The sequence below is a fragment of the Anarhichas minor genome, unplaced genomic scaffold (genome assembly GCF_050575085.1).
Source record: "Anarhichas minor isolate MPS153535 unplaced genomic scaffold, ASM5057508v1 ptg000136l, whole genome shotgun sequence".
NCBI lineage: Eukaryota > Metazoa > Chordata > Actinopteri > Perciformes > Anarhichadidae > Anarhichas > Anarhichas minor.
Window position 1 is genome coordinate 3,065,064 of NW_027466582.1, and position 143,654 is coordinate 3,208,717.

At 43.4% G+C, this 143,654-nt stretch overlaps 7 protein-coding genes across 12 annotated transcripts; 3 read left to right on the top strand and 4 right to left on the bottom strand.

Annotated features, from left to right (window-relative positions):
* The first annotated feature begins 21,843 nt into the window (after positions 1 to 21,843).
* On the top strand, positions 21,844 to 24,355 carry LOC142942416 (uncharacterized). The gene is made up of 6 exons (XM_076084719.1): positions 21,844 to 21,885; positions 22,109 to 22,413; positions 22,594 to 22,831; positions 23,004 to 23,092; positions 23,238 to 23,409; positions 24,197 to 24,355. Exons 1-6 carry the CDS (start codon positions 21,844 to 21,846, stop codon positions 24,353 to 24,355), a joined length of 1,005 nt encoding a protein of 334 aa, XP_075940834.1.
* A 1,509-nt stretch (positions 24,356 to 25,864) lies between these two features.
* Positions 25,865 to 49,350, bottom strand: LOC142942054 (mitogen-activated protein kinase-binding protein 1-like). Its single transcript, XM_076084222.1, has 33 exons — positions 49,249 to 49,350; positions 47,450 to 47,541; positions 45,501 to 45,563; positions 45,346 to 45,403; positions 44,094 to 44,264; positions 43,065 to 43,202; positions 42,359 to 42,541; positions 41,060 to 41,220; positions 40,434 to 40,623; positions 39,705 to 39,848; positions 39,421 to 39,608; positions 39,243 to 39,334; positions 39,016 to 39,141; positions 38,609 to 38,679; positions 36,409 to 36,530; positions 36,244 to 36,319; positions 36,043 to 36,154; positions 35,644 to 35,707; positions 35,178 to 35,288; positions 34,903 to 35,057; positions 34,643 to 34,683; positions 33,354 to 33,566; positions 33,153 to 33,286; positions 32,873 to 33,012; positions 31,918 to 32,100; positions 31,096 to 31,162; positions 29,586 to 29,741; positions 29,030 to 29,190; positions 28,100 to 28,720; positions 27,919 to 28,000; positions 27,743 to 27,831; positions 26,684 to 26,769; positions 25,865 to 26,104 (listed from the first exon to the last, which is right to left on the bottom strand). Exons 1-33 carry the CDS (start codon positions 49,348 to 49,350, stop codon positions 25,865 to 25,867), a joined length of 4,632 nt encoding a protein of 1,543 aa, XP_075940337.1.
* A 1,781-nt stretch (positions 49,351 to 51,131) lies between these two features.
* mgab (MAX dimerization protein MGA b) lies at positions 51,132 to 61,994 on the bottom strand. The gene is made up of 18 exons (XM_076083997.1): positions 61,847 to 61,994; positions 61,635 to 61,760; positions 61,312 to 61,428; positions 60,770 to 61,193; positions 59,874 to 60,081; positions 58,628 to 58,865; positions 58,245 to 58,417; positions 57,909 to 58,125; positions 57,526 to 57,752; positions 57,155 to 57,397; positions 56,512 to 56,773; positions 55,363 to 56,006; positions 55,137 to 55,234; positions 54,989 to 55,034; positions 54,659 to 54,811; positions 53,977 to 54,088; positions 52,994 to 53,599; positions 51,132 to 52,896 (listed from the first exon to the last, which is right to left on the bottom strand). Exons 1-18 carry the CDS (start codon positions 61,992 to 61,994, stop codon positions 51,953 to 51,955), a joined length of 4,986 nt encoding a protein of 1,661 aa, XP_075940112.1. The 3' UTR covers positions 51,132 to 51,952.
* Positions 61,995 to 64,092: 2,098 nt separating this feature from the next.
* LOC142942319 (uncharacterized) lies at positions 64,093 to 67,568 on the bottom strand. The gene is made up of 2 exons (XM_076084596.1): positions 67,000 to 67,568; positions 64,093 to 65,915 (listed from the first exon to the last, which is right to left on the bottom strand). The coding sequence occupies exon 2, from the start codon at positions 65,883 to 65,885 to the stop codon at positions 64,302 to 64,304; it is 1,584 nt and encodes a 527-aa protein (XP_075940711.1). The 5' UTR covers positions 65,886 to 65,915; positions 67,000 to 67,568; the 3' UTR covers positions 64,093 to 64,301.
* Positions 67,569 to 70,418: 2,850 nt separating this feature from the next.
* ora6 (olfactory receptor class A related 6) lies at positions 70,419 to 71,324 on the bottom strand. The gene has a single exon (XM_076083998.1). The coding sequence runs from the start codon at positions 71,322 to 71,324 to the stop codon at positions 70,419 to 70,421; it is 906 nt and encodes a 301-aa protein (XP_075940113.1).
* Positions 71,325 to 76,749: 5,425 nt separating this feature from the next.
* On the top strand, positions 76,750 to 99,854 carry LOC142941825 (bromo adjacent homology domain-containing 1 protein). 6 transcript variants are annotated; one of them, XM_076083930.1, is made up of 8 exons: positions 76,750 to 77,464; positions 86,571 to 86,623; positions 92,366 to 94,146; positions 94,894 to 95,252; positions 95,532 to 95,691; positions 95,812 to 95,891; positions 97,464 to 97,555; positions 97,837 to 99,854. In XM_076083930.1, the coding sequence occupies exons 3-8, from the start codon at positions 92,400 to 92,402 to the stop codon at positions 98,024 to 98,026; spliced, it is 2,628 nt and encodes an 875-aa protein (XP_075940045.1). In that variant the 5' UTR covers positions 76,750 to 77,464; positions 86,571 to 86,623; positions 92,366 to 92,399; the 3' UTR covers positions 98,027 to 99,854. The 6 variants fall into 6 exon arrangements, with proteins under 6 accessions (XP_075940045.1, XP_075940047.1, XP_075940046.1 ...); XM_076083932.1 differs by having other exon boundaries at positions 92,380 to 94,146; XM_076083931.1 differs by lacking the exon at positions 86,571 to 86,623.
* A 4,301-nt stretch (positions 99,855 to 104,155) lies between these two features.
* On the top strand, positions 104,156 to 113,099 carry LOC142942397 (uncharacterized). Its single transcript, XM_076084695.1, has 7 exons — positions 104,156 to 105,443; positions 109,385 to 109,579; positions 109,723 to 109,852; positions 111,238 to 111,333; positions 111,690 to 111,718; positions 111,917 to 111,943; positions 112,198 to 113,099. Exons 1-7 carry the CDS (start codon positions 105,284 to 105,286, stop codon positions 112,470 to 112,472), a joined length of 912 nt encoding a protein of 303 aa, XP_075940810.1. The 5' UTR covers positions 104,156 to 105,283; the 3' UTR covers positions 112,473 to 113,099.
* Positions 113,100 to 143,654: the final 30,555 nt, after the last annotated feature.

The window sequence follows — 143,654 nt, forward strand, 5'->3', positions numbered from 1 at the left end:
CTGCATTCTCTCTACTGACCATCAGGGGGCGACTCCTCGGGTTGTATAGAAGTCTATGAGAAAATGACTCTACTTCTCTCTTGATTTATTACCTCAGTAAACATTGTAAACATGAGTTTATGGTCTCAATCTCTAGCTTCAAGTCTTCTTCAATACAGCATGATGTTCATTTAGTAAATGATTCCATTCCAGTCCATTTAGAGTCAAACAGACCATAAAGAAGGGTATGTTTTTGGGGCGGGGCTACCTTGTGATTGATAGGTCGCTACCATGGCGAAATTTCTTCTTCAGAACTGTTGGTGAATGAGGCTTTATGTCCCCGACAGGCGTCATCTGTTGTCCAAAATAACTATATCAGACTTATATTGGATTGTGCAAGGCTTTTCCTCAGCGTCGGTACAGTGCAAATACAGTGTAAAGATTCAGAATGCAGGGGTGGAAATATAAAACTGTGTCCACAGAGACTCAAATATCTACATCATATACAAACATACTGTGTATAAAACAAACTGTGTGATATATTAAAGTGGATTTGGTGCGAGCAAATATTGAAAAACCCAAAGAGAAACCTCGACATTGAGAAAATACAGTCAGTGGCTAAAAGTATCAGCTCTATTGATCTAACAAGCAGTAATTCAATTTAGGCACCGGTCCAGAAGTAATAATACAGTCTCTCAGTGCAGACTAACGACCAAGTAGCAAACTCACCCAGTTCCAAAAAACAAAGCCACGATTCAGCAGCGGCTCAATAACGCACATCTGCTTCGCTCCTCTTTCATCTTAATGCTGATGTTCACTTTACTTTTTGTCTTTGAAATATTCCCTTTCATTTCAGCAGTCGCGCTTTCCTCCAAAAAGAGCGTTTGGAGCTTTTGTCTCTTGAATTGTCTCTTCATGCAGTTTCAGTTTGTCTGTTGGCACTTTGGTGACGGTTTGACAGAGTGCTATGTTATATACAGCCGCATTATAGAACGGCAAGTCACGGGTCACGGATCAACACTTGCATGAGACAGTCAACACTGAGAACTGACCTGCATGTGCAGGGTGACAGTTTCACATTGCTGGAGTTTGTGGAGCGCACAAAGTGAGGGATGTTCCAGAAAACTGATGCACACATCATGCCAAACGATGAGTCGATACAGAGACAGGCTCATTTTCCGGCTTGTGCCATCACATAGCACGATGGTCAATAGCACAAGCTGAAACATTCGCGGATTAACAAAATCTGACCTCTATCCAGAGTCTCTCGAGCACGAAAAACAAAGCGTCTCTTTTGCCTTCTGGAGGATAAAACTAATGGCACATGTCATTTTTGTTCCATGCACAAGTCAGAACTTTAAAAGCTGAGAATTGTGACTACATGTGACTTCTGACTGGTCTCCTAACTACAGAGTCTCTTGCCTACATGAAGCGCTAAAAATAGCCGCTCCTCTCTCTCTCTCCGCCAAACAGCTCCTGAGCTGATGTGGGCTGCTAGGCGGTGGTGGGTCGGGGTGTGAAAGGATGACATGCGTCCAGCGGAGATGCTCTCATCAGCGGATCTCAGCCGCTCAGAGTTTGAGGGCTCAGCCCCCCGACTCAAACCCGTCCACATGACTTCACACACTGATGCTCACTGATAACGTGCCGGGATTAGGGCCACAGCGGGTCGATGTGTGAGCGAGTACATGAATGTGTGCGAGTGTTGTTCTGAGGCCGAAGATCCGTGAAAAAAGCCACAGATTTCGAAGCCCCACATAGCCGCTGATTCTCGCTGATTCTCGCATGTAGCTCCCACCAGCAGCTGTGAGACCGGATTCCAGCGAGTGGTTCGCCATCAGGGACAGGACGCGCCTCAGGGGTCGCAACATGAATCTAAGGGGGTCACAAGACGGAAAAAAGACAAACGAAATCCTTCCACAAAACTTGTTTTGACTTCGCTGTTTGCTTTGTTCTTGTTAGTGGGGCTGGGCGACATAAATCTTCTATCGCAATGTACTTCTTGGACTTGTCGTTTGTACAGTTCCTTCATCGTCTGCCGACGACTCACCATTCACCCATTCATCAGGACCCTAAACTAATTCACATTCATGCACATTCACACACCACAGAGCGGAAGACGCCACGCTCTACCTCTGATCCACAGAAGTCATTTAGTATCTCGATAATGATGTATGTCACGATACAACATGTTTTCTGCTAACGCAACAAATAAATATTACCACATGGTAAATCTATCTATCGTTGTCTATTGTCTGCTCTTTTGTGAATTAAATACTTGACAAATGAAAAGTATTTTCTCATTTAATGGCGAACTTTAGTGGAAAATGATACCAACAGTTTCAAGTGAAATTATAGAAGAAATACATACATTTCCATATACACCCGGTTTTGTTGATCACACTGAACTGAGCGTTAACGTAAAGTGTCGTGTAAAAACATCAGAGCTTGTCAGACATGACTGTCACAAATAGTCCACTGACAAAAGCCCTGTTAACATGTCTGAGGATTTTACAAAGAAGGCAAATTCATTTTAAGATGTTTTAGAAATTTTGCAGCCAAATTTAATTGTTTACAGGATTTTCACCTTAATTTCTTTACAATGCATTTAATACTTGACTTCTTTGTTTACAGGGCTTGTATAACGGCAATAAAAAGAGTCCATGAAAATGAGATATGAGTTTACAGATAATTACAATCCCTGCTCGGCATTGAGGAGGTTGGTTTATGGCGTTTTTTGCCGGCTACACTCGTTGTCTTCTTGCTTCTTCACAGTACATTCTGTTTGTACGCTCTCTGGCGTTTCGGAGAATAATGCAACGAACAGCGGCGTTGAACACAAACGTCTTTGTGCGCGCGGATATGCAACTCACACAAAGTGAGACTGGCCGTGTTGTTATAGCTTCATACTGTACGTCACACAGTTTCACACTACAAGGTTAATACAAAGACATGATTTACATATAAATGAACATGCCCATCACATAGTTCCCCATAGATGCTATAAATACATTGTGGCACATCCACACACAGCTGGACTGACAAAGACAATGATTGGCACGAGATGTAGCAGGCATCATGTGCGTCTATTTGTTCAAGGACAGTTGAGAAGATAGCTACTGGCAATGTGGCCGACTGATTTTTCATGTCAATTTCAAGTCACCAAAGGGCATCACGAATTAGTATGAGATGTCAGATTATATGCTGAACTAACGCCGCTTAAGGATCCCCGATAATATGAGAGACCCAAGCTTTAAATTCTCCACAATCTGAGGAAGCGTGTTTGAAGAGTTTGGAGAGTGGTGAATTTAGTTTGGCCTTTCCAAAAAGAGTATAAATGTAAGGAATAGATTAAACCAGTTTTTATCTGGTAAGTTTATATAAATGTAATGTATTGTGTTGGATGGGCATGTGATATCGTCTTGTATGTAATCATATTGTGTGAGATAGTATCGTGTTGTTATCTAAAGAATCGATATAATATACATGATTAAACTTGTGATTCACACCTCTTCTACTCACAGCAATAACCTTTACTTCCTGGTGAGAGATACATCCAAAACCAAGGAGGACATTATAAACAACTACGGCAGAGACAGTGTTTTCAAACAAATTCATGGAGCTAACGTTAGCTAGCTCGCTTCAGCGGATAAAATATCAGCTTGAGACTTTTGTCATTTTAGTCAGCAGACAAAAAAAATCATTCACAAACTGTGTTGCTCGTGAAGATATCCAGCAATACCTCAACGTACTGCGTGTAAGCCATGACAGCTCTTAGATCCATTTCCTACTACTAGCGCACACACACACACACACACACACACACACACACACACACACACACACACACACACACACACACACACACACACACACACACACACAAGGGGGATTGACTGGAGCTAGCTGAGAAAGTAGCAGCCATCATTACCTTGTCTGCTTGTAAACCACGAGGGCCAGAGCAATCATCACCCTTTAAACACAACGTTTCCTATTACTCAGTACACACACACACACACATACACACATACACACACAAATACACACACACACACTCCACTCCTGCAGATGGATAAATTACAGGGAGGGAAATGCACAGTGGCACAGCCGTCCGAGGAGGAAATGAAGAGGCTTAGCTAGAAGGATAATGGAACGACGGGGGAAAACAAAGCCGAATAATTCATAATGCATTGTAGCATGCTGCGAAACTGCACAATCAGGAGAGCTGCCTCTTTTTCTTTTCCTGGAGCATTACAAAAGAGACGAGACAGCTGCTTACAGGGCTGAAAGAGGTGAAGGACCTAGTTTCTGCTGTCTGCTTGTCAGGTGAAGGAGGTCGTGCTATTTTTATACTGTAAACGGAAGCAGCCGACCACTGTATATGACGCTCCATGAGTGACAAGACAACTGCCTAATCTGCCCACATGGATTGGAGGATAATCACATGATGAGGAGAATTACAGGATGCCTTTGTTAACCAATTAGGAATCCGGGATTAACTGTTGCCATTAGTGGGTTCCACCATTTTGTTTGCTTTGTTGCGGTAAAACTCACAACAAACAAAGATGTGCAGCCCATTTATATTTCAGCAGCATGCGGCTTCCTCCTCCTCCTCCTCCTCTTCCTGCATCTCTCGGCTGATTTAGGGAGTTGTCTTTTTTATCTTAAACACACAGGGGAGGGGGGGGGGGGGGGTTAAAAGAAACTCGTGCCTGGCTTAATTAGAGCTACTCTGGCAGCGCTGTGAACGTTGCACAACTAAAACCCTGCAAGGCTGCTGGAGCTCCTACGAGAAAAAAAAAAACAGCTTGACAAGCAGGCGCACAACAAACCCCCATGGAGTACACACAGCTAACAAGCCTATATGCTGCACATTTAGCATCTCCTTACACTAATAGAAAGCTACATGCAACCCAGCCATGAATCAGCAGACCTCAACGGTTGAGGACGTAACTGCCGCAGACACCAGTTCATCTGCACATCTTGCTTTTTCAAATACGATTAGACTGCGAACAATAGCACGATGTAGTTGTAGATTCTGAATAGTTGGCAGTAGCTTATAGCATTGCAAGCACTCCACAAATAGGGAAGTATATCAGTCCAGCATCATCTGCAGCTGACAAGGTACACAGCGTTAACATGCCATACACGTCAGACTGGATCTCTTTTATATATATATATATATATATAAATATATATCTCAGCTAAGTCTCTGCATCCCTCTTTTGTAGTAATTTCCTGCAGTTGCATGCACAGGCATCAAAGAGAGCACAGCTGTGGCATTGGATGAATGCTTTAATCTATTCAGCCGGCACATCTGTGTGCTCTGTGTTACGCTACGTCATTAGCCGCCCGACATAATATGTGTGTGTGTGTGTGTGTGTGTGTGTGTGTGTGTGTGTGTGTGTGTGTGTGTGTGTGTGTGTGTGCGTGGCTGGTTAGAGTACTCATGTGAGTGCATATGCATTCAGTGATGAAGAGTCTGGCTGCATATGTGCTCTGTGCAGGAATGAGAGTAAAAAAAAAGCAGTATACACACTGACAAACACACACACACACACACACACACACACACACACACACACACACACGAAGAAGACGACATGAGAGGATAATGAGGGACTTTTTTTTTTAGCCTAAAGTTGTGTTCGGGTTCCCGGCCGACGTCACATCACAGACGCTAATCTAAGTGATGGCCAAGTTTCCAAGCAGTGCTAAATTTAGGGCGGGTCGCCCGCTTTTGACGGACAAGCGCTGAGAAATGACGTTCTGCATAATCAGAGAGAAATGAGGAGGGAAGGAGGAGGGATGGTGAAAGCTCAACAGGAGATCCCCAGCAACATCCTCCTCCCAGAAACACAAGCGCTAATGCTGTTTCGACACAGTTGTCCAGTAAAACATGTCTTGTGTTCACAACGGCTGACACATGGGCACGTCCACTGTGCTGACTAGAAAGCATGGCAGGAATCTTGATTGCGAAATTGACTCTGGGAACTGAACAAAGTCAATTTTTATAGAGCCACAAACCAAATGTTAAGATAGATTAGATTGTCTCGGCTCGTATAAATCATTGTCAACCGACTGCGTCCAATCAGAAAGTCATCTATTCGGCGTAATTAGCTCAGAAACGGGACGCCATGTGTCTTCTGAAATGCTGATTGAATGAATTTCACTCATTTGGTCAAAACAAATGAGGATCCAAGCACTTGCTGGTCAGTCGGGGAACACGGTTGTGCAGTTTAAGCTCAGTGGCTTTGACTTATTACGGTGTGAAGTTTATTTAAATCAGACCTTAACATCATAACTCAATAACAACCATAACAGCAGGCCATGTTTTCCAAACTCTTTTTCTTTAACCTTTCCAAAACCAAAAACATGAAGCTAATAATTGCAAGGGGGAAATCAGTCACTACATTAGTGCACGTTACTTTATAGGTAGACTCATCCACTGTGATGTATTAACCCACCGTGTGGAAGCTCATCCTGCATGCTGTCAGAGTTTAGAAATTGCCTTACAAATAAAAGAATGATCACAGTCACATCCGCACGACATGCAGCTGGTTAATTAAACACTGGTATCAGATCTGTCGTACCTGTGTCGGGACTGAAAGAGTCAGAACGGTGCATCCCTAATGCATGTAGAGTGGTTCATATGATAATGCCATCACTGTAAAGTGCACAGGAGCTTTGGAGAATGTTAAACTTGACAGGCGTATCTACAGTAACCAAAAGAGGCGGAACAGTCGATCCCGCTCAAAATGAAACAACTGTTCGAGTGAGACGGTCTGAAGGTCACACTGAGGGATGCAGCCGCCTCAAATACACAGCGGTCAGGTTTGGGCCCCCGTCACGTCACGTCGTCTCATGATTACCTCTCGGATGGTGGATACAGTGTGGATGGCGGATGGGATGCGATGATGTAATCCTCGGTGCGATAGCGGCGCTGCATCTTCAACCTCTCCGCTTCCTTTGAAGTCTCCCCATGGGGGAGTGGGAGCTGGGGGTTGGTAATGAATCAAGCTGAGCCATAATGAATGTCCTTATTCAGGTCTGCTTTGATGAAATTCCACCTGACTGATCTCAAATCACAGAACAAAACAGCGAGAGAGCTTGCTGACAACTGTTATGGAAGCTATACTGGCAATAGGACGGGAGAGCGTCGAGCGACTTCAAGGATCCCCTCAGGATGCGTTGCTCTGTTTCTTCCCTTGCTTCCTACTTCCTCTGTGATCACTCAGTTAGTAGGATGAATTCTGCTGAGAGTGTCTACATTTGCACCAATGTTTACGTCCAAGTCCTCACTCTTAGACGGTTCTCATGCCTCTGCAATACAGCTCTTTGCATCAATAAGAAGGGAATACACCCAGAGGAAAATTTAAACAAATGCGACAAAATTTATGGTCGTAGGTCTTGAACTGGTGTTACACGTGTGCAGCAATAAAGATTTACGAGCTCTGCAGAGCGATTTACCCAGAGTGCCTTGTCCATTCGTCAGCACATTGTGTAAATACATCAAAAAGATCATAAAATACACTGAACTGATCGTCGATGTAGAACAATAGCCCTGTTAACAGAGTTGACATAATGAACACATTACAAGCTGTAATCTCACTTATGTCACAATTCATGGCAACATCACTGTCAGCGTGCTGCATTAGGCTAAGAAATGAGCAAAAGGGCTTTTTCACATTTCATGTGAGATGAGGTGCATCGGCACTGTGCTTCGTGGAAGTCTGCGGCCCATCTGGAGGCCTGCGGTGTTCAAGATAGGTAGAGAGGACTGCCAGGAGTAACAAAAGAAGTAGGTAATTATATATAGAGAGGGATCTTACAGACAAAGCGTGCAATAGACTGCCAAAGGAATTTAGCTGTGCACAGCAGAAAGCGCTGCTATTGCTTCAGGTTATGAGTTGTGTTTATGACGGTTTGCTTTCAGCTTTTCGTGTTTAACTGGACTTGTAACACTGCAGTACAATTGCATTTTAAGCAACAGTGAAAATCAAGTCTGTGTCAAGTCAAGCACCTGGTTCTTATTTTGGTGTCCGCCTCTGAAGAGGTTCCGGCGAGCCGAGCCGATACTACAAGGTTCAGTTGAAACACTGCAGACACTAATTTGTCACTTGCGCGACACGAAGTCCTGTGCAGCCTGGTTTCATCCAGCAAAATAATCTTAATTAGTAGATATCCCACAAAATAATTGTGTACTTTTTGCAGGTAATCATGAACAAAGAAGCACACACGGGTCGGGCGGGTCCAACAAACAGCTTTCTTTCAGCCAGGAGACCGCTGTTTGTTCATGTGAAGCGAGAAGTCAACGACCTGTGTCCTGCACCTCCTCCAATTTTAAACGGCAAAGCTATCGTCGATAGCAAGGATTCCGCCTACATTGACTAGTGTACTATCTGCGGTGGAAAACGAAATCGAGAAATGTACCCGGTACCAATAGTGAGTTGAGTAGAGTCGAAAAAAGAGTGGATTAAGGCAAAATCAAGTTGAGAATAAAGGAGGTAGTAGGATTGTCTTCAACCAAAGAGGTTTTTAGTCGACTAACACTCACACACAATTGGCTTTCTAAGGCCGCCCATTCTAAACACGTGTCGTTTTAACAGCGATTAAACTGGAATTAGGCACCAACTGGTTACTACAGCAGTTTACTAGCACACTACATACACACACACACACACACACCCTCACACACACACACATAGGAACACAAACAGGAAATGCTGGAAAACACAATTTTAGGCAACTATTGCACATCTACAACCGTGCAGCATCAACCCTCCTTTTTGTAGAGAAGCTGAGGCACGTTAACAATTCACAAACACACACACACACACACACACACACACACACACACACACACACATACACACACACCCTCACCACCACACTTGCACAGAAATAGCGTAGCTCCCTCAGCCCGGAGGGCGGGTGACGGAGCTGTAAGGGCCAGCGCTGCGATGGGCAGCAACGGAGGCAGATGCAGCAGTGAGTGGCCTGAGGGCATCGCTGGGTATTCAAGCTTCACTGGGCCTCTTCATCAGTGCCCTCTGATGCCTTAGCCCCATGACCGACGCCACACGCACACACACACGCACACACACACTTCCAGCACAGAGCCGGTCAGGCCTTTCCAGCCTTTCGCACAAGAGGGGAATAGGGTAAGAAGTAGAACAGCCTCATTGAGCACAGACACACACAAGTTAGACGGAGAAAACCGTAGAGGATGTAGGTTACGGAGGACTGTGTCTCCTCTACTAATTCTGATGCTATTGGAGTATCTAGGTTAACTCTCTCTCTCTCTCTCTCTCTCTCTGTGTGTGTGTCACAGCCCAAAGACAGTCAGCACAACATTTTAGATCCATGAGAAACAACATTTTAATTGGCTCGCTGAATGTCAGATAACACTGGATGTTGTGCAGATGTTCTTTGGCTTGTAAAGCTGAATTAATTCATCACCAGTCTACATTATAAAGACATGGTGCAACACCTGTACCATTTACTATTAACATGTAAACTGTGGCAGGGTATGGGGGAATGAAGACACAACAGAGGCAACCTCCGGTTCTGACGAGTGAAGTCGATGGGGATGTGTCTTAAAACTTGCATTCTCTCTACTGACCAGCAGGGGGCGACTCCTCCGGTCTCTATGAGAAAATGACTCTACTTCTCTCTTGATTTATTACCTCAGTAAACATTGTAAACATGAGTTTATGGTCTCAATCACTAATTGTAGGTCTTCTTTAATACAGCACGATGTTTAGTAAATTATGGTCCATTTAGAGTCAAACAGACCATAAAGAGGAGTATGCTTTAGGGCGGGGCTACTGTGATTGACAGGTCGCTGCCGCTACCAGAGACGTAGCTGCCGTCTCTACGTCACGTAAATACGGTAACTTCTGTTCATTGGTGGCAAAAGAACAACATGGCGTCGGCCAAATCGCCGAACTCGAGGCTTCAAAACGTCAATAACCAACGGGTGACGTCACGATGACGACGTTCACTTCTTATACAGACTAACATGAAGTCTATGCACATACATTATATGTTCCTATATCCCCCTAAATTGCTTCATGTTCATCTCTCCTCTATCAAAATGTCTCTTTACGCTCAATCTCTCCCCGTCTTCCTCTCTCTCTCTCTCTCACACACACACACACACACACACACACACACACACACACACACACACACACACACACACACACACACACACACACACACACACACACACACACACACACACACACACACACACACACACACACACACACACACACACACACACACACCATTTTGTTACTGACATGCCAAGTCATGTAGAAAACACAAGGGAAGCTTTTTTTTTTTTTTTTTTTATCCCTGGACAAAAACTGCAAAATGCAATAACCTGGGACAAAAGTGCTGACATCTGAAGATGAGTCTGGCATTCAGATGCTCGGTTGCAGCTGAAATGAGCAGAAGCGACAGACTGCGAGAAATAAACACCCCCGACACAGACAGACGGGCACTCCTTTCACACACTCTTCTCTTTGTACTCGTCTCTCTGGCCCTTCTGATCCTCTTATTCTCCCCCTTCTTCTTCTTCCCTCATCTATATTCTCCACTTCCCCCATCTGACCCCTTTTTTTTATCCCAATACTTTACCCATCTGTATTTTCCTTCAGTTAAACCACCACCACTTCCTCTGGGCTGCAGCTTCATCTCCCTATCCTCCTCCTCATCTCCTGTCCTGCTCGTCCTCTTCTCAGCCATCCTCCTCTTCACCTTAATTCTCACGTATCCATCTATTCCCGCCGTCTTCCTCCCCTCCTCTGTACTTCCCTCTTCATCTTTAAAATCCTCCTCCTCTCCTCTATCCGAGACCTTGTTTGCATGCTCCCTCGCTCCGCTGCTTGATTAGTGAGATCGACCAGCGCAAGTCTGCCAGACACTTGGTTAAAATAGCCAGTCAGTCTTTTTTCGAGAGGCTCCTATATGTAAATATAAATAGAGGGCCGAATCAGACGCTTCAATTACAGATAACACATTCCCACCCTTGCATTTCAAACACTATTTAACCACAGCGATGGAGGGTGCGGGGCCGGAGCCACACGAGGTCAATCTTGAAGGTTGAGGATGTAGCACCAATAGAGGAGACAAAATACAGTGTGTGCATAAAAAAGGGGCGAGAGATTTTCTTCTTCTGGTCAAATCATTCAACGTACGACTCCTTCTGACTGTTATGTAATTGAGAATTTGTGCGAGCGAGGAAGGCTGCCTCCTCACCGACAGCGAGAGCAGCCTATAGTGCAGAGCCATGGGGACTAAAATAGTTAGTCATGTGTTCATTAACGCTATCCTTTCTTTTTTTTGCAGTGCTCACCCCGTATCCGGAAAACATTAAACAGGAGAAGGACCTTCGAGTGGGTCGGCGCACAAGGTTGAGAGAGAGAGAAGCAGAATATAAAGGGAATGAGGTCGTGGGATTGTGATAACTTCAAAAGGTTATTATTATTATTACTGCAGGCTGAAGCCATGCTCTGGCATCCCTCAAGCTTTGATCATTATGTAAAGCTGTTGTGCTCGGTGCTGGCACATGAATACATTACAGAGAGGATAACCAGGGAGTGTGCAAGCAAGCGAACGCAGACCAACACATTGACTCAGCTAAGTTTCCTCCGATTTTAAAATAACACACAACCCATCATCTCTGAGAGGCAAACAAAGAGAGCGTTCTCATCGAACTTCCTCATGTCGTGTGATCTGGAGATGCAGATGGTTTGAGAGATTGTACACCGCCATCATTGATATATATATATATATATATATATATATATAAAGGATCACTCCACCAATTGTACTCTTGATGGTCGGTGCTCTATAGACACAAGAAGCACTTCACAGCCTGCGAAAACAGTTGTATAATCTCTATTTATGGTTCTGGAGGAGTTTTGTGTTAAGTCTGTGAAAATAATGATATAATCAGTGTTATCGCTGCTTTGGTTTGAAAACAAATTGATATATTACAGAAAGACAGTAAAAAACAACAACTGTGGGCATAAGAACAGAGGTCTCAGTGCAGCAGTTTAGAGGAAGGTGATGCCTCTTAAGGTCAGTTTAGACCTCCGGGTCTGAGAAGTGAAGCCAATGCAGACATGCCTTCATGGCGACGGACAAGAAACAAGATGGCGACGACCAAAATGCCGAACCTGAGACTTCAATCCACAAACCAATGGGTGTCGTCACGTTGACTTTATCCACGTTTCATAACCAGCCTATAATCGATGAATCGTTTGCTAGATGTCCGTCATAATTAACATATAATAATCCTTAACCACAAGGTGACGTCCTCAACGGTGCTGTTTTGACCCTAAATCCAAAGATACTTTCACATAAGTCAATGAAAAGCCGCAAACCTCGTCACATTAGAGGCAAAACCTAATGTTCTGTATTTCTGCTTTAAAAATCGACTATTCGACGAACTGCCTCGGCCCCATTACTTTGCATGATGTAGGTTATAGACTGGAGGTCGTATCTATGTTCCTTTATACTTGACAGTCTTATATGGAAATGCACGACATCTCCTTCACACATGGGCAGAACACCAGAGTGAGTAACACTGGTACGTGATCCACGTTCCGGGGCAGAATATAGGCCTCCTCACAGCTTTAGAGGTTCTGTGCTTTGTGTTATTACCCCTATTAATAGAGTTTTGCCGTCAGGGCGATTATGAGCTTATCAGGGGAACCCCAGCTCAGAGGGCCTATGGCCACCACTTTTAATTTTCGTCTCCACATTCTAATCCGAAAGCCACATTGCACTTGAAAACAAGCCATCTGTCCCTGCTCTTACCTGGCCTACATTAGCCTGGGCACACTCAAACTCTGGCACCCGTCTGCAAGCACACAATGAAAACATGGGGCAGTGCAAATAATAAATGTCTTTGCACTGTCATACAGCAGGGTTCGATAAATCAGGAGTAGTGCTGCACTAAAAGGTAAAGAAATACAACAACATGAGAGCTAAAAGTCCATTAGGGCTATAAACTCAACATACACTGTGAGCCACTGCTCCATTATGAGGCTGTAGGTGCACTGATTTTCCCCTTCGACCAACAACCATCCACCACAATTCCTCCTCGTTTGAGAAACAATGACATGCATTTAGCAGAACCAGGCCTCCACGATCTATTCGCAACATGCATGTCGGTGTGATGCCCACCCAGTTCAATACCAAGGACAGCGGTCGACGCACGGAGCGATCTGACAGCCATGACAACACCATGCACTGCAAAATGACAGATTTATTTCTGCACGGATGCATCGTAAGCAGCGACTCGAACCAGCCCCCCCACCCCGGAATGACACTGCTGTTTCAGTGTGAGATGCATGAAAACCCGCAGACGCGTAGACAAAAAAAAAACTAAAACCCTTGGACAAGCGTTTCGCCTTTAGAAAGCCGCTTTTTTTTGCCCCCCTGCAAGAAGAAGCAGCAGCCACATTTTCCATCCAAAACCGTATCGTCAAAAGCGCGTTTTGTCGAATAAAAATGCCCCGCACCTACCTGCTTGTCTCGGGGTCGAAGAGCTCACATGTCCCGCTGCTTATTTAGGTCTGTTATTGTGGATATTATTATGATAGTGGACACCGTTATGTGTCTGCCAGCGCCATGTTATTATCACTGAGGACTGTGCGGTCCTGTGCGCTACATCCGGGCTTGTTGCGTGGAGCGCATGAGCGCAGTTAGTGGCGGTGGAGAGGGCGGAGGGCGCTCTGGATGTGTGGAGCACCTGTGCAGCAGCAGGAGCGGGGACTACTGTCAGTCACGTCGACGTACTGTAACGTTACGTTACCTCAGTTAGACACACACACCTACGTTTACTATAAAGACGTTTTCATGGGGAACTCCCACCTGAAACGTTTTTTTCTTTTATTCACTGTCCATCATAGGGATTTGGTGTTTTAAAATAGAAAATGCCATATGACTAACAGAATATAGGCCGCAGATACATTACCTGCACCTGGACAGGTAGCAAGTGAGCAAGTCAACAGTTAAAAGCCATGGATAGCTAAGTAAATGGTTAAAAATTATAACTTTAGGCCCTTATTTTAGTGACAAACAAAGTATGTGCCCATTACCATTGAGTTACCTACACCTGGACACTAGCAAGCAAGCGGATAGTTAGCTAAGAGTAATGAATAAATGTTTAAAAAAGATTACTGTAGGCCATATTTTGGTGTTACAAACCAAATATGGGCCTATAGCCGACATATTGAGTTACCTGCAGAGGAGCCGACACTTATTTAAGCTATAGTTTAAAAGCAATGGCTAGTGGGTGGTAAATAGTTAGCTAATAGTTATGAATACATGGTTAAAAATGACAATATTTGCTTAAATTATTAATCCAAACACTTTCAGGGAAGGCAGAGTGTTTGGAAGCGAAAAATAGTATATTAGTTATCAAATTAAGATCACATTGAACAGCGTAAATGTGTGTGATTTGGTTTAGAGATACTGTAGTTTTGCAGAATAGTAATGTTTTCCTCACTCTCCCAGTGCCAGACACTAATGAATGCCTTAGGACCGACATTTTTTATGTATTTGGTGGAGTCTGAAGTTATGTAAAACGGACAATATCTCGGCTCAATTGTTGAGTGTCTACGGGAACTAAGGGAGGTTGATGGAGTACTATTTTCCAAGAAGCCCACAGTCTCAGACTTTGAAAACCTTTGATATAGTTGAGAGATATACTGTTAGCCTAGCTATAAGTGATGAGTAGCCTAAGTGGTTGAAATTGCTAAAAGTAGCCGAATGGATAAAAGGTTGAAATAGATGTCCGCATGGCCCAAATCACGTTATAGTAGTTTAAAAGCAAACTCAACCAAACAGGCCCCCAACAGTTCAGTTGTATGAATAAAACATTGCAGCAATCCACTTTTATATATTTGATAGTGTTATATTGCATCCAGTTTAGAAACTGCTTCATAGGCCCTGTATACCAATAACCCAAAGGCAATGCGTTTATACATAGACAAATTGACCTGCTAGGCGGCCCGGGGGCAAAAATAAAAAATCCTTCCAGTCTCTTTGCAATGTATACTGTTTATTTATGCTGGAATAGTGTCATATTGGCTTTGGGATAATTGGATTACACACTGATTTAAGAATTTGCAATATGTAAGCGATGATGTCTTACTACACAATTTTGAGACAGAGGCGGTCCTCAAGACAGGGTCTCAATATATGGTGATATTGATATTTAAAATATCTTTGTTGCTTAGGCTTGATACTTAACTGGTCTGTTGTGATCCTTTTAAGTGCTTTGCTGTATCAAGTTGTATCATTTTTCTACTTCTGAGGAGTATGTTAGGCATAAGTGTACATGTACTGTAAGTGTTTCTCAACTAAAGCCTGACAGGCTGTAGCCCCAGAGCATCGGGGATACACACAGTGTGACAGCCTCAGCCGGCTCTGACAGTGTCACAGCCCTCATTGATCTCCCATCTCTGCTTCTGACGTGTCGTTTGTAGCACAGGGCTCCTCCTCAGACTACAGTAAGTGAATGTGCGAGGGCACGAGTCAATTTCTCCCCCGCTGTGACAAGAAAGTCCTTATGTCTGACTGTCTGGTTAACTGAGGGAGAGAATGAGAGAAGAGCGCTGAGTATCCACTATCATGCCAAGGTCTAGCTCTTTGTGTTGTTGTTAAACACAGAGATCATTAAGGGGTGCTGTTACCAAATGTCCTTCCCGTCCACCATCTTCCTTTAGGCTCATCAGCCTGAAAAAATCTCACCAGTTGACTTGCTTGCAAGGATGCATCTTCCCTTCTCTCTTTTACCCGGTAGTCAAACACCTGGAGACTTTAAAATGCACCTACACTAATGACTCTAAAACGCATTGCTGCTCTCTACGTGTAACCACCATAAATGGATGCTTGCACAAAGAGTAGCGCTTTGCACACTGACACACTCTTCCTCACTGCTGGATCATCTCCTTGCTCCAATGATTTGTCCTCTTGTGATGATACTGTCCTCGTCTGCTCTGTCTCTCATGCGGCCTCCTTACCGCCCATAAATCCCCCTGGGAAATGTGAGCCAAGACTGTATACGCAGTGGGAACACCCCTTCAGCTCCGGACTATTCCAGGCCGTGCTACACTTATTATGGTCTTCATGGACCGCCACATCTATCCCTCTCATATAGCCACATAGGGGGGAAAGAAGGGAAGCCTCGTAGTGATGCATTTTAGTAAGGGGAGTGCATGTATTGTGACTGTGAAGAGTCCCCCTCTTGAAAGGTGTATTAAAATGCTTTGTGGAGGCTGATAACATGATATAGAAGCAGTGGAATAAGCCATATTTGGATGATAAAGATGATGGTTAAAGTGGATTATGCTGCTATTATGAGTTATTTATGCTCAAAAGACATATTCTGGGTGGAATATCACTTTAATTGGTGACAGTGCTTCATCAGATCCTCACACTGTGTTTTGGCCTGGTCGTGTTATGCATGATATGATTTGTTTATGATGTCTGTGAAGGAGTCATATTACACACTCATACAGTCATATTGCTCACCACATGACTGCTATGCCACCCCTGTGAGAATTTGACACCTCCATCTAGTGGTGGATTGTGGGAGCGCACAGTTGCCAACACAGTGAATCCCAAATGTAAGTTGTATTAGTTAGTGGCTGCTGGTTTTGTCCGAAACATAAGCCGCGACATCTCTGAGTGAATAATGTACTCCTCTCATAGTGGTCCACACATGATGGATATAACACACACACACACACACACACACACACACACACACACACACACACAAGGATACACATGTAAACATAAAGTCATTCTCTGCAAAGCATGCTGCTGTCCCCATGGCAACTGTAGCAAAACAGTTTTCTTTGAAGCCGTCTCCCTCGCTCTCCCTCGCTCTTGTTTTTATCTCTCTCTTGTTCACTCGTTCTTTGAAATCACAAAAGCGTCTAAAGACACACAGCTTACAGGAGATCATAGAAAAACAACAAACTTGACCTTTGTAACCTATTGTGGGGATTGCGTTGTAGAACTCTTTCATACTCCAATCGACCTGTTATTGCACCTTTAATAGGAACGACGTGGTGAAGAGGAGGGGCAAAGGGGAGGCAAGGAGGACGCAGTTTACCAGTGTTGGAACAAGGCCCAGAGCTTATCAGAGGCTAATGCCGCCGCCGCCGCCGCCGTCGCTTTGGAAAACCCTGCCAGCATGCTCTCTTCTGCCTAACAGCAGCGTGCCTCACGGTTGCCTACTTTTTCCTCGCCTCCCCCCCATTGGTTGAAACTACAAAAGGGAGATCTCCTGCAAGTGACATCATTACTCCCTCTTCAGTCAGACAACATATGTCATGACCACATGGTAGCCCTCCACTCAATAGAAGCACTGTCATTTGTTTCCTCCTCTATGTGAGCGATATTTGTTATGCACGGTGTTTTTATTGCCACTTTTTAAATCACATTATTCAATAGCGACAGATTGGGTTGAGTGCATAGAAGGGTTGAGGAAACAAGTGTTGCCAGTTCCAGCTCTTGACAGGCCAACCAGGAAACGAACCGTGGACCAAATGTTCTGGATTGTTTCTTGGCAAGAACATTTCTTGTGACAATATGCTGCCCCCGAGCAAAACAATTTCCTACAACCCTCACATGAAGCTTCATTTTGTGCTCGTCTAAAGCCCGGTCACTGTGCTGGAGAACATGACAATGTGGGCTGATTCTCTCCCGAGGACTCTCCGTGAACGAGTGCTTTTGTCAATACAGTAAGTTGATTAAGGGATTCAGTGGCGTTTAGCAAGTATGCCTGTATGTCTGTCTCATGGGAGGTGAGGCCTTGATTCTCCAATGTGGAATGTATTGCATTAGTGCAACAGAGGAATGGAATATGTATTAGAAAAGTACCCTTCAGCCACGAGGCCTGAGTTTGAGTTCACAACGATAAAGTGTCCTTGAGACACTGTTTCATTGCCACATGGCAGAGCCGTATAAAGAGAGAGTCATGGGAAGTTTAGCTCAGATAGTTCCAGGAAGTACTTGGCGGGCAATCTGCATGCTTAGATATTGGTAGAAATCTGTTCGAACAGAGAGACAGAATTTCGATTTTTTACTAATCGGAAATAAATAAATTAATTGATTTACAATGTTCATATAGAGCAACGACATATGTATTTAGATGCATCAAATTTAAAGTTAAAATCTGCTAATATTTGAGAAGTTCCCTTGTTTAACGGAACAGATGGAGATTTAGTGGCATCTAGTGGTGAGTTTGTAGATTGCAAGCAACAGCATCCCCTCCGTTCACTCCTCCCTCAAGGAGCTACTCTTATCATAATCATAATAATTTAACAATAAAACCAGATCCAAATAATGAATCACCACACCCGTTCTGTGATTCTGGTAAAACATAAAAAAAGACAATCGTAATCCCAGACCTGTGGGAGATACTCGGGTTCTTCTGCTCAGCCGACAAGACGGCCATCATTTAATCAATAGACTGACGACTCCATAATTACTGTTGCTACATTTTCTATAACTGTAATACACGACAGTCCCCGTTGTTAATGGGCAAATGAAAAACATTTGTCTGCTCATCATTTAATTCTGGAAACACTTGAAAATCAATTGAAAAAAAACGAAACAATAAAAGAACCACTCAATTTGCCTTGTAACGGCTTATAGGAGATGATGAGACATTAGGATCTAATCAGCGCAGATGCTCAGTTCAACAGATTCAAGTGCAGCCACACAAACACAAGCACAAGCACACAAGCACAAGCACACAAACACAAGCACAAGCACACAAGCACACAAACACAAGCACACAAGCACAAGCACACAAGCACAAGCACACACACACACAAACAACCAGAGGCCACAATTTCCCAAATTGTCCAACGTGGCCGCACCCTTCACTAATGTGTGGCACTGTGAGCCACAGCTGGCCTCCTGTGGTCAGACTGCAGGGTGCTCTCATACACTCGTGAAGAATTAATGAGTTCGAGTATGTGTGTGTGTGTGTGTGTGTGTGTGTGTGTGTGTTTTACCCATCTTGTGGGGACAAAAATCTGATTACACAGTCACATTGAGGGGACAAAATGGGGATAATTCCACATCGTCATAGCGTAAATCATCACATTATTTTAGACTGATTTGGTTTAAGGGTTAGACTCAGGATAAATGTAGGTTTAGGTTGGGGTTATAGTTAGGATTACGATTAGGATTAGTAGCGTTTATATTTAAGGTTAGGGTAAGTCTCCATGTACCACATGTCATCTTTTAAAAAGAAGCTTAAGACCTACCCGTTCTTTCAGGATATCTAGTGCCTCCCTCTCTCTGTCTATTTTTTATATGTATTTAATAATGTAGTAATGTGTGTGAAGCAAATTGAGCTAATTGTATGAAATGTACAGGACAGATACTGATTGCTTATGTTGCAGCAATAAATTGCACTCTAGGAACCAGCGCCTTAGATGCTACGTACGTGACATGAAAGGGTCAAGCGGCAGCCAGAGTTAATTATTGTCTACACTTTATAAAAATAATATATATTTTATCTCCGGATAGAGTTTAGAGTTAAAGACCCAGTTGGATAAATGTCAGGCGCTGAATTCTTGGAGGATTAAGTCTTAGCATTCGAAGAAGCTCTGCAATTTCTGACATTTTTTTTCAGCTCAGATTGCTAATCTAATAACGGCGAGAGGACAAGCAGTGCAGCTGTGTGGACCCACATACGTGAGAGCCATATGTTGTCATCGTGGAAGTCGTTGTCCCGGAGATTTATTGGATGATTGTGTGAAGATTTATTTGGCTGAGTTTGAACCTGACATCTCTTTTGTTTTAATGTCATGTAAAATGCCAGAACCAATACTTTAACATGAGTAGAGGTGAGACACTTACAGCTCTGCTATTGTAAACGTATTCAACCATCATCCAGAGAAAGATGTTACTGTCATAGAAGTATGATTAGCGATGAACCCAATGCAGTGACTTAACCTGATGGTGAACGAAGAGGTAATGTCTGACGTTTCAGCAGTCGGTGTCTGAGTCATTGGAACATACAGAAAACAGCAGTAAGTCCTGACTTCTTTGTCTTTCTGCTGTAATTGCGTTACTCTGCGTGGTCTCGACAGATATGGCAGCTGTGTTACACAGTCCCATGACTGCTCAACGGGGAAGGGAACCGCATCAGCATAAAGACACGTCGTTGTGCTGCCAGTGGGTCTAGTGTAGGTAAAGAAAGAAAGGGAATGTCATCTTGTGGAGAATAGACAATGTTATGATATTCTTTTTCCAACCAAGCATCTTCCAGTTTCTCTCCCTTTATTTTATGAGACCATCATAACGTTAAATACCAGCTGGAGTCTGGGAATGCAGACCCATTACCTCCGTTTAATTGTCATTGTCACTGTTGTTGTGTTTTATGTTCATATATATATATACTTTTGTATATATATTTATATTTATATTTGTACATAGTCTTTAAATGTCTATGCTCACCTCTGTTCTTCTTTATTGTCCTTGTTTTATTTGTAATTTCTGTGTATGTACATTGAGAGCAACAAAGAAACCGGAGTCAAATTCCCTGTATGTGTTTGCATGCATGGCCAATAAAGCTTCTGATTAACACACAAAAAAGATAAAATAAACAAGAAGAAATTCATATTTAAAACCTTTAACGTTAACACACTACCCTCTATGTCTTATTTACATATGGTACGTGACATGTGACGGTGTGGTATTTCTTTGTGACAGTGGAGAGATGAGGTGAGGAGTGGCCAAGTGGTGAAAGGGTTTGTGGCTATAAAAGAGTGTTCTTTCGATGTGCTTGGCCACAAGCCGACTGATTCACCTCAACTACGCCACGGCCTGCAGCCTGCAGCCTGCTCCTGTGTGCACCTGAGGACCAAAGACGAGAAAAGGTAACTTCTGGCCTCAAATCTTTATACAAAATGGTTCATATTCCTGTGCAATTAAAAACCAGAAGGGTTGTTTGCATCCAAGTCTAGAAGAATCATTAGTGCTCAAGGAAAAGAATGCATTGTGGGCTAGTGTCCTGCTGTAGAGTAACAGATGTGCAATGGTGCATTAAATGAGTCAGAGGATGTATCTAAATAAGAGAATTGTATATGTATAGATTGTCAGTTTGATTACTGTCATTTGATTGGTAGTGTTGACAAGGCTATTATGTGATTTATTACACTTTTAGATCATTAACAAACTGTTTATTTCTGCACTGAGTCGTGTTTCTAGATAATAACAAACATTAAAAAGCAGAATGAAGGTAGATGGATCATTTTGTAACAGTAATTGAATTTGCAGTCACAAGAACAGCTATAAATGATTGCTCATTGTTACTGCACATTCCTCTCTAAGTGCACATAAGTCATTGATAAAACCCTGAATCAATATGCCATTATGTGTCTGCATGACTCAGGATGTTTTCTGCGATCATCATTCAATTAGTGCATCTCATGGCATCCAGTCAGCTTCAGTTAACAATGTATATCTATACGGAGACGGACTATCATCCAGTGCTCTGCACCAGTGCTGATACTTTGACATCTTGAAATGCTGTAGAGTCCTCTGGTGGTCACCGAAAGAACTATTTCCTCTCATCAGGTCATTAAAGCTCAGTCTGACTGTTCTGCATCTTATAAAGAGATTTCTTTTAGCTTTAGTTTGGTATAGGGGTTTGTTTCCATAGCATGTTATTTCAATTTTCCCAAAGATCTATTTTGGTTTTGTTCTGTTTTTAGTTCCCCGTGTCTGTTAGTCCTCTGATATAAAAAAGAAAGCTGTAAAATAAATAAAAGTGCACTTGATCTTGTTCTGGCAGGCAGCAGCATGGATGTAAGTACCTCATCAAATTCTCAGATCTCTGCACCGGTAAGAATGAAACAAATCACTGCAGTTAATTTCTCCACATTTTCCACCTAAATATGAACGCTTGAATTTTTTGCTTATGTCAAACGGCAATGTTTGCAACTGCAAGTTGGTGTCCTCCATCCTGTCCACTCTCTCTCTTCCTCGTATCTCTGCTCTGGCCCCTGACCCTGACCCTCCTCTCTCTCCGTCCTCCTCCCCCTCGTTCTCTTCGCCTCCCTCCCAGCACGCTGACGCTCTGTGTGGCAGCTGCCCGTCCTCTGGTTCTGCCCCACAGGCTAACAGCCTTTGGCCGAGCCTGCCGCAGTCTGGAGCAGCGTGGCCGGGACAGCCCACCCAGCCTGCACCGTGCTGGACCGGCCAGCCAAACACACCCTGCTGGACTGGGACACAACCAGCTCCGGTCTCTGTCAGTGCTCCAATTTCATTTCCGGCTCAAGCTCTAACGCCAGCCCCCGCACCTGCCACAACCGTAGTCCAAGCTCCAGCTCAAGTTGCAGCTCCGGCTCCGGTGCAGCCCTGCTGGCCAGGCACCCAGTGCCAGCCTCCCCAGTACCAGTCTCCCCAGTACCAGTCTCCCCAATACCAGCCTCCCCAGTACCAGCCTCCTCAGTACCAGCCAACCCAGTACCAGCCTCCCCAGTACCAGCCTCCCCAGTACCAGCCTCCTCAGTACCAGCCTCCTCAGCCCCAGCCAACCCAGTACCAGCCAACCCAGTACCAGCCTCCCCAGCCACCAGCTCCAATTCAAGTACAAGTTCCTGCTCAAGTTCCAGCTCCAACTCCGACTCCAGTCCCAGTCCCGGTACCTGCTCCTTCTACCGGCATCCGCCCAAATGTGTGGCCTGCCCACCCTAGCTGGCCTTATAACCCGGGACAGTCAGGTTGGCCTGGACAGAACCCAGCTATCATGCCTCCACACTGGCTTCCACCCACATCTGGACCTCTTGTGAGTCAAATCTGACTTGCATGCTTCTTACGGTCTTCTTTGCTTGTACAGGAAAGCCAGAGACTTAAAGAGAAGGATAAATACAAAGATACTGAAAGTTATACACGTTTGATCATCGGCCGCTTTATCTTTCAGGTTGCGTTAATGTTTTTCTCTCACTCTTGCTGTTTAGAGTGTGCCATACAACTTGAACCTGGCCCGAGGGGTCTACGACAAGATGATGATGACCATACTGGGCCATGTCAAACCCAACGCTAACATGTAGGCTTAATTAAGAACCGTTCTTTTTTCTTTTCATGTTCTATTAAGTTCACATTGTTTATAATTCAGCAGTGATTCTACCCAGCTGGTGAAGGACAGTACACGATTTGTCAATGCCAGTCTGACGAGCTTCGATCGTCCCCAGGTTTACAGTGAACTTTCTGAGAGGCAGCGACATTGCCTTTCACATCAACCCCCGCTTCAGTGAGGGGGGCAAGCAGGTGCTGGTCCGTAACCACAAAGTGGGCGAGCACTGGGGCCCAGAGGAGAGGGACCTGAAGGGGCCCTTCCCCTTCGCTCTTGGGAGCCCATTTGAGGTGAGTGTAAGAAAGAGGAATGAGACCGGGCAGACGATTGAAAAGCAGTGCTTGAAGCTGCTGTGTGTGGCGTATTAACGTCAATAGATCATTATTCATTTGGAGTCATATGTTCTCTAAGTGTCAGTCTCTGCTATTAATCCACTATTGCTTTCTTTTTTAACAAAACATCTAAATAACATACTCAGAAGCTGCTAATTGTTTTAACTACAGTCTTATTTGTTTCTTGTGGTAAGACGTTTATGTTGATGTTTCAAAATGCTACACATGGTGACTGACTCTAGGTCACTTTCTCATGGTTAAGGCGAACGTTTGGAAAAGATGGAAAGGGTTGGAAAGTCGTTTGTGCAGGCGGGTCCTAGGTAAGGGAACTGCTGCACTGCAGGAGGACTCCTGGAGGTCAGTGGGGGTGTCGTGTTGCTCAGTAACATCAATAACATCAGTTATATACTTCACAGGCATCGCCAAGAGGTTGCTAATCTGAAGAGCTAATTCTGTCCGCCTCTGTGTCACCAATAACAACTAGGTTCATAGACTTTCCCTTCAACCTTTGTATTTATGAATAAGTAGGGTTTCATTTTGTACTGACATTAGATCATCCTTATTGTACGATACATCTTTATTCTTTTTCTGGGCTCCAGGTAGAAGATTTGGCCCTGAAGGACTCTACCAACATGAAATCATGATTAAATATTGTTGTTTTTCTTTTCTAAATGTGCGCTGCATGTAAAGCCACTTCACAGTCTCGATGGAGGTAGGACATCACTTGCGTTGTGCTCTGTTCCAGATGAAGATCCTGTGCACTCAGGAGACCTTCAGGGTGGCAGTGAACAACTTCCCGCTGTTTGAGTTCCGACACCGAGTCAGAGAGCTCAACCAGATCGACAGAATCAACATCCTGCATGACGTCGTCCTCACCTGCGTCAATGTGGAGACACTTCCATAGGAAGCCAATATTAATCACAGAGACACAGACGTGTATGAGTGTATACATCTGTAGGCTGCAGGAACTAAACTTTCCAGTTCATCATGATGCTAATAGATCGAACAAATGTGTCAATATGCGATGTAATAATAATTATGACATGAGCTGAGCTCATTCATCGATATGCTAATTACGCTACCACATAGCTAAACATTTAATACACACGAAGCTTCCTTCTTCTCCATGTGGATGCTACCGCTACTGTGAACAATATCTTCTATATTATTAAATTGCTACTAACTGAGAATTAAACGTGCTAATTTTGCCACACAAAATACAAAACAATGAGGTCTGTTAGTCCTCTGAGGTTCTGTTAATTGCAGTTATTCTTAAATAAATAAAGTTATCACATATCTGGTCCAATGTTTTCATTGTTTATTTTTTGAAGAGAGCGTAAAAAGAACAGTGCAACAGTTTGAAGAAAAATATCTTCCAGAGAAATAGAAAATCCCAGTCGAACATTAAAATCAACACGAGGAAAACGTACAGAAGTAACATTGAAAAAAGACTAGTTATGATACACATAAAGGAAAGAGTTACAGCTACAGTACTCTGCAATTAGGGAGACACCATTGGCACAAAAATATGAATCACACAGCCTTAACAAAAGCCTCTTCCCAAGTCCGTCATCTGACACTTACCTCATACCTCAATACAACCGTTTCTATCCTCACACCTTAACTCCACTTCCTCTAACCTCCCACTTAAACACACTTAAACGTATCCATCTCTAGATTCCAGAACCAGATTTAACCCATGAGCAGTAAGGCCGAAGGATGCCGACGTCACTTTGGTCTGTAGCAAAACGTCTCAATAGCTAGCCAGAGTGTCACAATCAGATTGTATTACAAAGTATTAAATTGTATTAAAAATTGCAGCAAAACAATCATGGAATGTACTTGTTCCTGTTCCCCAGAGGATGAACATGTTATATGTATCTAGTTCAGTTGGCCTGAAGAACATGCATTTGTGCAAACAAATTGCTGAGCATATTCATATCACCCAAGAGCACAAACCTTTTAGATTTGAATAGCTTCATGTGACTTGCTGTAACACCACCCAAAGGACGTATTTAACATCTTTATTCTTAGAGCCTTACTACTGGCAAGGATCCGATACATATTTTGCATTCCTCTTGGTGTAAGTCCATCATTTGTCCCTCTGGTGTCTCCCTTCATAACAATTATGATCGTACACATTCATGAAAGTTGATTTTAAAAAGGTAGAAAACAGACAAAGAAGAGCTATGGCAACATGGGAAATAAGGCAACCTCTGTTTGTTTTTTTAGGACATAATACTCATTCATTTCTTTCACATCTCATCTGCATTCAGTCCGTGAATAAAGTTCCAAAAGATCTCTGTGCAAATAACAAAGTGCGCCATTCACAGTGCTGCCGTGTGTGCGTGCGTCAGGCTCCCACTAGCGTATGTGTGTACATACACGTGGCAAAGAAAATCAGTCCACGTCCTCACGTCTTGTTATCTAGTCTCCTCTCCACAGACTTCAGCAGGAGCTCAGCGTACTGCTCCAGCAGAGCCAGGGCCTTGTCTCCTTCACCTCTGACCCCTTGGTCCACTCGGGGCCATTCGCACTGTGAGGTGGGGTGAGGCAGAGAGTCCAGCTCGGCCTTCACCGTGAACAGGGCCTCGGACAGGATGCTCCTCATATCTCGCTGATCTTCACCAAGCTGTTGGTCGCTTTGTAGGACCTGGTTTTATGAAGTATATGTGGGAAAACAGATAAGGAAGCTGTCAATGTTCACTCCATGTGTGAAATAAGAGAATACAAATTCAAAATAAAATAGTGCAACATGATTTTGTTGGATGACAGAAATTAATTTAAAATTATTTTGATAATCGGTTGATTTTTCAAGCAAAAAAAATGTAATTTTCTGGGTCCAGACTTTCTGTTTGTTTTTTTTAGTCGGACAAACGAGGACATTTGAAGACGTCACCTTGGACTTTTGTAACATGGGATGGTTATCTTTCCCCAGAGAAATAACAGCAGTACATTCCCACATTTGAGAAGCCGGAACAAGCAAACGTTTCTCATTTTTGCTTAAAACAACAACTCAAACACACAATGGATTATCAAAGTATTTGCAGCTTTAGGTCGATCGCCTCCATTAATGGACTTTCAGCCAGAGAGACAAATGGTGCATTAAATTAAGATGTAAAATGACAGAAATAACAACGGCAAAGTCTATTATATATATGGAACCTGAGAGAATCTCACATAATTCCTATCTGTTCATGCTCCCACTCACATATCACACACACTTACTGACCGTAGAGTAGAGCGCGGCAGTTTTCCTCAGACTCTTGTGAAGCTCCGTAACAGCCTGCCTACAAGTTTCCAAGGTGATGGAGAGATCTGCAGAGAGAGAGAGAGGGAAGAGTTCTTTCAAGTACAGCGCTGCATGTGGCAAATCAGAGTGTTCACAAAGGCGTACATACTGTACAGCGTCTGCACACAAACACTCAGTTATCGAGCGAAGTAGGTGCACAGTAAATGTTGAGCAAAAGGTTGAAGAACATCAAACAACAAGAGAAAAAACTTGGTTGCAGAAGAGAAACTATAGAAAGAAAAGGGCTGCTGCACAAAGCCAGAGAGCAGGAGCTGCGAAAAAATGATTTCACAGTTTACATCCTCCGGCAAAACACAGTTGTAGGTACAAATGTGGACTGGATATCACTTAATGGCATTTATGGTTTCTGTGTTCTCAAATTGAAATGAAATGAAATCTGTTGCCTTTGTGAGGCAGTTGTCATCCACAGAACAGCAGGAACAGAAGCGTGAAGAACAGGATGAAGAAGTTATTTTAAGCTTCATCTCAGCATTCGAACTCTATTAGACACTTTTATTTACTGAGCAAAGTGAGCAATGTGAGGAAAACAACCTGCAGAGGCTCCATACGTCACAGCATAATGTCAGGCAATTATTATTTATCATCAAAAGGGAGCATTGATGTGAGCAAATTCCACTGCAATCTTTCTATTAGATGATGAGGTAGAAAAAGTTGTGCAAAAGAAAAGGGTCTATTTTTATAGTAATGAGCGGTTTAGATTTTGAGAGAAGTATTCAAGTGGAATATCGAGCCTGCCGCACAAAATCTTTGGTCGGTTTTCTAACAAATCAACCAAAAGAGCAGACATGAAAACTGTGGACTTCACCCAGGTCATCACAGTGGGAGAGCTCAGAGACAGACGGGGGAACGAGAGACAGACATGCAGGTTGACAGACATGCAGGTTGACAGACGGGCAGGGAGGCAGAGGGCGAGCAGTGTGAAGAGATGCAGTGATAGAGAGGAGGAACGGTAGATAAGAGAGTTCTGGGGAGGCAGACCTGGCTGGGGATCAGCGCTGGATGTGCAGGTCTGTTCGGGCACCAGAGGGCACTCTTTGGCTCCAGACGCCTGTAATGGCTCCTTGGCACTGGGAAGATATGTGTGTAAGTTATAAAAAAACGTCTCAAACAACATGCAGCTAAATGTTAAGAAGTGGTTTAAAAAAAAATAGTACCTCTCTGAAAACGAGTCTCTCTTCTGCCTCACTGGTAGTGAACTCGGCAAAGAAGGATCCAGACACCGATGCCTGCCGAGTGCTGAAGACAACAAGATGAACACAAAATCACACACTGCTTTTTAGTTCTTTCCTAATGCGCTCATGTGTGACGTCTTCAGCGCATGGCTGGCTGTCTCACCTCTGCTTCCTGGAGTAGGCTTGACGTCCATGGTGGGAGGAGAAGACCCCGCCGGGTGTCTGCTGGGACAATTTAAGCTCGGCATCACATCCATGCAGAGGCTGCGGCGAGGGCTGAGAGGCTGCTTGGGAAGTGGGATGCGGGAGGGCGGGATGTTCTGGGGGAATGGAGAGGGTGAAACTGCAGCTGTAGGATGGGGAGGAGTTGGGGAGGGACTGTTTGGTACAGGACATGATGAGAGGGATGACGCTGATGAGACGGCGGAGGGAAAAGTGGGGACGGGAGACAAGGTGAGAAGGGGAGGTTCAACCTCCAGCTCCCCTAATGACCTCCTGCCCCCGGGGAAGAGGGGGGAGCAAGGCGGAGTGGCCAGCTGGACAACGTCTCCGAGCGAGGTGGAGCGGCTGCTTTTGGCCATGGAGCTGGCAGTGGGGTTCATGTAGGAGTGGGGCCGGAGTTTGGGGCTCTCCCAGGGCAGCGGGGAATCGGGGGACTCGGGGGATCCAGTGGAGGGTGAAGAAAAGGTGAAGGCAGGATTGGGAGGGCCGTGATCCAGGGAAAGATGCTGAGGTCTCTTGCGCAACTCCCTTCGGTCACTAGAGGGCACAGGGGAGTGAAGAGCTGGAGAAAAATGTGGAAGTGGAGATTTGTTTGAGAAACAGAGGAAAATGTAATCATGTTGAGAATTGTTAGGAATGACTTTTAGTTTTACATCATATAAATGTATTATTGCCAATTCCAGGTAATTATTTAAAGTCTGAGCAACTTATTTTGAATATTTCACAGAAGATCCCCATGCAAATTATGTTTAAACACACTCTTGTGGCAGAATCTCACAATGTCTACCTAGCTCATCGAATAACCGGACCTAAATATTACAGAAATGGCACATAAATAGTAATAAACTGACAAAATGATGATGAAACGTACATTCTGAGGCCAGGTTCTGGGCAGAGTGCGATTTCTGCAAACATGTCGCTCTGTCCAGCAGCGGCGATGCTTTGGGTGGCGGGTTGGACATCCTCCACAGGTTGGTCCGTGTCGTCTTTTTCTTCTTCGGGGTACCACAGTCTCTGTCTGGAGCGTCTAGCCTGCCGAGAGGCAACACAGCAGCTTTAAGATCACTTCGGACACAATAGTTCAGTCCCAAAAACGGCAAGAACAAGACAAAGTAAATATCAGTTGTTATGATTTATGTTTCCTTCGTGTCTGTGCTACATGTCGGTTACATTATCATGACACTGTAAATGTGCTGGCTGTAAACAGAGTAAACTAAATAACCTAGTGTGACCTCATGAACCTCCTCTTTGTCAAGTATGTATTATTTTGCATTCTTTGCATTCTATTCATTTTGGAATCATATATTTATGCCAACAGAGAACCTTTTTGATCTTTTGCATTCATGATTCATTAATCCAAGTCTGCCAAAGCAGCACTTGTCTTAAAATAAACCCCATTCAGCTCCTAGTCTGTGTATTCTTCTTACTTTGGCCCCTCGATCCTGCCAGAGGACACCAGGGTCTTGTCCTCCGTGTTTCTGCTCTGGTTATCTTCCATCAAGGGCCGTACTTTTGACACAGGGGGCTTAGCCGAGTGGCTGCCTTGTTCCTTTCCATGCACTTTGGCAAAAAGAGGTATGCCCCTACACAGAGATACACGATAAGTTAATGGAATAGTTTGCTTTCTTGCAGAGAGAGAGGAGAAGATTGACACCACTCTGTACACTAAATATGAAGCTATCCCCAGTAGCTGGTTAGCTTAGCTTAGCACAAAGACTGTAAACCGCTAGCATTCTACCTCCTGTGCTCCACCAAGAAATCATCCAGCTCCATATCCCATTAAACCACAACGTGTTTTTTCAATTCACTTTTTTTACATGCTAATTAGTGAGCTTTCGGTGAATGCATATCACACATGGCCTTCTCCTCCACTTCCTTTGTGTGCGCTATCTATTTTGCAAGGGCACCGTTGCTGCATCCTGTGCTTTAGGCGACTGTGATTGGTTTAAAGAAATACAAAGAAGAGGTTTTTTCCCCTCTATAGCAGAATGATAATGTGTGGAGTCAGACCTTTCTCCAGCGCTGACTCAGTGTTGTGGAGATATAGGTCTAGCTATGCGAGGCTACATTTGAACAGTGCCAGGCACAAAGCTGTTTCCAGTCTTTATGCTAAGCTAAGCTAAATAGCTGCTGGTTGCAGCTACATTTTTAGCTCCACGTTCATGAGAGTGGTATTTTATTTAGAACATGTAATTATATTAAGAACAACAACAACAACAATACAAATTTGGGAAATTAGCCAAGACTCAGATGAGAATGTGGAGCTACAGCCAGCCTGTCTCTGTCAAACTCCGCCGAGCATTACCTCTAAAGCCCACTAATTAACACGTGGTATCTTTTTTTTTTGCTAAACGATTTCCTGGTGGGGTTTATGTGCTGGGTTATTTTTTGGCCAAGAGCAGTTGCCAGGCAACCATCAGAGACTGCATGAAGTTACTGGTCAAGAAATACTCCCCCCCCCCCCCCCCCCCCGAAAAACTGTTTCAGTCCTTCATTTCAGTTTTAGTACAAATTTAGAACCTATATAGAACATGGTAATTAGTGAGCTTTGGAGCTGTTTCCAGTCTTTGTGCTAAGCTAAGCTAACTAAGCTGCTCGTTGTAGCATCATGTGACATGAGGAGGGCATCCATCTTGTCATCTTTGCAAGAAAGCCAATAAGCATATTTCTCAAATGTTAAATCATAGTTTCTTTAAAAGTAGTGATATGTCTTGCTGCACAAGTATTGATAATGCAAATAAACAAGTACAAAAACTTCCAAAGACAAAAAAACAATCTTCCTACACACACAGAATTACTCAAACATAATTAACAAAGTCATTGTAAACTGACAGCTCGGCTAGATCAGGAGCCCACACAGATGGTTTAGCAGAGCAGTGCGCGTGATTCCACAAGGGTTTGTAATTATAGCTGTGAGTCCACACTGGTCAACGGTACCTGTTATTATGTCCTCTGGCCAGGAAGCGTGAAGACATACTGAGCCGAGGGACTCTGCTCTGCTCGGCTGTGGACAGACATCAAGCGTGAGAAAAAAACAAAGAGGAAAATAGAGACAGTGGCAGAGAGAAGAGAAAAAACAAACAGTGACACAGAAAGAGGAACCGAAAAACTAATCAATATTGTTTGCATGTCTACTTGCCAACAATAGTCATTTAGAGGAGCAGTCCATTATTTTGTGAATTATGTGCATTAATTTTCTTGCCCGGAGTAAGATTTAAAGATAGATAACAGTCTTATATCTGTTAAATATGAAGCTATAGCCAGGAGACAGTTGGCATCCACCACTAGTACCTCATTAGTTCACTAATCAGCACACCATGCATTGTTTGTTTCATCTGTAAATCTAAGTGTAAAAACAAGTCTTGTTACGGCGGGTTGTTACGTAGCAGGATGGTTAGGGGAAAACTTGCGTATAAAATAAATTTGCGGACTCACTGAGGTGAGGTTTTGCAGTAACGAGCAGTGAAGTAGTAACGTCATGATGCACAGAGAGACAGAATACAATGTAACATCGCACACTCTTGCCACAGTGTAGGAATGTACACTGCTATCGGCAGACGAGTGACAACTTTGTTCGGCTCATTTTCTGCAACTAGGGTGGCATTAAAGCGCGCACTATTTCTGTACCGGGAGCCACTGAGAGTTTACCAGGCTAAGACTCCAGGTGCTGTTTCCTCCTGCTCACCGTCTTTATGCTAAGCTAAGCCTCACCGTCCTCTAAGTATTCCTTCAATGTGAGTGTTGGGCCTCTCCTCTTACCCAGGCTGCAGCTCTCTCCCAGTGTCTCAAAGTTCCGCTTGAGGAAATCTTCTTGACCAACGTCAGCAGTGTCAGTCACTGTCCTCAAAGCCTGGTCCATACTCGTCACTTCTGCCTCTTGCTCCTCTTCCTCCCTCTCTTCCTGCTCCTCATCAGAGCTGTCCTGGCTCAGGGACTCCACGTCTGAAAGCGAAAAAGGAAGGAAAAAAAAAATGTATGAAGGGAAAACAACCCTCCTTGACCTTCTTACATTTACTGCACACGGCAGGCAGGTACCAGATAATCCTCAACAAATGACCAGCCAGGACACTGAGGCTTATGCGGGAGTATTATTTGACATATTTCTATCAGGTCTGAAACTGAAGGAAAATCCTAGCCTCTGTGTGCTTAAATCCCTCTCGGCGGGAATCAGCTTTACCGTATGTTGAAGAGATATCATGGCTTTCATGTGAATTTTCATTTAAAAATCCAGCACTTGACACACTTTGAGAAAAATAAGACTTGAAACCGAACGGCAGACCGATAAAGACACTGATATGTAGCATACACGTGTAACTTTGATATCTATTTAGAAATGCCTTAAACATTAGTCTGCTTCCTTCAAGCTTACTATAGTATCAAGGACAAAGAAAGAAGCAAGAAAAACCTTCACTGAAAGCAGTGATGTGTAGAGATTTGGTATGATTTCAGCATCTAAAATGAATAAAGTAATTTGAACTTAATTGAATTTGGGGGCATTAGCTTTTGTTCGCCTTAATGTCTTAATGTGGCGGGCGGTAAAGTCAGAAATGCTGTATTTGTACATCTACAGAAGTGGCTTTAAATACTAATGTTTACTTTTTGTGCCCTTGTATTTCTAATAATTTAATGAAATGAATCTCAATCACACTTGTGTTTTGCTTTGACAGTATTTTTTGTGGTTTTTTTTATTGTTGTCCACAGAGTAAGATCTCACCATCCAGGACACGATCCGGGCTGGAGTCCCTGCTGTCGTAGCCCAGTGAGCAAGCGCTGTCCGGGCTGCGGCTTTCCTTGCTCTCACTGCGGATCCCTCGCCTCTGCATCCTGCAGCGCTGCTCCTTCACCATGTAATCACTGGCGTATGAAAACGAAGAGGGGTGGAAACAATGAGCAACGCGGGCGGAGAGAAACCAAGAATAGAAAAGCACTTTTGTTCCCTTTCAGTGTCATTGTGTTTGCCGGAGTGAAAGCATGTATGCTGAGTGGGTTTTTACCCGCCCTGCAGACTCGCATCGCCCTCGCTCTCCTCGGGGTACAGCACGGCTCCGTCCGTCCCCCTGATGCCCTTGGATGGGTGCGAGGACAGCCAGTCAGCATGTGGCCAGGGCCGATGCCTCTTGGCTCTCTCCTGCAGAAAATGAGGTGACTTAGCAGCGCAATTACACAGACATGGGTCCTCTTTCTCTCTCTTAGACATAGATGCATACCGCAGGCTCATGGAGGTTGGACGTGCTCCGTCTCTCTCTGTCATGAGGGGAGCAGTTGGGGTTTTTCTTGGGAGCAAAGGTCTCCAGCTGCCTCAGGTCCAGCATGGACTTTACCATCAGCTCCAGAGAGCCCATACGACGAGACCAGCGCCTCCGAGGACGTTTAGAGGAGTCAGGTGGGTCCTGGCTGACGGCTCCATGCTAGAAAGGATGTACAAGTTGACACAACGAATTACGACTTCTACTGTAAAAGACTAGAATTACAGCCTCGCACTCGTGTGCCAAACAGTCATGTTAGAGACCAAAATGTCATCACTTAGTCATTTTATCCCATTAGACATTTGTGTAAAATTGTCAAAATTAACATATACGTATATATGTTTTGTGAGGTTACGGTGACCTTTGACCACCAAATTCAGATCAGTTTAACCTTTGGACGTTTGTGCCAAATTGGAAGAAATTCCCTCGAGGTGTTGCGCGTCCAAGTGGACGTATATGCCAAATTTGAGGAAGACGAAGGGACAATTCAAAAACATAACGCCTCTGAGGAATAAAAACGTCAACACAACAGTTCTGGAAAATTAAAGTTGACAAGTACTTAAAGTATCAGTCTATACCCAGGTGTACACATCTGAGATGAGGTTGTGTGATCTAGTTTTTAGTACGCACACTTTGGATTTCACGTATGTTTTTTATCACTTTTAAGGCTCAGCAGGGTATTTCTCCCCCCGGTAAATCACAGAGGACTTAATCTCATGTGTGGTGGAGTGAAGCCCGAGATCCTTAAGCGGCTTCAGTCCTTCTGAAGAGCCGACGGAAAACTAAAAGAGACAGTCGACTGGAGCAGCAGCCGAACTGTTCATCAGCTTTCCATCCTACATGCGTAAAGCTTGTACTGATTATTTTTACAAGCTGTTACTAATAACTATGAAGTGTTTGTCAGGACCTGAATTAAAGGGAAACATTGTGTATTGTCAGGTGTTTTGGTACTGTACTTTCCATAAATGGCATGAAATAATAATAAAACTAATGAAATGGAAGACAAAAGAAAGATATTTCATACACTGCATTATAATGAACAGCCCTTTGAAAATGTGAAAGAGAACATTTATCGCATTCCTCCCACTGTGTTACTATAATCATTATCGCTCAGTTTATTTCTATGGGAATAACAACGATGATTGGATGGAGCGATGACAATGCTCTTCCCATTTCATATTTCTAATACAAAAGCATTAAACTGTTTAAACCGATAAAAGTCTTTTATAACCACCAACCTTTGTCAGCTCCCAGTCCTCCTGTCCTTCATCTGAACCACCTGTTGTATGAAAGCACACAGAAGCTTTATAATAATAATGAAATAATACTTGTTTGATGTCTGGGTTGTTTCTTTTATCAGAAGCTGGCCTCCACACAGAGAGAATAAAAGGTCACTACAGATGGCAGACACTCTCCAACACAAGGGGTCGCACCTGAATGGACAACATGGAGTCAGCACTGAGTTTGTATTCTCATTCAGTTCATAATCAGACGGTACCTGTGTCCTCCTCTCCATGGCTGCTGTCGGAGGAAGTACTGGCCGCGATGTCTTCTGGGTCGTTGGTGTCGTCGTTCTCTTCTCCGTCCTCCTCGTGCTCGCGGTCACTGTCAGACGACACATCACCCAGCGTGGGGGCGCTATGCACCTCTCGCCTACCGTCAGAGTCATCGTGTGAGTGTTTATGGCAGTCTTTATACTGTTTCATGGGCTTTATGGAATAAATGTGATAAATAAACGTCCTTTAGGAGTCAAAGGTGGTGTGTTATCGTCACCTGATACTGGGGGTCTTGCAGAGCGGCGTGTTTGGGTCTTGTCTGAGCTGGCTGAGCCTCTCTCTCATGCAGATCGTCAGCTCTGGAGCCAGTCGCCACACAAAGATACAGCTGGTAGATAAAAGCATTCAGGCATTAAAAATTCAACATTTCATTTCAGCTTGACTATTGAGAAAACTGTCTGCAAACACATTTCCCCCCTCATTTCCTCTGGCAGCAGAGGCCAGAAAATGATTTTAATTTGCTGCTCCACTCCTGGTTATCTACAGTAATTGTATTCCAGCACACTGTTCATATTTGGATGTCTGCTTGTTATTAGATCTCTCATTTTAAATATAGAACTAATGCTTGTTATCTTTTTAGAAATACAACGTAGTTATAATATTCTAATTGTCTCACGTAGACTCCAGATGGACTGGAGTCTACGTGAGCCACTAGTAGGACCACACACAGGACTGTTTCTCACCTGTCCCCTGACACAGAAATCAAACGCTTGCAGTCGTTGGTAAACTTTATCCCAGTGACGATCTCTGCAAAACAAAAAACATGGCGAAGCGAGTTGTATTATGGTTTCTGATAATTGAGCCTTCTCTAAGCCCCGCTGTGAGCTACCATGGAGCCCACACTGTCACTGAAACCATTGCATGAGAGTCTATGGAGCACAGCCAGATGGTTGTCGGATCCTGGTCGGAGCTGGACGATGCTACGCTACGATTGGCCAGTCTGTCTTCGAGGGGCGGGACTTAGGGAAGGGTTAATTGTAGGCGACAGATTCCCTGCTGCTTTAAAAGTGTAATTTACTCACATCTCAGGTTGACATCATAAAATATGTGTATGTGAGGTGCAGGTGTGTGTGTTCTGTTACCAGAGTGTCCATCCATAGTGGCCACACATTCCCCAGTGTAGAAGTCAAAGATGCTGATGTTTTTATCGGAGCAGCTGGTGGCCACGTATTGACCTGACGGATCAAGCTGAACCTGCCAGGACAGAGGACAAAAGAGTCAATACTCTGTATATACAGGGAGGGAACGGCATGTGGAGGACAGACTATGGAGAAACACGTTACCCTGAGCAGACTGCCGTCCTCACTCAGCGACCCCTTGTAGAGTTTCTTCTGCTTGCCACTGCTGATGTTGAAAATCCTGCAGTCAGAAGGAAAGACAATGAGTCTTTGCTTCCCATTGCAAACCCCATGGACCTTCAAAAAACACACACACACACACACACACACCTGATGCAGCGGTCCTGACAGCCGACAGCAGCGTACTTGCAGGTGGGGTCTACACCCATGTCGTACAGCGTGGTCTTCCTCACCATGTGGTGAGAACGCCTGAACTCCGTTCCTCTCTCAGTCTGTGAAACAGACAGAAAGGTGGAGCTGAGTAAACTGTTCTGCCCATGAGGGGAAATGTGTCTCGAGCAAACATCACAAAAACCACATGAAAACACCCCAAAACATAAAGAGACATTTGATTATACATTTGACTCTGACAACACGACAGCTTAAATAACCTGCAGAATCAAAGTGCAAAAATGCTATGTGCTAAAATGCTTGTGTAAGTAAGATTCAGTATTAGAGCGCAGCAGCTTGATGGAGGGCTGGAACAAAGGATAGCCTCAAGCGGTTTGATTCAAACTTTGACACACAGAGTCTTCTTCCTGATGTCAGAGGTTCATATTCAGAGGAGAGGGGATGTTGACAGTCTGCAATGATTTCTGTGTCTTGTCTCATGACTGCCTGCTCGTACAGGCTCTGCATGACCTCATAGTCTTTCTTCCCCATTACCTTCATAGCGGCTTTGTGCACGCTGGCAGTTTCAGTTCCTCTGTTGGGTTGCCAAGCCATGCTGTGATTCCATATCTAATGATGCTCTCTGGGATTACCCGGTTGATCATCAGCATGATCTGGCTGCTCACTCCAATACGGCCTCAATCGCCCTAAAGTCTGTGCTCCAGCCTGTCAGGTTATCAAAGTGTGTTTCCCAGCAAAGAAGGTTGTCTATGTGGACATCTAAGTATTTGTATGAGGACACCTGAATGATTGTCTGGATTTTGTGGAGCACCCGGCTCACGGTCATTCACTTCGGCCTCAGATCAAGGACCATCTCCTGTGTTTTGTTGATGTTTAAAATGAGATAGTTACTGTCACACCGCTTGATGAAGATGAAGGTGTTGATCTCGTCTGTGCTGAGAAGGAGGGCTGCTGTAGCTTGTAACATTGTTTGGAAAGAAAATAGCAAACTTGACCCATGCCTTCGGACATCTTATTGCTGCAGAGATGAGTTTAAATCAATATGAATGAGTGCATCTTTAAAGTGGCTGTTGTGCTTAAAATGCATGAAATGCAAACCACAGACTATTAGTCTCAGTTAAAGTTTGGCCGGAATGAATACGTTTAGAAGTTTAGGCCATGTTTCATGGCCTGTCACAACACGTTTATTAAATGAGATTTTACTGAAGATTAACAAGCCATTGTTTATTGTGCCCTACACAACTGAATGAGTCCCTTCCGTGGCCTAAATCGTGTCTTAAGTTTACGAAGAATGTTGTCACTTATACAACTCTGACCGAACAGAAGATTGTCCCAGTGACCCAGAAGCAGATCTAGAGGATCTAGACCAAATGGTACGTGCTGTCGAGTTGTTTTCACAAACACAAGCTGAACAGATTGTGTTACTGTTGAGCTCCAAAGTGAGTCCTCGGTGTGAGGAATCCATTGATTCATAGTTCATTTTAGTCAAAAGCAATGAAGCAGCAGGGAATGCCGAACCCAGATTAGCTCCTCATTGAGTTATTTATGGCCAGAAATAATTATCAGAATTTTTCGGAAATTATTTTTGGGTTTAGCAAGTAATCTCTGCTGTTTAGTCAGAGTGTTCCTCTGTCGCAAAATGAAGCAGCAAGTATGGAGAAACCAGGCATTTTGCAGCATATAGCCTCAAATTGTGTATTGCTTTTATGAAATGCGATGTCACGTGATTATGATAACAAAAGCAATGACAAATGACTTTATCATATTAAAAGGTTAGTTTGACATTCCGGGAACTGAAAATCACTATCATATCCCCCAACTACAACTATATAACTTAATATGTAATAATTCATTATTTAAAGGACAAGTTTGAATAAAAAACAAGATTTAAAGTATTAAGAGAGCTTTAGAGGTGCTGGTAGTTGGATTTATTTTAGCTTTTGGACTAGCTGTTTCCATCCGTTTTCACTCTTTGTGCTAAGCTAAGCTAACCAGCTAATGGCTCCAGCTAGACGTGAGAGTGACATTGATCTTCTCATCTAACTCTCGCCAAATCAATTATTACATAACAACAAGCAATAAATAATGTATGCGTGTTTATTAGATATTCTACCTGTGGGAAGATGCATGTTTTGATGTTGAGAGCTGACGGATCGCATCTTGCTCAGACGTGTCTTACCTTGTGTGCAGTGCGAAAATAGATGCTCTTGTCTGCCCCACAGCTGATCATCCTCACCTTGTTGTCACTGGCTGAAGAACAAAGAAATATTTAATCCTGAATAAGGCCTGAAGGCCGGTCTTCATCAGTCAGCTACAAACAGTATGTTTCTCCAGACACAGAAGATTTAAAAAATGATAGACTAAATGAAACCAAATTAAAAATCAAGGGCAGTAACTGATGCAAATGTGCAAACAACAGAAAAGACTTAAACAAACAAAGCTCCATCTAACACATGTATAGTTGCCATGTATTATCTAAACAAGCAGAGCTGCAAGCGACATAAAAGAGCGGGACTGAATGGAGATGAAAGCGAGGATTAAGCAAAGATTAGCTGTCAGATGTTGACAGTGACTCGAGTGGCTCACCAGCAAAGCGGACGGCTGTTATGGATGAAGAGTGCTCATCAAGTGTCTGCACCAGACTGTAGTCATCCTCAGCATCCAAGACATGGATCAGACGGTCCCTGCTGGCTGTGGCCAGCAGCTTCAGACCTGACACCAAAAAGACAACTTAATCACATGATCGTGTACGATCGACGCACGCACGTTCTTCAAGCGTCATTATAATCACTAACACTGTCACACACGCTTACCTGTTTCCGGTTTACTGTATTCCAGACACAGGATCTCAGCATCGTGGGACTCCACTTTCAGAATCTCCTCCATGCTCCTGAGGTCATGAACCCTGTAGAGTATAAATTAAAAAAACATTTTTAGGATGGAGGTCACCTCAGTCAGTCATCAGTCTCAGTTTAAGCCTTCTCGTCCTACCTCAGCATCCCGTTGCGATCTCCAGATGCCAGGTGTTTGCCGTCTGGACTGACACAGATGGTCCGGATGCCGGTCCGGCTTTCTGCCGTCTGTCCATCTCCTTGTTTGTCTGCATTCATGTTTGTCAAACATTCTGGATCCTGCAAGGCACTAGTGTTTCCGTCTATGTAGATTATATTCAGGAGATCCTGCAAAAGCAATGACACGGATAGAGAAATGACCCATCAGGAGGAGGATTTGTGAGCTTCTGAAATGTTAATTATTTTCTTCTCAGATGAACTCACACTACTGAGGATGTTCTGAGAGTGAAAATGAGTTTGCGTGCTGTCGTCTATGCGCCACAGCCTGATGGTGTTGTCAGATGAGCAACTAAGGAATGCGCCTGATGACAAGCCAGCACCGAATTCCCCAGGAACATCTGGGAACATCTGAGGACGGACAAGAGAGACGGTGTTTCGTTGAGAGGGAGTTCAGGGGAATATAAATTATGTAGGATTCCAGCACTGGGCCATTGATTTAAATTCAGTATGGAGCATGTAGTAATTAGCTCTGGCACTTTTCCATTTCAAATGCATGTTGTTGATTGTGAAAATGCTCATTGTGAATTAATAAAAACTTAAAACTCAAAACTATAGTCAGAATCACTGCAGCTTAAACGCTGCAAAGTTCTATCTACAATGCAATGTTACAAAACGACCCTTTATTGCCTGTGATTAGCAAGTTAAAACATATACACAAGTAAGAGTTTAATATTAACATATAGCGTATTCAATGTAATTCAATAGCAGAATCTGATAATAATATACATTTAGTGTTTCCAAATTGGTCCTGGATTCAGTGGAGAAATGAACTGCTCAAGGCCGCCCAATTTTGGCACTTGGGTGGTATTGAACCAGTCAACGCAACACTCAATGCATTGTATAATTATTAACTACACTGAATCAGGTGCTGGTTAGAGGCACACTGCATGCGTCATGCGGGGTTAAAGAGGTGTGTATCGTTCCCTTGTTTACCTCCAGGTCCCCGACACAGGCAGCATGGAAGAGGGCAGAGTGCACCTTCCCCACCCTGTTGACATCCCTCACATCCCACACATACACACTGTGGTCATTATATACACAGCTGAGCCACTGGCTGACGGGGTCATAGGTAACAGCAATGGCGTCTGGGTAACGGCCGTCCGTCTTGGTGGAAAACAGGTGGCTGATGGGAATGAGATTGGAATACATATTCAAAGATAATGGAAAATCGGCGACAGATGTTTTTCTAAAAATAGTCATACATTTTGACCAGGGGCAGGGAAGGCCTACTGAATAATTCAACCAGCAATACTGCTCATAAACACAGCAGAGAAATTGCCAAATGTATGCCTACTGAATCATAAAGAAAACAATTTATTTCAGTCATTTTAAGCCTGTATAATACAATATTCCCATCATATCTGTGTCTGGACTTGGAAAATGTGTGGTACAGTTTAGTAACATACAATGAGCTTAAAATACTGCTCTATCGATTTAGACTACAGCTCTAGCTAGAAACATTCAGACTGTGAAACGGAGCCACGTGAGATGAGAGCATTTGATCCTGCCGTGGATCCCTGCCAAAGAAACGGCTGTGTTGCTCCTGAGCTCTTCCTCACCTGGCCTCCGTGACGGTCGAGACGTCAGAGCCGAGGGGGTGCGGCCGCGGCAACGTGCCGGCAAAGTGAAGGTCGACGGTGCTGAAGGCTCGCACCGCTCCGTCAGCGCAGCCACAGAAGATCATATCCTCAGACAGAGACAGAGACTGGGCCGCGCCCGTCTGCAAGGCAGGACACCAAACAACAAGGACATCAGCTCATTTCACAGCGCTAAGGTTTACAGATGACAGTACTGGAGCAGAGGAATCTGCCCACAATAATGTCCTGGTTAACAAAAAGGTGGGTAAACTAATGAGAAATCAACTGTAATTTAATAATTAAGTGTAAGGGAGTCCACAACAATCCTGCGTGTCAGTAACGATAAAGGTTACAGAAGGTTGACGTGGGAAATAAATGCGTCTTTATTGGAATGTGTCCAAACACATCCTGCACTGTTCCTCGTTCCTGCTGCTCATCCCTCTTTGATCCTCTGACAGAAGGCAGGAGCAGGACTCACACACCTTCATCATCGTCACCTCCTGATTAAACATCACAGCTGGACACACTGACTATGAGCACTACTGGTTTTACAGCACCACGTAATAAATGCATACATTTACTGTTGATTTAACGCCGCTGAAGGCTAATTAGACGAGTGAAATATCCCATTAATGGTGAAGACAGCGACTGAATCAATAAAGAACAAAATAAAAACCAGCAGCGTAGCGTTTATAGCGTTTCAAAGAAAGAAATCTGAATTTAATGCCATGACACCACACAGGCTTATTAATGTCAATCTTATAAGGAGTAGTTGGCAGCAAAAGGATTGTTCTGGCGGTAGAAAAAGGGAATTCAACTCCAAGTAGTACTAAAGCTAAGAGAGGGTTACAACCTACATGATTGGCACAAACTTTATTTAAAAAATACACACACAAAAAACGCTGATTTACTCTCCTGCCAAAAGTTCGATAAGGAGATCGATACCATTTTAAGCTACAGGCAAGAGATTGTTTGCTTAGCTTAGCACAAAGGCAAAAAATAAAATCCACCTAAAACCACAAGGTGTACTTAAAAAAAGATACTTAGTGAGCTTCAGCATTGCTGGTAAGCAGACTTTCTTTACCTTCAGACAGAGCCAGGCTAGCTGAGGTATCACTGCAATGAATGTTAGCGCCCACATTAGATGGAATGACACGGCCCGATCAATATCCCCTGCATCACTCCAATATGGGATTAATAATTCATAAAAGTAGTGGCAGCTAAAGAGCCCAGACAATTTATTGTCACTGTTGGATACTTCCTGTGAGCTGAGCCACTCACCCGCAGGTCCACCCACTTGTCCAGCATCCTCTTGCAGTTAAACTCACACAGCAGGCCGGAGGAGGTGATGCAGAAGGTGGAGTCAGATGTCGAGCCCCGTCCACAGGCCACATCACAGAAGAAGTTGTTCCTCAGCTCCCCCAGCAGCCCCGAGCGGCCCAGCAGGGGGACAGGAGCACTGGCCTGAACACCACAAAGGGGTGAGAGTTAGATGATGAGGCTCAGACTGACAGCAGAACACTGGACACATTTACACTTAAAACATAGTTCATTTCTGTGTATGTCGACGTTACATCCATCCAGTCAATTTGAAATGTCTGCACACGTTGTGATATTTTCCTTTTTTGTCTATCATTCTTTTAAAAGTAGAACTTCTTGGTGTGAAAACAAACATGTGTGACTTGTATTACCAAATTATTTTCCACTTCTTTATCTGATTATTTGTAAATCAGTCGTGAAGTTGTGAAGACAACTGTGTGAAGTTCACGACAACGAAATAACAATTAAATGGTAAGTGTGACAAAACCAAACTCCCACGTAACTGTGATAGTTTTTATAGCATGAACCAAAGCAATGAAGATTTTCATACAGTGTGAAAACGTTTAGTAGATTCTTCTGAAGGGAGAGGAAGACTCTCGGCAGGACTAAAGCAAAGTTGCATCTTACATGGTTGACACAAACTTTATAAAAGACATAAAAAGATTACCTTGCTGGCCTTGCAGTGGTCCAGAAACCAGAATTTGACATGTCTGTTCCCCACAGTTACAAAGTAGGAGCTGTCCTCAGAGAAAGACACACCTGTCACCTTACTCGACACCTTGTTGGCAGCCACGACAACATCTTTCTGCAAAAAAACAATACATGTTAAGAACATAGCATTCATGTCTGTACAGAGCCGGGTTTGCAGTCTTTATGCTAAGCTACTAGTGGTGTAACGTTAGCGGTAGTTGATCCGGGATTCGTAGAGATACCCCCCCCCCCCCCCCCCCCCCCATGCATGTGAATTGCAGATTAATTACACAGTTGTAATTAACGTAATCATAGTGTGAAATTACGTCATAAGGAGATCGATAATGCTACATTACATTGAAAACGGCTAACGTATGCATTATGTTGCGCTCAGGCTATGTTCAGTAAAACTGAGAATTAGAAATTATAACATTATCATGATGTGTTCAACTGTAATCTTGTGACATTTGAATAAATTACAAATCATTTGTATTGTGTGTTTTATGAAAATAATCACTATAGATGACTATAACAAAGTAAAAGGAGAACTTTCAGAACTTTTAATGGTTTACAGTTACTTCAGGACGGTTGAAATAATTGTTGAGAGGTAAAACAAAATAGTCTGGAGCCTTGTATACCTGCTGCTATAACAAAACAATAAAAATGATTTATATCTGACAATATAGATCGTCGATCAACATTTGGTATCGGCGACAAAAGGCCGTGATCGGGGGATCTCTAAAAGTTATATTTGCTCCCTTTATTCCGAGACTCAAAACCGTGAAGAATCCTAACTGTGAGTTTCATGATCCGTTGCACCCCTATAAGCAGCGCTAATTTCCTAAAGATGTTGAACTATTACTTTAACATAACAAGGAGTGTGTGTGTGAAAAGGTAGAAGCTAAATGCCTTCTAGCTTGCACCCATATGACAAACACAATCAAGCGTCTACATGGCGCACCGGTCAGCCTTGCCGAGAGGAGCTGACTGTTGCTGAGAGGCGTACCTTCCACACCCAGACGTTGACCATCATGTCATGCTGGTTTCCCACACTGACAATGTATTTGCTGTTGGGGGAGAAAGCCACGCAGGAGACGCCATATTTGTGCTGCTGGAGCTCCGCCACCTGTCTTCGGTCTGCCACGTCCCACAGTCTCACCGCTGGCAGGTGACCGCTCTGGTGAAAAAGGGACAGAGGGATGTGGAGAGGGAGTGAGTAGTTGACATTGATTTAAGAAAGGGCTCTTTTCTATGTCTAAGTGCTATATTGTGCTGGTTTTGTTGTCTCTATTCTTTCAATCCACTGCAACAACACAGAGGAGTCATCTGCCAGTCCAGTCTATCCAGCTCTCTAAGAGATTATCCTCTCTGTCCTCTGCTCTCTGTATTCAGTTTGACCTGCTCACATTATTCTCTCTCGGGGATCAAAAGGTGAGCGAGCTATATTTGTGTGGCCTCTAAATTGAATACGGCAGAAAGACCTTTCAAAGGCCAAAGTTAAGAGGAAGGTGAGAGGAAAAGCAGCCGGGATGCTGAAAATGGATGACAAGATTGAGCTGCATACAAAGGAGACAGAAAAAAAAGACATGTAAAAATAGATATGCATGTCTGCTGCCCGCCTGTCCTTGATGTAAATCAGCTCCTGTTTGGTGAATGAGTATGTGTTTCTTATCAGATCATTCGCTCAGGAATTTCTTCTCCTCTTTCAAGGCTTTGAGGAAATCCTCTGACAGCGCTGTGATGCGCCCAGCTTTAGATGCTGACTGATATATTAACATTTGGCTTGGAAGATCGTCCTGCAAATTTGTATATTTAGTAGTTCAATATTTAAAAAAATCTGTTCTGTAATCACTTTCAAGAATTCAAATAACGCACTGTGGACAGTCTACAAAATTTGGAATTTCTTTTTTTTTTTAAATTGCACCCGGAACAGACTTTCCTCATCGCATTTGGTCTTTTGAACTTCGGCCTACTGCGCGCTGATCCACTTACACTCAGAAGTCTTTAATCGGCTTTGATTGGCTGGGGCACACCGTGTAACTACAACATAACTGCAGATGCTCGACTGACACATTGCAGTGGAACATGAGGGAACACAGTCTTGGGCCTTTCTACAATAAGCTCTGCGTGATCACCATTAACAAGAGACTGTTCTTGCTGGGTTATTCTCAATCATTCCTTATACTGTGGACTACTGCGTCCTGCAAGATGATGAATAAGGCCAAAGAATAAGGTAGACTGACTGTGAGAAGACTCACCTCTCCTGTGACCAAGTACTTGCCATCAGTGGAGAAGGACAGAGCTGTGATGGTCTTTCTGTGAACAGTGAGAGAATTTGAGAAAGAGAGCTCAGCGTGACTCGCGCTTTGACAGTTTAACGTTTAAATGCAGATTGTATTTGTCTTCAACTCACCTTGACGTGTTAATAATGTGGCGCTGTCTCTTCTTCTTGGGGTTCAGCAAAACTACCACACACCTACACAAGGAAAAACAGAATCAGAATTCACCGAATGAGATATGTGTGTTTTTGTATACATTCCTTAAGCATTATGCTTAAGTTGAAAATCCCATTACCAACTTTCAAGGTTTTTAAATTTTATTTAGTCAATGTCTTTGCAAGAGATGCACAATAATTAAACTGCCTTTTCACAGTGCATACTTGTGGTATTGCTTAACATACTTACTGATTATAAACTATAACCTTTTAAACATTTAGGCTCTGATGTAACACAGGAATCCACATAGTATAGCGTTAATCTAGCTGTTAATAGCAACTAATATGTACAGAAGTGATGTAAATGTACTAATTTCAGTTGGAATAGACTTTATTCTGTGACCTGTTTTTATATAAAGCAAGAAAGACAATAACATTGTACTTATTCATGCACTGTCTCTTCTGGATGTTTATTTCTAATATATTAATTAACTCTGAAGGACAACATATGGTGGTCTGAAGTTAATCAAAATTACAAACACTGCTACAAAGGCGGGTCATACAAAACCGTTGAAGCATTTCTGAACTGTAAAATAAAGACCCGAACTGTGTGCGACCACATTTGACAATGAAATTGTTAAATTAGTCAACATTCAAGGAACAGTTTGGCATTTTGGGAGACACACTGGCTACGCTTTCTCTCAGACAGTTAGCATAGATGGGTATGGACATATCTGCGCGAGCTAAATTTGAAGCTATAGCCGGTTAGCTTAGCTAGCATAAAGACTGGAAACAGCTAGCCTGGTTCTGTCTAAAGCGAGTTAACATAATTCACATGACACTGCACAATTAAAGAAATTGGTAACAACCAGTTCATTTTTTTAGCTTTAGAGGTCCTGGTAGGTGACGTTTGTAAACTACTTTCGCACAAAGACAAGCTAGCTGTGTCCCCTTGTTTACAGTGTTTAAAGCTAAAGCTAAGCTAATCATACAAACATTAACCTAACTTTGTATCAGTGTTTGCACTGGTGGATTTAAAGGCTTCAAACTAAAAGTCTTGCTTCATTATGTGTTTTTGTTATTTAGCCTGCCCCTTATGGTTCATCCCCTTTTTAATTCATTATTATTTTCCATATTTAAATACTCCGGCCATTACCGTATTGTTTCCTACAAATACAACTTCCTCTTCACAACTTGTTTGAGAGCAGCTAGAAACTGCATCCCTGGTGTCACAGCTTGTGCAGATTTAAACTGAGAAAGCAGGTGGGTTGCCAGACTGAGCACAATTTGGGAAGTAGGCTATGGCTTTCTAAAATCTCAGTCAGAACCACACACACACACACACACAAGGCCACGTTCAGACACATTCACGAACATGCACTCCGTGACACAACAATACAGTAAACAGCCATTGACCTTCTTAGTATTAATACAGCTTTGTCAGAAGATTTGAGAACAAAACAAAAGAGGCTCAGTGCACTGTTTCTGTTCGTACAGTCAGTTCTCACCCTGGTGGTGCAGCAGCTCTGGATCTAAATCCTCCAACCTGCAGCTCACATTTCTCTTATTCTGCACTGAGCTAAGTTAACACAGCCAGAGTCACTGTTGGCATAGAATTAACAATACCACACAACGCTCTTTACATCACTGAGAGAGTCAAAGGAAGCCTCCCCGGGGACAGGATAAAAAGGAGCTTTGGAGTTTCTCTGATGAGAAAGCCCACAGAGCTCTCCTCCTCCGCTCCTCTAAGATAGTGCAGCGATAACACACACACACACACGCACATACAAATCTGCACACTAAACGTCTGCGTGAGGCAGATATGACAGGGGAAGGGGAAGCATGGAGCGTTGATAAGGCAAAGGTCAGATGTTGGGATAAGGATGCAGACGAGGTCTCTCTCTCTCGCTCTCTCTCTCTCCTCTTACCCTGCAGGATAGGCGACTAGTCCAGATCGGGGGTCACAAGCCAGACCACTGTTTCCTGACGCTGTGATTCCAAGCACCTTCTCCAAAGTCACCTGTAGAGACACACAGTGGGGTTTGTTTTTTAGGATTTAATCACAGAGAGAAGTGAAAGCAGAGCTGTTTGACAGAGGGATAAATACTGGACTCAAGGCATGCAGGGATGTAACTAAGCACCCTGTTAATGAATCAAAGACAGGAATAGATTGGTTTGGTTGCAACATGTGAGGACGATAGCTAAGGATCAACTTAGGTGTCCTCTTTAATTCTGCTGTTACATTTTGAAAACACTGACATTCACGTCACTTTTAAGATTTAAAATCAATGGTCTCCGTGGAATGTGATAACTAAGAATTCATTATACATATTTATATATATTGACATTTGTTTTTCAGGGTGTTGCATTGTAAAATGAATCCACAAACTTAATAAAAATGAAAAGGTTTCTCTACTGAATCAAATCTGAGAGCTTCGAGAGGCACAAACACATTCTCCACTGTGTGGTGTTACGGGTTCCTCCGACAAACACTTCCATAAAATGCATCCACTAGCAAGAACAAAAGGATTGTCTGGAGTTTTAATGGAATCAGTTGGAGGAATATTTGGGGCGATATCTGAATGCATAATGAAGGAGATACTGTATGTTCACTGAAAGAAGATCTTTCCAGTATTTGTGAATACACATTCTCGTGAACAGTGAACACATGCCTTCTGTAATCTTACTTACAAAACTTTGATCGATCATTGTATTGCATCTCGCTGTGATAATCCAAACACGTATTGATTAATTAGTTTGTGCATGCCTGCGCTGAAACTTTGGATTTGTTCTACGTGTACTTGCTTTCCCTGTGACAAACTATTGTGTCTGACATTGAGGAGGTTCACACACACAGCAGAGGTTCAGACGACCATAAGCTTGAAATCTGTTATAGATAATATTATTATTTAATGTTTTGGGTGTAAGAGATGTAAAAACAGATGTAAAAGATCTAGTCATCAAACAGAAGATGCGACAAGACATGCGGTCTGTCTGTCTGTCTGTCAGGTTATTAATGAGTCTGGAGTAACATAAATGCACCTGAGTCTGTGGTGTCTATGAAATATTAATAGTGAATAATATAAAGCACACTGATGATGAAACACAACTCCTTTAAGCTTAACGTTTTCTAACTATCACTTTATAAAAAGACCGCTTTTATAAAAAGTTTGAATCAATGACTTCATTGATGTTCAATAATTAATTTGCCAGTCGACATAGATGAGCTAAAACCATAAATTAGAGCAAATTTGGGGTTTCTAAGTTGTGAAAAATCAATTTAGCTGGTGTTTATAACATATATTTGGTAACAATGCAGTTGTATATGTTAGTTATCATTAATAAATGCTCTATAAAGTTGTTAATAAATAGACTTTTGGTGCAAACAGTCTTAACCACACAAAATAATTTTCCGGCTGCCCAAAAGTTATTAGTAAATAAATGCTTTATTCACACTATTAACACATTAATTGCAACTTATTAACACTTTATAAAGGGTGTCTTAATAGAAGGTGGTAACTTTTCCTCTTTAATGGCAGTTTAGAGTGTTGCTCTTCTAGTAAATGTTGCATTTTCTACCTGTTTCTTATGATGTTTGGATCGATAATCAATATCTAAGGCTACAACAAGTAGAAGAAAAACAGCATTACGTGACTGCTGTGTTTGTTTGTTTACTCACACACTTAACCTGTTCTACGTTTAAAGGGGGGTGCATGTGGTTAAATACCTTGCTGGAGAGACTCTCTTTGCTGTTCTTCTTGTGCTTGATTGATGGGGAACGCAGCAAATTCCTGATGCGACTTTTGATCGTGAACCCATCGCCGGGCATCTTGTCTGGTGGTCACCGCTCGCAGAACTGCTGACTGTGAATGAATGCAGTCGGGGGGGGTGCTGCAGAGGTGAATGAGGAGCCTGTAGGAGCCTGCTCCTCCCACCGCAACGCAAACTATGGAGGTTTAACAAAGTCGGACAGTGTTCCTGCTGCCGGGATATGTGGACGTTAATCTCTTGAGTGGGTTTACTGTTCTCCGTCTGCTGTCTCAAGCGCTCCTCCTGCAGCCTCCCACCACTTCTGGACTGATGTCAACTTGTCCCATGGCTGAGATTTGCACAGACAGAGGAGGGGTGGGGGGTGGGGAGTGGGGAGTGGGGAGTGGGGGTGGCCTGCATGCCATCATTAGATGGATCTCAACCTGCACCGGGTCTCGTGATTACGTCAATGATTGCTTTTGTTGCTGTTGTGTACCTCAGTGATTTAATAGGATTACAGAGAGAAGAGAGACCGCAGTCTTAAAGCTGCATGGCGGGTATTTGGGTCACAATATTTTGTTTGGGCTGCTGATTGGACGATAAAAACGTATCTTTTAAATGCATAATAGCACAAATTGTTCTTTTAGACTATGTGCAAATTGGCTTAACTCAAAGTCAGTCTTCTTTTTGTTTGGGGTAATGAATCATTACATCAACCAATCAGATGCTGTTTGTTTCCAAACATAGTGTTTCGCACTGTCCTACTTTATCTAACACAATCTAAAGTCAGGTTATAACATTATTTTAAGTCTGAGTTTGACATGTAAAATATCATTTGCATTGAAAAGAAGCACGTGCTGTCCCTGATTAGGCTTCCTGTAAAAAACAGACCACGCCCCCCATTGACGCCAGACCAATCACAATCATTGTAGAGAACTCCCCATATATGTAATACAGCTAATCACTATTAAACTTTGGGATATATGTTTGCACAAGGAATGCAGATTTTATTCTTTCTTTGTAAAGTAAATAATATATAAAATCATATATATTTATATATATATATTTAAATATATATATATATTTATATATAGTTGTTTTTTTACAAATAAATAATCCTTAAGTGGATATTCCCAAAGACCAGTTTGGGACCCACAGGTGGTTTGAAGGAGATTTTACGAGGGTCACCAAATACATTTTGGAGCGCATATTCTGTTATTCTGAGATACTGTTAACTCCGCCTAAATGTATTGATTTGGTCTCTTTTATAAAGTACTTAACACGTGTATATGTTTTCAATAACACATGCATATAATGACGTTTTGATACATCCAAACGTATCGCTACGCATATCAAGATTAATATAAGGTGATGTGGAAATGGCAGTAAAAATGGTCAGTGACTGTAAAAGACCTGTTGTTAATTGGGTCGCAATTGTTTGTTATTCTTATAAAGTGGCTGCCCAGAAAAAACATTTAGGAAACACTGATCAATAGTAACGTTGCAGTTATTAGTAAGAACACCGAAGCTGCACTAAAAATAACACTGAAAATAAGCTCGAGACGTCATTGCTCTTCACCCTCGTTTCCTTCAGAAATCGATCACAGCAGACATGTCTGCTTTAACTGCTGACAGGACAGTTTACCGAGGTGCGTTATCATGAACAGGTGATTAGGCGTACTGATTTGTTCTATAGAGTATGATCTGCCCTCGTGAGAGGCCCCTATTGCTGCTGTTGTTTAAACAATTGGGTAATGCACTTCAAGGTACAAGTTATCTTCTAGACAAATGTTTCTTCCATTTACAAAAACAGATAAATTCTCTTCTTAAAAACAACAAGGAATGAATACAGAAGCGCTGTAATAAATGCATGTCGTTTTTATTGATTTTAAAGGCCACATTATTTTCCACATTTTCAATTGAACAGAAGTAACAACCAGTGTTTCAAAATCATCCACAAAGTAAATGTATATTGCGATTAAAAAAAAGAAAAAGAATACAATATTTACAGGTTATTTTCATAGATACAATATATGGCTAATAGCTTTATTTCTTGATTGCTTCTGACACATCAGGTTTATGTGCACGTTACTGAGCTCACTCCCCAGAACACAGACCACTACTATACACACTACAGCAACGAGATCATGGGTGCTTTCTACCAACAAACATAAAGTGCTACTACATATGATTTCCACTGAGTTAATAACGGAAAACTTTCAAAAAGGGATACAGTCATCAAACTAGCTCTCGTTAAGAAACGACATAGGCTAACATGAGTTAATGAAGCAGTATTGGAACTGTAACCTGTAGTGATATTTCTATTTGCATAGGAAAGATCAGTAACAAAGGACTTCAACAAAAATCATGATTTGAATAAATCTCCATTTGCCGTTTCTGACGAAAAGTGAACAATTACGTAGGTGACAGAAATGTATCTTAGAAAACATATCAAAGCTGAATGTGGGAGTTTATTATCATCGTTCATACATTCAGCAGGTCAATTAATGCTTTCTCTTATAGTCTTTATACCCAAAAACTTCTCTCTCTAGTATGAAAAAAGGTCCACTGAGTTTTGTGCCAACACGTACAGAAAGGAGCAGGTCTGAGACGAACGGAGGTCTGACTACTGTGTGTGTGTGTGTGTGTGTGCGTTCTGCAGCTACAGGAAGATATGACGACTATTCAGACTCAGATTCGGCCTCAGATTCAAGCTCTGGTTCCAGTTCCTTTTCTACGTCTATCCAGGAGCGCTTCTTTGCACTGGGGAAGTCCTTTCCTAAAGCGCCTCGGGTTAGTGGCCGAGATGTGTTGACATTTCTAAGCGACGGGGTCTTTGCGGGACCTTCCTTGGGTTTGGAATCGGGGCTTTTAGAACTGCGAGAAAGTCGGACGGGGCTGTCCTCCGTGGAGTTGGATGGAATACTTCCTGCTTGCGCAACCGGAGGACTCCACAGCGGTGCAGTCTTCTTCTTCGGGGGCCTTCCTTTGCCTCGTTTCACTGGCACGGGGCTGTCACCGGCTGTTCCTGGGGAGCCCCCAGCTCGTGTCTTGGTCACCTTCGAAGTCAGTTTTTTGTTTTGTCTCTCTTCGACCAGAAGAGAGGTTTCCCTTTTACTGCCGTCCTTTACCCCCGTATATTTTTTACTCGTACCAACAGGGGTGACGGGGGGCTTTCGGGGCCTGCCTCTGCAGCGGCTGACTACAGGGGGTCTGGGAGCAGGCTTGGCAGAAGCAGGAACATGTTTCACACGATTAAAACTCAAGCAGGCAGTTGACGGAGTTTTGTTCAAACCCACCGCTGTGCCCCCCTCCTTGCCGCTCATCGCAGCTTGCAGAGCCACCGAAGGCATGAGGATTGATTTGTTCAGGAGGGCAAGCTCAGCCACGGGGGTCGCTACACCTGAACGCTTTGGGTTGGACTGTGACGCTGGTACAGTTTTCTCTTTCTCCAAAATATGATTGCTTCCTACAGCTACAAGGCGGTCAAGTTCAGAACTGCTCAAGTCTCCTTTCACCAATGATTCCACATCAAAAGGTTTCTTATTAGCCGGAGAGCTAACTTCATCCTCCCATCCTGTCTTCCTGGGTTCCATAACCGTGAGTGTATAGAAGCCATGACCAACTGTGAGAAGAGGGGGAAAATACACATGTAAGAAAATATAATTACACATAAATAAAGATCATTTGACTCACGGCCAGAGCGGGATGTCTTAACTTACGTGGTTTCAGAGATGAGGGAAGTATGATTCTGCCGTTTTTGGCCCGAATCAGAGGAAGAGAAAAGGACGGCGCGGGTTTAACGGGCGGCGTGCTGGAAGTGGGTGTTGTGGATGAAGACGAGGCTCCGTCCTGGGCGGCAGTGACCAGAGGTGTAGCCGCGGCAGAGCACTCCGGTTGGTGGGTGGGCACACTGACCTGTGCCGGGGCACCGGGTTTCTCCTGTTGCTCCTCGGACTTCTTCTGATGTTGACCGCCTTGTGGTGGGGGCGCAGGGACCTCGACCCGGGCTGCAGAGGACGCTGATGGGGGCTTGGGTGGCTGTGTACTGGATTGGTTAAGAGCCCTTTTTAGGTTGGACTGAAGCAGGGACATCAGCTGCTTTTGGGCTGCATTCGTGGTTGGTTTAGCCTGAGATGGAGCCCTGAAGAAGTCCGGCATTAACAGGGGTCTGGGCGGCAGCTGAGATGGAGGAGCAGTGGACTGTAGGAGAGCGGCTCTGGACTGGAGCAGATTGGAGAAGAAAGGCTTCCATTGAGTCTTTTCTTTCACTTTCTGCCTCTCGCAGATGTCCTTCAGCTTGTTTTTAATCAGCATGTCCGACTTTCCTAAAAATGAAAATAAAAAAGGGAATCTCATAAGACACAAGTCACCCAAAAATAAAAAATAAATAAAAAAAAGGTACAGGCCGGGTCAGCCTTACTGCTATCACATATTCTGGGCATCCAGACATGAGCAATGGAAATTGCTGTTATTCACAGAAACAACTGTGTTGTGCTTCTCATTCATGATCATCAGATAAAGACTTTGCAGTAGATATCTAACCACCATCATGTCAAGTACAAGATGTTTCACACGACACGAGTACCTTTTGTTCTGGATAACGAGCTTCAACTAATTCTCTACGACAGATTCCCATTTGAATAGTTCATGAATCAGCACGAAGCGATACTCGAGAACAACAGAAACAACAAACTGTGCATACCAGACAAAAGGGAAAGCTCCTTCACATAGAGGGACTGCATCCGAGTCAGCCTCCTCTTCTTCTCCTCCAGACACCTGGACGTCTCAACCAGCTTTTGGATTTCTTCCAGGGCCTGCAAACACGACACAACAGAGAAGACACGAGTGAAGACCGGGAGCCGGAGCTCTTTTGTTAAACTTGTATCGTTCTAAATTATTTATCTGTCGGCAGCCTCACACACATGTCATGCATACATGGATTGGACCTTCTTTGTTGTGAACAGTTACTCTTCATTCTTTTTTGATGCTAATTGGTGGAACAATACATTGTATAGAAAGAATTACAACACTTGATGTGGACATTAGAGGGCACTCAATTACTCCGTCAATCAGTTAACTTTGAGACAGTTCATGTGAGTAGATTTGTTAAAACGCTGCGTTTTTTTGGGAGTAGGGTTAATTAAAGTGAGATTCTTCATGAACTCACAATGTTCTGCCAAAGTTCAAACTGTTTTGGTTATTTCACACCATCGATTTCTGTGTTTTTAATTTCATCTGAGCTCTTCTCACTGGTGTGAATTAGAACAAAGTGACCTCGTCTATTTTTGTGAACCAATCGTGTTTGGATACTTGTAGGAATACACCATTAAAGAGGAAACACTTTTTCCTTGTAATTCCTGGCCCGTCATAGCTGTGGTACTGACCATTGAGAGGACGTGGAGCCGGGGGGCCCGGGCGTCTTTCGTCAGGACAGCCTGGAGTTTGTCAAAGAGGGTCCGCTGTTCACAGCGTCTTTGCCTTTCTAGCACCGTGTGGTTCTTCCGCCTCCTATTATCCTTACAATCCTCTGCTTTATCCTGGAATAGAGACGATATTAAATGCAAATAATAGCGACACTACTCTCTCTTACACTTTATATTCACAAGCACAAAGGCAGATGCTATTAGCACCATGTGTCAGAATATAAACGGTAGATGCTGCATGTGTACATGTATGTATATTTATCCTAAACCGAATATCTGTCTGTGTTGTACCTGGACGTTGAGTTCCTTTGTTGATCCCAAACCGTCGCTGGAATCTCTGAGCGGAGAGAAGAATCGAACACTTTGAGGGACAAAATTCATGCATTGGCAAAAAATACGCACAAGACCACACATGGTGTATTTCGTTGACATGTATTACCCAGGCTCCTTTAGTGCCGTGTGGACAACTTCTTTCATTTGAGCGATGGCCACTCCTTGTCTTACTTCTTCTACGGTCTCGATGTCCACCACCTCATCCTGAAAAAAACCAACATGCCGTTTTAAAATCTGACACAATAACTACAACATTCACAGGAGTAGATATGCAGATTTGTTTTGCATTGTCATTTTAGAACAAGAAACAAAAGACATTTCTTAATCCTCACATTTACATCTTCGTCAACCTCTCCACAGTAGTCTGAGGAGTCTGAGTCGGAGTCGGAGTCAGAGCTCAAGTCCTCTGAAGCGATGTCCGGATTTGATTCCACCTGCCTGCTGTTGGTTTCATCGTTCTCCTGTGATGGTATCTTCACATCACACAGCAGCTCAGGGGAGGGTCCAGGCTGCACTGATGTGCTGCTGGGTAGGTCCTTAGCTGCGGCACAAGTCTTCAATCCAAGGCACTCAGCTGCCGAGTGGCCAAAATTAATCACGGCATCTTTTTGTGGCCGGGCTTTATCCACAGCAGGCATGTTTGTAGTGTTCACAGCTTCTGAGGCGGCTCCATCGGCTCCATCGGCTCCATGCTTTGGGAGCTCAATGAGGGTGAAGCCCCCGGGCAGGGTAATGCCTGGCAACTTCTGGTCTCTGGTGCCCTGGTTAGCTGGAGGGAAGATCCTGAATGAGTAGGTGCCGCTCTGTCCTAAGAAGCTGGGGGTTTTCAGAGCCGGGGATACGGTGAGAGAGACGGGCGAGGACGTGGAGCTGTTCTGGAAGGGCCTGACCGAGCTGCGTATGCCAGAGGCGAAAGGGTCGACGGTGGAGGAGTCGATGGATCCCTTCATCGAAACGTCTGGCAGGAATATCTGAACTGCAGAAACAAAACAACGCAGGGTGGTGAGACAAAGAGACAGCAATCCTACTTCAACATATCGGCTTGATTTTGATATATTTAGACATTTAAAGTAGTTTAATCCTAAGCATGTTTCCGTTAATTAATTAATATGACATTAGGGATATTAGCACTGTTTGACCTGATGTTGATACATCTCAGTCTTTGTGTTTATACCAGTAACTACTGAAAGAGAGCACGATTAGGGCTTCTGAGCGCAACATAGACGCAAGTTTGTGAGTATCGTCTTCCCTCCTCCTCACTGTCCTGGTATTATTTATCCGTTAGAATCTAGATTTCTGAGCACACGTATTTAGGTGGTGGTGGTTTGATTTGCTTGAATGGTTTCAATGTTCAGCAGTAGCTGTAGGTATGTCTGTGTTGGAGGGTTCTCGAGTTGATTACTCTCCCCTCCTTTTGTGAAGCAATCAGTTTCAAGCTACGGTGTTAGTGCCGGAGTGCAGGAAGAGAGAGACGAGTTTACCCGGAGGCTGTTTCGGTGGCTTCAGATCAGCGGTTTTCCTTGCAGTTGGAACTGGAGGGACCACTGTGCCAGCAGCCTTTATGTGCGGAGCATCAGGAGTGGGGATTTTGTTAGTAGGGTCGGATTTCCGAGAGACTTTAAGAGAAATGCCGCCGGGAGGATGCAGTCGGCCTGTGATGAATGCTGCGAGGCGGTTGGCTGGATGTAGAGATCCCATGTTCCCCAGCAACAGCCTGGCCTGATTGTAGGATTTACCATTTACCTGCAAAGCAAGAAATACAATGATAGTACTAGTTGACAAAGACATCATCGTTTCCCCCCTAAAGACTATGAGTGCAAGTCATGTATTACAAGGTAAACCATATATACTTTATATCGTGGCCAAACCCGTCAAGCGCTGCCATGGGGCCCCAAAAATACTTTTTAACATCGACATACATTGGAAAAGAGAAGACTGTATCTCAGTGGATGGATTTGTTTTTGGGTGAATCAACTTCCCGTTCATGAATGAGCCCGAGAGGCTGGACAGAGGGATGGGAGGCGGGGTTAAAGGATGCTTGCACTTTTTGGCGGCAGGCAAAACCATAGAAATATACCCAGCCCCAATAGTGTTATAAATAAATGGTATTCCCTTCAGACTGACCTGTATTAGTCCATAAGCTTGGCAGCCAACGGGTTTGGTCCTGGCCTTCAGTCTGCCAGCAGGTAACACTCCACTCAGAAATGGTGTGACTCCAAACTGCACATCTGACTCTCCATTTGGGCAATCGTCCTCTTCTGCATCCATGTCCCCGTCGAAGCTTTTATCGGGCTGCTTTTCCTCATCGCTGTCATCGAATTCATCTTCCTCAGTGTCACTGGCTTTTGGCGGTTTACTGATGCGTAACTAGAAGAAGGGGAGGTAGAGCAGGACAAACACTACATAAGAGCTTATAATATTGAGAGGCTGGTCCAATAAGGCAATTTGAATGACTCGTTACTGCCACAGAGATGCATTGCTCCTCAGAGACTCACCCTGTAGGTGACGAAGGAGCCGCTGGGCTTCTTCATGAAGATCTTGGCGACCGGGTGGATGCGGTACGGTCCTACCCAGAAGCGTCGAGACAGTCTATTCTGATTCATGCGCTGACATAAAGCTTCCAGGACCATTTTGCGATCCTTTACCCACTTACACGCCGACTGGATCTCGATTTGCTTTTTCGCTTCTTTTTCACCGGCTGCGATTCCCTCAGAGACCCTTCCTGCCGGGCGACATAATCAACGTGGTTGTGTTTACCAACAAATAGCAGAATATCTTCAATATCACACTGTCACAGGGTAGGAAACCAAAAACAAACACAAAAGAACGAGGATTTAAGGATTTCAGTACACTTATTACGTCTTATTTGTTTCCGTACCTGCTTTTGTAACCAGTCGAGCACTGTGGGGCTTTTTGGGCAGGTCATCAGTGGTTGTTTTCTGTTGTTTTGCTGTTGTGATTAGTGCAGAAACATCAAGGATCTTGGGCTCAATGCTGAGTTCAGGGGGAGGCTTGCTGTTGAACTCCCTTACGCGCGCACACGTCATCATGCTCTCCAAGTATTTATACACCGGATCCTTATCCTCTTCTCGAATCTGCAATGATTTTCATTTTAGTTGTAAATAACAAAAAGGGAAAAAACAGTGTAATGCATGAATCAAACACTTTTAGTTCTAAAGTGTCATCAATAAGATTTAATAATAATGTATTTTACCGGTTGTGTTAGTCGAGCTCCACTGGTGCGTTTCTTTCCAGGAGCCAAACACGGTGGAGCAGTTTTGGGGATGAAGAGTGGTTCAGGATCCACTTCGTGAGTGCTGCGGTTCCACAGTCTATTAGCATGAGAGCCCGGGCGAGGCTGGACCATATGTTCCATATTAGTCATAGCTGGGGAGGGATAAAAGCATCTCATTGACACTTCTGAGTTACAGAGGGTCGGCAACCAAACTGAGCAGGAAACAAAAGCTACATAAATCTCCTCAAAATGTACGAGAGTTCAGTGATAAAAACAGATATGTAGGTATTAAGCCTATTCATCCTGAAACCACAATCGTAGAGCCACAAAGAACAGAGGGTATGAGAATAACTTGATCTTACAGTAAACAGGTTGGATCAGCTCTTCTCTCTCCCCCGCGCTCAACTGCTTGATGATCTTGCGTTTGAAGCAGGCGCAGCCGAACATGCATTCAGGCCGCCGGCAGTGGAAGGGAGCTCTGTTCAGATGCTGGAGACTCGAACACACGCAGCCCAGCGTGCAGAACTCCTGACCGCATTCAGGTCCCGTCGGTTTATACGTTGGATACTTGGTTACTTTCCAGACCTGACTGGGCAGCATCTGATCAAAAAGGAAGAGGAGAGACATCAAAACTATTTCAAATGTGTGCATGACGTGTCGATTTGTGTGTATGTTGTGAGCATTGTTGTCCTCTTACTTAAGCCACGCTCAGAGTACAGGAGTTTTAAATCCTAACCACTTTTAAAATGTGGTTCTCTCACACACACACACACACACACACACACACACACACACACACACACACACACACACACACACACACACACACACACACACACACACACACACACACACACACACACACACACACACACACACACACACACACACACACACCTCTCTAATCTCAAACATACACACAAACTACAAGATTTGAAAATAATGGCACATCACACATTAGAGGATATTATCAAGATTATCGTGCCAGAGGGCGCAACGCACCACCTCCCGAGATCTCACGAGGAAGCAGATGTAAATGAAAAAAGTGAGAAAAACAAACAGAAAGCAGAAGGCTGAACAAGTCTGGATGAGAAAAAGAGACGCGGTCAACACAGGTGGTCTATTCTGCAGCGAGAACTGAAGGTGAGATTCTAACTGGCAGTTTTAATATCTGTCAACAGAAGTGTGTTAGCCAACGTTAGCCTCAAGGGTAAGAACATTTACACGTTGCTTGGAAACACTGTCAGCTGCCCCAGCTCGTCTCTCTCGTTGGTTATTATGGCCCCGCTCGGATGTATTGACGATATCATCCAGATTTTAAGTGTTTGAAATTATCTGGGCGGCACGAAGCCCCCTGGAAGAGCGCAGGGCTTTGAAGCTAATTTGACATGGTGGCCATACGGTGGAATTAAAAGTACGAGTCTGTCAAGTCCCGGACCAGAATCCCCCTCCGCGGTGAATCGGGGTTAAATCGGCCCAAAACTCCTGTTGTCGGAGCTCCGTTTCACCAATTTACATGACATTTAAAGCACGTCAGCCTCATCGTTAATATCAAATGACACTGTAAACGGACCCTACGAGAGAACACTTGTTCAGTATGTTGCACACCTGTTTAGTCAGCAAACCAGCCAGAGCCACCGACAGTCGTTCTGTAGTGAGATGAGTTCTGCTCAGACCCTGGTGCAGGGCTCCGTGCTCCATCTGCATCAGTCTGCGCTGGAACTTAGTGAGGCCTGAAGGTCTGTGTGTCATCGCCGGGCTCTGCCCAAAGCTCAACGCCGGCCTCTGGCCGAGTCCTGGCAGGTACGCGGATAATCTGAAGAGGCAGGACGATCTGATTAAAATACTATAGCAGGATTAAAAGGAGCAGTCAAACAGAAAGAAGCCCTCTAAAAGCTTCATTTTATTTTAACGATATGCATTTTGCAACATTCACACTTATAAGTACATATAAAATAAAAACATATGCTCATGGGTCACCATTGTCCTAGAATTTAAGACATCTGAAAGTGAGGAAATTAATAACCAGTAAAACTAGCATTTGTGCTACAAGTGGAAACTAATGGTAGAAAACGAATTGTGTAAAATGTACGTCTCTAGCTATTTCATATTCATGTCATCAGATAAACATTTCAACAACACTGTGGCTGACTCCGTCAAGATATTACTTTTTAAAGGACTCATGGGTTCACTGGAAAAGAAAACTTAAATATTAGACGATATAATAGATCAGTTGGCTGAAAGAAAATAAATAGTTTGGGGCAAAAATAACAAACATTTTGATGGTACGAGCTTCTCAAAAGTGAAGATTTCTTTCTTTCTTTATCATCAACATTTTGGATTAACTGTTGGTTGGACAAAAAAGCAATGTGAAGGCGTCTCCGTAGTCTTCAAAATGTCACTTCAGGACACTATGATGGACTAATTTCTGATGTTTTATACACCAAAGGAGAAACTAATCAATAGGTTATTCCCTGGAAGTGAAATTACAAACACACGCATACCTCTGTGCTGCTGGCTGAGTGTGTGAAGACCCAGGCGGCTGCGAGGACGCAGGCGGGTGTGTGGACCGGACTCCAGCCTGAACAGGGGTCTCGGGGCTGGCCAGAGGAGGAGCCGGCGACGCCAGGGCAGAGTACAGGAGGGGTTTGTGGGAAAGCGGGCAGGGTCTGTTGGCCCCCAGGGGGAATTTGGAAGCAGCTTTTCGATGCTTGAGTACGCTGTCCAGGGTCTTTACGTAGCTGGAGCTTTTGACAGGCAGCCGATAGGCCACAGAGTCCTCACAGTTTGTGGAGAAGGCCGCGGCTCGCTCACTGATGTACTGAGCTTCGCTCTCCAAGTACTCGTCCAACATGTTGCTGCAGAACGCAGAAAGGTTCTTCTGTGATCCTTTAGGAGAGGACGGACGAAGACCCTTTAATCCGTCCACTAAAGGAAGAAGGAATCAGACACAAGTACATGCGGTTGGTTTCAGTACAGTCAATCACTTGGTAATTAGTCCCGTTGCATGATAAAAGAGACACTGTAGCTACAACAAGAAGCTTACCGTCACAGTTAGAAGGAGACGTTTCTTTGTTTCTTATGAACTTGTTTCTCCATCCCTTTATTTTTGTCATGTCACTTGTCTTTCCTGTCCGTGACATGAAGGACATGAACTCTTTATCTGTGAAGGAATCAGCACAACAGTATTCAATGTTTAAGTGTTTATGGTTTAAGCGCTGCAGCAGAACACGAGTTTCTCAATTTCTTCTTCCAACACACATTTACACAAATCTACATAAATTTGTTATCAATGACGTCGACAACTCGCCCCGGCAGAACGTACCTTCAATAAACATTCTCAAACTGTCAAAGATCAGTCCAACTTACCAGCAGGAGACAGAGCCCCGGCCTTGCTTTCTTCTGGCAGGTTTGGGGGAGGAAGTGGCAGATGAACCCTGAGATACTGCAGGTCGATGGACTTCATCGGGTCCAAGGAGCTCAACTTCATGCCCACTAGAAAACAAAAAGTATCAACACTTTATCACTCTGTCTAGACTACGTAACCGCTGGGATGTTTATGTGTGTCTGTATGAACTCACCCTCCTGCAGCACAGGATGGATGACTTGTCTGTGTTTGAGAACCCGGAGGTCCTGCAGCAGGGTGGCCTCCAAGCGGGCAATCTTCTCCTCATCCGTCTCTGGAATCACGTCCGCTGTGATGTTTTCAGAGGGTCGTGCACATGACATTTGATTAATTGTTAGTTAAATGAGGTGACAAGAGGTTAATGCACGAGTTTCATAACATAGGTATAACATCCACAGTATAACAGCTCAGACGTGAGCCACATGAAAGAGGTCTTTGCATTGCTTACCTTTTTCCTTCCACTGCACCGGTGTCAATGGGGATATTGGGGATGCTGCTGGTGTGCTATTGGCTGGCTTGTCCCCGACGTGAACCTCAAGAGCTTCCTGTCACATTTAAAGACAATAAAAGCTTTAAAACACCCTGAAACTTTTACTACCACGCACCCAGAATCACTCTGGTATTCAATGACAAACCCCCATCATCAGATAAGTGCAGAGCAACCTTTGCAGTCATTTGAGGCGTTCCACTAAATTTTCTATGGTTTTACCTTCGAGGTAAACGACACAAACAGCAGGCCCTCTACATCATCCAGCTCTGGTTGCATAGCGACAGTCAATGACGGGCTGTGGAATACCGTGGGGGGGGCAGCAGCAGCTGCAGCTTTCCAGTCTCTTCCCCGCGAATTGGACCAATGTCTGTTAATCCTCTTCCTCCGCTTGTGGTACCCGGGTGACGATCCCGGGGTCGACGTGGAGGTAGCGGGAGCGATGGCTACGGCAGCCTGAGGTTCTTCTTTGGGCTCGACAAGCGGACGGTGATTTTGGACAAGCACGAGCTCACCGAGGGCTTGCTTGCCTCTTAGACAGTGGACGTACGGGTCGTCCTTGGTGGAGGAGGTAGTAGACATGATGGGCTTCAGGACCAGTCGGGTCCTTTGCTCATTTGAGAGAGAAGCAGAGACGGCGGGAGTCTTTGTGCTGTAAGACAGTGAAAAAGGATGTTTCTGATGATCTCATTAGGTGATTCCAGCAGTTTAACTGATGTAAGACCACCCGTTTCCCCAGCGTATGTCTGTGTACGCGTTGTTGCGCAACATGTTTAGAGTCTAACATGCCCCGAATCCTAAACCTGTCATGGGTAACAAAGGTTGGAAGAAAGACACAATGTCAGGCTTAGTGATTGATGACTTTCAGCCATCGGTGACAGACGATCGGCCAAACCGGATCTCTGTAACGCGATCCAATCCAACAGCCCCGCAATAAACGCTGACTTTGAAACTCCATAATTTTGGTTGTAAGTTCAAAACACTTTTGAGGTGTTGTTCTTGTTAAGCAAAAGTCCTGTTTTCAGTTTCCCCTGAAACACTGCGCTGGACTTCATCATGTGTAAAGATGTTAGTTATTCTATCCATCCGCCGTGAATATGGTGGTTTCTTAAAGTGACCCGACAGAATTTATCCTCAACATGCTACATAGATGCACAATTGGGTTTAGGTTACTTTGAAGACTTTGTTTGTATACCACAGTTATAACAAGAGGATTGCTTTTAGTATATGTTTTGGTGTACATCTTTGTGGCTGTATTTCCCTCATGTTTCTTTTTAAAAAGCCTCATGTACAGGTGAGGTAAAACAAACACTAAACACAGAGCATCTGGTCCGTGTGCAAAAATGTTTGTTAATATTCTGCGGCTAGCGAGATGTCAAATAAACTAAAACAGCCAGTCTGACAACATCCTGTTAGCATTAAACATTAAAATACAAAACTTTGCAAGAAAAAAAGCATCGTGAATGAATTATTTTTGGTTGTGAAAGCTTTTCCAAAAGTTGCACATAGTCAAATACCAAATGTATACACTTCATGGCCACTTTATTAGGTACACCTAAAGAAATCGAATGCAATCCAGTGCAACAGCTCTGTCAAATATTCTGCATTTATTAAGTTTATAATGGATAGTTTTCTTTAAAACTTCAACTATATCTTTATTACAGTTGTTGTACTGCATTACATTGAAATGGGTTCCTCTGTAAAAGGGTAAAACATTAGAAACACCTCGAGAGGATGACTGGCATGAAGCTATTAACTGTTTTAACACCGGCTTTATCTGCAAACTCCACAGATTTCATCTTCTATTCAGAGAAAACAAGATGGATAATAGCTCCATCACCTCTCTGGTTAAAATGTCACAGAGAGAAAAAAGGAATTATATTCATCTTCTGTCGATGAAAAGACAGATCACGTCAAGGAGCTTAGCCGTTTTATATAAATAAAAAAATAAAAAGCTCCTTGGATTGTTCTGCTGGGTCTCCCTCTAAAGACGTGTCACTTCCTGGATAAAGAGACTGTAAATGTTACCACAAGAAACGACAACCTCTGTGATTAAACGGTAATAACCCGTCATTTGTGAATATTAAGAAGTGTACATCAATGTGTTGCATACAGAACAAATAAATAAAAACTAGATATAGACTCACCTCAGATCCACAACCTCCTCCTTCTCCTTCTCCTTCTTCTCGTTGGGTTCAGCAGGTGTTGAAACAGGAGGCTGAGTGTCCGTCAGCAGCACAGGTGGAGCCTCAGTAGCGACCCGGATCAGCCGGGTGTTGTTCCCGTCCTCCCGGAAGCCTTTCGCGAACGGATTGTGATTAATTTTCAGCTGGGTGATCCGAAAGTTCTGATAAGTCGTCACGGCCATGAACTCAGTTTGCGGAAAAGTGAAAGTCATGCTCTCTGGTCCCATAACCACCGGCTGGGCCGGCGTGGGTACGTCCCCGTCCGGGACGGGTATCACATGTAGCCGAGGAATGTAGCGATGCATGGAGTTTAGGATTATATGACCGTCGAGGTCTTGAGGATGATTGGTCAGTTTGAGTTTGTAGAACGACACCAAGGTGCCCATCCACTCCGAGCCCAGGCCGGGTGAGTAATGGTGGGAAAAAGCCCGGATCAGACCCTGGCTCTGGTGCTCCGCCGGTCCGGTGATCTCCCATTTGGTTGAGCTCCAGCGGTACCTGTACGGGTCCGATGGAACAATGGAGAGGACCAAACTGTACTGCCGGTTTGGATCCAGACCAGACAGGCGATATCGGCAGTACGGGAACATGCGGCGCCCCGGTTTCGTGAGAATCATCTCCGTTCCACAGCCGTAGAACTGCTTCCACACGCTGTTGTTCTCCAGAGTGACACTCACACCTTTGAAGATCAGCACCGCGGGAAAGTTATTCACCACGCCCGGTTTGCCATATGTGGTAGATGGCAACACAGGGGACGATGGCGGTGGTGGTTCTGATCCTCGTCTGATGCTGACGAGGCTCAACCCCATGTCTGTTAGGGAGTCCGACGCCGACGCTATACGTGAGGTAGCTGGGCTCGTTTCAACAGGCGGTGTTGCGGCCGGCTTGGCTGGGCTAGCTTCAGCTTCAGCGGGCGAAGAGAGAGCTGAGCTGCAGTCGTTACTTGCCACGGAGACGGCTTTCGTCTCCATTGTTGTCTCGCTCGGGAAAGGATCGGGTCTCGTGGTGGTCGGAACGGGCGGTGTTGCGGCCGGCTTGGCTGGGCTAGCTTCAGCGGGCGAAGAGAGAGCCGAGCTGCAGTCGTTACTTGCCACGGAGACGGCTTTCGTCTCAATTGTTGTCTCGCTCGGGAAAGGATCGGGTCTCGTGGTGGTCGGAACGGGCGGTGTTGCGGCCGGCTTGGCTGGGCTAGCTTCAGCGGGCGAAGAGAGAGCCGAGCTGCAGTCGTTACTTGCCATGGAGACGGCTTTCGTCTCAATCGTTGTCTCGCTCGGGAAAGGATCGAGTCTCGTGGTGGTCGGAACGGGCGGTGTTGCGGCCGGCTTGGCTGGGCTAGCTTCAGCTTCAGTGGGCGAAGAAAGAGCCGAGCTGCAGTCGTTACTTGCCACGGAGACGGCTTTCGAGGTGGTCGGCTCGAGAGGAGTCGAGGACGGGACGGTCGTGGGAGGAGCTGGGGAGGGGATGTTAGTGGAGCTCCCCTCCTCATCCTCCAACGCATGGGGGTCCTCCATCGATGTGGGCTCAGAGTCGGTGGCCGGCATCACCAACGGCTGTCCCGCTTCATTTGATACCTGACAGAAAACGGTATGATTACAACAATGTTAACGAAACAGCACAGCAGTTAATTAAACATAAGGGATGAAATCAGACAGAAGATAAAAATGATGGCCAAATAAAACCCAGGCAAAAGCAATTACAGCAAATACCATGCAAGAACTGTAAACAATTTAGCAGCCAATACATCCAAAAATGTGCAGTTCTACTTTAAAAAAAAAGGGTGTAAACAACCGTAGTAGTGTTATTTACTTCATCCTTAAGAACTGACATTTAAAATAAATATATATATGTGATCATTTTTCAGATTCAGCGTTGTACCACAGTGCTACCTGTACCGGCTGCCAGTAAACATGCTCTAAATGTACAGTCAAAACCAAATAGTATTCAAAATGTAAACGTTGCTGGTTGTGTGAATGTGTTGTAATCTATAGAGCACAACAGACCACATGTCAAGATGCCTCATTGCGTCAAACCAGAGCAACTTAAATAAATCAGCTCCTAATGGATGAAAATTTATGATTTATTTACAGCCACGGGCCATTTCATACGTGGTTCTTCTAAGAGCTAGTGGTACCAAATGACACAAAGGGAGTTTGAGTATTATTATTTTTAAAGTTTAATATATAATTTCTCTACTGAGAGAAGTGGACTTTGTCTCCGCGAGGTGTGACCGACCAATAGCCTGCCTGGTCTCGCACAGCTGAGGACATGCATGGCTGAAATGCTCGGACAGGCCCGTATGTTTTTTTAAGTATCGATAACACCCTCAGAACGGGACGTTTTGTTTCTACCTGCACGTGCATAAATGGTGAGATCAACCTCCGTCGACGACAGAGCACGAGCTAGTAACGTAAACAGTTCCCCTGACGCCCTGCCCTCTCTGGGTCAATTTAATAATCACACCAGCACACAGATGCTGTGCACTAAAAAGGTGTTTACCGGTCGAACGAGGGCGTTAAATCTGTTGCTACCGGCGTGTTTACCGCTCAAACTCCCAACTGTTCTCCCGTGTAACTATTTTGCATCCTTAAAAATAAAAAAGAAGAAGAAGAAGAAGCGCACACACACACACACAAGGCCGCCCGCTCCTCCACTCACCAAGTTGGAAAAGTTGCAGGTTTCACTAACGCCTCACCTTTCCGTCGTCGAGGGTTACAGAAAGCCTCGTGGCCCGCGACGTCACGTCAACATTTACGGTAAAAAACTCCACAACTGTTGCGCGTCGTCGCCGTTTAAACGGGGGCCTCGAGTGAATCCCTCGAACGTGAACACAAACTGGCAAATGGAGGCCGAGAGCCACGCCAAGTGTGCTCGCATCGACCGACCGACCCCGTGCATGCACGCAAGTGAAGCCAAAGCGCATGCACAAGATATCAACCCCCCTCTCTCTCTCTTTCTTTTTCAATGGCGCGTGATTCCCGGGCCGCCAGCGCGAGGAGGAAAGCGGGAGTCCACCATCCCGGAGATCTTTTTTTTTTCTCGCTTTGCTCCCACCTCGAGCTCAGTCCGCGCGCGCAGGACAACTCTCAGCAAGTTTGCGCGAAAAACGTTTCGTTTTTAAAAATAATTCCTGATATGAACGGACTTTTATCTTCCTTTCCTTTTGTATTGCCTTCACTTCTTATCTTATTCTCACCCTCTCATACAAACACACACTCTCCTCTCTGTCCCTCTCGCGCTCTCACACACACACACACACACACACACACATCCGTGCTCTCGAGCGGTGACGTCACACGTTCGCCATGGCGGTTGAGCTCCAGCAGCCAATGCGCAGGCTCCCCTCCCGAGGACTTTACCGGACAGTTCTGTCATCATGGTGCCGGTGGGTCTGAGACTTTGACCCCAAAACACCGCTGACTCTTAAAATAAATTAAAAGTAGTATGTAGTAGTTAATGCCCCCCTCGCGACAATTAATTAAAAAATGTACCCGCATATTCTAAATCAATAACTTCAGGTTTACCTTTTCCAAAAAATGAAGCCGCAAAACAATGTTAACTGGCTTCTTTTCTTCTGATAAGATGGCGGCTAAATGCGAAATATGATAAATACTTTACTCAAACAAGCCAATCTATAGCAAATAATACGCTTTAATTTAAATGTGTAGTGTTAAGGACAGCTGGACACCAACTGAATGTCCCCTTTATGGGTTTGTAATATATCTATTACCGGAAGTACATCATCCACCCAAAATAATGTCTAAACTTGTGAGATATTCCACATATTTGCCACCAAAAGCTCCTGCAGGCGACACTGGACTGGACACTGACAAGTCGTATTATGACTGAGAAATAACAAAAATGGTGTCTAAATGTAAGTAACAAACGAAATGGAAGGAAGATGGCTCAGTTCAGGGGGGTTGGGCTCCAATGGCTCGATGTTTCAAGTAAAACATGTTTCAAGAAATAAAACATGGAATAAATATGGCGAGTGTGCATAACAGCTGTTGTGCATGAGTGCAAACATGGTTTAACAGCTGATTAAGTGAAATATCATCTGCGCACTTTGTGTTTTCATGTGTGAAATAAAACACAATAAACAACACCACATCTCTAAAAATATTATAATCCGTTATAGGGTTATAGTTCGTCCCACACAAATGGAAAAGCTGAATTATGTCAACATCAGGAGTGACGTTTAACCCAACAGGGCGGAGTCTAACCAGGAGAACTAGGAAGTGGGGGGGAAAAGCCCACGTGAACCTACCGATCTTTTGTGTTCCATGTGGGGATCTCGTGGCTACATGCTGCTGCCACGTTCCTGTTGTGGAGCAGCAGTTTATCCTAAAACCTGTGCAGTTATGTGGCTTTGATAAAGTATTTAAAATATATATGTATTTGATAGTCAGGAAAGGTTTTTACACGTGTCATATTAAGACAATAATCTGCAGGAGGCAAAACCTCCCATAAAAACTCAAATATTAAGATTTTACACCATAGTCATTTTCTATTTTTTCCAGTAACAGGAAGTTGATATGTTTTCAGAGGAACAATTTATTTAAGAGTCTAACATAAAGGTATTTACTGTACAACTTTAACAATATAAACATTATATATGTGGAATATGAACTTCTTTTCTGGTAGAAAAATAAATAAATCAGGACGTTAGCCTAAAATGGTCCAGACATATAACAGCTAAGTCTAAATAACACTTATTTTTAATATTTTAATAGAACAACCCACATTATTACTATTTAACCACCACACGTTGACAGATTAAGTATTTTTAATATCTGCAGCAAATACACAGATCCCATGGGCTCTTTATATTTACTGCATAATAAATCACACTTAACTAAAGAGTTCTTATAGTATAACAACTCTTCAATAAGTGTGACTTTGTTTTCTACTTCCATAACAAACAACAGAGTGTATAGACACCTAATTGTAATGTCACTAATGTAAAATCAGAGGTGGCAGCACAGACAAAGAGCAGAGCACAGACTTTGAATGGCCTTTGTGAGCTTCTGTCACAACTGTCAAACCAAATTTAAAAAATCCATGAACAGGCACAATATTTAGTCTATCATCGCCTCTTTAAGACTGGTGTTAATAAGGGACTGCTTTTGAGTTTAGGCTATGGACATGATACAAAAGTGTTCCGTATTTTGTCAGGATTATATTTGAAAACCCAAATTAAGATGACAAGACAGGAAGGAAAATAATGACCAATTCCTCAGAAGCTTTCCTCAGACACTTGCACCTCATGGTGTTATTGAGTATCTTCTGTGGTTCATCATGTAATTTGAGGCTGTAAAGTTAATGTTAAAGTTTGCTGAGATACAGATTTAACATCAATATCCGATTTCCTACATCTAAATAAATCGAACTAAACTGGTCACAGTAAAACCACGACTAATATGTGACACATCTTTTCAGCGATGTTACAAAAGCTTAAACTGAAGAGAAGAGAGAAAGGTGACAACTTATTGTACTGCAGAAACTAATTATGTTGGTTTTTATATACAAATGCAGCTGTTATGTGAATAATTGCATTGAAATATAAGCAAAGCAGAGGCTTTTTTGGCTCTGTAACGCATGAGATTTGCTTGCCCTCCTCCTCCTGCCGGGCTGTAAAACAGCATCTCCAGGAGCCAAAACATTTGGTTTTACAACCTAAAGAATGACAGTTCTCCAGTAGTTTTGTAATAAAAAAAGGCCTTTGCTATAAGGTTTTCTTATATAAATATGTAAAACTTGTAAAATATGAAGCGAAGTAACTTTTAAAATTAGATTTAATCAAAGGTCTAAAATTGCAACAAAGCTGTAGAAAGGTAATGAAATGTCTGAGCATGAAAGCATTACTAAAAATAAACCTATTTTCTCCCTGAACTAACTGAGCGACTTCAGTATCATAATATCATCCTCAGTTTACAACACGTAATTAAAAAATGGCATATCTTGGCAAGCAAAACGCTTACGTGATTTGTTTCAGCTTAATTATATTTTATCGCTAAAAACAATAAGAGCTCATCCCAATTTAAAAAAACACGTCCAGCCAGAAGGAAAGCTTTGAGTTAATTCTTCTTAAAGTTCTTGAGAGAGAACAGGTTAATCCCGATCCCGTACACATACGGACTGATGGACGTGTAGGAAAATGAAATCAGGAACTCCGCCTCAGCCCAAAAAGGAAAGTCAGTGGGGCTAACAGTCAGCTGGAGGATCAGATAGAGAGTCCAGTCCAGCTGGAACAACCCCATGGCTGCCAGCACAGCTACGGTGCTTCGATGGAGATTCGAACCTCTGCTCCTCCGGCCTCCTGGCGCCGGTGTCACCTTCGTCCTTTGGCCTAACAGCACCGCGATGATGAGGCAGCCGGTTACAGTGACGACGGCCAGAGGCAGCAGGTTGCACACCAGGAGGAAGAGGTATTTGTACACGCCGTTGAGTGCGGGGCAATAACTTTCACTACACTGAAAGAAGTCCGGCAGGCAGCCACTGCTGTTTCTTGTGACGTTCCCCGCAGGGCCTTCGGTGTCAATGACGAAAACGGGGAGACTCAGCAGCGCAGCGAGCAGCACGCAGACCCCGCTCGCCATCCAGGCTGACCTGATGCTGTCCAGGTAGATCGGGAGGCTGGCCCTCTTGTTGGCGTCTCTCAGCTTCTGCTGGCGGAAGACGCTGATGAGGACGGTGAAGAGGATGCTGCCAATCTCACCAAACTTCGTCAGGAACTTGAGCGAGCGACACGACCAGGCGTCGACGCCGTCGGAGGAAGTCTGGAGGGTGATAACGTCAAAGACGGTCACGATGAGAATTTCCTCCAAGTTGGCTGAAGCCAGTCCCAGGAGAAACAAATCAAAGGATTTGACTCGAGTGAACTTGGTCTGAATGATGGCGAGGATGAGAAATACATTACCCATGAGTCCTATGCACAAAATGAAGACTCTCAAACCCAGGAGGTTGATGGAAAAACCATCCATCGTTGAACGTATAAGATCACACAAAACAAGTCTCGTATGTGTTCCTCTTGCCACAGAAGCAGACGGAGATATGACTTTCCAGCATGGAGAGAAGTTCTGTATCATCTTTGCCGCATCACTGACCAGACACCCTTGTTATCAAGTTCTCAAAGGTGGCAAGAACGTAGCTCTGTGATTGGCTGTGCTCATTATAGACGGGAGGCTGGAAACATTGAAGGCTGGGAGTCATTAAAGTTTTACCTCTGAGCTTTTCGAAGCTTCATCTTGAGACCAGCGCAGTGTAGATTTAAAGCAGGTTTTTTTCCACTGGCTGACATCACCAAGTGCAATTCCTGCAAGAGCTCATTTACATCCTTTGACACTCCTTCCTCGCCTCGTTTTTGTCATTTCATGGTTTAATTGGCATGCTATATTTTTGATTTACCACACACAACTGTGCCATACCCCCCAAAAAAATCAACTAATGACGTCTTTTTTCAACATCTCTCCTACTTGAGTAGTGTTTCTCCACCCATTAATTATAGGTGTAAAACATTTTGAGGGGATAATGTCAAAGCCTTTGTTAGCTCTTCAGGAAGGTATTGAGATACTGAGATCGTGATTCCATTGCTTGATTTGAAAAAGAGCAGTGATTTAAATAGTGTGACTTTAAATAAAATGATAATATCCACCTTATATATAATACTTAATTTACCAGTATCTGTTTTGAAAGTTGGCATTATTTTGCAGAAATCTTTGCAGCTGAGGCTACAAGTTCACAGTGTCAGTCGTGTCTCCAAACACAACGGTAGAAACTTTCTGTTTCAGAATAAGAGAGTAAAGAGGATGAGAGAAGGACTGAGTCAGTTGCAGTTGTGTGTTTTTTGTGTGTGTGTGGGTGCGTTTGTGTGTGTGTGGTGGACAAACAGAGGAACAGACATGATGGGACAGGGGCTTCTGGACCCTTGCTGTTCACCCAGGACCAGTTCATGTTCCAGCTTGTCTCTTTCCCTCTTTTAGTGCGTCGTCTAGTTAGCAGACTTTCTCTTCAATCAAGCACTGCATCCTGACTCAGCCTAATTGTGAATCCCACTGTGTGTGTTTGTGTGTGTGTGTGTGTGTGTGTGGACATGTGTGTGTGTAATTAAGGATAAGCCCTACACTGGCAGTAAATGGGTAAACTAAGTGTTATGTAATGAGCCTGGACAGCTTAGTAAAGTCCTTTTCCACCATTCAATAATTATCAATCGAAGAGCTGATCGAACATTTTTCATTGTTTCATTCTATTTAAAGTGCAATATATTTAATTTATTGCTTGAAAGCTTGTGTTTTTTATATGCCATTCTTTTTTATTGTAACGCCGATCCAAACCACAAATCACTGTTGTTTCAGTCTAATACAGTGAGATTTAGTTGGAGATTTCCACATATCACATCTGTTGACTCTCATATTTTGTATGTAGACTCACTGGACTGTGTTTTGTGGAAAGGCCCAACTATAACCTCCATATTAGGTAGAACCGACATAGATTAGATTTAAACAAGTCTACAGCCACGCTAACTAATTGCACTAGCAGAGCTTTGAGCCAAATGTTAACGTCAGTAACATACAAGTGACACAACTAACATACGAAATGACAACGCTAACAATGCTATAATATGCTTTTTAGACAGAACCGACACCGAAAAAAGAATGAGGGTTTAGCACATAAACAAACAGCCACACTAACGGTTTGTACTTTTACACAGAAGTGCTTTGAGCCAAATGCTAACGTCAGTACGCTAACATATTCTCAATGACAATGGAAACAACACTATAATCTCCCTAATTAGAAAAGGCCGACTTTGACTTTTGCTTTGGGTTGCCACCAAAAGTATATATATATATTTTAGGGGTTAGCATACAAACAAGTCTACAGCCATGCTAACAACCCAGATCCTGCAAGACAGAGAAGAACCAGGGACACCTAAAGGAGCGAAGGGATCATCACAAGATTTACATCTGCAGACTTTATCGCAAAGTTTGTAGTTGTTTTACTTTAACGTAAAGTTAGTCCTGCAGTGTTTGTTATGTTTTACCAGGATCACAGAACGAGCGGGTGTGGTGATTAATTATTTAAATATGGCCATTTAATGGCTATTTACCACCATTGTACCATTCAAATAGTACTAAATGAGCTGATATATTGAAAGTACAACTGTTTAAGTAGCTTAGTAATTGTCTAGTTTAATTGGTGGGCTTGTTTAAGCTCGTATTTATGTATTAGAATATCTTGCACTCTTGGGAGATACTTCTGTGTCCTTCACAACTTTCAGGAAGCATGGGGGCTCCCATGGAGTCCAGGGATGGCTACTGAAACTCAGGATTAAATGGGCCCCAGTGCTGAATAATTAAAGACCGGAGTATTGATGAGCCCTGAAGTTACTGGTGCTTTTGCACTTTTAAATGTTTTGTGTAATTTATTATCACGCTGCAGCGAGCTTCTCCTCAGCTTTCTGTGTCGGGCTGAGCTCCTCCAACTACACACACACACTAATACACACAAGTAAACACACAGAACTAAGTCAGCATACAGAGCAGAGGCAGAGAGGCTGCGGTGGAGACACTGGAGTGAACCAGGGGAGTGAAGATTATTCACGTTGATGACAACTTTGCTCGTAACTGTTAAACATTCGCGAGTAAAAAGCCAATACTTTATCAATACATCTGTTCAACAAGCAGGAACATGTAAAGGAAAGCAACCCCAAATTAAATCGACTCTGTCTGCATCCCTCATCCACCTCAGCTTTGTTTACACAAGCACAGCACGAAAGATGGAGGACAGAGGACAAGAGGATGATGTCTGTGTTCTTCATCATTTATTCTCATTTACTTCACTCAGCAATGGAATTGATATTTTAGATTTGTTTCCAGTGAGATATTAATGACTTTATATAGTGACTTTCCTGTTGTAAACATAACTGTCGCTGCTCTAGAAACGATATTTAGCTATATCTAAATTATAAATAACTTCTAATTCTGTTTTTTTAATTCTATATATGTTTTCAAAAGCAATTATTTAGTCATGAAAAAGGACAGAGTATTGATGAGAGTAGCTCCTTGTAGTAATAAAATCCTAAAGACACCCCTACCACAGGGCCGCTGTAGTTCTCCGACTCGCTTGGAAAGGGAGGAGTGAACGGAGAGGATGTTGTTGCTTGCAATTTGCAAATGTACCACTAGATGCCACTAAATCTCACTCTGTTCCGTTAAACAAGGGAACTTCTCAAATATTGGAAAAATTTACTTTTAAAAAAACACTAAATTGATGTATCTAAATACATATGTCATTGCTCTATATGAACATTGTAAATCCATTAATTTATCTTCCACTAATTAACAAAAAAAAATGCAATTCTGTCTCTCGGTTTGTACCAATTCATCCACGCATGCAAATTGCCCGCCAAGTCAAAATCACGTGACAATCAAGATTTTTACTGTCTCTTTATATACAGTTCTGGGGTGGGAGGGTCACTTCTGTCATTCTTATTGGTTTATGTAGTTTGGTGAGATTATGCAATTCCAGTGTAGCTCCGCCCACCTTCAACCTCTAATCAGAACAAGTGAAAACACCTATGTGGATGTGCTCTTAAAGATTACAGTAAACAAAAAAAAAATCAACCCCTTCTCAAATATTTGGAAGAAAGTCTGAACACACGTATTTAGAAATGACATTTGTAAACAAAATTCAGTCCTCAGTGATTGATTGAGTACTTGTAGTCTGTGTGGATTCACAATTTTTATCACTTGTGAGATGAACATTAATGGCTCTAAAATAGATGACGAGCTCCACACTCTGGACTTTTAAATGTCATACTGTCTGGAAATTTCAGTTTTTTTATATTTACACAATCAAAGTACATGTGATGTCAAGAATTGCAACTATCCAAAAAATGAAATAGTCCTATTTCACTGATGATATTTTGACTTGTCACATTTAGAAAAGAAGAGGTGTAAATTATAAAATAATTTGCTGTGGCACTTCAATAAAAGAGAGCCCTCATTAAAGACATTATTAACAGCTTTTCCCACTATATGTCAAAATGTCTAACGTGAGTCATAAATTAACGTTTTTATTAAGTTCTTGTACAGATTGTTCAAAGTAGACACTTCGTCTTGGCCTATAAGGACTGACGACCTAACTTGATTATGATCTTCATAATTTAAAGTCAAACCTGAGAAACTGGGCACCTCAACTGCAAAGCTGACAAAAATTTCATATAAATGTTAATATACTGCAGCAATCAAAATGAATCACTCTCCAATTATTGAGTTAAAGGTGCGATTCGATATTCAGAGCATGAATATTGCAGCAAACTATTTGCTGTGTAAGTGGAGTAATGTCTACCAGAGAATAAAGTCACTCTCCTTTTGTGTGTGTGTTATAACGGCATCCTGACCAACACCACCCATCCTCCGGCTCCCCTCAGGTAATCACTGTGAGCTCTGTTCAGCTCTTTTGCTGTAGTTTGCACTGTTGGCTGCCAGCTGTTAGCTCACCAAATTAAAATGTGTTTGACACTTGAATTATTACAACACTTTCCTGCGGAGTTAATCAAGTGTGAAGGTGTGAATAGATTATAGAGGAGACTAAAAACTAAAATGCACGGTTGATTTTGGACATCCAACAAGGAGTGTGCCATATGTCTTGTGGTTTCAGACTCTACTTTTTCACCACTCAAACGCTTTAATTCCACAGCTACAGGCTAACTATTGAAGTGGGTTGAACTGCAACATCAGCAAGCATCTACACTAAAATGTCCTGGAGCAGGTCGCTGAATTGTCTTTGCTCTATTAGTTTTGTTCACAACTTACAGAATGCTTGGCTTGTATGGACGTTTCATTTCTTACTTTATTGTTGGTTGTTGGTACTTTTTGTATATATATTTATATAATATACTCACATTTTCCATTATTTGTGCACAGTATACACAACAGTTCTGTCTTTTCTTTACTTTTATCTGTCCAGCTTTGCCGTCCTTAAATGTTATTTATATTACTGTGTGTATCAAAATCAAATTCCTTGTGTGTGCACGCATACTTGGCGAATAAAGCTGATTTCTGATTCATAAATCTCTGGTTTATGCTTTGGGGATCATGCATGATTATATGGTAAATATACTAAATCGTGTTCAATTTCATTGGGAAATAAGAATTTGGGTTGGACCCACGCTTGCAACCTTCGGCATGGAGCCCTTGCAAGCAGGTCTTCCTGGTTTGAATATCCCACTCAAGAGGCACACGGGTCCGCGAACAGGTGCTCCCAGTGACGGTCATCACCGTGTCCAATTAACGCCACAGAGACGCCCCCCACCACCCCCCTTAAGAAAGTTGACGGGGTGGGTCCCAAAAGAGGCAACCCCCTTAGCCTGCAGTTACGCGTGGATACCCCTTTAAAAGTCTCACCATGTTGCCATCACATGCTTCAGCACAGAAGTAGGATGAGGATGTTCTTGTTGTTATGTAAAACACATTTATTTTTGTTTCTTAAAACGGGACCGGAGAGTCTGCTGAGGGTTTCTTCACTTTTGCGTGGCAGTAGGGGCCCAACCACCACCCCCCCAGTCTGTCAGCGCCGCAGTCATGTTGTGCTGCTAGTTGTTGTTCAACACGCCGACTGGTGCGCAAACTGAAAGAGCTGCGTGCGGTGTTAATGCCAAGTGGCGGATATAAGCGACGTGTGTGCAGGCTATACGCACTCCAGCAGCAACACGCGAAGGGTTTCTTCTTCTTTCTTTTTTTGAAGCCGTGTTGGCGTCGCAAGAGTGGATGGGATATAAAAAAAATTAAATAAACAACCATCCCGGGCGAACCCAGCTCTTCTCGGAAAGGAGTGCTGCGAGAAGAGAGTAGTTTTGCTCCGTCTCTTCTTCCTCTCTCCTCTCCGTCGATATTTTAGAAGAGGGGTTTTTCCTCTCGAGTGGAGTGGCGACACATCGGCGACATTCGGGTATTTTTTTAATTTTTTTTTATTTCCTCCAGTTTGAGCTGCATCGGTTCAGCAGTCGGACGAGGCTGACTTGCCGTTTGGAAACCATAAGGTGCCCACCGACTGGCTCCTCGCACCGTTTGAAAAATTAGACGAGATAGTGCCCGCCACGCAGAGAGAGAGCTACGTTACGGTAAGTAGCGGCTGCTCCACATTATCTTTCCTCATTGCTTTTTTTTTTGTATTCAGGCAGAGCATAAGGGGTTTGCATGGCCAGCTTTCCTCTTTTTTATTATGTGTGTATGCATTTTAGTAATGTCTGGAGGACGTTGCAGAGGCAGATAATGGCCATGGTGATGAAGGAGATTCCCAGGGAGTGGTACTCAGTCGGACTGACCGTGCAATGTGTGTTATCATAGCCTCACCCCCCTCTCGCTCCCTCTCCCTCTCTCTCTCCCCCGTCACCTCCTCCACCACCAGCAGCAGCAGCAGCAGCCTCCAAAGTGTAATGTCAAAGCGATAATAGTGCTTTGTCCGCGGAATAGACTGAAACAAGGTCAAGGAAAGGGACACAGCAGTCTGTGAGCTCACTAATATCATGATTGGCTGGATGGATGCGCGATGTGTTCACCTGGATATGTGTGTGTGTGTGCGTGTAAGCTGTGTGCGCACGCACGAGGGGTTACAAACTTTACGGCACATAAAGCCTGTGGCATTCCTTGGTGGTAATAATATCTATTTATTTGCTCAATGCGTGCTCGTATTGCGCCCTTTTTAACGGGCTACTAATATATTTTTGAACATAAGAGACACTTTAATATGAGCGAGGAGGAAATAACAGTCAGTGGTGTTGGAGTGTGTGTTGCTCTGCTCAGGTAAACGAAGGGGCGTCGCAAAGGCCGACGCAATTAGCCCACATCACAGTTGGCCAATTAGGTCAAAAGGCAGTGACGGGATGATGGTGTTATGACATCATGGATAAACCTCCCGAGGCGTGGGTAGTCAGTGGATGATCTTCGGCAGGAAAGAAAGAAAAGTGGAAGGAGAAAGGCTCTTTTTTTATTTTTTATTATTGAGTGAAGTCCTTTTTGGTCAGATAAAAATGAAACATGGACCAAACACTTTCATGTGAAATCATTGAGACGCCTGACCGCTAATCTATTAAGATACAGAGCACTGTCTGTGTGTTGACAGTTTCCTGTTTGTGCAGATGTTAAACTGACTGGAATCTGGAATGAAATGCAATCCTGTGCATTTAACTTGTTGTTTTGAACTCTTATTCAATTATACAGTGGCTCCACGTTCCCTTTTTAATACTTGCAATTCATGCACTTTTAATATTGGGGATAGTGCATCACAAACCCATGTTTAAATATTTCATCAGCAGTGGTGAGAAGTGTTCAGATCTTTTCAACTTAAGGTAAAAGTACAAATGCAACACTATAGAAATATTATACACATGTCTTATAGGGCTGCACAATTACTTGTAACCAAATTGCAATAAGGCCGACTGTGGTTTTCAAATGGCAGGAGGAGAAATGTGAAGCAGAGATGTTGTGGCCTGCACATCATATCATACAGACTTTAGTAAACATCTTTCTGTGGTACAGATCTCCCTCAAAAAATCCCTCCATAATCACTTAAATATGTTTTATTAATGCATAAATTACAATTCAAGTGTACACTTTTTTTAATGTAGCAACAAATTGGTATAGAAACTTAAACAGAATCACATTTCCAGTATATAATGTACACGGTATGTTAACATAGAGCTGAATTGAATAGATCGGACCTGGCCTGATACTTGATCTCGGTATCGGCTGGCTGAGGTGGAGCTTTTACTACTTTACTTATAGTCTGGTTGTTTAGTGGTTTTCAACCTGGGGGTCAGGCCCTTCCAAAGGGTCACAAGATAAATCTGAGGGGTCGGGAGCTGATCAGTGAGGCAGGAACAAAGAAAAGCAGAAACGTTCCGCCACACTAATATATATTCAGTGTTTGGACATTGGAATAATCGATGCCTTAATGTGAAATGAAATGGATAATCAGTTGCCTTTTGTAGTAACTCTGGTACAAAGACGCTCCAACAAGACTAAGAAAATGTAACTGGACTGCGACTGATCTGACTGAACTTAATAAATATTTATCGAACTTGTTTTCTCAAGTTCAGTGAAATTTAACTCCCTTTTTATTTTCAAAACTCACGAGACGACTTTGAATTAATCAGTCTAAGTTTAGTTAAATCACGATTCTAATACGGCAGGGGAACAAATACCTCGTAATTGTACTTAAGTAGAGTATTTGAGTAGATGTACTTAGTTACTTTCCACTGCTGTGGATCAGTCACAAAACTAGATCAAATCTTAATGTGAGAGCTCAGTTTAAGTAGAAGTTTGTAACTTATTGATGTTCTTTCTATGTTTTAATAATCACTACTAACCGACTGCCACCTTTAATAATTATCTCTTATTCACACATAAGTGACTTGCCTCTCTTTTTCTGCCAAGTCTCCTTTGAGTCTCTTTTTTTCAGTGCCGCCATGAGACCATCCTGCAGTGTAAATGAAGGAAAAGTGATCTGCCAGGAGACTCTCTGACGCACTAGTTTATTGTAGTTGGACATTAATCTTTTGGAGTTTCTTCAGCAGACTTGTACTTCACCATGCAGCACCTCTTTACCACATGTTCTCTTTGATCCGACACACCCCGCCTCACTAAGACATCATAAATGTCAGAAAAGTTAATATAGAAGTGTTCAAATGACTCTCACCTAGACCCGCCATTAAATAGCCATACAGGACTAATAACTGAGCTGTTACTGTGAAGGAAATCCACTGTGAATTATCAATGGATCTCTGCCAACGTCCAAATCAAATGCTTAAATCATCACTGAGATTCGGGCCTTTAGAGGAACTTTTGGATTAGTGGTATATTTAAATCATCTGTGTTTATGTAAATTGCTTGTATTCTATCACTTTGTATCATCACTCAGTTGTGCAAATCATTTTCAACACTTTGGCCTTAATTTAACAGAAAAACCTAAAAGCTGCACAAATCTGAGGCAGTGGTGGATTTTAACTCCGTACTCAAGTACTGCAAATAAGTACAATTCTGAGGTACTTGTACTTTACTTGTATTTTTATTTTATGCTACTTTATACTTTTACTCTACTTCATTTCAGAGGGAATTGTTGCAGCCTACTTTTTACTCCACTACATGTAACTGACAGCTATAGTTCAGTTAGTTTTCAAAATAAGATGTTGCACGTAAAAAAATGTGATAAGCTTATAAAACTTATAAAGATTTTGAGTGATTCTTCCACCACTGCACTCAGGTGTGATGTACTGCATTGGATTGTTTAGTTGATTTTAAACAAATTTGAGGGCTGAATTAAGCCTTCTATTGAATGATGCTACATGATGAAACCTATAGGACTACTGTACACCACTACTAACTAACTTCCTGTGCTCTTCCCAGCACCGTTCCCTGAACCACTCCTCCCCACTCTGCCCCCTCTGCAGCTGCGCCCAACCACGCCCAGCCACCACACTTCCCTTTTTCTTTTACCTGTAATGCCACAAAATACAACACAACTCCATTTAAAGGTGCGATTTACGGGATTAGGAGCATTTTGATTGCCTCTCAACGGCTCTCAACATGGCAACAGCTGCGCTGGCGGCTCATAAATAACGGCGCTAACAATGCTAACAGTGCACCCATGTGTGTTTGAGCAGCCTCATATAGGTGCACCTTCCGATGAGGCGCAAGATTGGGGTCATGGTTGCTTGGTTTCATTGGATCAAGGCTTGTTTATGTTCCTTCACTGTCATTGTCCTGAAGAAACCCGGTTACCAGACACCTGGTTTCTTTTCACGTCTCTGAAATAAATCCCACCTGCTGGATGGTTTTCTACCACATCCATTTACACACATTTATATAAGGAAATCTAGCCGGAGCTGAAATCCTAACATGCGTGGCACAGTCCTGTCATGGTGATGTATGTTTGATTTTTATAATTAACCCATGGTGGCCCTTTAAGTAGAAGCTCTGCCCAGATTATTAAATTAATTTTCAATGCCCTGCCACGCTCCTCTTGTGCACAGATGCTTTCATGTCGGCTCTCAGCTTGGAGCCGGCGATGAGATGTAGGACACCTGAATGTGTGTGTGTGTGTGTGTGTGTGTGTGTGGCACTTTGGGGCAGCAGATGAACGTGTGGACAGAGGTCGGATCGCCTCTGTGTGTCACTTTCAGCGATCCATCTCTGCTGAATAACAAACTTTCACTACACACTTTCAGCTTTATAATCTCAGTGAGAGGATGTTTATGGAACCATCAATATGAATCTAACATAATAAGAATAATAACCAGTGTCCAACATAATACATAGAAGCAAGTCATCTTTTGCTTTTGACTCTAAGCTGTCATTATTTTTGACGTATCCTACAACGGTTTGTCAGCAACACGTGTCAATTTCCACTTGTTACATGCGTGCAGTCTTTTCAAAATAAACTTCCGTCTTCACAGTTCATGAAAGGTAAATGTTGCAATTACCTTTGATGAACTGACAACAGTGTGAAAGGTTAAAAGTTCTAAGATGAAAACACGGACAACTCCCAGACCCGACAACACTGTTGTAAGGACCTGTCAATCACAACGTAGCCCCGCCCTAAAGCATCCCCTGCTTTATGGTCTGTTTGAGTCTAAATGGACTATAATTTACTAAATGAACATCATGCTGTATTGAAGAAGACTTGAAACTAGAGATTGAGACCATAAACTCATGTTTACGATGTTTACTGAGGTAATAAATCAAGAGAGAAGTAGAGTCATTTTCTCATAGACTTCTATACAATTGACCCTTCGCAAAGCTGGCCAATCATGGGGCCCGGCTGAGCTCTGTAGACGCTCACGCAGTTTTGTGGATCTAGGGCTAGTCATGGTTAAAAGTTGTGTAATAGTGATACTCTGTACTTGTAGAGGTTGTCAGGAGATATATAATCTCATCTTTTTTTCTATATAATTAAATATTTTATGTACTACACTGGCAACTACAGTACAGTAAAGGATTTTTTTTTGTCCACTTGGAGAAAGCTAAACAAGCTGACGACACGACATTTTATCACCTCATAAAGTTTTACCATGTTATCAGATGTGTTTATGTGGATTTAACTGCGGCGGTGATGGAGGCTTTGCAGCTATTTTGCCACAGTTTGACATTCCTGTTAAGTTTTTCACCAAGTAGTAGATGTCGTTGCTTAATGAACAGGCACTCTTTGAAGAGTTTGAATTGATGTAATAACGGTGTCTTCAACTGTATAATTTGGCCCTTTCAGCGCCATTTGTTGCTATTAAAAAGGGTTTTGAGTACCGTAGGTAGCAAAGTGGCTGCTTTCATTAATGTCAGGTATTGATTCCTCATCTGACAAAAAAAAGCCCTTTTTAAAGCTTTCTGGAGCAAGAAAAACAACACGAAGAAATGCGTTTTAAATGTAAATTGCAATTAAAACCGATAAACCTAATATTGTGGAGGGCTTTTAAGTGGTGGTGTGCATGTTTAAAGGGTAAACATCACCCTTCTGTGATGCCAGTTTTATGGCTATAATGACAGACAAGATAAAGAATAGGTAACTGAAGAGTTTCAAATGTTGGTATTTATTTCTTTTAATTCGCATGTAGTCAGTGATTTTATCAGATTATTGCCAAACTGTTGACAGGCGTGAAGTCTGCAGGACGCAGTTCTACTTAAAGCTTTTTAGTAAAGGTGCAGTGTTGCGACAAGAAGCGTGTCTTTGACGGAGAAGAAGGAGGCGGTGCTGTACGGACATTATGGCAAAGCATTGAGTCACAAGTAACACCCAGAACCTGTCCGCCCTAAAGAGAAACATCTATTGGCGCAAGTGCAGGGAAACCACACAGCTACACCGCCACTGCCTCCTCTTGCTCAAACGAAGACATTCTTTTAGTTGCTGCACCTTATTAAAATAACTACTGAGCTCCAGATGCTCCACATCCTACCTCAGTCTTTGTGTCTGAGGAAGGCAGTTTGAGCTCCAAGGTGACTGCTGCACAGAGATACACTCTTCATTGTTCTACTGTCAACAGGCAGTATGTAATGTAATGGATTACATTTTCACAAACCTGAATAAATAAAGTAGCTCAGTATGGTGCGGTGGAATGTTACGGAGTACTCTGCTGATGTATACATTTCAGGTATTTACTCTTTATTTGAGTATCTCCATTTCCTGCTATATTTCGATAGACAGTAGAAGCATAAAGTTCTTATATTACTGGTTGTAGTTATTTCTAAGAGTGTTCCAATCAGGTTCTACTTGGAACCCTTTTGCTTCTGAAGAACCTTTTTTTTTTTGAAGAAAAGGGGTTTTCAATGGTTATTTGTAAGACCAAGGGCTCCGTTAAGAACCCTTTTCATCAAAAGAACCCTTTTTTGAAGAGGGAGTTCCACAAGGATTGTTCAAAGCAAGGGTGTTAAAAGGCAACGCCCACAACAGAACCCCCCCCCTCCTCCCAAAAAAAACAGAGTGTGAGCCATGATTGTTGTGGGTTGCGCAGCACCACATCAGATCTGGCCCTTCAAGGTTCTAGATGAAACCCTTGGAATATAAAAGGTTTCTCAGTTGAACCACCTGGCTGGATTCTAGATGAAACGCTTGGAATATATACGGGTTTGAGGTAGAACCCCTTATGGTGGATTCTTGAAAGCACCCTGAGAGGGTGGAAATGTTCTGGATAGTTATGGGTGGAACCATTACATCCTAGAAGGGTTCTGTAGAACTTCTCAGAGAAAGCTTCCTCAGAGGGTTCTTGATATAACCTTTTTTGTGTTTGTGTTTGGTAGAACTCTCCAGGAACCAAATAGGGTTCTCTTATGAGGACAAGCTGAAGAACCCTATATGGTTCTAGCTGGCACCTTTTTTATTTTCTTGTATTCTTAGATTGTACTTTTTAACTCTGTTTATTTGACCGCTATAGTTACGATGTAGATGAGGACACGTACAAATTATATGGAGGACCGCAGCTGTAGTTGAGGACACTGAGGTCACGTCCCTGGTAGTCCCTGTGGGGAGCCAGTTTATATTCTACAGTTACAAATGTACACTATGTTGTAGATTAAACTGAATAGATTCAAATTTGACCAATGTGATGAAAAGGATTCAGATTATTGCCACTATCATTTCAATATGAGGCTTTGAAACATCATTTTGACTTTAAAATTGACAATGAACATGACTGGATAGGAGACTGAATAAGTCAAATCCAGTGTTCTAGACCAGCTTAACCAAGACCAACCAAGAGTGTATCAAGACCAAGACTTTGAGGGGTTGGACCAGATCAAGACCAGGCAGGGCGAGACCGAGTCCCATACTGAAGGACTCATGCAAATCAGAGGCAGTCCTCAAATAAATCTGATAGATCCACGTTCCCATAAAACACCCACAGAAAACCAATGAAGATTCTTCTTTCTCCTCTTTAAATGCCACACATACTATGTGGGTATAAGTGTACCATGAGAAATGTCTTGATGAATAATTAAAGGGCATTGCAGAGGTGAAGTTAATGTGTGGACATTTTCCTTTTTGTTTTCTATGAGCAAACGAATGAATGTAGACGATGCACAGGCACCCGAGTCGTCTTTCTCTGAGACAGAGACAAAAATGTGGTCGACCAAGATCTGGAGTTCTGCGGCGCTGGTCAACTCCATATAATTACAGGATGTTAGAGACTTAAGAGCTGGTGATGGAGGGGAGACGCTACGGCCCTATTATTAAATATAATAAATACGATTGTTATGATGAAACTATGTAACAATAGCTACATAATGTGAAGAATTAGCTCCACTTCCACCAGCTACAACACACTGCTTAATGAAATGCATAATGGATTCTTTATTTTTGATACGAACATTTTGTGGACGATACTTCTGTACCTCTCGAAAAAATAATGCACTTTTGTGTCAAGTATTTTTACGGCGTGGCATTACTACTGTTCTATCTGAAGAGTCTAAATACTTATGGACAGTATGTGTGACGTACCTCTACAATAGTGGAGTTAGCTTGGATTTCATAGGACTAGGAGAACACGAGCCCCCTCTCATGTGGTTGTCTTTGATGTGAATAGTCTTGGGCTCATCTTGGTTCTAGGGGAGCACCGGTATCGAATATTAGTCCGATACAGACTAAAATATCTGGGTTGGTTATTTATTTGAATTTTGAATTCCTTATTAAGTTTTGGCCAATTTGTTGCTGCATTAAAAAGTTTCTTCTTAAATTGTAATTCCTGATCATTCTTTTTTCCAAGTTGCCGGAACACGAATTGTAACAATGTTTTACAATGTTACATTTTAACAAATGTAACAACAATTTGTTACATTTTGTTTGAAAGCGACGTTTAAAGCCTGATGTTTCCTTACACGTGGAAGGAATGATCCCAGTCTCTTCAACATAGTGAGACATACAGACGGTTAATTAAACTCTTGTATCACGTCGGTGCTCCGTATCGATATCGGGACTGAAAAAGTCCGATCGACCCATCGCTACCTGGTTCCAATCGCCGCTAGAGAGTTTAACGAAACCTTTAATTGATTGTGACTTCAACGAAATGCAGATATTTTGTAGAAAGTTATTTTTAAACCCTTTAAAAGCACATTAGATTAATTGATTTCTCAACACCTGCGGGGCCATAAAGAGCTGCTTTAAAGTGAGTTTACATCCCATCAGAACTTTTGCTAAATGGGAAGCATTTAAAAAAGCCATATCTCCCACGCACCACACGGGACAATAGCGTCTGTAATGCATTTCTCCTTCATTCGGATTTCTCCAGACGTGTTTGAACAGTCTGGTGGTTCACTGGTCGTGGTTTGGTCACGACGAAATGACAGGGTGAGGCAGTCTGGAGGGGGGGTGGGGTGGGGTAACATCCATCGGCCGTGATGTAGCGCCGCGTTTTAATGTAGTGGAAGTTAAATACACGTATAGTGACTTATCACCCTCCGTCACAATGCACACGCTGTGTCTGTCGAGGCTGGTCCGACATCGCTTCAGATTAAGTTTTCTGCAAAAAAAAAAAAAAAAAAATCGGGTATAGAAGCTCAACCAGGAAGAGCTCACACACGCGCGCACGCACACACTCACACGGCGCCACCGACCGTCCTCTCTCCACTCCTCCCCAGCTCTCCCAGTTTACGGAGCTCTGCCATCGCACCAGTCCGGCGGCTTCCTCCCCACCCTCTCTCCCCCTCCCACCACCACCACCAACACCTCCTCTCTCGCTTCACCCGCAGATTTGTTCGACGGTTCCCGGCTGTTGGCAGGAGGACGCGTGCGTCGGCGAGCCGTAAGTTACCAGCTCGATTGTTTGTTGCTATTTCAACGCCTGAATGTTTGAAGTTGCTCCGACCGCTCAGCCGTCCAGAGAAGAAGGAGCGCAGAAAACCCTTCTTTTTTTTTTTTTCCCGGCTTCGTGCACCAGAAGCGGTAGCACACGGGGTGGGTGTGGGGGGCTGCTATACGTGCCATACGTGCCATATCCTCCCTAGGACCGGGATCAGAGCAGCCACCGTGTCGGTATTAAGGAATCCGGTTATAAAATGTGATCAAGAGGTGGTGACTGCCCTTTATTTTGCTTGGTGTGTTCGGGTAGCCCCCCCCTTCCTCTATCCAGCCCATATTTAGAGCCTGGCTGTCTACTTCAGATGAGAAAGCTACGTCAAGCCGTACTGTATCCCATCCTACTGTGTTGCTCAGCCGCTGTATACATCTATATATATATATATTTATTTATATGTACGCATGCAGCATAAATGTATGCATTAAGTGTGCATGTATGCAAACCTCCCTCCACATCTTGGATGGTGTTCAAGCTCAAGGCTGTGGTGCAAGTCTGAGAAGAAAAACAACAACAAACCAGACAGTGACCAGAATGTTTGGCATGCCTGGAGTCCTTTTTATCTCTTCTTGATAAAACTCAACATGCCAGAGCTTCGTAGCTGCTCGTCACCAGCTGTGACGTGAAGACATGTAAAATAAAAACAAAAAAAGCCCTCTCAATCCGATCCCAGCAGGTTAGCAGCTGGTTTGTCTTCACCTGTCTCTCACCTGAAAGTTGAAAGGAGACATTTTAAACCCCAGAAGGTCGAGGTGTGTTAATTACAGGTGTGATATTGTCTGATGAGGGGGTTGTGGCTGTAGCATGTGATCTGGTATATTGCATGTGTTAATTGGTTGGATAACGTAGATTAATTGTGATGCTTTGCAGTTAAGCCAATTCTCTACTTCTGATGTCTTTATTATAAATTATGGAATTATGAGCAGATCCAACTACATTTTTCCTTCTTAAATTCGTCTTATTTGAAGAAGTTGAGAGACTTGAAATCTACAAATTAGGGACTGTATGAAAATGATTAGAAAATCCATCTTGTCAGACATCAAGTAACGTGTTTAAGTAGCTACTAGCAGCTGTGGGCGTGGGTGAGGTGTGTGTGTGTGTGTGTGTGTGTGTGTGAGAGAGAGTTCAAAACAAACATAGCGTCTCCTGAAGAGGTTAGCGTAGCATCAGTTTTCATCAGAACTGACACTGAAGGCTTTTCTAGATGAAACATTTCTTTTGGTCTCCTGACTCGCTTTGGCAAGAGTTTGATTGACAGACGGTTCATCCAATCACCTGTGCCCGCCCTTTATCCAAACTGTTTTCAATTACGGCCTCTCAGATGGTTCTGTGTACCAAACCATCTGGCGGGTCGGGTTAGGAGGTATTGGTCAGGAAATCAGGAAATAATTTGAACTTTTTCACATTTCAGGAATATATATAATTCATTCATTCTGCGGCAAAAATGTTGCAGCGCCAACAGAAATGGAGACTTGTCTGTATATGTTTCACTGTATTGCTATGTTGTTATGGTACAAGGTCTCACGGAGAGGGTCCAAAGAAATACGTTTGACTTTCTCACAGTCACTTTGAGAAAAGAGTTTATAGATATAGTGTAGTTTATAAATGAATGTCTTTTTTAACAATTCACATTCATATATATATATATATCTATATATATATCTATATATATCTATATATATATATATCTATATATATCTATATAGATATATATATAGCAAACAGTTTTTAACCTGCTGCACATGTTAATACATAATTAAAGGGACAGTCCACCCCATAATCAAAATGCATATGTTTCCTCTCCCCTGTAATGCTGTTTATCAATGTAGATAGTTTTGGTTTGAGTTGTTTTGGAGATAATGACCGTCGAGATGTCTGCCTTCTCTCGAAACTATTAAGACAAAAAGAATTGGGAAGGGAAATAGGAACTGTTTTTCTTTCGACCATAGTTCCTCCATGAAACTGCTCACAACAACGTCTGTGGATTATCTTGAATAATCGGGTCATGCTTTTTGGAAAGAGATATTTCTGTTGAGTCTTTTCAACTGAGCCGAGTGTCACATAGTCCCATTATATCAGAGGGAAGGCAGACATCTCTATGGACGATCTCTCCCAAAATAGGCAACTCACCAACAAAGTGACTCTTAACTTGTGTGCTATTCACCTCTATGTTTAAACGTATGCTGTGTGTCAGTTTGATCTCTTATCGCCACTGTATTGTTATACATTTGGTGCTGTGACATTAGTTGCTTTTTCTGCTGTGTTGGATTGTATTTATTGTTTTAATGAACTATTATAATTGATGGGTTTATAGCTGATTTGGGAGCCAGTGCGCGCTAATTTGTGTTGGACTGAAGCATTTCTAGTTTGTTTTGATGGTTTGCTTTATAACTGCAGCTTCACAAAGATGAATGGCGTCTGTAGATCAGTCAGTTTATGTGCCTGGATTCTGTGTGATCGTCTGGGCCGCTGCTTTACACACATCTCCTCCAGAGTCTTGGGAGATCTTGGAAGTCTTATCATTAAAAAATAAAATAAAATAAAGAAGCATCCTGGTGTGCTCGGTGTTTGATGCTCTGAAAGGAGCTGATGGTCGGTTTTCTGACCAATTAGAGACGGAGCGCAGGGTCATTGATCTTCCCGTAAATGTGAGATTACTTCCTGAGCATCACATGGCCTCGCTGTGTTTGAAGAGCCAAATTGCCGGCCAGAACGCTGCCACATGAGATAACATCTCGCAGGTTGTTCCCTCCAGTGTTTCCCCACCTACACTTCTCAGACGTGACCCAAAAAACGGCTGGTGGAAAATTATCTTTGTGGTTTAAAAAGAGTCTGGATGAAAAGCCCTGCATCGAGGTTATTGGTTAGATGTGAGAGTTGCTTCAAATCAACATACAGAGACTTCGGTTATTGAGGTAGTTTAAAGCCTTCATCTGTCATATTCTGGACTTCAGAGTATAAGTATGTCACTCTGGTTTTGGAATTTCAGTCTCAGCAGGCGAGGTCACACCGCAAAACGGATTACATGTTGTTTGAGAAGCACAGCCGAGAGTTACCCGTCCTCATAACGGGACAAACGCCTCCCGATGTTGTCTTTCATTAACATGCTCCCGAGTTGTTCCATAGCTTTCTGTTGTTTAAAGGTATTCAAACTTTCTGAGGTGGAGATATGATGAAGAAATTATATTAAATCCTGTTTTTTTTCCTTTGGGAAACGCTGTAGAGTTGTAGTTCAGGAAGTTGTGCTTCATCTTCATGAACCCTGGAGCTACACTCGTATTGGCTCCGGCCCTGGATCAGTCTCGTCATTTCGGTCTTGGACCGCCTTCACGCTGCACAAGCACAGTCAGACGAAATCCAACACGTTTGAGAAATCTTGTCGGGCTGTGACTGTTTGCGAGTCGTCGGCTGGGCCAAAGATCTCCAGCCTTGAATGAGTTCACGCGACGGAGGAATCTGCATGAAGCGTCCGGCCCTCGGAGCCTCACGCAGACGAGCTAGTCTGAACAGAAGCCGGTAATTGTTGAAGCACAGCTTCATGCAGAGTGAAACGGCTTACTGTGATCAGACTCATAGCTATGAAATAATGATGAGACACCTGAGGCAATTTAATTTAATGCACCGGTCAATGTTATGATTTTGCATCCATGTCATGTCTTCTTTCAGACTAGTGGAAAGACAACATCCAAAATACACATTTAGGTGTTTATTCTATTACTTTGTCTGCAGATTTCTACCAAAGAAACAACATTTCAGAAACTTTTCATACAAAAAAGAATCGTCTTAATTTAAGTAATCAACTGGGGAAGTTTCATGGTGACATCTATTAGTTAATTTCTTTACTGTGTTCAGCTGTAGTGTCTTACAAACGTATCTTTAAAGGCCGTTTTATTTCACCTCTGAGCTAGAATCTCTACTTCAGAAGCTCTTGCATGCAGCAAACCTTCCAGTTTCATTCCTCTCTTTATTCTGAAGGTTTCTACACAGAGGGGTTTGTTCACATATCATTCATAACCTGGTTTATGTTATATTTTATTACTAAAAACAAGGGGCGAAAATAGATATTTTTTAAATGGCTGCTGGCAGTATTTTCTGATACAGGGAGTGATACAAAGAGATATCCAAAATATCCTGCCTATTTGGTCACAGTTGGAGAGCAGCCACAGAATTCCCCTGAAACTAACTTTTAAATCCACACACACACACACACACATACACACACACACACACACACACACACAGCAGTTTTTTACACACAATTTAGTTGGGGAAAAAAAACACCTGTTTACACTTGTGCTAACAAGAATGTGTTCAGTGAGAGAAATATTAATTTAGTGTGTAGTTCCTCTTTAAGTGGGGATTACATTAAGCGATTCTAGCTAATTATGGGATGTAATGGGGTAGAACAAGAAGCTATTGTGAGTTGCAAAAGAAACCCTCCGTTCAGTTTACAAAAGGAAAGTTGAACGGCGGAAAATGTATAATTATATTTGCTGTGGGGAGTTCTTCTTTGTGGTGCAGATTCTACTGTGTGTGCTGTTTTTAAATGCGGATCTTTAACCATCTTATTAGGCAGACAATAAATCTTTATGACCCACGCCCCGGTATAAAATGAGATTACCATTCCCTAAAGACACGAGTAAAGTCGTGATCTGTATACGGGCATTATTTAAAGAACAGGTAAACATAAACACGAGGCATTCAATGGCTGTTTATGTTCTAATTTAACAATGAGATACGGGAGCGTTTTTCTTTATGAATACTCCCAAGCTAATTGTTCGTTGCTATTTGAGTTTAATTGCTAAATGATTTCATAACGAGCTCAGGGAGTATTCACGGTATGTTTCGTGAGATGTATGCATAACGTCCCCCTTCTCTACGTGATCTCAACATTCAGATATTGATGTTCAACAGTAATCACACCTTCCCGTTCAGCCGGCTTGTTTATTTCTCTTATTTCCCTCAGTTGAACTTTGTTAGTAAGGCGCTTTTTGACATTTTCTTTTCAGCCTAAACAATTGGCTCTAACAAGCTGCTATTTGTATGCTGTGTGCACACGAGGTGATAAGGCAGTGAATGAATGACAGAGTGCATCAGTTTCCTCCATGCTACATAAAACACACACACACACACCCGTTATGAACAGCTGAGAGCTCGCCAAACGATCGGATCAATTCACGAAACCATTGGGCTGAATGTACTCCTCATTAAACTTCTTTATGCGTTTGCTTCAGATGTTGCTGTTGTGTTTGTTTCTAAAACAAAGGCTTACGTAAGATGGTCTATCTTTGTTAAGCTCGCGTCTCGTTGGTTCTCGCTTGCTTTTCATTTTCTTTGTGCCTCAGAACCTTCCAAACCACAGATGCACCTCCAGCTTTGTCTAGTTTATCATCACTTTAAACCTTTTTTTTTTTTTCATTTTCATGATGATAATGTTCCCTGCTTGGTCCATAATGCACCTTTTACCCTGACCATCACTCCTGTTCTGAAACGGCCAGAGCTGTGGTGCCTGCTGGTCTTAAACGTTGTCTGTGTGATTATAAGGAACTAAAGCTGTAAAGATGTTACGAGATGTTTCTGAACCAGCTCTCTATGGACCTAATTAAACGCTTTGTTTGTAAGTAACTGTATTGTGAACATTGTAAGCACACAGTGAAACTGGGACAAACTTAAGTTTTGACTACTTGTCAGTCTCTTATCTCCAGGCCCCGTGGAGAAGCATGTGATGACTCACGCAAGACAGAAGGGTTCCCTCAGGCCGAGCGACGGCACGGCCGAGTGGTGGGACAGCTGCCCTCTTTGGCCACATGGTGGCGCTATGGGCGACGCCTGGCCTGAGCGCTCACTCCGATTCGGGAGGACGAAGAAGATAAGTGAGGTCATCAAGCAAAGGAAAGTCATGGCCAAGACGGTGAACGACAAAAAAGGGAGGACAGGAAAATCGGACCAGAACAGAAAACTCGACCGGAGGCGTGACAAGAAACGGGACAGGAAGTCGTATCCGTTGCGCGGGCGGGCTGCGGGTTCAGATGGGGAGGGGCTCAGCTGTCACGTCCTCCTCACCCGATTGGAGGAGAGCATCCGAGCGCAGGAGGGTTCTGGAGAGAGGGTGCGAAGAGATGCGCGTCACAAACCCAAACCCAAATCCAAAAAGTTGAAAGTCATCGAAAGAAAAGAGGCAAAGTCGTTACCAAAAACCAAATCAAAGTCAAACAGCCCAAGTCCTGGCGAGTGCATTAATGTCCCGCAACCTCGCAAGCGCAGGCTGGCCTCTCTCAATGCTGAGGCAGTGAACAGTCTACTGCTTGAAAGAGCTAATGAGTCTCAGACGGCAGCTAAGCAGGCCAGGAGACAGGAGGAGCCCACCAACGGAGGGATGTCCCTGGATGCAAATCCAGCCAGGAGTGGTGTCCCCCGAGGTCTGAAGGTCACACGAGGAAACGTCAGTAAAGTAAAGTCTCACAAACTCAAACGGTGCCAAAGCTCCAAGCAGGTCAAGAAGGCCAAAGCCAACCGAGCAGAGATGAGTCAGGAGAGTCTGGACGCCCCCGCGCCCAGACGGTTGGCTGGACTCAACGCTGCAGCCCTGCTGAAGTTAACCAGCTCCTCTGCTACCAGTAAACAGAGAGTAAAGAATGTGCCCACAGCTACTATCACATCAGACTGCAAGGCTCCCGCCGCGGCCTCGACCCCAAAACGGCACTCCAGGGTCAAACACAAGGGGCGCTCACAAAAGCAGAGCGGGAGAAAGGAGGCTCCCCTGCACAGCGGCTGCACGGCGTGCAAGAAGAAGGCCGACTTTGAGCCCAAAGTGGAGTGGGACACCGGCAGCTGCACCCGTCGACTGACCAAACCGGGCTACCAGTCTCGCAGCATGCTAGCGTACCCGCTGAAGCAAGTGAAGGAAGAGCAGCTGGAGACCGAACTGAGCCCGTACTACTGCTGCCCCCCAGAGGGCTCGGTGGAATACTGCCACCGCTTGGCCTTCTTCCTGGGCCAGCAGCCCTACGGGGGATCGGACGACCCGCCGCTCAACTCGGCCATGGCCCCCGTGAAGCGCGAGTGCCTCGTAACCTCACCGCCCCTGACGCATTCCCACCCGCACACAGCCCTCACCCTCAGCCCCCACCCCTGCCTCTGCACCGCCGACCACTGCTTCTCCAGCTACTACGTCCACATCGCCCACCCGACACACACTGGAACGACGTCGGCGAACCTGGCCTCGCAACCTCTGAACTTTGCCCCGTCCGGGTTATGCCCCAATCGGATGACCGGCTCCAAGCTGCTGGGGCCGCGGGTGTCCCACGGCTCGAGGCTGCCCCACCCCGCTTACTGCAACTCGGTGGCCTCGCCCTGTTACGGGGACGCCTGCGGGATGGGCGGCTACACCTACAGAGCCATGCCTCCCGTCACCAGCAGGGGCTGTTCCTTCAGTACAGGATGCACTGGATGCACACACGGCATCAAAACAGGTGAGTGGAAAATGGAGATCGATGTAGCATTTCAGTTACTGGAGGAAATAAGTAAATGAAGCACGTTAAACAAGTAACACTGTGACTGCCTAAACCACATTTAGCATCGCTGATGGCAAATTCACTATTATTATGTCACTTCTATGACTCATCCTCTTAAACCCTCTTTGTGTAGCTCTTATTACTAAAAGAAATGCATATCTCAGAGATGTGACTTAAAGAACTGAAGAGTCTTTTGTTGTTTGCCTCAGGCTAGTTGTGTTGCCCAACAAGTGTGAAGATTTCTGTTTTCTTTTGTTGGTATGAGCTTTGAAAGTGCCCAAAGCTTGAGGCTGTGACTTAGATATTCCTTGATAAGGAGCTCTTGGCTCATATGTAATGTTTTGCATAACAATTGTGTGTGTATAAAGCTGGACTGATGAATAAGATAAAAGAAGCATGCTGTTCTTAAGCTGATTTACACAGGGACCATGCAATTTGCTAATTTTATGTAACGTTTGCGTAACAACAGCAACTGTGACCTAAAGTTTGATAATATTAAATATCTCGGGAGCGCCTTGAGAGAATTTCTTCATATTTCATCGACTTAAACTCAAGGATGAAGTTTGGTGGTCAAAGTTCACTGTGACCTCACATGCTCAGAGAGAGATTGTGTTATTTAGTCTTTCAAAAGTGACATCGTCTCGCTTTACGTGCACATTTCACCTCTTTTGTTTTCTTGCTTTTCTTCTCCTTTTACTTTTCCAGAGGGTTACTCCTCCCCTCAGGGTGACCACAGCCCCTCCATGCTGGTCCTCCCCTCCCTGCCCATGTCCAGCTGTCCTCTCTCCAGCGTGCCCTCCTCCACCCAGACTCAACCCCACCCGCTGACCCCGCTGTCGGGGCGAGACCAGCCCCAGGCCCGGCTAAAGCTGGCCACCGAGTGCCCTCGGAGCAACGAGCCCGCCACCGGCTCACTGTCCACGGGCCGCACGCGGCTGCCCCAGAAACAGCCGTCGCCCATGCCAAGCCTCAGCAGCGCCAAACAAAGGAGAGTCAGCCGCAGACGGGCCACCAACGGTTGGAGGCCTGTTGGAATGCCAACGGAGAGGGATGTCTTTATTGCGGTAGGTTGTTTGTGAGCACGTCTCTGAGTAGAGAGGATGAGCGAGAGATTAGAGAACTTCTCTCTCTCTCTCTAGTGAGGCTTTTCTTTTCTCCTGTATCCCACTACCTGATGATACCAAAACCGTAGCTGCTACCAGCTGCAGCTCGAGGGTGAGGGGGGAGATAATTGTGTTTTGGCCACACAGCTTCGCGTGACAGATCCCTTTTTGTCTCTTGTAATGAGAATTATATCTGTCCCTGTCGTTGTGTGTGCGTGCATGCGTTGGTGTCTGTCGCAGGGAGAGGATGAGACGGCCCCGCGGCAGTGTTATGAAGGAGTGGAGAGGGACGGGGAAGTGATACACATCAGAGACACTGTGCTGCTTCGATCGGGACCCAGGAAGAAATCCCTCCCATACGTTGCCAAGATATCAGCGCTGTGGGAGGACCCCAAAACAGGTAAAGGAGACGAGGAGGGGCGAGATCACGGAGAGATACGGTGGACGGACGGACGAAGAAATGGCCAAGATTATTTACCTCTACTTATGTGTGTGTGTGTGTGTCAACCTTCCTCCTCAGGAGAGCTGATGATGAGTCTTTTCTGGTACTACCGACCTGAGCACACACAGGGAGGCCGAGATCCCAGCGCACACTGTGAGGTGAGGCTCGATTTAATGTTGCCCAGTCGTCAAGTGTTAAAAGCAAATAACTGAAGTAAATGAACACGTGACGTGGAGATGTGTGCAATTAATGGAAAATATGAATGATTAACACAAATCATATGAGTACATATACAGAGGAAATATATAATATAACCATGAAAGTGTGAAGTTATCCAATAAAATGTTATTTCATGCTGCTTTTTTTTTTTTTTTTTTTTTTTTACAACAGCAGATTTTTATTGAAGGTTATTTTGTATTTCACTCCAGACTGTTGCTGCAGTGTGCACGAGGAAATAAGACACCATGTGAAATATAACAAAACTGCTGGAATTAAATAGAAATGACCTGCAATAAACTCTTCTATTGTGGAAAAACCAGAACATTTTTAATAAAGAGATTCCTTATTTTGGGACAGCAGTTAACATTACAAAGAAACATCAGGACACAATCAATTTTATTTAAAAATGGAGTAGTTGTTAAAGTGAGCGTGCAATGAATATAAATCAGGGGAGACTTGGGGGGGGGGGAATCTATTTGCTTAATTAAAACTACTTTACAGGGTCATTCATTCGATTCCTCCACAGAATCTGTCCATAAGGGCTTTCCATGTTTGACCCACTTGGTCCAGAATTTAATGAGCACATTTTTCTGAAGATGAAGAAAAGACAGAAAATGTCATCAACTATATTTATCTACTCCTGTACTGCCGGGTGTCTTAAGTAGTTTTTACAAGCAAATATTAAAATGTCAAACATTCATCCATCAGGACACCTCGTCTGAAAATCAACATTTCCCAAAAAAACAACAACTGGGAGCTGAGCTTCAACAATTTACTTGATTATTTCAAATTGTCATGTTTTTGTACATATTTTGACTGTATATATATTCATATGATTTCTCATTTCATGTCACAAAAGAAGGGCCGACTAAGGACATTTATTGTTGGCGCTGCTTGTATAATGTTCTACAAACAATTTGAAGTTACACAAAGTGAACTTCCTATAACGATTGTGAAAGACGGACAGAAAAGAGATTAAATTCTTCATCACTTGTTAATAGTATCTTCTCTTTGTGCAGGTTTAACAGACATATCTAATGTGGGAGGAAAGATTATTTCCTTTCACATATTTATTGTTTTTTCGCTATAATAGACATTTTGCAATTATCAATTCATTCATTACAGGCGATGATGCATAAGAAAATAATGAACAAGCTGTCTCTGCTGCTGGAGACGTTATTATCTTTCCCTCAGCAGCCCTGAAACTGTGGAATGCACTTCAGTGTAACCACAATGATGATATCTCCTGCCACCTCAATCTAGCACAGAGAGTAAGAGAGGAGAAGCAATTTCACTGTTGGAAAGTGAAACACCACAGCCCGTGTTGAGGAGAGCAGGGTTTTTGTAATGTAAGGTGGAAACATGCAGAGGCACCGTCCTATCGCACGGGAACAATCAGGGTCTCCGCTGTGCGCACGGTTCAAACGTGCTGTCGTTTCTTCCGCCCCTCAGCCAGCAGCATGGGAGGCACTTGTGTTGATGTGACATTGTACACCCACTGTTGGTTTCAGAATGAGATTTTCGCCTCTCGGCATCAGGATGAAAATAGTGTGGCCTGCATAGAAGACAGATGCTACGTTCTCCCACTAGCCCAGTACTGTAGGTAAGTACAGAAACAGCAACACACCCCAGCAATAGACGTATTTTTTAAACGGGTTTGAAATCGTCGCCTCAGCTTCTGCGACAGTTGGAAGGCTGTTATTCTGACTTTCTTACCGCACATCTGTGACACTGTAACTGTTAATGAATCGAGGGAAACACCAGGCCGTGAACATTTGCTTAGACATCAATTGGAAAATATCTGTTTCAGTTGCTTGTTATTTTTCAAATAAAGCCACAGAAACATGAAGACATATTTGATTATTATTCTTTTTTTTTTTTTAGATTTTGTGCCTTGGTGAAGCGGCGCTCCGAAGGCGCCCCACCCGGCAGCACCAGCGTGGTGCCCTGCTGTCCCGACTTCGCCCCCCCTTCCCACCGCTGTGTGCCCACAGACGTCGACCCCGAGCTGGTGTATCTCTGCCGGCACGTCTACGACTTCCGCTTTGGACGCATCCTGAAGAACCTGCAGTAGAGGAGCAGACGCGGTCTGAATTAATCATAACGTAGCTCCCCCTCCTGCACAGAGGGCGGTGGCGAGGCGGGCTGCTGCAGGACTAGACACCCCTGTCTTTTATGCTGGGGATGGTAATGAGTTATCAGAGTGAAGGGGGGGGGGGGGGGGGGGTTTTGGAGATGAAGCAAAAAGAGTTTGACACATTATGAAGCACAGATCCCTTTAGTTGACTACAAAGGGGTTACAATGTGATAGATGAATCATCCTCAATAAGAGCACCAATATTTCCTGGTTTGGATGAGCGATGGAGGGAGAATTCATTCATCAGCTGGGATTTTTTTTCAGCACTATGAGCTCACATGGAGGCTTGTGTGCGTCGCCCTCCCCCACCCCCCCTTTGCCTTCTCGCCTGCCAGTAATGCTGAACACCAGGCTGGACTGTGCCACTGTCAGGACTGCGTTTCCCCCAAAAGCGTCTTAGCGCAACAATCATGTTTGTTCCATTTGTACGCCAATGGCTCAGGAATGGTCCGGCGCTGAGGAGCTTCTGGGGTGGGGGGGCGCGCGCCTGCGCTGTCAGCTCGAAGTTAAAGTGTGTGTGTGTGTGTGTGTGTGTGTGTGTGTGTGTGTGTGTGTGTGTGTGTGTGTGTGTGTGTGTGTGTGTGTGTGTGTGTGTGTGTGTGTGTGTGTGTGTGTGTGTGTGTGTGTGTGTGTGTGTGTGTGTGTGTGTGTGTGTGTGTGTGTGTGTGTGTGTGTGTGTGTGTGTGTGTGTGTGTGTGTGTGTGTGTGTGTGTGTGTGTGTGTGTGTGTAACTGGATAAATGTGGGTATAAGTGATGTTTTTTTTTTTTTTTTTAAGGAGGCTTTCAGGCAATCAAACCAAACAAGCAGCTTTAGAGGAAGCGGCGTTCTCTTTGCCCGTCGTCTCTCCTGTGTGCCACAGCACACTGACACTGACAGAAACATTTTTATCTCGAGTGATGCTCTGCGCAAACTAAAATACCGTACCTGAAGGGGGTTTGTGAGGCAGATTATTCCTGACCCAACTCGGCTCTAGAGCGGGGCTTCTGCTACTTTGGTCAGGACACTAAAAATGGCTCCAAACTGATTTTATTATTGAAAACACATTTTGGAACGAGCATTTATCTCGGCCACAGTCCTCGTGCTAGAGAGGCTCTTCTAACGGCCCCACAGAGAAGGCTGATTGTTTTTTGCTCGTATTTCTTTCACCTGAGCTGCTCCCTGTGACTTGCCTTATGACTTGCAGGTCGAGCTTTCGGCTGCTAGTGTCACAACGTACAACTAGGAGGTGGTAGGACAGGTGTACTGTAATCCCAAGAGAAGGATCAGCTGACAGCTATGACACGATCACTGGACAAATTGTACCGGTTTAGGGCTGCAACTAATGATTGATTTCAACCAACAGTCCCCAAAGATATTCAGGTAATTTACATGTATGACAAGGAAAAGCACCAAATCTTCACATTTGACGAGCTAAGCAATGTTTGACATTTTAAAGGAACGGTGTGTAGCATTCAGGGGGATCTATTATTATCTAATAAATATGTTTCCTTTAGTTCATAATCACCTGAACATACACCAGAACGGACAAACTAGATTCAGTTGGTTGCAATCTGCAACTAGATGCCGCCGAATCCTACACACTGCACCTTTTTCAGAAATTATTAAAATGATTATCAATATATTTGCAGCTCTAAACTGGTTAGAAACACTGTGCACTTCTCACGTCATCGATCTGCTGTGCTCGAGCTGCTCGTATTGCGTTAATGTCTGCTCTACCCGCTCTAACTCTACACCCACACCAATTATTCCCCCCCCCCCCCCCCCCGGAGATAAACCAAAGGATGTCACACAAGCCAGAGTCCCCGTCTACTCCCTCGCACTTCTCCTCCTCCTCAGCACTTCTGCCCTCGTTCCCTTTATTGTATTGCACTAATCCATTCCTTAATTGCGCTTTCTTTTTTTTTGTGTTCCAGCTACTAATATCCTACCAGGGGGAACATACTGTGTATCATTCATGTGTGTGTTGCGTAGAGAAGGAAACAGTGAGGATGTCATGGCTGCTTTATTTTGTCTGTATATTTCTATTCTTTAACCAGTAGAGGAGTCGGCCAGCGTGTTCGTCATGTGACCTGATGCACAACCTGTTGAATCCCATGGAAGATACACAATATATATATATATATATATATATATATATATATATATATATATATATATATATATATATATATATATATATATATATATATATATATTTCGAGAGAATCGAAAGAGGCATCTGGATGGAGGCCTAAGGCGCTGTGCGAACAAACGTAGCACCATGTTAGACGTGGATTTGGATTTTCTTTTTGGGGGGAGAGGGCGGGGTTATGGGTGGGGGGGGTTCGATTCAACCCTTAATTGAGTTGTGGTGGGTTTCAGGCCACACTCATGCATCGCCTTTTAACCTGCAAGTCTTTTACTGTCGCTCTGAAAGAGAGTAGTGTCGGAGTGTGTGTACCTTTTTTTTAAAGACGTAAAGAGTACCCGATTGCTTTCCTACGCTGCAAACGCCCCGTTCTTCAACATTGGACAAGCCGTAACACTCTAAAGCCATCTTTGACTTTTCCTCTATTTGAGCAGCATGACCCCTGACCCCAAAACGAAATCAAATCCTGATGATTGGGTGTTTTTTTTTTTTATTTCTATCAACGCCCAGATTCTTCAAAGAGGTTATATATATATATATATATATATATATATATCCTACTTTACAATTTCTCCTTATTAAGAATATTTTATTATGTCGATTTCCTAAGATGGCATATGCAATATATTTTTAGACTTACTATTTTTGGAAAAACAAACTTATCAAATCAAGAGAAGAATATGCATTCTTTTTTATTTTGTTTCAAATTGGTTTGACGTCATCACAGCGTTAATTGAGATTTGACCAAATGACTGACAGAGGAGAATGAAGGGACTCGATTCCGTCATACGACCGAAGGTTGTAGGAAATAGGCCGCGAGAAACTCCCTTCCATTTCTAATGAAGTGTACATATCTGAATCCAGGAAGCACCGGGCACTCTTTAAACAAGCAGACAGCCAATGCACAGTGTAGTATTTTTGCAAGATCTGTAATAATTATATTTAAAGTAAGAAAATATTTAAATGGAGTAAACAATACAATATATTAAGATTTGAATTTAACTTATTTGGAAATACTGTGTCTAATTGATTAACTGTATCCTGTTTCTTTGCACTCCGGGATAGAAATTGTTTCTGTTTATTTGTAACTTATAAGTTTAGAAATTAAATGGTTGAGTTGGTGGTTATTGACGGAGATGTAACTGTTGTTTAGTTTATATCATTGAGTTGTCAGGGGGTGCAGACCGGCCCAACGCACACCCTGGCAGACGGGAGAGCAGAAGTGGAATCACACACAGATTTGATTTTCCCCATTTTGAGACGCTTAAAATGTCAAATCTGACCTGCGACGAATTCTCGCTCTCCAGGCCGAACCTGACTGACCTTAAGTGTGACGTTTGGGAGAATGCAATGGCAACATGGTCACCTGAGCTTTCATTGATTCTCCCTGTGAGGGGAGAGACAGACGGTACACCTGAGACGGGACGGGCTGTCCTCTGGGCTCCAGGTAGAAGATCGTACAGCGGTTTTCCTTCTCTAAATGTAGCCCGATATTATAGAGGGTCAGTGTCAGGAGTTCAGGACTGTATGATCATTTTTAGGGAGAGGGGGGGCTGTGAGAAAAAGTGCAGGGTTACGCATTTTTAATTGTTGCTGAAGGGACGTAGTTGTCGGGAGTGTCCTCGACCCAGAATTATATTTTGTACATTAATTCAAAGGCTATCCGCACTAATGGAGAATGGCTGTATCTCCCTGTTTTGTCGTTCGCCATAAATATTTTATTTTGAGATATTGAAGTATTGCAGTTTTTTGTAAGTTTAGGGAGGGTCCAAAGAAAATCTTTATATTGAAGTGAAGGCTTTTAAAAAAATATAAAATAGCTCCCCTCAGCACCCTGATGATTGTCATACAGTCCCTTTTTTAAGTCGTTAAAGCCACACTGTTTTCCAGTGTGCTCCGAGAAAATGATTTTAATATAATAACGGTCAAATCCAAATCGGCTGGCCACCCTTGCCTTTCCCCCCAGACGTGCATTGACGGTGGTTGTCCCCTAGAGGGCAGGGATCTTATGTCCGCAGAACAGTCTCGTGGCCACGTCCCAACGCCGTTCACCAGCTTCCTCTCCGTGTCCTCTTTCCTTGCATCCTTCTGTTGCACCTGTTTTGGTGCAGGAGCTTCCTGGAAAGGAGATGAAGGAAAGGAAGTTGCCATGAGTCATCCTCCCAAGTGCTTGCAAGCCCTGCAAAAAAAACAAAAAAACAACTGGACTAGATTGTACGTTATTATTTATGTGACTTAATTTACATAGCAGCTTTGCATGGACACGTTTGCGTCCTTGGTTGCCCTGATAACAAGGCAGGGCCAGCACTCGGGAGGAGTCTGTTTCTGTTCACGTAGGGGTCAAACACTGAGGGACCTTTACTGATGCCACACAGGAAGTATACCTGACGCTCTATGATCTAAAAAAAAAACTCAAAGCACCTGACCAACCCATGAGATCCTGCTTTGTGTGTGGTCTGTGTTGATGCTTGTTGTCGGCATATATTTTGATATATTTGGAAAAATACGGCGGGATATATACAGTAAAAAGTCTAGATATTTTTGGAGTAGAGAAGCAATGTGTGTATCAGATTATTGTCACTTTGTCATGCTCTCTGAAAATCTCTTGGATTTTTTAGGGAAGAATTATGTAAACGTCCCTGCTGATTTAATGTTCCATTGAAAGAATATTTATAAATTTTAAGTCCTTTGTGAAAATGTGTGGTTCTTTTATTTATTACATTTGAAACCTCCTGCTGTGGTTTTCTTTTCTATGTGACATTGCGCAGAACAGGGAAGCTGTTCTCACTGCACGAGGTCAACAGGAAGTCTGTAAAGTTCCTCCAGCATGCCGCTGCTGTGCTGCACGATGTCCACAGGAGGTCGGTAGTGAGGCAGCGTGCACAGGTCAAAGTCAAACCCTCTGTGACCTTGTCATTTATGCCATAAAGTGCATGGTCGTCTTTTAATTTAAACACGGCAGGAGACGGGCTTCGACCTTCTCCTGTGCCTCTCCCGTGTCCTCCTCTCCGCTCATGTCCTCAGCAGAGTTATCTGCCTTCGGTCTTTATCCCTGTTCAGGCTTCAGGGCATTATGAATGTCCAGCACACACACACACACACACACACCACAGGTCCTTAGTGTCTGTTACACAGAGACAACAGCGGACGATTACTGTCTCATAATAATCTATCTAGCTTCATACTTTGACCTCTCAGGTGCGCCGGTCTGCTGTAAGACTATTGGCTGCTTGGTGGTGTCTGGACACGTTTCACCTTAAAACTGTTTTTATGAAATAAGTCACGGCTGTTTAGTCCTGAAGGGTGGAAACTCTTCATCAATGGCCGTTGGGAACACACCGCTAATACATAAATACATCCACCCTCTGTCATTAATGATGATTTGAGTTACGTTTTTAAGTTTATTTTTCAAGGTTTTTAAGTCGAGAGATTGATAAGCAGACAGAAAGATAAATAAAGAGACAGAGTACTTTATTAACCCTACTTGCAGTCTTATAGCAGCCAAGTAACACATGAATCACAATGACGCTCAACGAGGAGAAAATATAGAATACAAATATACTAGAAACTACAACTAGAACACATACTCTATACTAAAATTTCAGTTTAGTGCAAATTTGGAAATAAGAATTGTACATGCAGTGAATGAATGTATGCACACAGGTATGTACAGGTACTTAATATACAGGAATGTATGTTAAGGTATGTGATATACATGCAAGTATACAAAGATTAAGTTATATCTTAAAGAATAATAATGATGAATTCTATCACTTTTCTTCCTTTAAATGTAAGTTTTATTTTATGCCACGTCTTCATTTCTTGTTTCTGTTATTTCCTTTTAATACAAACAATGCTTATAATTCCTTCTTATTTTCTTCCTAAACTGGACCACATGTGTCTTGTGATTGCTATATTAACACTAATACACTTTTAGATACAGTACTTGTAATTCTGTGATGTTCAGCAGTACAAACACAAAGTGACGGTCTGTCTCTCTGTTTCTCTTACGTTCACACATGAACACACGGAGAAATGAATACAGACTAAACAGGAAGTATGACTGGGCGAGAAGACAAAAGAAATGTGAATGAAGAGAAGTGAGAAAGGTGAAACCCCGCTTCTATTTTTAATAAAGTTAACGTGACCCATTGACATTCGATCCTTGTCAACAATGCTTCACTTTATCTTTTATTAGACATCTAGGGCAAAGCATTTTTTATTTTTTTACATTCTTGGGGACGGAGGACTTCCTGTATGTGGCCAGGAAGCTTTCACAGATCAGCAAAGAGAAGCATCTGCTGGACAAAAAAAATCAATCAAGCGACTGCAAAATAGACAGAAAGTCAGCTTACACCAGGGGGGGAGAGACCCCGAGACAATCGCCTAACTGGCTTTTCATCTGCTCCTGTTGTCTTTCTCGGTTGGTCTAATTACTACGTCCGGCTTATTGTCCTCTTGATGACTGTAATTAATCAAGTTCTGCTCCCTAATCTCAGAATCCCATCATCCTTACAGTGCACCAGGGCCGGCCACACCGGATGACAGCCTGATGTAAGCTCTTTTTGGGAGCCTAATTGTGCGCTTGCCTGCAACTTTGCGTGCAACAGCAAATTGCATGGTCCCACCCTGCTGTGTGTGTGTGTGTGTGTGTGTTTTCTCAGCACACAGGTCTTTTATTGTTCCTCATCATTTCCTCAAAGAAGCGGTAGCTGTGTGTTTGCAGACAGGAGTTGTGCTGTTCCAGTAAGTTATTTTTGGGGTCTTTTATGTGAAGATGTTTCCCTCGTGTGAGGCCTCCCTGACCCCTGTCTACACTCTCACACTCACGTACTCTCTCATATAGACTTGTCCTCCCCCCTGAGCTTCAGATGGTTTACCAGGTCCTTAATCTGTAGTCTGAGTGACATCACCCTCTCCCTGCACCCTGCACACACTCCTCCCAGGACAGCGGGGGGGGGGGGGGTGGTTTAGACTATAGAAGGTGAATTAACCCGGCAGTGAAGCGTAATAAGAGAATTAGCAGGAGCACGAAGGATCACTCCGACACACTCCGTCAGGGCCATGGCAGAGGGCATGGAGGAGGGAGACGCACACATGGAGGAGCTGGTGGACCAGGGCCTGGGGATGGAGGAGACGGCCCACGGCCTGCCGAGGAGGCCCTCGCTGAAGGAGAGCTACCACAGCGACTCCCTGCTGGCGCCCGACACTGACTTCATGACAGGTAGCTGATGGGCCAGTTTCATGTAAATGACCCCCCCCCCCCCCCCCCCCCCCCCCAAAAAAGAAAAGTTCTCCTTTAGCTCTCGTCTCGTGGTGCGTAGCGATGCAGACAGTTTCAACTCCACCCCCAACACAATGGAGATGAATGCAGACGGTTTGATTTTGTTTGTGGTGCTAACTGCTGTATGAGGAGCAAGTGATCAAACAGAGCGCAGGGGTTCTGTACGAATGAAGTGCATCTTTACCTGTAATCAACAAAAAGACAAGTATAAACTTCCTGCAATCCACCACAAAACGGGTTTACATTCCTGTGTGAGTTTGCACAGGTTTGAAACAGATTTGTTCTTCTAATTTGTGACCAGAAAACAATAAAAAAAGACAAAGTTAGAAAGAAATACCCTGTATCCACAAAATAAATTCAATCAGCTCCTTTAATTATGTTTATCTTGAGGACGGTTCTTTCGTGTGCTTTAACTTTTCAGATTCTAACAACAGGTTAGGACTTTATTTGAGATTTTGTTTAATCAACTTGTTGCCCTCTGGGAAATATCAACATATGCATATAATTGACTACACTTTCCCAGCTTGTTGGATAACCTCATGAAAAGCCAAATTTGGTAATTTCCTCTTGTCTTCTATGACGTTGCCGCTGCAGACTTTTACTTAACCTGTACAAATCTTTTGAACAAGCGAGTTAAACTTTACACACAAGTCCCGCATACCTGTCCGATGCATCACACAGTCAAACTGTGGGTGTTGTGGAATGCGCCTCAGCTGAGGAGATTCAGGGAAAAGCCTCGTCCCCTCGGGGACATTAGCATCAGTGGACTAATATGAGAAGGATTGCATGTGTGTGTCAGCATGCAGGGTGCTGCTGATATGAGCAGACGGATGCTGTTCCTTCTTTCAAGAAACACCATCTGCGAGCAGAGATTAAAACACTCCGCTGCGTCTCTGTGCCTTCATGCATTTTTATTTTGCTAACATGTATTACAGGCGTATGAATTTGGAAACTGTTAGCGCTCTCCTGGCTGTGTTCACACGTGTGAGTGTGTGCGTGTGTGTGTGTGTGTGTGAGTCAGAGGTGCAGCGATAGAGTTAATGTTTGTTTATGTGTGTTTACATTTGCATGAAAGGCGTCCACAGGGAGGCTGCCTGTTCTTTGTGTAGCTGAGTAAGTGCAGAGATTGAGCTTTGGGCTGCTAATTCCCTTTTACAGCGCTGGGATTATGTGCTATTCTAATCCCAATCCCATATGGGGTGTGTGGAGGTGCCACGAGGATGTTGTCACGGCCGGGACAAGAGGACGAACAGAAAATCCCAGGCCTACACAGAGTCACAACTCTCCACGAGAGGCGGATTACTGCAGGATGCATGCTCCGATGATTATACTGGAAGTGTTCGCCCACAGCAGATCATCTCTGTTAGGAGGAAAATCTCTGATATCTTCCCAAGAACTGAGATTTATATTGTATAACATGCATCTACAGCAGATTGGCTGTCTGAGGCTTCATAGACACTAAACTAAAAACTTTACAAGCGTCACAGCATCATGCAGTTACTTGTCAGACTCCACATCACAAGAACTCAAGTCCCCTTCATCAACACCGCCATGTTCCAAATGTGATTTCAACCGATTTTAAACCGGATTTTATCGAACTATTAATTATATAAACATAGATTCAACAGTGGATTTCACTGTTTATGACTGTTACTTAAAGGAACGGTGTGACGCATTTACAGGCCTCTATTGACAGAAATGGAATACCCTATTTAATACGTTTTCTTTAGTGTACAATCACATACAAAAAAGAATTATAGTGTTTTCGTTACCTTAGAATGAGTTGTTTATATCTACATAGCCGGTCGCCATGTTTCTACAGTAGCCCAGAACGGACAAAACAAACACTGGCCATTCGTGTTTTTCACGTCAGCCACCGTAGTTCTCCGACTCCGACACACTAGAAGTTTCAGGTGGTTGCAATCTGCAAACCCACCACTGGATGCCACCAACTCCCACACGCTGCACCTTTAAGCTGTCACACTAATATAACTCGGAGGGGTCGGGGCTGGACGTTTCAATTATTCATCACTTTTTTACAGCAGACATTTTGACAAAGCAGGGTAAACACAGGTGTAGTTGATCTAATCGATTATGTCACAGCCATTCCAGCGAGCCAGCATGCACAATACCAGGGCCATGATTAATGTTATTGATCACACCTGTGGTTGAACTGAAACGACTGAATAGAGCCTATGTCGATCATTACTTTAATTCATTTTTTCAGCCATTTATCTTTTCACAACAGTTTATCCATTACTTATAGTAAACTATCTCTGTCTCGTCGATCTGCTGGTAAATAGTACGTCATTGTATAATTGTATGATGCCTTGGTGTTCGCTCTGAAATGAAAGCATCGTTTTTAGCCTGGGACCTCTGTAGCTCCCTGAGATGAACGAGATGTTTACTATCGGGGCCACACAGGTTTATTACTGCTGTTTCCTCTCTGTGTCTCCATCTCTCATAGTGGACGTGGGGCTTATGTGCGGGGGCGGGGTCACAGAGGCTCAGTCTGAGGGATTATCATTGTACTCTGCACACCCACACACACACACATGCACATGCACAGACAATTTAGGCTGAATTGGACGACGACTGAGTTTTTAAGCATCATCAACCCCACCCCCCACCTTTATATAAGCACACACCCTGAGCAAAAGAGCTTTAAACGTTGTCATACTCATCAAGCGACCACCAAGGGGACCGTGAGAGGATCACAACACACCGTAGACACTGTTACACTGCTCGGAAGCTGACAAACACCGGACCGGCTGCTCCGTGAGTGCGTTTGTGACACAAGTGGAGCAACAGAGATGAGATCTTAGTGGACACCAGCCAGTGGATCGGAATCAGATGGAGGGAGAGCCGGCCTGTCTGACTGGAGCCGGAGGAGGAAAGAGGAGCGAGAGGCTGTGCTCGCGAGAGGAGAGGAAGAGGAGGAAGACGTCTGGTGTGGTGGAGGAGGGCCCGACCGGCCAGCAGAGGCCCCCTGACTGCTCATCAGAGTCCAGTGTCTCCCACGGTATCCGCCTCTGAACTATTGTTCCAGCGCTAACATACCAAGTACAGACTGATAGAAAGAGAAGTTGAAAGTGTGTTTTCGATGTGCTCTCTGCTACCTTTGTTTACACGCTGCTGTGTGGATGATCTGTCGTGCCCAGCTGTGCTGCGACCTCATTAGCTTGATCTTTACCACATACGCATAAAGAGGGGATGTTAAAGAGCTTATTGCGTCATTGATTGTGTTTACGTGTCTGTGCCAAGAGAGATGAGCCTTAAAGGAGCATTTATGCTAGAATTACATAAGTGAATGATGCAGATAATACTTTGGCTTCATGTTTTGGCTAAAAATGTGGATGTGGAAGTACTTTTGCTATGTTTTTATGTCTTCACCAGTACTTCTCTTAGTGGACTGGAGGATTGTTTTTATTCGTTCTCAAGATTTTCTCTTAACAAACGGTTGTATGGTTGCAGTATGAGTCAATGTTCATTGTTTTCTTGGCACCTTTCTCTGTGTGCGCGTGTGTGTGTCTGTATGTGTGTGTGTGTGTGTGTGTGTGTGTGGTTATATTTGTCGACTCTCAGTCGGTGAACAAAGTCTCACTGACTGTTGCTCTGCGAGTCTTTTATGAGTTTGCTCTTTCTTTTGCTCTGTGAAATTCTGCATATTTAAACATGTAAACAATAGACATGGTTCTGAGTCTTGCACATGTTCAATGGATGCCTCAGGTTTCCTCTGCTCATTTTAATGGAGGTTAAGCATGTCATCAGTTATATAATGCTGGTCAAAAGCATAGAAAGTGAACATAATCTGTTTCCTGGCATAAACCTCTCATCTCTATCCATCTATCCATCTATCATTCTATCCATCTATCCATCAGATGACCGCAGCTCTGCGGCCAGCGGCCTGGACGTGGGCGACCGGCTGACCTACCTGGAGCAGAGGATGCAGATGCAGGAAGATGAAATCCAGCTGTTGAAGATGGCTCTGGCTGACGTCCTCAAGAGGCTCAACATCTCTGAGGAGCACCAGGTGGCTGCTGCCAGTAATAGCAGGAGATCATCGGGCGCTAAACGTGAGTGAGGATTATTTCTGTTATCCACATGTCAGTTTGAACAGCTCTCGCCATGTAGACCTGTACTGTAAGAGTGTGTGTGTGTGTGTGTGTGTGTGTGTGTGTGTGTGTGTGTGTGTGTGTGTGTGTGTGTGTCCCCACAGCCAGGCCGGTGTCTCTCGCTCTGCCCTCCAGACCGCCCATGCTGACCTCCAGCACCGCCTTCCTGAAGAAGAGCTCCACGCTGCCCTCCAGCGCCACAGCCAGGAACTACAGTCCAACACCGGCGCTCAGGTAAAACACTGCTGCTGCTGCTGCTGGTGGTCAGTCTGCAGACTGGACATGATCCCATGAGACAGTCTAAGACCCACATGCATTATAAACAAGATAGATTTTTTTTTTTTTACATGTTTTTGAGTAATTTCTTCACACATTTGTAGCCAACAATAAAACAAAAGTTCCACATTTGTAATAAACACACAAAAAAAAAACCAACAACAGTGCCGTTCCTTTCATCTCAGAGTGGGCCGACACACACTGCGTATAATGGAACACAGCAGCTCACGATGAGGCTTCGGCCTCATACCGCGAGCTTCCGTTCTCATTATCTAATGTGCAAAAGCAATCAGCAGATGCCCTCCATTGTCCAAGAAACACCACATGATTTATTCCAAACGCTCGCCTTTATTTCAAAGCAATGAAACAGCAAACCATTCTCTGCTCTTCCTCTCTATTACCTGTCCAATGATGCTGCCGTGAGATATTAGTCAGAGAGCATGATAGGTCTCTCTCTGCGGGGCCGTAATGGGCTGCTGCCGTATCTGGAGTATGTTGATATGATTGCACAGAGAGAGGTAAATCTCCATTCACTTAAGGCTGTCCGTTCAGTATGAAGTGAGAAGCATCATCATCGTCATCATCGTTAGCAGCAGTGGGTTTTCTCTCCACACTCATCTCTTAATGTCCACTTGCTTTTCTCTTCATGTCTTGTTCTCATCCGCCAACGGTCTGTTTTCATTCATTGTCTTTTGAACGCATAGATTTAAAGTAAAACATATTCAGAACACTGACTACCATGTCTGCAGGCATTTCAGCTAGCAGAAATATAGTTCGAAGGGAATGTGTTCAAATTGATGCGCGAGACGTTCACGTTTCACCATCTGACATGTTGCATCTGTTTGAATACAAAGTCGTCAAAAGTGTGATGTAGAACTGTTGCACACAGAACATGTGCTGTGAGGAACTGAGTGGAAAACGATTTATATCAATGTGCTTCCCAGCTGCTTCAGGCTCAATAACTACTCCCCCCCCCCCCCCCCTTACTGTGATATTCCTGTCAAGTAGCTTCAAATTAAAGTCACAGTGAGGAACTTTTACCTGGTTATGAAACAGTCTCAATTGAATACCGACGTCTCTATATGGCCTACGTATAAACGAGACCATAAGCCAGATGATTTGCTATTATATATATATATATATATTTAGTTATTCTTAATGCTCGTGGTCGGTGCCACTGGATCGGATTCCGTAGTAGCTTTAATTATACATAAAATATATTTAATAAATAAAATATATACGACTGGATTTATTGCAGTGAAAAATTTGGCAAATCTAAATTTAGCAAAAAAGAATGTGAAAAGGTCCATGACCTCACAGTGCTTGTTTTATTTCCCTTCCAGTGGTGTGAGGAGCCCATCAGGTAGTGTGAAGGACAGTCCATGCAAGACCACTAAGCGACCCACCTTTGCAGCCTCCTGCAGGAAGCCTCCGGAAAGGTGAGAAGACAAAAGCCTTCTCAGTTATCCCTTTGTCTTTCTTTGTATATTCATATTTATCATCACTTTGTGTTCATGTACATTTGACATTGTTTTTCCACGTACACTTCTTGCAAGCCATGGTATACAATATATACATTTCCACTGATTTTGAGGTGACCCAGTTACTATGGTTTTGAAAACACCTCAGACCACAGAGAAGCATTGCATTCTCAAAGCCAGTAGAAAGGATGTTTAACTGTTTAGTCAACCTGAAACTGATCTCTCTCATTCTGTGTCACTGTGTTTCTCCCTCCTTCTCGTGTCCTCTCTCTCTCTGTCTCTCTCTCTGTCTCTCTCTCTTAATTTAACAGCAGCAAGTCCAAGGAGGCTGCCGTTAGTGTAGGTAAGTGAGCCGGTTCCCGGCAGTTGTCTTTTTTTCCAGTCTGTATCTGGCAGCGTTCAGTTCATAAGAATGTGAAACAGCTGCTGAGTAAGCCTCTAAAAAAAAGAGCGATAAGTGATTTAGCAAAAGACTGACATGATGGTGGTATTGTTTGTTGCATGTTAGTGACCTCTCTGTTTGTCTGTTGTTTCTCTGCAGGGACGAGACAGGTGACCCACTGCAAAGGTAGGATTCATACTGAACAATATCGAGAGAAGTTGAGAGCATTTTGTATGAGCTGTTATTTTATCTTCAATTTTCTTTGTCACATCTCACCATGACGTGTGTGCCTTTCCTCACCCCTTTGCACCCTTATTTTTTTGACCTCACCTCTTCCTGTAAAATCCGCCCCACCTGACCTCCGACCTCCGTTCTAACCCTTTCCTTCCCCCTCTGTCTTTTCACTCACCCTCCTCACCTCATTTCACCACTTCACTTAGTGACTATGCAGATCTATCTGAGCCCCCTCACAAGAAAGACTGGATCTTCTGAGGCCGCCAAATCCGGGTCCACGGTGCCTGCGAATGGCGGGCCCCCGGCCGGGCCCAACCACCCTCAGGCGAAGGGGGGCGGCAAGCCAGAGGCCAAGAAGACGACCCCGTCCTACACCTTAAACCTGCAGAAGACCACGACCAGCCAGAGCGCACCGCAGGACACATCCAGCTACAAGAACCCCCTCAAATCGCCCAGCCAGTACTTTCAGATTTGTTACTGAGGCGGAGATAGATTTGGTACAAAATGTGTCCTTGTTATCAAGTTTACTGACCACAAACAAATTACTAAAAGCCTCAGTCAACCACTCGCACAGAAACTGTGAATAATGACTCTCTTCCAATGCTGGAAAAACAAGAAATTGGTTTTTAAATTGGTAGCAGTGCATTTCCTTAAATTGCAGGAATGGCATGATTTCCCTCTGTTGTGCATCCTGATTTTGTTGCTTTTTTTTGTTATGTGTGACATTAGCATTTTGAAACACTAACAAGAACTGTGGATACAGTGTTTTATGGCATGATTATACATTTCAAGTATAGTACAGTACAAAAGCTTTAATGCATCTTTAGCCTCCTCTGAATCCTCAGTAGTCTTAGATCCATTTCTCACAGGATGCTAGTACCTGCGTATTGTTTCACTGTAAACGCTCTCTCCGTCTCTCTCTGTTGAAGTTCGTAAGGCGAGGATGTGTCGTTGTCTTTGAGCACCGACTGTGTTTGATGTCAGTGAGTGTGCTGTGAAGTTTCTAGCTGTTTTGTCGTTGATGTTCCACTTTAAGCGTAACTAACATACAGTGTGTACCAGAATAATTCTAGTTCAGGACGAACAATAAAAAAGCTGTGATCGCTAAGGGGATGACTTTTCCTTGTATGAGTGTGTGAGTGTGTGCAGGGTTGGGGTTGTGAGTGGCTGCTGCCTAATTGACCCGACTGACTGAAGAGTACTTTATATTCCAGCAGGGATCCTGTTACACAATGTGCAGCACTTTCCTGTCATGGTTTAGTTCAATCAGCCACTTGGAGAGCAACAAAAGTGCAGTCACCTCAATCGGACGTGGAAGTCGTTCTCTGATGACGGGAAACGGTCTTTCACAAAGTCACTGCGGGGGAATAAATGGCCACTGAACATTTTTGATGAGCAGGAAATTGCTGAAAATCACACGCCGTGACCTTTTCCGTTGCATAAACAGTTCGAGCTGTGCCAATGCGCAACATTTTTTCCACTCCCACTGCGAAAACAGTTTGGGCCATCACTTAATAATAAGATTTCCCTAATCCAAAATCATTTTTTGAGTGATTTTGTTTTGCTAAAAGATGCGACTCGTCTGCTCCTCTCTTCTGTAAACGTTTCCATTTTTAATGTGAACATATACCAGACTTGTGTTTTCATGTATAAACATCCTGTAAAGCCAACTCATTACTTTTTTCCAGTCTTCCTCAGACGATCACTAATATTCCACATAAGGACTTTTATCTAACGTATTGTTGGACTTCCCTTAATAACAACCTACATGACAATCAACATCTACATTATTGTTATTCAAAAACATCTGAAAAGGACCTCAATCAACTAAGTTTGATAACACTGCGTGGATTTTATTTGAATGTATCTCAACTCAAAACTTAAACTTCTATGAAATTTGTACATTTTCATCAATCTTTTCATAAAGTCGTGTGAGTGTGCGCAGCCTCAGCGCCCCCCTGTGGAGATAAAGACCTGAACAGGGTCATCAGAGTAACATATTGCGGATATTAAAGCTGCACCATTAAAATAAAAGTTCATTCACAACACAAGCTAATGTTTCCATGATCACCAAGCCAACATGTGGCCGGTCTCACCTAAAAGTCCTCACCAGACCACAGTGGAAACTCATGTGCTCTTTAGAAGCTAGGAGGACCTCTGCTGGTGAGACAACAGATTGATTTTAGTCAAAGCCTAAAAGGGTGCTGTGGGATATTTAACAGCTGTATTCATTATTAAAAACTAAAGAGAGAAACATACATTTAAATATATTTTGTTATGTAAAATCTCTTGCAAACTCATGTGTGAGAGAAACACACGGATGGCAGTATGATGTAATCCACAGGAAGTGGTCTGCAGGATATTTAGGTGTGATGTGGTGTTTTTTCTTGCACATATTAGAACAAAACAAAATAGAATGACACCTTAAAATGTACATCCAGAACAACCAACAACCTTCTGTCTTCTCTTGACGATAACGCTCACTCATGCCACTGCTGTCCAGATGTGCTATAATGTGGCTTCAATCTTTAAAGTTTAATGCAAATACACACACACACACATCTGTGGCTGCGTCATTTCAAACACACAGCACTAATGTAACAATAACAAATAGTCTTTAAGGAAGCCTCAGATGAACTCAGGTCCTCGGTGGGGATTTAACTGAGCCCGTCTGTCCTCCATGAGAGGAGGCAGCAGCTGGCTGTTGGCAGAGACAGATGTTAGCTGGTCGACAGGTGTGTGTGTGCTACATACACTCTGCCTCTCTGTCCTTTTGTATACAGTATCACACTCTGTCTGTTTTACACATGAAATACTGTACACCTCTGTACAGCAGCATGTACAACTTAAAGGGACAGTTCACTCCAAAACCTGTTGTGCTATTATATCATTCTAGATTGTTTTGGTGTGATAGTTTTGGAGATATCGGCTGTGGAGATGTCTGCCTTCTATAGTGGGACTATGTGGCACTCGGCTTGTGGTGCTCAAAGCCGCAAACCTTGTTGTGAGCAGTTTCAATGGAGGAACTCTGGTTGAAAGAAAATAGATCCTATGAAACTGCTCACATGAAGGTCTTTGGATTATCTCGAGTAACCGGGTCAGATGTGTTGTTTGGTCGATAACTCAAACACTTGGCAACTCACACAAAATACAATCTAGATTGATAAATAACACTACAGGTAAGAGGGGAACCTATGTTTGAACCTATGTTTGATTTTCTATAACAGAATTATAGTTTTGGTATAGTTAAACTCAATGAATTCACATATCATGAAAGGAAAATATTCACTGAAGTGTTCAAGTTGTTATATCAGATGAAAGGAAATAACACACACACACACACACACACACACACACACACACACACACACACACACTAAAACTGTCTCTGTAGGGTCTTAAAGGCTTAAAGTATTTGTGGTATTTTAATCTAATATTCCTGTGAAGCCATTAATTGTTTTGCAGTGGAATATAAAATAATATAAAATAATTTTACAACAGTATGAGTGATATTTTTCTGTGGACACACATGATTTTTTTTTTTTTATTATTTTGACGAGACACAACGATGTGCGTTTGTTTTTCATACCTGCCTGCACGGTAGCTGCACGACCAGACCGAGGGCGCCACCGTGCAGCAAAACCAACCGAGACGTGAATATTTGAGCAGCCTGCTCTCTCCTTCTCCCCGTGCAGCCTCCCAGTGGTCGAAGGGAGGAAAAGATGGCACCTCAGAAGCCGCTGTCAGCCACTCCGCCCGGCTTCTCGTCCTGCGGACAGCGGCGTGCTTCCCTCTGAAATGGCCTCGACCGAACCGCCAGCCACCTGACACGACACCGGAGAATATTTTTTTTTTTATTTTTTTTAAAGACAGACCTGAAAACTGTGGCCAATCCGTGTAGCATTTTCCACACCCTGTCGCCTTTTCCCACCCTCAACATCTGCACACCGAGCCGGCTGCAGGCTTCGCTGGCAGCATCGCTGTTCTGATTAAAACACCCAGAGGTGCTGCTGCTGCACCGGGGTTTTTATTTCTATTTTTTACTGGAACTCAAGGAAACACCTTATTCATCTCCTTCAAACGGGACAGGAGGGGAAGATGAGGTAAGCAGAAGCACGTTTTGCTGCACATTAAAGCGCAGATTCCACTGCGCATTATTATGGGATATTAAAGGATATGGCGAGATACGACCAAAAACATCCCATTAACGAGCACACTGTTGATTTTTATTGGCGCAGTTTCGTTCAGAAGGCCCGTGATGTGCATGTCACCGCAGCGCGAAAAGGTGTATCTCGGGGGGCCACGCGCCTCTACCGACCGGCAGGTCACCTGTTGGCCGACAGAAGGTGAACCTTTAAAGAGGTGCGGCTGCGCTCAGATCAGCACATTGAGAAACAGTGTTTGATGAATCCGGCTAACATCTTCTGACTCCAGCTCGCTCTGTGATGTGTCACGTGGAAGGTTGTCTGCGGGGGGGTGGGGGGGGGGGGGGGGGTGTTGTCATGGAAACCAGACTACACGTGCAGGAATTGTTCTTCTTCTTAGTTGCGACCCATAATCCGAGCGATTGATTTTACAAAGCGACCACATGTGTTTTAATCTTCTTTTTTTTTAAGCACACCCTATGCATGTTGAAGCCCACACACGCGCGCACACACCTTCCCAGCTGGGAACCAATCAGCTGAGAGTATTCACTTACGGCATCCAGACACACAGCTGTCTCAGGGAGGCACTGGTTTTACTGGCTGACTGCAGGAGCCTATCGGGTGAAACGTTACTGGAAGGGGCCCAGCCGGGCAGCCAATCAGCTGCGAGCCTGCTCGGCTCCACGGTTGTGGGCGGGGCACCGGCGGTTGGCACAGGTTCACCGTGAACAGGAGGAATCCAAAGCTGGCACTAATTACTGTTGGCTCTGAAATCTGTGAATGAGTGTTTGTCCGAAGGTCAGAGTGGGATTTTGTCGACATGGTATGTTAGTGTCTCTTTTAACAAGCTCCCCCTCAAACCCTTGTTGCTTTTCTCTGTGCTGCTGCTCTCCAGCTCTGTCCGAACATGCACTTAAATGGCCTGACATGTGCCTTTGAGCAAGGCTCTTTATCCTCAGGAAGGCTGGTACTGCAGCCTGTATGGAAGCTGGTAAACTAGCCAGATGACTTACTTCATACTACATACTTAGTTGTTGCCGTTTAGTATACAAGAAATGATAAAAGACATTAATAAAACCACAACTTTAAATGTCACGTATCCATTAAGTTTTATAAACAGACTTCTAAATGTTTTTTTTTTTTTTTTTTTAGAGATTTGATTGGTTTGTTTGTTGACTTGCTCTTTGAGCTCAGAAATTTGCTTCCTGGACTCAGTAGTTTGTTTGAGGTGTCACAAGAAAAATTCCAAAGCCTAAACAATTAAAATGCTTTCATCGTAGAGTCACGTGAGACCTAAATACAAACGTTGGCGCGTTTCGGCATCAAGCCTTCGTCAGGGAGTCAAAAGCATGCTCGTCTAATATGTTCTTAGAGCTGTTGTACCGCCATCCAAAATGTGTTTTATTTGTAATTTCCCTGTCCTCCGTTTTCCTTTGTGCATTGCATTATGGGACGATAGCGTACACCAACAACACACTCAAATCTTTTGTGGTTTCCAACACTCATACTACCATATTATTAAGTGTGCCAGAAAAAAGATTTAGTATGTCACAATACATAGACGGTTGAATGCAATACGTGCAATGTTATGAGGAAGTAGTATGTCCCAGTTAAATGCAAACTGCATGCAACAGTACTGCATCCCAAAACACATACTTAAAAAAACAAAACATTTAGTGCATGCTGCAGCTGCCTTCACAAAGTGCGTACCGTTGCGTGCAGTATGCATTTGATTAGGGACGTACTAGTTTATCATTACATTGCACTTTGAACTGTGCGGATATATGAGCGGATATATGATATATGTGGGTCAGAATAGCCAGAAAAGCATGCTGACTCGCATACTGCTAAATGCAGCCGGATGTAGAACATTCTGGTATTTTTATCACACTGGATTTGACATACTATGAATTGGTACTAAATCTTAGTCCGGCATACTAAATAGTATTGTAGTATGAGTATTGGAACGCACAGTTTGAAAGAAGAACTGCAGTATGTGCTAAAAGTAAAAAGTATGCAATTTTAAAAGCAGTTTGCCTTTTCTAGTATCCTTAAATGAGTAATTTCTGCTTCGACCGAGCATGTATTGAATATTGCCAGGTTTTATTTCAGCAGTGGAGGTTTTGTTTGATGTAAACCACCCTGACGAGCCGTCTGCTGATACACTAGTCATATTAGGTTTTACCTGACAGCCACATTGATGCTCAGCTGCAATTTGCTACGAGTGATTCTGTGCTTTACAGAGGTGCTCTGTAGGTGGCAACATAGACTGTGACTGAACACGACAAGCCAGTGCTTCATACAGGTGCATGTGAGTGTCTCTGCCTGTGTCCCGTTTATATCTTCCTCCGTCCGTTTGCACGTGTGACTTGACAAACATACATTGTGTCTGTTGATCGAGAGTGTGACGGTGTTTGTTATGCACAACACTGAAGCTGGTTGTGTGTCTTTCTGTGCCACTACAGTATGTTTGTAGGACACAAACAGTTGTTTAGTGCTTCGATCTAATGAGCATTGATCTCAGTGCGTCAAGGTCAGATAGACGGAAGCATCAAAGCAAACTGCAGAAAGTTGTTTTTAAGTTCTGGCTGGGCAGTAATTCGTTATGATAATTAATTGTCTTTCAATGGAATCGTGATGAAATCATGTATCAGGATATATAAAATATATGATTGATAATAACAAGCACATACAAACTAAAATTTGTCAGAAAATCTGATTATTTAGCACTCAAGTTCTTAATTAAATTAGAAAACTCAGTACTTTATATTTTTAGTATTTAATGTACATAAGAGTAAACAAAACCATGTGGTTATTTCATATAGACTATTTCTTTATTGAATCACCAGAAAACATGCTATAGATATATATTGTTATCGAGATATGAAATAACTTACATTAAGCACTACGTCATGTGTTTTTAAAGGACACGTCATTGCCAGGCTTTAGATTTAATACCAGCACATCATAGAAAGTCCCGTCTGGGTAGTTTGCTTTTGCTTTTAAACCGAAAATGAATGCCATTTTTCATATCTCATCTTACATCAACGTTTGAAAATCAAGCAAGGTTCATGCTTGATGAATCTGTACATCTAATCCTGTCTTGGCTTTTACCTAATTCAATTACCGAGGGAGTCAAAAGCCTGAAACCGACACAGCCACAGTATCTGTTTCTCATTCGTCAAGATTAGACGTAAGAGGTTCAATTATCTCCAGCTGTGGAGAGCTTCAAGGTGCTGCAGGTTTCTGGGCAGAAAAGAAAAGCCGGGGTTGGTGATCCTAGTCTCTGTGGAGCCTGAATGTCTGATTCCTTTTATCTTTGCAGTGTCCGTCTCCGTCTCTCCCACTTAGACTGTAGAGACAGTATCTTCTCTGCGTTAGTCTACTGGTCTGACACAACACCATCAATCACAGCCACTGGCATGTCTGTAGACTTTGACTGATCGATCATTTAGGTCTTGTATCAAGCTGCGTTTATAGTTTTCACATTTGATATTTGGGGGTTTTAAACTGTTGGTCAGACAAAACAAGTCATTTTTTAACTTCCAACTGGTAATGAAACAGTCTCAATTGAATACTGATCCCTCTTTATGACCGACATAAGTTAACGAGAATAACAGTGAGAAGATTGGCTATTTCTATATAGTGATTCTTAAGGCTCGTCATCGGTGCCACCGGGTCGGCAATCAGCCCACCGCGGACAGACCCAGATCCGTCTTTGCTGCCGCCTTTGACCTGCAGTTGGAGAGGGAGGAAGAGAGGGAGGAGGAGAGGGAGGAGGTGAGCTCTCCACCCGGCAGCAGCATCACCTCCTTTGGCCAGAAGCAGAGCTTCGCCTCGCTGCTCGCTGCTGGAGACCCAGGCCGTATTGCTGGGTCCACTAGAGGGAAGGGAGGCACGGGAGAACCAGAACCAGGACTGAGCGGGGCAGACTGTCAGACCCCCGCTGCATTAGAATGAGAGTTTTTTTAAAGGGACTCTGGTGCTCGGAAACACTACCACTTTTGTCCAAAATCAACAATAAATGAAAGTTCCTTGTAGTAACTTTAACTGTCATCTTATGCAAATAACCAGAGATGTGATGTGCTGCAGATAATTGCACAGATGAATTCCTGTCTAGCTGTGTTCTGTAGCTACAGATGACTGCCTGGTCCGTTCACTTGTGACTGATCATAAAGTGCGACAGCAGGATTGACGTGTGGCCCTAGGTGGCCTCCCTCCATCGCCACCACCACCATTTGCGTGGATCGGAGCGTTTCATTATGCTCTGACAGTGAAGTGTGGGCTTTTATCGATCCGGCATCGTCACTGCTGCCCGACGCGTATTGACAGGCGCGGTCGGTGGTCTGCGTGTGACCCACATGAAAACCAGCATTAATAGTTAATGTGTGCCGAATTAATGCAGGACAAGAGCGACCTCATGCATAAAAAGTATGTAGAAATACACGTGCATATGGTGCATATAGTACGTTTTACTGTACTACATATTGTACTTTTTACTGTACTACATCTCAGAGGTACATATCGTACTTCTTCAGCTAAAAACATGAATTATAAACTGTTTAACTTCCTATCACTAGCTCTAAACAGATTATAATACATCATTAAAACTAATAATGACTAGATGTTATTTTAATCAAAACAAGTATTCAGGAAATAAATGATTGTACTCCTGTCTAATCATGGGACTTGTGTGTTTTTATGAAAATAACCTCCTGGATGACAAAAACAAAGTAAAAGTAAACTCTTTTTTCTGGACGTTGGTGAAAAAGTCTTTCTGTCAGTTCTCGTTGTTGGAAAGAGAAGAGTGTGTAAACACATCACAGTTCATTTTGAGGGAAAATCAGCTTGTGTGAAAGGGAATGCATCAATTCTTATTGCACTGTAGGTGTGTTTTAAGAGGAACATACTTCAAAGATGGGGGGGATAACTTTCGCTATTTCCACAACACGTGCACGCTGTAAACTAATATCGTGTGCATCTGGTGCCTGCCCTGAAATAAATCAAAATATCTCGGTTTATGGTGTTGCCTTTAATGTCCCCCAGCCGTACCAGAGAGTCATGGCTATCAGAGGAGGTCAGATTTCTCTCTCGGTGCACAGCTGCGTGCTTTGAAGTCGCACAGGTGTGCATTCTTTTGACATTTTCTTCCAGAGATGTTGGGAAATTCTGACACATTTTCAGGGCTGATACAGTCGTCTAATGTCTCCCTCAACACGGTAACATGTTTATGATCCTAAAAATAGGTTTAACATCAGAGTTCCTAAAACACCACCTGGTGAATATAGTTTACGCTGCTGTGACGGATATTTTATATATGAGTAATAGATCAAATGAGCCCACAGATGATTACCACCCCTCAGCTTTACAGAGCGTTTTAGCTTGGTTGTTGTTTTATTAGCAGCAGCAGCTAAAGAGACAGAAAGTTCCCTATTTAAGTTGGTTGAGAAAAAGAGCTAAAAGAGAGTGAATATAATATAATAAAGAGAGTTGATATTGGACTTACATTCATCACTTTTATTATAAAGAACAACTTTAATATTTTATACTCTACTCGTGTTTTTTTTCTTCTTCATGCACCTTGGAAGGTGAAGTTGTGCCAGAAACAACTCACTCTGCTTTTAAAGTTACAATTTATCAGAAGTGAAGCTTTTAGACTACACTTAGATACTATAGTTGCTCAATTCTGTACCCTAAAAAATACAAATATATACTACAGTAACGGTAAAAATATGTTTAGAAAGAAAAGTAATGTGACCCAGATTGTGTTTTTATGCACATAATGAGGATATCCGATCCAGCTATTTGAGTCCGTATCGGCCCCGATATCGGTGCGTCTCTAATAACTGCACAACTTCCAGGGACGGTGATTTGTTTCTCAAAATCTGCCCACGGCATGAATACAATATTTGGTTGTGTTGAGGCAATTCAATGGTTATGGAAAGACCATGGTGTTGCTTAAGCACTGTAAAAAATGACTTTGTGCAGAACAAGAACGTAGTACTTTGTGCAATGGAAAATTTTTTTTGCCACTGAACATAATCCAGGGAGGAGTCAGGTTTACATGTTGTAGTATTTAAGCTTAGTGTTGTTTCTTTCTACTAAAAGCAGAAATGTGATGCTTTTATTTGCTGTCATCAACTTCTCATTCTTTTTGCTCTATTGTAAGCCAATTTCTATGAAAAATATTCGCTTAATGTGGCAAAAATCAGTAACGCACAGACATCTGTGACGCTAGAATAGCCGCTTGTTGTTCAGTGTCTCTGCCTGCATGAGGAACATTAATGGCCTTGGATATATTTGCATATCGCAGAAGCTGTAGTTTACAGACTGCACCACGACGCCGGTGCAGAAAGCTGCAGCCACATCACATGTGTGAGCAATAACGCTCCACATTTGTCTTAATGCAGTCGGACAAACACGACACAAAATGGAGAGGGATGTTGCACACATCCAGTGTCAGGTGCGAGGTCACGTGTCCCGTCTCTGTTGGGAATCTTTGTAATAACACAGTGCATTCTGGGTGACAGCAGTGCGGCGCGTGAGTCATCATTATGCACACGGAGGCGTCACAAGGCAGAGCGCTGAAGCTGATCTACACAGACGTGTGCTTGTGTGTGTTTAAGAGAGAGAGAGAGAGAGAGAGAGAGAGAGAGAGAGAGAGAGGTAATCAAATCTTTGTGAATGAGAGGGAAATCACTCCCTCCTCCTCTCCCCTGCTCTGTCTCCCTTCCCCCCTCCCCCTCTGGATCTCCTCTGCCAGCTCCCATCGGCGTGTGGCGTAATTAAAACGATCGGCTGATGTGAGGCAGACACATTCTTTGCAGCTGAAATTCGACCCGCGGGCCGGTGAGGATGAGCTAGTGTGAGTTAACAGTCGGAGATCTCTGACCTCCTCCTCCGTCACACCTCTCACACTCATTTAATCCCTTTCCTTTCTCCACCTCACCCCGCCTTGTATGGCGTGACTGCATACAGGTGGACTGTGGGCGTTTTTGTGGGGATGAAGGGACTGAGAAGTCAGATTGGATTATGCGGGGCATGTGACTGGGTCGCTGTGCGGCATGCATTTGGGTGGCGCCACATTTCATTTGTTGTTTTGACTCCAGCACGGTGGATTAGAAATGAAACGATGGCAGTGAGGTCAAAGGGCTTTCATTCGAGGGTGTTCACGTCTATGTTGGTGGAACTGTGTAGGAATTGTTGCCACTTTTAGTTCCCCAATTTTAGGGATGCTCAAGTGTTTTCCTGTGGTTCAATCAGAGAACGTAGTCCAAAAAAGTGTTAAAATGTAATTTATGTATCTGTAAATGGAATAGTTGCAAAAGTGCAGAAAAGACAACACACAAATACTCTTCAGGCTTCACTTAAAGATGCTTACCAATGATATGACTAAAGGATAAATGTACAGAAGCAATTAAATGTCTGGTAGAGCTCTTGACATATGAGACAAAGGTGAAGCTGCAGCAGAGTGAAGGAAAGAGGAACATTCAAGAGGAAAAGGTGACCAGCTCAGGATCCAGGAACCAAACACCCCCTCATCTGTCAAACCGTATCCACACACGTTTGATCACTTTTTCCCCGTAGTTTCTCATCAGCAGCATCATTTTTCTCGCCATCTTTGCGTCGTGCACTTTAACTCCTTTAGCAAAGGCGTCGCAAGTTTTGCGCATCTGGTCTCTCGACTCTGAATCTTTCCATCTAGGCGTCAGCTGTGTGCTCACTGAGCTTTACAGACATGACCGTCACAAATAGTTCAAAGATAAAAGCATTTATTAACATGTCTGAGGATTTGACAAAGACGGCCAATTTGTTTTTTTAGATGCTTTAGAAACTGGAGGTCTTAAAAATAATACATTTGAGTAAATATTTCTCCAGACATATCAAGTTCTACGTAATCATATTGATGATATTCAACTTTTGTTTCTTTACAATGCATTTAATACTTGGCTCCTTTCTTTACAGGGATTGAATAAAGGCAATAAAAAAGTCAATAAAAATGAGATATGAGTTTGCAGTTAATTACAATTCCTCCGCGGTTGGTTTATGGTGTTTTGCCGGTTACACTTCTTGCTTCTTCGCAGTACATTTAAAAAAAAAAAAAAACGTTTAACATGTGATTCAGTGTCATATTCAGCTTTTGGGACTATTTCCGAAAACAAGAAAAAATGCCCAATTTGACAATTGGTATGTACGATAATAGTCAAGTTGTTACAGTAGCTAGCTCTCTCTCTCTCTCTCTCTCTCTCTCTCTCTCTCTCTCTCTCTCTCTAACACACAGTCAAACATATAGACACACAGTAACGGAGGTGTGTAGCTTTGAGGATTAGAATACAATCTGCTGCCGGAGCCTAACCTGAGAGAGAGATGGGGGATGGGTGTATACTGTAGAGGCTGGATGACCTTTCACCCTTCCTCTTTTCTCTCTCTATCGTTCTCTCTCTAGCTCTCCCCCCTGTTTCCCTCCCCCTCGCTCTTGCCAGGCATTTAACGCTCTCTACCTGCCTGTCCATCTGTCTGCTCCTCTGACCCCCCCCCCTCCACCTTGTTACTCCACCTCCCTCATTACGCGTTTGTTGTGAAATCACTCCTCCTCTCCTCCCCATCTGTGATCGGTCAGTCTGCTGCCTGTGGTTTTTTCTTTTGTTTTTCCTCTCGCGATGCTCAAATAAAGACCTGGCGGAGGCCTAATTTATTGATTTAACTGTCCTGTGTACAATCTGAATGGATACACACTGGTGACTGTGGAAGCCCATAAATCGAGCTGAAACTCCACAATATAAGATAATTTATATTATAAACATCCCTGAAAACAAGTGATTTAGTGTCATATTCAGATTTTGGGACTTATTTATCAGAATACCAGAAAAATTGCTGCACATGGGAGGAAAAAAAACACATTTCTTTATGGTGCAATTTGTCTTGTTTCAAGGATATCTCAGCCGTTGTTGCTGTTGTGACGTACGAGACAGACAAAGACAGACAGGTGCACTTGTATCAGGAACCTTGGTATCATTTTTGATCAAACCCTCTCCTTCAAACCGCACGTCAATCACATCCCAAAACCCGCCTTCTTTCATCTCAAAAACATCGCCCGTCTACGCCCCTCCCTCTCCTCCTCAGCCGCTGAAACACTCGTCTACGCCTCCATCACCTCTCGACTGGACTGCTGCTACAGCATCCACTTTATTTTTGGCCTCTCTCGCCTCACACAGCTTCTATGACCCATTGAAGCACGGAGTACTCTTCTGTGAACAACTGTAAACATGGTCAGTCATAACAGAAGAAATGTTTTATTTCAGTGAAACCAACCATTTAACTGTCACACTCGGGTTAGGAGCGTTGTGCAATATGAATCACACTAGTGCAGACTACTGCACCGCCCTCTTTCTACCCTCTGAGAAGGAACACCTGTCTGTGTCATGCAAGTCAAAGGCCGGCTGTGATTGGTCCAATGTGTAGTCTGCTGTGTCGACCCTTTTACAGTTACCTAAGTGTGTAAGTAGTGCAATAGCTTGTCGAGCTTTGTAAGGGCATTACCCAACAAAGACTGTAAATGCAACATAAGTGGTGCAATGTGTATATATATATATATATATATATATATATATATATATATATATATATATATATATATATATATATATATATATATATATATATATGTGTGTGTATTTGGTGAAGAAACATAGGCCCAATCCCAATGCCCCCCCTAAAGCCTTTAACCCTAAACCCTCAGGGACTTATCTTACGTCATCTGGTAAATGGTTGAGTGCGAGAGGCTGTAAGGGCTTGAAATGGTGTCGATACGAATGGGACAGCACTTAGCATGACGTCATATCATGTTCCAGGCTTTTGTCAGTTATTTGTCAAATAATCTATTTACTCGTTTTTGTCGAAACAGATTTAATAACAAAATGAAAATAAATGGTTGATGAATAAACCAGCTGTGTAATATACACGTCTCTGCTTTTATGTGTTTTTATGTTCCATCTTAATCCTTAATGTTTCTGTGTAAATGTAATATGCCAGCCTGAACAAACCTTTTTGTTTACCTTTTTTATCCTTACGTCTCCATGCTTCCACTGGTAACCCCGTGTTTAACGTCACATTGCTATGAATTGTGGGTAATTCCCTATGGCAAAGTCTGCAGAAATGCGGAGAGCCCTCAAACACTCAACAATTTGACAGTGGGACAGAACCTAAAACTTAAATTGCTGTGGAGCTTTAATATTGTCTCATTTGTGTGAGAGGGTTACGTGATGCAACTCATTGCAAGCAGACATTTGCATCTAGTTTTGAAGTAGATAGGATTTGTCTAGGGTTTGGCAAATATGTGAACTAATATGACACGGATATAAAAAAAAGGATGACATTTTATTGGCACAAAGAATTGTGGCCAAACACTGTTGTCGACAGGCGAGTAAAGGGACTAAATTGCAATGTCCGCTGCCGTCCACACCGATTACAGAGCAAACCATGTCATCCAACAGTTCTACAGCCAGTCCAATCAATGAAATTGCCTGCTGGCACAACACAGCAGGACAGATGTGGGTGATGTGAGCGGGGTGAGCGGATATTTTCCTGGGATGGCAGAGGATGTACAGTAAATATGGGAGGGATTTATTGGTTACAGGCAGGTTGCTGTGATGTGGAATCAACCCAGAAGATTAGTGTTACGGCCACACACAACACTTACTGTATATAAGTTGTAATCTTCAAGCATCTAGATAGACAGAGCAAGGGGACGTTAAAGAGGCAGATGTTGGCATCACACGCTCAAATTTGGTTGCTTATTGTATATATTATTGCGCTATTTAATTTGATTACATTTTACAGTTTATGCAGCCTCAGATATTCTTCCAACTATGTAATTGTGCTCAGTCAATTGAGCCACAAGCTCAAACAAAGGGATGTATCGCTATTTCTCCACCTGTGTCCCTGTAAGTGAACATCCAGTAAAAGCTGAAAGATCTGTTTTGTGTGTGTGTGTGTGTGTGTGTGTGTGTGTGTGTGTGTGTGTGTGTGTGTGTGTGTGTGTGTGTGTGTGTGTGTGTGTGTGTGTGAGAGAGATTGTGTTGTATCCAGTGCTCCACCCAAGCCGGCATGCCAGCCAGATCATACGTGAGAAAAGACGGGAGCCATCAGATGAATTAAAATCTGTTGCTCCTCCTCCTCCTCCTCCTCCTCCTCCTCCTCCTCCTCAACCCCCCTCTCCCCTCCATGCCGGCTTACGCATCCTCGCCTCGGCCAATCCGGCAGCCGTGAGAGGAGGAAGGAGAGAGAGGAGGAGAAGGAGGGGCAGGACCAGCAGCCTCTGGGGCTGGCTGCCCATCGTTCTTGTCACAGCTGGGAGGGGGGGAAGAGGGGGAGGGAGGGTGGAGAGGGAGGAGGTAATCCAATGAGACACAGAGAGGAGAGGCAGTGCGAGGGCAACGCCTCACAGCACCGGGAATCTCTCTCTCTCTCTCTCTCTCTCTCTCTCTCTTTCCCCTCTCCTCTGTTTCTGAAGCGTAAAAACCAAAAGACTCTCATCTCCCATTCATTCTCCTCTGTATGTGGCTGAGGGCTGCTCTCACATTTTTAAGCCTCTCCTTTCCCCCCTCAGTTCAAAATTCTCCTTCACTTCCTCCTGATTTTTCTCTACCTGCTGAAGGACGGATTGATGAGCACAAACCAGGATTATTTTTCGATGTCTTTGGGAGGCAGCAGCATCTGTTCCTGGAGTCATCTTTGTCCTCGTGCTCACAGCTGCTGAGTGCACAGTGGCTGCTAGTGGGGAAATAGGTTAGTGTGCCTGTTCGGTGGCGGCCAGCAGAGGTGATTGAATGTGCTGTACTCGGAGGAGGCGAAGAAGAGGGGAATGCCTTCCTGGCGGTAATGCTCTGTAGCCCTGCGACCACTTGGGGAGAAGGTGATGCTGGCGCCGAACTCTGACCTTTAGCGAAAGTGTCAGCGACGAAATTCAGGACAGACAAAGAAAGAAAAGCGACAAATACAGACTTTTTTTTTGTTGCATTTTGCATTTTTGTTGTCACGACACAGGGCTGACTTGTGCGTCTGCTGTGTGTGGACACCATGGACATCAACCTTCAGTCGCACCGGTTTTACTTCCCCCAGATCTACTGTGCTGAACCGGGGTCACAGCCACAGCTCACTGAGTTCAAAGTCAGGTAGGCTTCCAAGGGAAAGGTGTTTACGATGGACCCATCCATAGATGAGAGGCAGAGCACTTATTCCTGATTGGTGGAGACACCCAGGTCTGACGTCTCCATTTGCTTTTGTCAGTATCTGCCTTTAACATCCACCCAAAATGTAGCTCGAGCCTGTATTGTCCACCAGAGCTGCTGCTTCTGCTGCACATGAAGCATTTCTGTGTATGTGGAGTGCTGCTGTGAGCGGCTGGTTGCCCTTGCAGGGGGATGGGGCTGCATGCTAATGTGTTAGCTAGCTGTGCAGAAAAAGTGTTCAGCTCCTGGGAGAAGCAGAGGACATTGATGGCCTTCGGAGGAGCTTGCCAAGTTTGGATAGAGGGGATGACAGTGCCGCGGTTGTGTTGTATTTGCCGTCCTGTGGCCGCTCTCGTTAGCTGCCTCTGTGGCTCTTTTGTTCTCTTTTGTTTACGCGTCTGTCTTTTCTTTTGCTGCTATTCTCTCCCATCCAATCAACGCTGAAAGTGCTCAGGGTTTGGCTTGTTGCATCCATAGCCGACGCCTGCCGCCATGGTGGCAGAGCGCTCAAAGACGCATGCTCAGACATGCAACAGCTTCCCTGCTCTTTGTCTCGTGGAGATGTAATTGTGCCGGATGGAGCTGTTGCATCCAGTCTGATGCTGTGTGACACCCACGTCAGAAATGAAGCACACAATCACAATTGTCTTTTCTTCTTTTTTTAGTTATCTGTTCACCATCCCTCTTTGCATGCACATGTTGAGATGTCCTTGTAAGCTTGTTTGCGATACGTTTGGCGATTCCTCCTCTCACAGCTCTGATTAGTGCAGCTTTAAAGGTACTCAGCCAGAGTTTTGTGCCGCTAAGCAGCTTTTAGTTTGGTCGGTGCTCCAGGCCGGAGCAGCTTTATGGGGCTACAGCGTGTCGCTGTCACGGCCTGGCAGAGCTCCCCGGTGGCTCCACGGGAGTCTGAGGGCGATCACAGCTGGACGGCATCGCCAGGAGAAAGAGAGGGAAGGAAAGTGAGGCCGTATGCCCAGTTTTCTAACGGTCTTTTTAGTTATCCTCATCACAATTTATATGTCACACCTGCTGTTTAATACCCAGGTTAGTATTTCACTTTTTGGCAAGACGGGTTATTCAGAAGTGTTTTAAGCCTAATCAACAATTTATCAAGTTCGATCCACTGCGGTCTCACCTCAGTGACCTTCTGAGAAATGTCCACATCAGCAAACATCAAGAAATGTCAGCAAATACCCGCGTTTGATGTGTCTGTGTAGACCACAGCCTCAATGAAAAATTAAAAAAATAAACTACAGTCTCGCACATTTCCGGCTCTCACCTCTCGTAAGGGAGGCACACAAACACACACACACACAAACCCTGCGAGCATTTGCAGAGATTAAAGAGGTTTAAAAAGCGATGTGTTTTCACAAAACCAATCCAGGCCCTTCAGCAATATTAATGTCTCACAAATCAGATTTTATGCAATGAATACTCATTTAGGGAAGCAGAGAGAGATTTTACTGAAAACACAGATAAATAAACAGACTGCTGTATCTATTTCTGAGCAGATTAATCACTAATTTTCCTGGCTGCGAAGTGAATTCTGCGCACTTTAAACAGGAAATGGACACAACTACACAGCAGCAGCGTCTCTTACTATATTATTAGCAAGGTGAGCTCATTAGAGCTGAGTGAGATGGAAGAAGACGGAGAGAGATTGGAGATGAAAAATGAGAAATTGAGAGAGACAGAGATGGAAAGAGAGGGAGGGAGAGAGAGAGGGCGATAAGAGGGAGGGAAAATAAGAGACCAGGAGGGAGAGGGGGGATGGTGAGAATAGCAAAGCTAAGCAAAAGGACGAGAGAGTGGATTGTAAATGTGAGAGTGAAACAGTCAGACGGATGGAGGTGGAATTAGAGGAGAAAGGAGGAGCCGGTGTGATTGTGAAGAAAAAAGAAACGGACAAAACGTTTGATGATGGTTTCTGGTGGGGTCTTGGTGTGGAACACGCCTTTGACAAACCTCTGCTAGGCATGCTGGGATATCAGCTGCCGCCTGGGCTCCATGGTGACCGGAGTATAGGCTCAGTGTAGCCAGAAAACCATGACAACAGTGCTTGCCAATCCATAGGAGCATACACACATGTACGGTACATGTAGAAATGCACACACATACAGAGAGAGAGAGAGAGAGAGAGAGAGAGAGATCGTGTGCTCCTAGAACCCAACCTTTTTGGTAATGTGTCTGTTTTTTTCCTTATTCTGAAGATCCAGTAAAGGATATTTAATAAAAAATGGTTTCCAAAGCATTTCATAATTTCATTAATCCATATTAGCTGCTTGTCAGTAAGCAACAGGGCCTTTTTGTTGGCCTTGTGTCTTATTTTTGTTGAAATAAACCAGGCGGCAACTTCTGGATCTGAAAAGTGAAGTCAACAGAATTCTCTCTAGTGTCCATCAGGGGGCGACTCCTCTGGTTGTATAGAAGTCTATGAGAAAATTACTCTACTTATCACTTGATTTATTACCTCAGTAAACATTGTAAACATGAGTTTATGGTCTCAATCTCTAGTTTCAAGTCTTCTTCAATACAGCATGATGTTCATTTAGTAAATTATGGTCCGTTTAGAGTCAAACAGACCATAAAGCAGGGGATGCTTTAGGGCGGGGCTACCTTGGGATTGACAGGTCGCTCACGGAGTTCTCCATGTTTTTTTGTCTTCCAACTTGAACCCTTCAACAGTGTGTTTGCAGTTCATGAAAGTTAATTGTAACTTTTTGGTTGCCTTAAAACTGTCGTATTCAGGGTTCAGTTGTACTTAGCTCCGCCCTCTTGTGTCATTTCTGGTTCTAAAAAGCCAAGATGGCGACGGCTAAAGTGACGAACCGTTTAGACCACAAACTACTGGGTGACGTCCACTTCTGATATACAGTCTGTTACTAAAACTAATTCCCACTGTAATATCAAATGAGGAATACCAAAAGAGAAATCTCCTGTTGTTGTAAACAAATTTCAACCCCTGCTAACATTAACAAAGTATTGCTAGCAATGCTGCTCTGCTGAAACTAGTTCATCATTACTGTTCCCTTCAGGTGTGATATCCACCACACAGTGATCTTCTTGTGCTGGACCTTCAGTAAACATTAATAATAGTTGATTAAACTAGCATGATTTTTAGCTTGTTTAATTTCCATTAATCACAATGAATTAAAAAAGCAGACATTACACCTGGAGGCTGAAGCTAAAGTTCTGTTCTCAGCTGACACTGTCCTCAAGAGAAAAACACCGTTGGTCGTATGCTCAAATATTTAAAAGGACCGTTATGTAACTGACATAGGCCGTGGTGACAGACGTCTGTATACTTGACACTTTTCTTGAAGCACAGCCGCTAACAAAGCTCCGCTAATCCGCTGATAAAAACATACATTTTCGACAATAAAAGTCTGTTAATTTGTTATTTGAAAGCACATGTTGGGTAACATGGCTCAGACAGCAGGTCTATGACTTTTCTGTTTCAGAAGCAAAGGCAAAAGTAGCGTGATAGCTTGACAGTCAGTGTTGATTTTGTCAGTTGTGGCTATTTCTCCTCTTCATTTCCCTCACTTTATCTTCACCAAAGCATTTCACCTAAATCCAAGCGCTGCTGTACAGTATTGCTTGAGGATTATGTCTTGGGATGATGGAGGGTCTCTCTGTTTTTTTTAGGACTCCCCAGAGGAGACCAAATGTCTGTATTATTCCCTCAGTGCACTGTGGCCTGACGGATTAGAGACGGAGTCCACCGCACATACACGTCAAACATAAGAAAGCCCTGCTGGAAATTTTTGAAACGTTCTGGGTCACTGAATCCGCTGACTGATGGTTTGTGGCACAAATAGGAACCACATGTCTCCGCCACGGCACTCTGTGTGTGTATTCAAAAGAGGACGAGTCGGGTAATTACAGCTATGTGAGTGTGAGTTATTAGGTTCTACTGTCTGCAATGGAGAGCACTTAACCTGATGGCCTTCAGCAAACGCTCAACTGTAAAATGGGTTACATGTCGGCGCTGTGTGTGTGTGTGTGTGTGTGTGTGTGTGTGTGTGTGAGGCTTCGCAGTGAGTAGCAGAAGTTAAACGGCATCATGGAGCACAGCCTCAGGGCATCGCCACAGCTTCCTCCTCTCCTTCCCCTCGCTCTCACCTTCCTTCCTTCTTCTTTTCTTCCAGGGAAAAGGACGTGTTTGTTTTAGACAATCTGAGTGTTAATGCTCCAGCTCACCTACAGCCTTCTCCCTGCTGGGAATCTTTTTCTTTTTTTTCCCCTCTGCCAAATGGAGACGCATGCATTTTTAAAGCCACCCCCGCTCTCTGCTGTGCTCCCTATCTTCTGTATCTTCTCTGCTTCCTTGATTTATCTTCCTGCCTCTGTCTTTCTCTTCCCCCTTCCTCTTCTTTTTCTTCATTTTCCGTATTTTCCCCTTGAGGTCTAAGCCCCTCTGTCCTTTGAATTTGTCGGCTCACATCTTGGTTGATTGGGAGAATGCTTGACCTCCCTGTATGCTTGCACACACTCAGTCAACAAAGTTTGATTCCTCTTATGTTTACAGTCGCACATTGCTTCAGCTGGATGTAGACGAGGACGTCCTGAGGCGCTAGACTCTATTAAACATTCCAGCAAATGCTCATTAAGCTGGGATCAAGATTCCCACGAACAGCAAACTAGACAGGAATGTCTGGCTCTTTGCTGGACTTGAAGACTTTAATGCCACACATGAAACAGAAACGAAATGTCACGTAAAGGAACAGTTTGGCATTTTTGGAAATACAGTTATTTGCTTTTATTTGCCGAGAGTAAGACGAGAAGATTGATACCACACTCGTATGGGTCTGTTAAATATGGAATCCAGTTCCATATTTAACGTCCTCACCAGGAGACAATTAGCTTAGCTTAGCATAAAGGCTGGAGGGCAGGAACAGTTAACCTGGCTCTGCCCAAAAGTGAAAAATGTAACAGCACAGCTCACTAATTAACATGTAATATCATAAGCTTTATAGTTGCTGTGCTCTTTTTTTTGCCTTTGCCAGGCTAGCTGTTCCTCGTTTCCAGTCTTTATGCTAAGCTAAGCTAACCGGCTTCTGACTGTGGCTTCATATTTAACAGAAAAATATGCATTATAAGTATTATCAACATCTCATCTAATTCTCAGGGAAGAATAAGCAATGTGGAATTGTTCCTTCAAGGTGATCTTCATGCATCTTATCAAAACTCAGCGGTGTGTCGGGTTGCACCGAGTTCACAGCAGATTAACGTGTTTGTTTAGGGCTGCAGTCAACTCATCAGGCATCTATTGACCATGTGTTGTCTGTTATGTCAGAGGATTTGTCCGTCTTTGCAGAGACATAAAGGACCATCCGAAGTCAAAATCCTGCTCTCAGTTATTTTCCAACTCTCTTCTGTCTTGCTGATATAAGACAAGTGGGGTCAGACAGTCCTCTCTTTACTTTCAGTAGTTAGGAGGGAACAAGTCAATTTAAAGACAACAGTTAAGAGACTATCCAGAGTGAGCTCGCCAACTCTCTCAGACCTTGTGTACCAGTAATTTTGCTGACGTGACAACACCCAGTGAAGAGCTTTTAGATTTTGTACATGTGGCTCAAAAAACCACAGTCAGAAATTAAAACGTCTTCCTTCAATCCACTAACACGACACTTAAACTCAATGTTAATCTTAAAGCTATATTATCTTATCCATCACACTTAATAATACATGCGTTTATTAGCCCAACTTTAAAGTTGCGAGTACCTGATATCACATTAAAACCTCCTGATTCTGCCCTCCCACTGCTGTGCTCTCTCAGCATCAGCGCTCGGGGTTGAGGAAACTCTTAAATGCTTTACGCGACCATGCGGAGCAGCAGTAAAAGAAACCTTCATCCTTGCACTCTCTTCGCAATCTTTCAGCTGGAATTAAACTATAAATTCGGACCTGTTTTATGGCACCAGGACGCAGCGTTTTTCCCCTCCTGGCCGTCCCAGCTGACCTCCGACTGTCAGGACGTTTAAGGCTTTATTAGCGGTTTGAAAAGAGAACAACAAAAAACCCCAAAGCAAGGCAGCACGTACAGTAGACACAGTTATGAATATGCTTTACGGTCTGCGGAGTCTGTAGTGCATGCCTCCGAGGCGACGGGACAGCGGTTCGAGCTCAAACAATATTCCATAACGTTACACTCATGTTACACACAGCCACGTGAGACACGTATGTGATGATGAGAGGATGAGACGGGACATTGTAAAGGGCTCTGTAATTAGAGAGCAGAGCGTCGGAAGGCTTATGTTGCTGTTTTTTAAAAATATTTTTATTCATATCTCACTGCTCATTCATCTTTTCTTCACCGCCATATTTTCTAGGCCAAGCGAATATTCCACTCCAGTTGTCATGCCAACAGATTAGCGTGCTCTTGCGTGGTCTCAACAGTCGGCGGTAGAGGATAGGAGTGTGTGTGTGTGTGTGTGTGTGCGCGCATGTGTGTGGCGTCCTCTCTGCAGGGTCTCCAGGCTCTGGCATGCATTCAAATGCACACGAGCTGAGTACACTCAAGTACCCACACACACCCACACACACACACACACACACACACACACACACACTCTCAGACTGTTTGATTAGCATGCTTTTGAATAACTTTTGTTGCAGGCGTCACATCACATAGAGGTTTGCAGCGTCAAACACAACCAAAGAAATGAATACAGTGTCGTGCACATAAGAAGTACAAAAGTTTTCTTGAAGCCTGAGGGTTGGATAGAAAACGTGGCCTCGTATGAAAAGAACATATGTGTGTTTATGTTTCTGTAGCGTAGAGACAGATGAATGTTTTTTTCCCACCTCGTCTTGGGGTTGATTGAAGGGACAGGAAGTGCTCAGTCCCCTGATGGCACTGAATTCACAAGCTTTGGTTACGTAAAAAAAAGAAAGAAGGAAAACAGCATTAAAGGATTATGGGACTTAGCATTAAAACCACTTCTGTAAATGTCAATGAATCCAGCAGGCGTTTAAATTAACCATCTAGGAAATCATATCGCCGACCAGTTTCAAGTCTCTGCAAGTTATTAACATGAACTAAAACCAGTCATTTCATAAATGTAAACAAGTCTGCAACCAGAGTCTCTGTGAGACCGGACTGAGACAAAGAGGTGCTTACAGGTAAATGCTAACGTCAGCATGCTAACATGCTCACAATGACAAGGCTGATGTTCAGCACGTACAATGTCTGTACCAAATATCATGGCAATCCTTGTTGAGATATTTAGCCTGGACCAAAGTGGTGGATGCCCAGTGTGGCTAAAAACACAAATATATGTAATTTGTAACACAAATTCACTGTACTACAAAATCAGTGGCATGTTCGTTTTAATTGCTATTTTCTGGCTATAATATGTTGAATCGGTGGCAGTGGTCTAAAACAGTGCACTATTTGCCAGATTGGCTTTCACAATAGCCGGCAAAAACGGGGCCAGAGAGAGATGATTTAAAACTCTGGGTCCATAGAGATGAAGCTTAAAAACTGCAGCTCTATTTTGGTACTCGTATGCGGTGTCATATCCAACAATAATAACTATTACTGAGTCACACTACAGCTTTCCCATGAACCATTGCTTTATAGTCAGAGTGACCATCTTCTCTGTCAGGCCACAGACTGTCAGTCCTAAACTATAACATGTAACTCAAGCACAGAGGGAACGGGTGATTTCCACATTTATTAGGTTGTAATCTAAATCAGCCAAGGCTATTTTTAGGCTTTTCCTTTGCAAGTTGCTCAGTTTGTTTTGTTTTTTTAACTGTTTGTATTAGAACCGGCTGTTTGAAAGTCTGCTGTCAGCGCAGGCTCATTTCTCTCTCTTCTCAGTCTTCTGTCTCTTTTCTCTCTCCCTGCTTCACTTTTTTTTCCTCTTGCCCCCGTTCACCACCAAAACCTCAAATACGCAAGCAAGCAAGCTGCTTATATAACTGGCCTGCAAACCAGCCTGACAGTTTACATTCTCCTAGACCGTTTTTCACAGATATGTGCATAAATATGCTTCCACAGATAAGCATGCAGTGATTTATACCACCGAACAGAAGCACGCACACACACACACACACACACACACACACACACACACACACGGCTGTCCTTATTCATTTGATTCCCAATTATAGTTTACATGGGGCTTTAGAAAATATGAAGAGTCAAACAATAATTTCACTTACAGATGTTGTAGACAGATGGGCTGTAGGCTGTAATGTGGCTTTCTTTAGCATGTTTCTACTGTAGGTTGGAGGACAGGGGGCATCTTTTAACACATGAGTCAGATTTTTACACTGAATTTCACCTCTCAGGATTTAAAATAACATCACATAAACAAAGTAGCAATCTGAGATTTTTACGACTGTTACGGAAACCGTAGTTTTTCTCAATAAGAACTCGTCCTCTGCATCTTCTTCTACCACAAATCTCTGCTCAAGCGGCCACAAAATATGTACAATAGATACATTTATGTATGAATATTGGACTCAAGTAGTCATACGTGAGTAATGTCAACATGTAATTATTATTAGCGAATAGCCTTTTGAGCTTCCAGGGGCAGTTGTGTCCTGCAGAGCTCAGTTGATGTAAATATTCTCAGCAGTTTAGTTTAACTCACATTTCTGCTCCAATGCCAGTTAGGCCACGTTTGAACCCAGATGACTGCAAAGATTTTGCCATCTCACTTTAGTGAATTTCCTGGAAATACGCAATAAAAATAGTAGGCTAGCAAACCACAAGATCGTCAGATTACTTAACATATGTCTTAAATGTGAAATGAACATTATAGCGCATGTATACAGTACGGTGTTTTTTTTTCTCAGCTCATAGCTGTCATTAGCTAGTTTTAAGGTACATTAAAGCAAATTACAACAGAGAACTTCGGGAACACTTTTTACTAAAGTTTGCGTCTAGTTGAAGTAATTATTTAAACAGAAACACGTTTGCTGAAGATTAGCCTAATTATTCGTTTTAACATTTTTAGGAAATAGCTTCATTGCTCTATATTATACAATATTCCTTTCCTTTTAGTGCTGCCGCCTGCTTCTAGTTGATTCCCACTGCAGTCCTTGTTGCAGAATGTTTCATGTGCAGAGAATACATTTGCACATCAAAACTTTTTGATCATTCCACAAAGTTTCACGAGAACAAGCTGCCTGAACATTTTTGCAGAGCAAACATGGCCGACATCCAAAACAGCAGGCTCCAGTTTCACAGACGCTGCAGCAGCAACTGGGACAAACTCTTTCTGACAGTGCGTGTGCATCTTCCCTGAAGTGACGCTTGACAGCAGATAGACTCAGATGGGAGCACAAATTAATGTAATTTACCCAAAGTGGCTCCTCATTATGCCAACTGGCCCCTGTGGTTGGATCGTGGTGTCAGTTTAGCACGATTTATCCCATTTTCCATGAAAGCTGAGGTTTAGCTCAGGCTCAGGCTCATTGCTAATGTAGCTCTGCCCTGGCACGCTTATAAATGTTTAAGCTGTCAGCTGTTCTTCTTTCTGCATTCTGCAGCTTTGATGTTTCATGCAGATGAATGCTCACACGTGCAGAAATACACACACAAGACGTTTCACTGTGCACCCTTTTTGGGCCGGTTTGCAGGCTCCATGATTTCCCTCCTGTCGAGGGGAACAGAGAGCATTTTGTCAAGGAGTTAGACAAAAAAGACAAACAATTTGTCGTGACGATTGTTCTGCCAGCTAACTCTCTGGGATTTGGCTGTTCTCTCTAAGCAGCTGGCTGCGGGACACAAAGACACTTTATTATGATCCGCTCCACTCCTCTTTCATTGCTACTGAGACACAAATCTAAAAACTGCCTCAAGGTTTACAGTGATGAAGGATAGTGAATCAGCAACAAAAATGGATACAAATTAAGATTTTAAAGCAACTGTGACATCCTTGATTAAGTTACTGTCTTGTTAGGAATTAACATACTAATATGTCCTTAAATTTGATGTGAATTAACTCAAAGTCATAGACTGTTGAGGCACCAGAACAGCAGACAGTGATATTACGAATGTGGTGCTAAATCTTATATCAGGTGGCTGCTCGGCTAGTCTCGCTGCTGCAACGTGTTGTGACGTTTTTGCACATGAGAAGCGACAAATCACAGAGGAGAACGCAATATTTGGTTTTCACATGTCACGTGTCACTCTCGCCTCACAGATCACACGCACGTCTTATTTCAGAATAAGAGCGGGGATTTCTCTCTCTGTTTGACAAAAGTAGTGACACGCATCATCCACTATATTTAAAATCTAAAGCCTAGCATCCTCTCTCTCTCTGTCTTTAATGCATGCTGGCTTTTATTATGATATAATTATCATTTCCTGATACCCTGTCATTTCAGGGCGAGTGTGTTCTGTGCTCACGGTTTCTCTCGTTGGTGGTGCGTCATCAGGAGGTTTTACTATGTATAAACCTCTTGTTCTGGCTTCAGCGGCATCACCAGATGAGCTAATCCTTCCAATCAGTTCAGGACATTTTGATCTCCTAATGACCGCCACTGCTGCCCACTGGCTCGTTTCCAGTAGGGGACAATGTTGTCAGGCAGTTTGTTCGCTTGATAGTGTATCTCTCTCCGTGACCTGCAGAGAACGAGTTGGTTTGAATCCAGGTTTGATGGAATTCTGTCTTCTTGCTGTTATGCACTATTTGCATCTGTTTATGTCCTTAATATGTAGTTCTTGATGATTTAAGCTTTGTTTGGTGCTTAAATCACGAATCATGAGGTCAGACGTCACATCATCAGCTGTTAACAATGCTTTTCTTGTTGCCGTTGTCTATAGGATCACTTCAGCTGTGTGCTGAGTAAGAGTAAACAAAATACACCAAAACATAATCAGCATCACCAGTAAGAATACCAGCTCTTGGTTTCATGGTGCTCAGTTTTTAAGTATAAAGATTTGTTTGTTGACAGCTCTCTTTTGTGAGAAGAGTGCGCGTGTCTTGATGGTTTAACATTTCATCTTGTGGCAGCAACTTGGGGATACAATTTTTGTCAAATTGTAGGCGACACATCCTTTCTAGCTCGTCTTGAAGCTCGTCTTGCTATATGTCTCTGATGTCTTAAGATAAAATAAGATGGAAGTTTATTCATCCCGAGGGGAAATTTTTGTGCAGAAGTTGCGGTACGAAGTAGAATAGTATGCAAATATAGAATATCGATAAGGTGTGTTTGTGGCCTGAAGCATTATGTTTTCTCGTGATGCAATATCTCAGGAACGCCGGGAGGGAATTTATTCAAACTTGGCACAAACGTCCACCTGGACTCAAGGATGAACTAATTAGAATTTGGTGGTCAAAGGTCACTGGGACCTCATACATTTTTAGCCATGACTCAAGAATTTATATGCTTATCATGACAATTTCACACAATTGTCTAAAAGGGTAAAATGATGATGTGACGACAAGTTGGATTCACATGTAAACTACAACACGACTGTAAGCGAAGCCAACCGACCACAAGGCGGTATTTCTAGTTTTGTTCTTTTGCTTTGTCTAATTTGATCTTGTCTGACAAATTCCCACTTGCATGGATAATAAAAAGGCTTCATTTACATTCTCATGGCTGCCAAGAGAGTAAAGCCCAAACATTACAGCATCGGCCACACACTGCTGCTCTCTGTGGTTTCACAGTGTCAACAGATGTGCTTGGCCTTTGCTGAAATGTTCAACACCGCAACCTTTGCCCTCCTCTCTCACTGTTGGCAAAGGGCCACGGTTTACTTGCAACAGAAAGTAATTTAATCAGATTTGGAGAAACTTGTCACTTGCAGGTTTGTAAAATCTGAGGGGACTGATCATGTTGCCTTGCAGAAAATCACGTCCCTCACGCCAACATCCATCGTCAACTTTTCACACGAAATCTTTTCGAACATTGGTTGAAGGTTTTTGTCACCGTCTATGATTTTGGTTACCATTTGCAGTCATTCATTCACCCAAAATGGAGTGTAGACGAACAGTATTAATCTGAAATGCGCGTGTGTACACAAATTTGCATGCAGCTTCTATTTCGGGCATATCCTTCTTTGTTGTTTAGCGCACCGCTGCCTTGAGCGCGGAGGCCCCAGAAAGTGGAGCAGCACAATAGCTTTGATGTTGTGATGTCTGCAGGGTGGTGTACGAGCTGCTGCGCGGACGGAGACCGAGTCGCATACGAGGCCCTCTGACAGCACAGATTAGTGTAACAGACAGACACGTGCAAACACTCACAGCTACACACACACACACACACACACACACACACACACACTCTGACAGGAGTTCACACACACACACACACACACACACACAGAGAGTTGCACAAATGTTATCGTGAGAACGGAGTAACATTTATACTGTTTAATGTTTCAGCTACCAAAGGCTCATAACCGACTCAGAGCTACTGATATTAGCAGTTTGCTAACTGACTTGCCCTCTGGGAGAAATGAATGAAAACATTCACTCTCAGTTTCAATGAAATTCTAAATAGATACGTACTTTATTTCTCCCAGATGGGACGCCAATTTACACAAAAGCAATAAATTATGTGTAAATGTGAGAATTTCCACCTTTGCTCTATTGCAAAATTCCATTACCAAGCAGTAATTGTGCTATATTTAAATTCCACGTCCTTCTTTGGCAATTCATCAGCAGAAGAGAGGATCAAAGTGCTAATTATGTTTCATGCTTCAGAGTTTTGTTTTTTTCTTATGTGAATATTTCACATCGTATGTCTCTCTCCTCTTCATGTGTTTAATTCTACCTGCGTTTCCTCTGTCATAAGCGTATCCCTCTACTCAGCTCATGGTTGTGCTGTTCATCTTGAAGCAGAGGGGTGACGGTAGCAGAGTAAATTTAGTGCAGGCAGACAGGAAGTGCGGCACCAGAAATAGAGAGGGGAACGAAAGACTTTGACGACTTGAAGCCGCTGGTTAGAGAGAATAGAGTGAACCAACGGCGTGACTGGTCCAGGTGTGAGGAGACCGTTACATCCTCATCAGTGATGAAGGGAAGTGCTAAACACTTGTGAAATGCTTGCATCTGACCTGTGTACTGTAGAAAAACCGTTTTTATTTTGTGCCTGCGTGTGTGTGTGTGTGTGTGTGTGTGTGTGTGTGTGTGTGTGTGTGTGTGTGTGTGTGTGTGTGTGTGTGTGTGTGTGTGTGAGAGAGAGGAGAAATGACAAAACCCAACAATGGTGGAAGGAGTTTGGGCGAAGCAGGCATCCCATTAACCCTGCAATGACCTGAGACTCAAAGGAGAACTTAATGTGGCTGCTGTGTGCACAGCATGTGTGTGTGTGTGTGTGTGTGTGTGTGTGTGTGTGTTAGTTTGAAGATAAAAAAGAAAAAAGGGGTTGCGTTTGAGCCATAATTATTATTTTCAAACAAGCAGCACTGTGGATGCATAATTCATGTGTTTATCATTACAGACCCTCATTAACGTGACCTTAGACAGACACACTGACCCATTAACTCAACAGGTTTGGTGCTGAGAAGCCAATGCAAACCATATTGATAATGATGGTATAATATTATTTTGTGTTAAAGTCATTTAAGCTACAGGGCACTCTGGGATACTTGTGGAAAGTGTTGGACTGAGCTTCTTACTGTGCTGCAGCCTTGCATTTCTCTCAGCGTTTGTGTTGCATTCAATGACCTACGGTGCAGTCAGCTCTGTCTGCACTCTCAAGGCTACGTGGTGACGCTTAAAGTCATTAAGGGATAAAATTAGATATTTTATAGCTGGATCTAAATGTAACATTTTCATTGTTATGTATAGAGCCAAACCTAAATTTGCACCATCATGCAAAATAGCTTTTTTTGCCTGAGTGAGTGAGTGAGCACCTTTCTATTTTTACTTCCTGCTCTGGGATTGGACGATTTCTTTGCCTCAATGGAAGACGATTTCTGAGCAGCTCTCTGAGATTTCTCTGTCTGTCCCTGTCAGCTTGAATTTGCGTTTGCACGGACATGAACAGGCCATGAAGGAGGATGGCATTTAGAGTGTGTGTGTGTGTGTGTGTGTGTGTGTGTGTGTGTGTGTGTGTGTGTGTGTGTGTGTGTGTGTGTGTGTGCTGTCAAGGTACATTCCAAAGCATCTGATTTATTCATGTCCTGAGCAGCAATTGTTAATTTTTCAACGGGTGTTGCGTGGAAGGATCTACACGACCTTCTTGCATTTGTGTGCATGTGCATGCATGAGTGTGTGTTTGTGTGTGTGCGTCCAATAACTGTCAGTCAGAAAAACTTGTTTTCTTGTTGCCTCAGCTTCTTCACAGCTCCTCTCTCTCTCTCTCTCTCTCTCTCTCTCTCTCTTCTCCTTTCCCTCCACCACTCCATCTTCTTCTCCCCGTCTTCGTCATGTTTCCTGCTCGAGTCTCTTTTAGCACAAGAATCTCATTTATTCATGCTTCTGGGCCTCCGATGCCATTTTCAGCTAGTTGCCAAGAACTCCTTTTTAAAAATTAACAGCGTCGACAAGTTAAAGAAAATAAATTAAACACATCGTTGCCCTGCTGGTGCTCGGGCTGATTTCAAGTGTGTGCACATCAAAAACCGCTAATGCAAAATAACCCTTGTGTGTGTGTGTGTGTGTGTGTGTGTGTGTGTGTGTGTGTGTGTAGAGAGTAAGGCTCAACCTGGGAGAAAGTTATTTATAACTCCAGCTTAAAATTCATGCAGCAGGGTATTATATGGAGCTCTTTTTTCCTTTTGTTGAGTTATTTGAATAGACTCTGGTCCTACAAGTTTCAGCTGCTTCCTACTTTTCTCTTTTCAGTGTGCTTTGAAGTGAAAGAGAAGGACAGCTAGTATTATTTTCTTTATCCTAATGTTAGCCCGGTGCTTTCGTTTCATGAATACTTATCTTCAGAAAGGTTAGATGTGTTTCTATTTGATGCTCTGTGTGCACATAGCTTGCAGAGTACTAGGCATCGTGAAAACACAATACATATTTCCCACAATACATATTTTCCACAGTGGGATCGGATGACAAAATTGAAAAATATCCGAGCATTACAATCTCACTCCCTCTTAAAAGAATAATTTGACACGTTTTGGAAGTTCTTGCTGAGAGTTGGATGAGAAGATTGATACCATCACTCTCATGTCTGTAAATATGGAGCTATAGAGGCTAGAGGAGATTAGCAGGAAACAACGCCTCTACAGCACCTTTCAATGCTCACTAACTTTGTAACGTGTTTGTTTAATATGTGCGACAGAAATGTAACAAGAGTCCACAGCCATGCTAACAAGGCTGAAATGGACACAGTGATATTTTATGCCAAAACACAGCATGC

What these genes read in the sequence shown, in the direction of transcription:
- LOC142942416 (XM_076084719.1), top strand. Translation starts at nt 21,844, where the DNA reads ATGGATGTAAGTACCTCATCAAATTCTCAGATCTCTGCACCG. An exon ending in ATTCTCAGATCTCTGCACCG is followed by an intron (nt 21,886 to 22,108) that starts GTAAGAATGAAA and finishes CCTCCCTCCCAG; the next exon opens with CACGCTGACGCTCTGTGTGG. An exon ending in GTCAAACCCAACGCTAACAT is followed by an intron (nt 23,093 to 23,237) that starts GTAGGCTTAATT and finishes GATCGTCCCCAG; the next exon opens with GTTTACAGTGAACTTTCTGA.
- LOC142942054 (XM_076084222.1), bottom strand. Translation starts at nt 49,350, where the DNA reads ATGCCCGGCGATGGGTTCACGATCAAAAGTCGCATCAGGAATTTGCTG. An exon ending in GATGCGAGTCTGCAGGGCGG is followed by an intron (nt 33,013 to 33,152) that starts GTAAAAACCCAC and finishes TTCATACGCCAG; the next exon opens with TGATTACATGGTGAAGGAGC. An exon ending in GCCAGAGGACATAATAACAG is followed by an intron (nt 29,742 to 31,095) that starts GTACCGTTGACC and finishes ATCTCTGTGTAG; the next exon opens with GGGCATACCTCTTTTTGCCA.
- mgab (XM_076083997.1), bottom strand. Translation starts at nt 61,994, where the DNA reads ATGTCATGTGCACGACCCTCTGAAAACATCACAGCGGACGTGATTCCA. An exon ending in CGGGGCTCTGTCTCCTGCTG is followed by an intron (nt 61,429 to 61,634) that starts GTAAGTTGGACT and finishes ATTCCTTCACAG; the next exon opens with ATAAAGAGTTCATGTCCTTC. An exon ending in CTGGTTTGCTGACTAAACAG is followed by an intron (nt 58,866 to 59,873) that starts GTGTGCAACATA and finishes CTTTTTGATCAG; the next exon opens with ATGCTGCCCAGTCAGGTCTG.
- LOC142942319 (XM_076084596.1), bottom strand. Translation starts at nt 65,885, where the DNA reads ATGCCGGCCACCGACTCTGAGCCCACATCGATGGAGGACCCCCATGCG.
- ora6 (XM_076083998.1), bottom strand. Translation starts at nt 71,324, where the DNA reads ATGGATGGTTTTTCCATCAACCTCCTGGGTTTGAGAGTCTTCATTTTG.
- LOC142941825 (XM_076083930.1), top strand. Translation starts at nt 92,400, where the DNA reads ATGACTCACGCAAGACAGAAGGGTTCCCTCAGGCCGAGCGACGGCACG. An exon ending in CACACACGGCATCAAAACAG is followed by an intron (nt 94,147 to 94,893) that starts GTGAGTGGAAAA and finishes TTACTTTTCCAG; the next exon opens with AGGGTTACTCCTCCCCTCAG. An exon ending in CCACTAGCCCAGTACTGTAG is followed by an intron (nt 97,556 to 97,836) that starts GTAAGTACAGAA and finishes TTTTTTTTTTAG; the next exon opens with ATTTTGTGCCTTGGTGAAGC.
- LOC142942397 (XM_076084695.1), top strand. Translation starts at nt 105,284, where the DNA reads ATGGCAGAGGGCATGGAGGAGGGAGACGCACACATGGAGGAGCTGGTG. An exon ending in CGACACTGACTTCATGACAG is followed by an intron (nt 105,444 to 109,384) that starts GTAGCTGATGGG and finishes TCTATCCATCAG; the next exon opens with ATGACCGCAGCTCTGCGGCC. An exon ending in AGTCCAACACCGGCGCTCAG is followed by an intron (nt 109,853 to 111,237) that starts GTAAAACACTGC and finishes TTTCCCTTCCAG; the next exon opens with TGGTGTGAGGAGCCCATCAG.